General features: G+C 40.9%; 1 protein-coding gene and 1 long non-coding RNA gene across 3 annotated transcripts; one reads left to right on the top strand and one right to left on the bottom strand.

The window, feature by feature from the left end:
- Positions 1-2766: 2766 nt before the first annotated feature.
- Positions 2767-19573, bottom strand: LOC122476095. The gene is made up of 3 exons (XR_006295388.1): positions 19367-19573; positions 3640-3704; positions 2767-3482 (listed from the first exon to the last, which is right to left on the bottom strand). It is a non-coding gene; the product is annotated as an uncharacterized LOC122476095 (long non-coding RNA).
- Positions 19574-19681: 108 nt separating this feature from the next.
- Positions 19682-81778, top strand: CENPF (centromere protein F). 2 transcript variants are annotated; one of them, XM_043568972.1, is made up of 20 exons: positions 19682-19830; positions 22291-22493; positions 23531-23727; positions 28945-29066; positions 29504-29595; positions 31423-31711; positions 32835-33037; positions 41848-41973; positions 42933-43061; positions 46604-46726; positions 52270-52405; positions 55692-59080; positions 60590-63442; positions 64938-65090; positions 67867-68043; positions 68387-68548; positions 71659-71821; positions 73057-73530; positions 75065-75243; positions 80804-81778. In XM_043568972.1, the coding sequence occupies exons 2-20, from the start codon at positions 22332-22334 to the stop codon at positions 81005-81007; spliced, it is 9333 nt and encodes a 3110-aa protein (XP_043424907.1). In that variant the 5' UTR covers positions 19682-19830; positions 22291-22331; the 3' UTR covers positions 81008-81778. The 2 variants fall into 2 exon arrangements, with proteins under 2 accessions (XP_043424907.1, XP_043424906.1); XM_043568971.1 differs by having other exon boundaries at positions 31420-31711.
- Positions 81779-121896: the final 40118 nt, after the last annotated feature.

Below are 121896 nucleotides of genomic sequence, written 5' to 3'. Positions count from 1 at the left end.
GTGCATTTCAATTATCTCTGCTCACCCTTGCTGGTTGACCGCACTCAATTTCCTTTAGGCTTCCCTAGGTAGAGAAGTCTAGACTCATGAGAAAGAATTACTTCTCTTTCATGGGAGCTCTATTCCCTGTATCTACCTCTATTATTTTAAAGCGAGACTTAAAAAACTTAATGAGGCCTAAGTAGAACAACATTTTTACTTTTCATTTGTTATCAAAAGCCTTGAAGACATTTTTGTCAATAGAGAAAGGGTTTTCCCTAGTGTCTTTGGACCATATTTCTAAAAAGCTTCTCCGTGTCACTTCTCTGCCTGTGGTCCCCAGAGTGTAAGTAACATAATACACCCTCTATGTACTACTTTCTTCCTCAGTTTCTCCTGCCCTTGTTGTAGAAATAGCTTTCATTCTTCAAGACTGCTTTTAAGTTCTAATGTCAGAGAACTTCTGCAAAAACCAGATATGGGCTTGATGTGCAGTGGATTGAGAAGGTGAAATAACATAATGCCCACATGCCATAGCAGTGAAAATTCAATTATGTTCTATCTCCATGGGTATAGTAAACAATGATGCACCAGGCAGAGAGATCATAAAGTTAATTCTTTTTTAAAGGAAAAGAAAGAGCATAGCTGGGGAAGAAAAGAGAAGGGTTTTTGTCTCTGGTTGACCAGCTAGCTCAAAGATACTACCAGAAATAGTGAAAACTGCAGCCACTTGATGATGGCTTACAAGAAAGAAAATATCATTGGTTTGAGGTCCTTTGTTTTGGTCCTTTTTCAGGACCTGGAGTGGGCCTGCAAGTAGGTAAAGTCTGGATTAAAGAGAAGTGAGGAGAGAGAATTCCAGTCAGAATCTGACAGGGCACAATGGTCAGAATGAGCACAGTGATGGTGGTGGTGGGGAGAGGGGTGGGCACTGAGGAAAGTCGTCTGCCTAAGGGAAGGGCTGCCTCACAGGAGAAGGATGTAAGCCTCTTCTTTGAGGAAGAAGGGTCAGGGACATTCTTGGTGTGACTGAGTAGTGGCCTGTGCTGGTTCTGTCTGGCAGAAAGCCTCCATTAAGAGCTTCTGAACTGCCAAGGAAATTAGTCCCCAATTCAGCCTAGTTAAAATTCAACCTCCTCCTCCAATCCCACTCCTTCAAGATCCTGTCTTTTGGCCATGAGACCTTTAAAATTGCTGGAATAATGGGGCAGAGAAGAAAAGGTTAACCGTTTTCCGTAAGCAATTAATTTGGGCATGCTATTTGAATAACTAGTATTCTAGTATTCTCTTAATTTGTTTTCCACTTGAAATTCAAAGCAGATTCATAACTACTCCATACAAGGACAAGATCTAGAGTTTTCTGTCACCTCTATAGATGAATTATGTAATTACACACACACACACACACACACACACACACACACACACACACACACATTTCCAGAGTTACAACTTATTCCCTCATTCAGTTTCGGTAGGTTCTGACCTGGTGCCCTTCACCTTTTAAATGGTGAAGGCAGTAGAGGAAATCTTAGCATTTGACTTTCAGCTCATCATAAACATACAGCTGTATATATATACAAGTTGTGTAAGAAAGCACACAATTACCATACCACTTGAAATAAAAATTGGCCATTTCCTTCAGGAAAAAAAAAATGTTGGCCTAGGAATCTTGTATTGTTCTCCTCCTTCTCCTTCCTCTTTTTTTCCTCTTAATTCTTGAAACCTAACAAGAAGATCCCAGGGAATGCATATAGTTTGCAAGTTTGGTTCCTGGTTATTCCAAAATACTCCTTTTTGGGATATACACGGATGTCTGGATCTTTATTGGATATGGTCTTTGCCCAGATGCCTAGCTCAGTCTGTTTTCTTGCTATTTTCTTCAAGTGAAATCCAAATCTCTAGGAGGAGCTTAAAAAAAATAATAGCACCTGGTCTGGCACTCAGAATCTTAAGGGCTGAAAGCCAGAGCAGATTCTCCAACTATAAGAATCAAACCATTCATCGTCTGCCCTTCAGGTCTGCCAGCCAAGAGGGAACAGGAAGCTTGCTGTGAGTCCAAGACTGTGGAATGCAAAACCCCAAGCAGTTACTTGCTGTGGTTTTAAGCTTTGTCCTGGAAGTTAAGAACAATGTGAACGCTCTTCTAAATAACATTCTAGCCAATAAATACCCACCTAGCACCTAAAGTCTTTGAACCTACTCTAGTATGCACTCTTTACACGATATTTCAACACCATATTAGTCTTTAAGGAAAATTTAATATGGGTACTTGTGTACCAAGTGCCCAGATTGCCTGCATGATTAGGTTTCTATTTAAGACTGAGCAGATCAAATACCCTCCCTAAAAATCCTTAGTAGGCATTTTAATGCTTTTTGGAAACCTCAGCTAGCTATTGGACAAACTTTCTCACGGGTCACCCTTGATTTATAGTTCACAGATTTGTATGGGGTGAGGGGCAGTTTGAAAAGGATCTGAGTTTGCCATGTTTAACATGTATGTGCATTTAGACTGTATGCTTGCTGGCAGTCCAATTTAATAGCTCATTTCCAAATCCTTTCTTGGAAAAGGAATGTCGATTACATAATCATGAAAAACAAACCTGTTGCCATCCAGCATGAGCTAACATGTTACAGTACTTTATGGCCGAAGGTTATTAAGCCAGCACCCAGTTTCTTGCACCAAGGGGAACACTGGGAAAGTGAAGGCCTGCCAGTTTTGTTAAAGGAATGCCACTTAGTGGTAACGACATAGGCAATTCACCTTTCTTGTTAGAGCACGCTGCCCAGGGACTTTGGGTTGATTAAATAAGTGTTCCTTGACCGCTGATTAGGACTGTGTGATCATTAGCAACTGAGAAGCCTATTAAAGCAATTCTTTAGATTAGCTGGTCTCAGTAGGAAGACCACCTTGGGTGTTCCTAGTCCTCAAGATTCCCATCAAATGCATCTTCTGCTGTGCGGCCTTCCCTGACACCTACACTTCTGGCCAAGAGAAGTAATGAGCCCTGATCTGGCGTGGCCGTCCACAAGCATACAGTGTCTGTTAAATTCAACCAAAGAATTTTGGTGTTCTGGGTTTTTTAATGTTTTCATTCCTGTGGGCTTGGGGATAAAAGCCTCTGACTTAATTTTAATGTGTATTTCCTGGCTTAAGAGCCATACTGCAGGTAACCCTCCGATTCAAATACCTTATAAGCTTACTTTGAGGTGGAAACATCACCTTCATTGTTCCGGTAGAAATCGCAGATGATTAGGTGACAACCAAGGCAGAACAGGAAGCAGCCGTCCTTTGAATACCGCATGGCATGTCGCTGAGAGCTTTACACGGATGATCTCACTTCGTTCTCGTAACCACCCTAGTAGGTGGATAAGGGTGAAGAGACTAGTTTGCCCAGTGCCTCTCGGCCAGTAGTGGTGGTGCCGGGTAGGAGGCTGCTTTGGTCGAACACGTACTCCCCCGCCCTGGGCTGTATCTCCTGGTTATCACACGGCACAGGCACCTAGAGGACGAGGAACATACCTCTTAGTTGCTGTAGTCAGCAGATCACCTTTATACGCCTGGAATGTGTAGTCTATCAAATCCGACTTCTGCATGAAATAATACCTTTCCTCCTGGGAATCAAAGAGCCCCATGCAAACCTGAAAAGTGCTGGTTACCTGTGTTTTTTTAAACAGTCAAGTGTTCTTGTTTTCTGGTTCGAAGACCTCAGAAGTGAATTCTCCTGGAAGGGAAAATATAAGGGTAACTTTAATGTTTTTTAAAGTTTATTTAGGGGCGCCTGGGTGGCTCAGTTGGTTAAGTGTCCATCTTCAGCCCAGCTCATGATCTTGGGGTTCTTGAGTTCGAGCCCCACATCATCGGGCTCTGCTGACAGCTCACAGCCTGGAGCCTGCTTCGGATTCTGTGTCTCCCTCTTTCTCAGCCCCTTCTCTGCTCAAGCTCTAGCGCGCTCTCTCTCTCTCTCTCTCTCTCTCTCTCTCTCTCTCTCAAAAATAAATAAACATTAAAAAAAATTAAGCTTATGTATTTTTGAGAGAGTGAGTTGGGGAGGCGCGGAGAGAGAGGAAGAGAGAGTCCCAGGCAGTCTCCTTGTTGTTGGCACGGAGCCCTATGCAGGGCTTGAACCCACGAATTGTGAGATCATGACCTGAGCTGAAACCAAGAGTAGGACACTTAACCGACTAAGCCACCCAGGAGACCCAATGTGAGTAATTTTAGATATGCTTTCTCTCTCAAGTATCTGACTAGCTGATACTAGCCAAGAGGGAAAAGTTAGGTTCCCTCAGTGGCTACTCCTCCGACTTCCAGGAGGCAAAGGAGACAGGAACAGTTTTACTCAACTTATTTGTGGTTCATTTGCTCTCTGCCTCTTCCAGTGAGCTTTTAGATGAGGAAAAACAAAGTGGTTATTCTCTCCCCTCCTCTCCTGATGTCTTTCTTTCACCAGGTAGCTGGGAGGGTACAGTTTGATAAATTTGCACTATTCGAATAGGGGCCCTCGGATCTCTCATTCACAAATTCTACATATTATTATTTATTGAAAACTTACTATGCACCCAGCAATGAAGTGGGCAGTAAGGGTTCAAGACTCAGCTTCTTTGGTGGATACCTAGGGAACTGGATTCTGGTAAAGTCCAGCAGGCCTCAGATGCTGTTCAAATATTGCATTAACTCTCAAAAGCAGTAGTGGTTTTAGGGTTGTGAGGTGCGGAGACAGTTAGGAATTAGGAAGGGTTAGCAGTGTGGAGAAGTCAGGGCTCCCCTGGGGAGAAAGTGAAAGGAAGGGAATCATCATAAGATATTTGTCTAGGGTTTTTCTGGTTGGAGAAGGGAGGACTGGAATATAAGGGGGCCACGGAAGTTGCTGGCTATTTATTCTGTGATATACAGAGGTACAGCGTACCTTTTCTGAAACCATGGCTCAGAGGCTCAGTATTTATGATGTCCCTTCTCTCCATGCCAACCAGGCCCCATCTAAACACACTAGGAGCCGAATTCATGTCATAGTTGTAGGGAGACCCCACCCTCCCCCCACAAGGTAGGCTTGTCTGAGACTGTCACGTGTTAGCACTGAAAGTCCCATGTCTCTGCGACCCCTTCCTCCAGGGCATTTGGTCACATTGGTCCTCCTAACTGCTTCCTTGAAATTCAGCAAGCTGAACTTACGCAAACTTCATATGTATGTAGGGTAATATTTTGCTGAGAGTCAAGTAAGACAGTTTTAAAATGTTATATTCTCAGTTATTTTTTTTCAATGCCTATACCTTAAAATAAAAACAAAAGAGCCTCCATCCAAATCCATTTAAAAATACTCCAGAACTATTCTCACCAATTTAGGGCACAAATGATGTAACTATTTCTCCAATATGGACTTCAAATAGAGTGACTATACAATTTAGCTGCCAAATTAAGACATTTTTGAGAATAAAAGGGGGACTAAAATGATTTAAAAAGTATAACTTTTAGCATATTTATTTACTGTGGCGCCTGGGTGGCTAGGTCGGTTAAGCATTCGACTCTTGATTTTGGCTCGGGTCATGATCTCACAGTTCGTGAGTTCGAACCCCACACCCGAGTTCCCTGCTTGGGACTCTCTCTCTCTCTCCCTCTCTCTCTGCCTCTCCCCTGCTCTTGCTCTCTTGCTCTCTCAAAATAAATAAATATACTTAAAAAAAATCTATTTACCAACAAATTGGCTTTTTTATGTTGTTGGATCTATAAAACAGTTTTAGTAAAAGCCATTTTCAAAAAAAGAATTGTTTCTTAAAAACCTATATATTCACGTATATTAAAATAAAAAGGTTTGGGGGCGCCTGGGTGGCGCAGTCGGTTGAGCATCCGACTTCAGCCAGGTCACGATCTCGCGGTCCGGGAGTTCGAGCCCCGCGTCAGGCTCTGGGCTGATGGCTCAGAGCCTGGAGCCTGTTTCCGATTCTGTGTCTCCCTCTCTCTCTGCCCCTCCCCCGTTCATGCTCTGTCTCTCTCTGTCCCAAAAATAAAATAAAAAACGTTGAAAAAAAAATTAAAAAAAAAAAGGTTTGAAACATTTATGTTGATTATCTGAATATTAAAAATAGTCTAAGTGGAATAATTGTTGTTGGTATATATTCATATACTTTATCCATTTTCTTGCTTTATCATTTGATTGTACTCTGTTATTGAGATATTTCTGAAGAATGTATTTTTTCACTGTGGTCTTACTATATATGTATTTTTAAAATAAATCTGTCACACCCCCTATCAGTTGATTCCTCTCTGTAGTCCACAGTGTTTTCAACTGAAAAATTACTCTTCAGGTGGCAAGGCTCATAGTAAGCTCAGAATAAATTCTCCTAAGTAGAGGAAATTCTCAATTCTATCCTTTTTATTTTGAAATGTGTAAGTATTTCAGTCAATGTATTTTCACACATGATTTCTGTTTGCTTCTTTTCAGAGTAGATTTCTTTAACAAATACTTTTGTTAGGCAAAACTTGTCATAAGTTGTCTCTATTTATACTTAAAAATATTTTGTATAATGTAGATGCTTCAAAATTGTTAGCTTTTAGGATTCCATGCCATTCTAGGACAGAATATATATTTATGAAATAAATCAAGGAACTCCACTAAAAAATTATTCCACAAGTTTGTATATTCCAAGGTGCAGTTGTAGAATTTCAAAATTAGATTTTATAAATTGATTAAGCCCTCATTGTTTAATTTATTCAATTCTTTCCTTGCTTTTATAGGATAAAGTTCAACATCTCGTTGTTTCCAAATTTTGTTTTTAATAACTACCATTCTCTCAATGCTTCATGGAACATTTCTGCTCCATAAACATCTTATTTAGCAAGAAATTTATTGACAAAAGATAGAATGTATGCAGAATTTGTATTAATATGGTCCTCACAAAACAAATAATTTTATCTTCAAAGTTCAACTTTTTAATTGAATTCGCAGTAGTATTTATAATATGGCCAGATGAACTTTTTCACTTTGGTTCCATGAGTTTCATGAAAAAAATTGAACACTTACTGAAATTGATCAATTTGTAATTTGAAGCATCTGTTGAAACATAAAAAAAGGGGTCATTTAGCTGTCCACAGCTAAATTCTTCCATTAATGAAACTAAAGACATCAACAGTTGTTGCTTCCTATTTCATACAGGTCCAAGAAAATCTTAAAATAATGTCTAAGGTTTGAAGTAAATCCTGGAGCCTCTACAGCATATTTATTTTTTCCAGTTTTTCTTACTACAGGTCTGCTGGTGGATAGTAAATTGGCAAATATTTTAGGTACATTATATATTCGTCATCAACGTCACTGAGAAATGAAAATTCTGTACTTAATTTTTTCGCTAAGCCCACGTTTGTTTTGTTTCTTGAGTTCATGGCTGCTGAGAGGGTTCATTGCAAAATCTTTAAAAAGCATTACCAAACAATAACGTAAATAAAAGTAAATAAATACTTGTAGATTTCCATTGTCTAGTAAATGGCAAAACCATTTTAGCAGGATTGTTCATACCACTTGTATAAGTGCTTTGGCAGGCATGCTGAACCCCCACTTCCCACATACATTTCACATTCACCAAATTTCTCATTTCTCACATTTCACAGTGATCCCACCCACTGGCCTAACGACTTCATCATCTCCCAGGCACCACCAGGGACCAAGGCACGACTGATTCATACACCAGATGGCCACCAGGGGCAGCAGCAACAAACACTTCTCCCAATCCCAGGACCAGAAATTGTCCAATGCCACCTGGATGCAACCACTCTTTATCAGCCAGCATCCTGATAAAGGGGTCGAGTCGGTTAACTGTGTCAAGAAAGTTTTCAAAAAAGTGAGAGGAGTTATCATTGATAGTTCAGATTTAAGCTCTTGTTACCTGTTGAACCCTGTTTATTGCCCATGTACCTCACACACTACTAGAGAAGACCATGGTAGAATATGGAAGTACAAAGTGATCTACCAAACCCATCCTGGCTTATTCTAATACCACAAGAAATAATAATATCTTGTTAAAAACAACAACCATAACAACAACTCTGGGACACATGTTAAATCAGGGAGAGGCCAGGAAGTATATTCACTTTGTCTATTGACCACAGGAGTGCTTCATAAAATGACTTTCTGTACTCCCTCTTCAACCTATGAAATCAGAACTAGATATAGCCTCAACATTTGCATTTTTGAAAGGCTTTCCGTGATATTCTTAGGGACACTAAAGATTTATTCCTGGTTTGGAAAATTCCTTCACCTCTTATTTCAAGGTGTCAAACCTGCTGTTTACAGAGATCAGGAGTATCACACACTTTACTCCATGGTTTACCTAACACCTGGATCAAAACTGTTATTGAAAGTGAGCTAGAGACAAATTGAACTTAAATTCAGTCACGTGATGATAAATACTGTCATCTCCTTTGGCAAACTTGCAAGCTGTGAGATTTATTTTTGGCTGTATCTTTTTTTTTTTTTTTTTTTTTTTTTGCAACTTGGACCTGTGATAACAGACACATTCTTTCTTTTGAGGATCAGGTTTCCAACCAAAGAATAAAAAATATACTGAACATTGATTTTTTTTATGTTTACTTATTTTTGAAAGAGAGACAGACAAAGTGGGAGTGGGGGAGGGGCCAAGAGAGAAGGAGACACAGAATCTGAAGCAGCTCCAGGCTCTGAGCTGTCAGTACAGAACCCGACGTGGGGCTTGAACCCACAAACCAGGAGATCATGACCTGAGCCAAAGTCAGACGCTTAACCAACTGAGCCACCCAGGTACCCCAGTGAACGTTAATTTTAATAGTTTGGAAGAAATAGGTACCAGGTAAGCATTTTTAAAAAATGAAATACTACTGAAAAATTTTAAATCTGTAAATTATTTCACTTCATTCATTATAATTTCTATTGCAAGAGTCCTGAGAATGTGTTTCTAATTTCTATAAGGGAATTGATTCCAGCATGATGAGGTTCTATTTGTTTAGAAGATTTTCTGTATTTGCGTACTTTTTTTGCCAGTAACTTCTATGAATTTTTAGAACTATCTTGATCTCACGGTCTTCAGTTACAAAATGAGGATTTTAGTCTAGTGGATGTCCAATCTTCATTCTAGTTTCTTAAATTCATCTTTCACATCTATTTTGAATGTTTGGAATTTCTTATGTACATGTATTCTATATTATTTTATTAATAAGTATGGGCCATTATTTTTCAGTTATTTTCCTCTACTTTAAAGAAGCAAATGTTAGCTTAAAAAGGGAGTAAACAAGAACATTAGATAGATGGAGGGAATGGACTGAGGGAGATAGAAAAGCAAATGTAGAGTCAGGATATATGGGACAGTAGTTATTTTTAAAGATTTTCTAAGGTATAGGGAATCACCTAGTGGTGGAAACAGAAAATGCTTTTTGAAAGTTTAGGATTTGGTTTCCTGTGCTTTAATTCAGTTCAGATCACTGAATAGTGTCCATATGGTTTGTAATCAATGTATTTAAAATACAGCAAGATGTTGAATATTTATTTTCTGTAATCGACTTTTAAAATCATACTAATATGTCGAATATGTAATATTATCCTCAAGCCTTTCTTTCCTAGAGGGATCAAAAATCCCCTAATACTAAGTTTGAAAATTAATTCTTGTCCCAAAGAATGTGTTAAATTCATGGTTCTGTAGTCAGAAGAAGTCTAGATATGCACAAAACAAGCATGAAAGCATGACCCTTATCTACCAGAAATGCGTGGTCTAATCAGAACCAGGCAAATCTATTACGATTACACTTTTAATTTCACAGATGAGGTAGCTGACATTCCATCTACTTTACAGAGGCTTTTGAAACATCTGAGAAACCAAGATGGATTTTTCACTTGTCAAAAATAATCATATGTATATGACGCCTTCCACTTACTTTGGGTTTTCCTCAGATAAAGACTCAGACGGAAGTAGTTTTGGGAGGTGATAATTCCAGGAATCAAAGTGGGGGGACAGGAAGAGTGAGACATGGAAAGAGGAAGAGTCAGGGGAAGGGTGTTATTTCCCAATAACGTCAGCAGGTGCCAAGGGCTTGATTCTTCTGTGATCTCTCAGAATTGCACATGTGAAAGATGGAATGTTGAGCCATGTATTCTCTGGCTCCTGACCACATTCATTAGGATTGTCCCTGGAAACTATAATTATCCCTATATTTCTAGGCTGTGCTTGTGTGGTAGGTTAGCAGGCTCCCTTAGCTCCAGAGAAATCCCTGGATCAGAGAAGTGGAGTAACCCATGGCTTGCACTTGTGGTGGAAAGAGTCTGAGCCCACACAGAAACGTCTACTAGAGTGGTGGCTAAAATCACAGGTGGGCCAAGGGGATATCCCAGAAATACTTTCTGTGACCACACCTTATCCTGCTCAGACCCGCTTGTCCCCAAATTAAGTTAATTCTGTCATTGTATCTTCAAAGTGCTGGCCACAATCTCTAAAGACTTTGCACAGAAAAATTTGTGGATCAGGCTATGGTGGTTCCTGCTACTATAGCTGGTCCCAAGGCCATGACTGATATTCATCAACTTTCTGCTCTACCATCCATTCTAGGTTTCTCCATCCTAGGCCAGCATCAGCTGATCTAATTTATTTGCCTGGTGGGGGGATTCCAGAACTTCATCTCAGAGTGGTCAGGCCTTGGGTTGTCTTGCCCTCCTTGGACTGTGGTGGCTGCAATTACTTGTTCACTCTTATCACCAGACATAAAGACACATAGGAGTATCCCCAGTGATTCCTCTGAGTTTCAGACATATTATTCCTTCCCCTTTTTTGTAACAGCAAGCCTAGTTTCTCATGGTAATGTGGGTTGATTAACCTCACCAGTATTATAAGTCCTTTCTTTGCCTGCTGGTCCAATTGTGTTAATAACATAAACAAAAACAAAAAACCAACCAGCCAACCAACCAAACAAACAAAACAAAGATCAGTTGTAGCTTCAGGGTTTGTGGGACCCTTTTGTGTTATAGGAGTAGTAAACCCCACTTCCCACTTTACCCAGTAGAGCCCAAAGTAGAAGGGGAGGCACACATGGGTTATTGGGAATGATAGTGAGAAGGGCTAATTTGTGTTCCTTTCCTTGGAATCTGGACCTGGGTATTCTAGCTGTTGAAGACACAACTTGCTTTATCGGCTCAGTACAGATAGTGCATTACGGAGGATGTTTCCCTAACTCTACAGGATGCTATGCCTAAACTAGCACCTTAATAGGCCGCTCCAATGTGGTATCTCGATTCGTTTCATAGTACCAAAAACCAAGTGGCTTCAAACAATAGACATTTATTGTCTCGCAGCTCTGGAGCTAGAATCTGAGATGACAGTGTTGGCATGAGTGGCTCCTTCTGAGGGCTGTGAGGGAGAATCTGCTCTATGCCCTTCTCCTGGCTTCCAGTAGTTGGCCAGCACTCCTTGGTGTCCCTCGGCTTGTAGCAACTCCATCCTTTTCTTGGCATTCTCCCCATGTCTCTGTATCTGTGTCCAAATATCTCCTGTTTATAAGGACATTGTCCTACTGGATTAGGACTCACCCTAACGACCTCATGTTAACTGATTACATCTGAAATAACCCTCTTTTCAATCGAGGTCACATGCTGAGGTGTTAGGGATTAGGACTTTTGCATGTGAAATTATGGGGGCACTATTCAACCCATAACAGTAGCAGACCAGCTACTTCCAGGAAATAGGCAGGATATGGTAGTACGAGCAATCCTATGGTCACATACACATTTCTCAGTAGGTCCCCTGGTTGAAAGCAATTTTATGTAAGATTCCATGGCTGGTAGAGGCTCTGTAAAAAGAAAAGATAAACCCACCTCTGGAGTAGGTATTGATTCCTGCAGAGTGGAAACGGGGGAGATCTAGTGCAAAACTGACTTGCCACCCAGAAGCTGGTTGTTTCTGTATCTATGCTGGAAAGATATCTAGAAAATCTGCAAATATTTAATAAACAGTATGTTTCTAGGGGCACTTGGGTGCTCAGTTGATTTGACCATCCGACTTCGGCTCAGGTCATGCATGATCTCATGGTTCATGAGTTCGAGCCCCACATTGGGTTCTGTGCTGACAGCTTAGAGCCTGGAGCCTGCTTCAGATCCTGTGTCTCCCTTTCTTTCTGTGCCCTTCCCTCGCTCATGCTCTGTGTCTCACTGTCTCTCAAAAATAAATAAAGGTTAAAAAAAATACTTGAGCTGAATGAAAATGAAAAGTCAACAAATAAAATTGCTGTCACCAAGTAAAGTTAATATAAACTTGAAACGCTTATGTTAGCAATAGAATAAAGATCTAAAATCAGTTATCTAAACTTCCACTTTAAGGAGCTAATAAAAAAATTAAACTTTAAGTATAAAGATGAGAGTAGAAATCAATGAAATTGAAAATGGAAAAATATTAGAGAAAAAAATCAATAAAATCAAAAGCTTGTTCTTTGAAAAGATCAATAACGTTAATAAAATTCAAGCTGGATTGATGAGAGACAGGGTGGAGGAAAGAACACAAATTATTAGCATCAGAAATGAAAGGGAGGAGTGCCTGGGTGGCTCAGTCCGCTAAGCGTCTGACTTCGGCTCAGGTCATGATCTCATGGTTCATGGGTTCGAGCCCCGTGTTGGGCTCTGTGCTGAAGGCTCTGAGCCTGGAGCCTGCTTCAGATTCTGTGTCTTCCTCTGTCTCTGCTCATCCCCCACTCATGCTCTGTCTCTCTTTCAAAATAAATAAACATTAAAAAAAAAAAGAAAGGGAAAAGATAATTCATCTGATAAGGCCACTAAAAGGATAGTAATAGAAGATTTTGAAAAACTATGTTCCAATAATTTTGGCAACGTAGATGAAGTAGAAACATTGCTTGAAAGACACAAACTACTGAAACTGAATAAAGTAGAAATAGACCACTTTAATGACCTCTTTTCAATTAAAAATTTTAATTCCTAATAAAAAACCTGCACAGAGAAAACTCCAAGCCTCAGCATTAAAGAATAAATGATACCAATTCTATGTAAACTCTTCCTGAAAGACATAAGGACGAAATGCTTCTCAACTAATTTTATGAGGCCAGATTTAACCTGACACCAAAACCAGGCCAGTTTTAACCATACTTAATGATACAACAAGATGGAAAACTATGACCCAATATCTCTCCTATACATAGTTGCAGAAATCTTCAAGAAATATTAGCAAGTCAAATTCATCAACATATAAAAAAAGGATAATATACCACACCAAGTGGCATACATAACAGTAATTCAAGGTTGTTAACAGTTGAAGATCAAACAGTGCAATCCCCATGATACCCGAATAAAGGAGAACTACCATGTGATCTTCTCAATAAGTTCAGCAAAAGAGTTTGATAAAATCTAATAACCTAACACCATGATAAAAATGGTCAACAAACTGAAGCAGAAAGAAACTTCCTTAAGCTGATAAAGGGCATCTATAAAAATTTATAGCTATCATCATACTTCGTGATGAAAGACTGAATGTTTTTCCCTAAGATCAGAAAGACAAAAAAGATGTCCACTCTCATTATACTATTCAACATTATACTTGAGGTCCTAACCAATGAAATAAGGAAGGGAAGAAAAATAAGTAGAAAACATATAGATTGGAAACAAGGAAGTAAAACCATGTTGAGTTGCAGATAACCTGTAGAATATAGTAATCTACAAAACAGCTACTAGAACTATTAAGAGATGTTATGAGGTGAATTGCACCCCGCCCCCCCCCCCCCCAATTTACATGTTGAAATCCTAATTCCTAGCACATCAGAATGTGACTTTACTTGGATACAGGGTCTTTACAGAGTTAAAATGAGGTCATCAGGTTGGGCCCTGTTACGGACTGAATGTTTGTGTCCTAGCTGACTAATATAAGACAGGTTAGCAAGTTTGCAAGATACAAAGTCATTTTACAAAAATAAATTGATTTCTTTATACAAGCAACAAAATACGAGAAACCAAAAATTTTTAAAGTCTGCTTACAAAAGCATGCAGAAAAGGAAATGCTTGTGGATGAATATAACAACATATGTATGTACCCTGAAAATTATAAAACACTGCTAAGAGAAGTGTTATTTAGAAGACCGAAATAATTGAAGACATATACCGTGTTAATGAACCAGAAGATACAATATTCTTAGATCCTTCAAATTGATCTACAGATTCAATGCAATCCCAATCAAAATTCCAGGAGGCTTTTGGAAAAGTCAGGATTCTTATTCTAAAATGTTTATGGAAAATAAAGGTCCTAGACAATTTAAAAAGGTCCTAAAACAATTTAAAAAGATCATAGTTAGAGAGCTTATAGTACTTAATTTAACGACTTAATTATAAATCTACAGTAATCAAAACAGTATGATACAGTTGTAAAGATAGACAAGACAGGTCAGTAGAACAGTATAAGGAGGCAGAAATAATGTCCCTGTTTGTGTGTTCATTTAATTTTCAATAAAGACACTAAGGTAATAATAGAAAAAGGATATGGTATTAGAACAACTGGATCACTATATGGCAAAATGTAAACTTTGACCTTTGTATCATGCCATACAAAAAATAAAACTCAAAATGGATCAGAGACTTGCATGTAAAAACTCAAATTATAAAATTTCCAGAAGAAAATATAGGACCGTCTTTGAAAATTTGAGATACGTATAATTTTCTCAGATCCAACTCAAAAAATCATGACCCATGAAAGAGAAGATTGAATTGACTCTATCAAAATCAAATTTCTGCTTTTTGAAAGACATCAAACACATTTGGAGCAAATGTTTGCAAACCGTGTATCTGACAAAGACTTTGTGTTCAGAATATATGACATATCATAGGGAGAAGACCAGCAACTCAATAAAAATATAGGCAAAATATTTTAAGAGATACTTCACAAAAGAAGACATACAGCTAGCTAATAGGTACATCAAAAGATGGTCAACATATTAGTCATCAGACAAATGCAAATTAAATCCACTGTGAGCTAACATACACACTGAGCAGAATGGCATAAATTAATGACTACCAGTACCAGGTACTGGTGAGGATGTGCATCAGATCGAACCTTCATACACTGTAAAACATACAAGCACTTTGGGAAAGATTTTGGGCATTTCTTAAAAAGTTAAGCATTCACTTACTATTTGATGCAGTAATTTCACTCACATTACAAGAGAAATGAAAACCCACGTTCATGCACAAAGCTCATACGCAAAAATATAGAAGCTTTATTCATAATTCCAAATAGGAAACAACACAAATGTCAATCAATAGGATAACCTGATTGCATATCCATGCAAGGAAATATTATTAAGAAGTTCAAAACAATAAATGAGGAGGAGTCTCAAAAATATTATGCTGAGCCAAAAAAGCCAGACACAAAAGAGTAATGGAATTACATAATGTAATTCCAGTTATATGAAGCTCTAAAAAAAACCCCACAAATTTAATGTATAGTGATGGAAAACAGATCAGTGGCTGGAGTGTATCTTGGACTTTTGGGGGGTAGATAATTGGAAAGGGTCACAAGGAAACCTTCTGGTGTGAAGGATTATTTAAATGTTGATTTTGATGTTGCCTACAAAGGTGCATGTATTCTTCAAAATCCATTGCACGATACACCTAAAATGAGTGTATTTTATGTGAACTACATCTCAGTAAAAATTTGAAAATAAGATATAGATTTTCAAAACAGATAAAAACAAAATAAAATCATGTGCTGCTTCCAAGAGAAGCATCTAAAGCATGTAGACACAGAATTGTTGCAAATAAGAAGGTGGAAGAATAGGGGCGCCTGGGTGACTCAGTTGGTTAAGCGTCCAACTCTTGATTTTGGCTCAGGTCATGATCTTGAGGTTGTGAGATTGAGGCTCCACCCAGTGTGGAGCTTGTATAAGATTCTCTTTCTCCCTCTCTCTCTGCCCCACCCCTGCTCGCTCTCTCTCTCTCTCTCTCTCTCTCTCTCTCTCAAAAATAAAAAATAACAACCAAACCAAACCAAAATAACAACCACCAGCACCAGCATCACCACCGATATTGTTCCTGCCTCATAGAACTTATATTGTAGTGAGGGAGGCAATCTCAAGATCAGATACATACCTGTAAAACTAAAATGTCTTAAGTCTCCCTATAGCTGAAACATCATTATGACATAATAAAAAACAAATTGCTGCTTAAAATAATAGGTTATATTGTCTTCAGGATTCAGAGAGCTTTTATTTAGAGAAAGAACTTTTATGGTTGTTGGTTTGTTTTTTTTTTTTTGAGGGGTGGGGAATAATTGATTAAAAGGAGGATGACAACTTATTTAATCGAACCTGAAAAGGAAATGGAATGTTATGAGAGAGATGTGATGCTTGCTGGAGGGAATGTAGCTTGAGAAAGTATTTATTAAAGGGAAATATTTGAGCAGTGTTAAGTGCTATGAGGAAGATTCAGGAAAGTAGGAGCAGTGGATGATTCCAGTTTACAAGGGCATAATTGAGAGTCAAGTTTCTGAAATGCAAGGGGCTCCAAACACAGAGTGGTCATTCAGCCTTTGAATCAGAAATATGCTTCCTGTGGTTGTAGCAGGAAAAACGGAGAGAGAAATGGTTGTTGACTTGGGCAAGGTTGTAGATGTCAGTGACAGGCAGTTGAAGGTGTTCCTGTCAGATGTCTTTCATTTTCTGTGAACCGGGAGATAAGGTCATCTTCTGAGAGCCAGAGTGGAGATGGTAGTTGGAGGAGATTAGAGAAATTCTGGACTTGGGACAAAGGGTTGTCCCAGTTAGAGGTCATACATTTTTTTTTTCATTTTTTTTTCAACATTTATTTATTTTTGGGACAGAGAGAGACAGAGCATGAACGGGGGAGGGGCAGAGAGAGAGGGAGACACAGAATCGGAAACAGGCTCCAGGCTCTGAGCCATCAGCCCAGAGCCTGACGTGGGGCTCGAACTCCCGGACCCTGAGATCGTGACCTGGCTGAAGTCGGACGCTTAACCGACTGCGCCACCCAGGTGCCCCTAGAGGTCATACATTTAAAGTGGTTCCTATCTGCACAATCCTAGGATTTTTCTCCAGCCCCATTCTGTAGCAATAGGGCTCTTAGGAAGGGTCTGGACAGGTGCATGCATATAAGTTTGGGGAGACAAAGAGAACAAGGGGTAAGAGAGTGGATACTAGTAAAAGGAGTAGTTTAAGTGATGGACCCTGCAATCTAAGCTGGAGAGGAAAAGATAGACTCAAGAGCACTGATTGATTGGCAGAAAGTAGAGATGGTGGATGAATAAATTAGTCCAGAGAGTAGACTGGCTCAGTGAGGGAGCAGCTTTAAAAAGAGAAGTGAGGGACTAATTTCACTTAGCATAATACCCTCCAGTTCCATCCACATAGTTGCAAATGGCAAGATTTCATTCTTTTTGATTGCCGAGTAATACTCCAGTGTGTGTGTGTGTGTACATTTTCTTTATCCATTTATCCATCAGTGGACATTTGGGCTCTTTCCATACTTTGGCTATTGTTGATAGTGCTGCTATAAACATGGGGGTGCATTATGCTAAGTGAAATTAGTCAGAGAGAGACAAAAATCATATGACTTCACACATATGAGGACTTTAAGAGACAAAATAGATGAACATAAGGGAAGGGAAACAAAAATAATATAAAAACAGGGAGGCAGACAAAACAGAAGAGACTCATAAATATGGAGAACAAACTGAGGGTAACTGGAGACATTGTGGGAGGGGGGATGGGCTAAATGGGTAAGGTGCACTAAGGAATCTACTCCTGAAATCATTGTTGCACTATATGCTAACTAATTTGGATGTAAATTTTTAAAAATTAAAAATAAAATTAAATAGAAAAAAAAGAAAAGTGAGGGAGTTGAAAATAACTCTCATAAGACATCTACGTTTGGTTGGATGGGATTCACCCCCTTAAAAAATGGGGAAAAATAGCAGGGGAAGGAAACCATAATTGAAATCACAGAATAGTCTCCATCACATGGTGCCTCTGTTCAAGAAGTCAATGTATTTCTTTACTGATTATTACAGATGAATGCAGTACAAGGTTTGGCTATACAGTGACCACCCAATAGTTATCTACTAAGTAATAAATAAATAGTAAATGTCATCCTTGAAAATCCTCTATTACATGTCTTTCTGGTTCCTTAGGTAGCTAATAGTTGAATAATTACCCAGGGAAGCAATGGAATTGTGATTGGTGCTGGAATCAGAATTGGGTTCAAATCCCAGAACAACCAGATGCTAGACTGATCATGGCAGCGTCTAGTAAAAGTTCTCCTCACCTACCGGCTCCCTCCCTTTGTGGGGAGATTCAAGGATAGTGGAGAACAAGGTCTTGGTCCAGATGGTGGTTTTACATCCCAAGATGGTCTTAATTTTTATGTGCAAAGTTACTGGGAAGTTAAGAGATACAAAAATGAATTAAAACAGATTTTACTCCACAGGAATTTTCGAGACTGATAGGGGAGACAGACATAAATATAATGTATACACCAATTTCTAAGAAAGACATAGAAAATCGTTATTTTTTTTTATGTTGGTTTATTTTTGAGAAAGCGAGAGAGCGCTAGAGGGAGAATTCGAGTGGGGGAGAGGCAGAGAAAAAGGGACAGAGAAAATTCCAAGCAGGCTCTGCACTGCCCCACATGAGACTCGAATTCAAAAACCATGAAATCATGATTTGAGCTGAAATCAAGAGTGGGATGCTTAACCAACTGGGCCACCCAGGGGCCCATGGAAATAGTTATTTCTAAGAGCTGGGTGAAAATAGGGAGTTTTTATGAAGGAAGTGGCATTTGAACTGGGTACTGAAAGATGAGCAGAAAAGGTAAAGGGCCATCTAAAACGCAGTAACCATAGGGGCGCTTGGGTGGCGCAGTCGGTTGAGTGTCCGACTTCAGCCAGGTCACGATCTCGGGGTCTGGGAGTTCGAGCCCCACCTCAGGCTCTAGGCTGAGGAGGCCAACAGCATCAGAGATCCATTAATTTAACAATTCATTCTTTTGCTCCTGTCTTTAGAATCTTATTTTTTGTTGACTAGGGAAATAAAACAAGTACACAAACATACACAAAACTAGTGGGCTTCATATAAAGGAGAGATAACATCTACTTTTGGAGATTCTTCTGGCTGCAATGTCCTCCCCTGAATCCAGCTAACAAGCGTTCAGAATCACCTCTTTAGAATACGATCAACGGGACAACAGCAGTTAAGAGTGACATCCTGTATACTCTAGATTCAATTTCAAATTAGGGAGCTTCTCTGTGCCTCAATTACCTTTTAAATAAAATGGAAACACTCTCCTCAAAGAATTGTTAAGAATGACACTGGACGAAGAATGCATGGCAGGCATAGTACCTCATATCTATGTCCTAAATTACATACTTAAAAATAAGTAGATACCTAGTGCGCAGCATTAAGAATGTTCGCCAGCCCGCACAATTCCGCCGGCTGTAGGTGATAGACCACACTCTCCTAATCAGCCGGGCCGGTTCCTACTTTCTTGAGGAAATAGCGGTTCCAAAAGGCCTTCAGACTCTGCAAGAGCACGTGGGCTCCGCCTCCCCACAACAACAAAAAAACACTGTAACTCCGGTGCCGGCAGGTCGGGTGGTGGGGACTTGATTTTTAAATCCGTCCGAAAGAACCAATCAGAGCGACCGTCCGAGTGCGCGGAAGCCGATTGGTTTGTAGCTACTTACGGCAACCAATAGGCGTGGAAGTAAGTTCCGTCGGTCCCGGAAGGGGGCGAATCGAAAACGGGTGGCGACCGCGGGCAGTTTGAATTGGAACCTGGGCTGAAATCCGCGGAGGCTGCGCCGGAACTCGACTCTCCCACGGGTCGTCTTTCTCTCCCCGCCAGCAAGGTGAGTGTCCTGCGTGGGTCGTGGCTTCGGCTGCAGGCCTGGGGTAGCAGCTGACTTTCTGTCCGAGGACCCGCGATCCCGCAGGCATCCGCGCTCCCTGGCCCAGGGGATGTAGCGGTCCACCCCCTCCCACCTGACGGGACCGGAGGATCAGCCTGGCCGGGGTGAGGTTTTTAGGGCCGCTTTGCTCCTGGGAAAGCTGTGCTCGCACCACTGTCCGCAGACCCAGCTCGCTCAGGAGCTCGCACTCTGGGGGGATCGGTTTCCTCGTGATAAATGAATTATAACGTAAATGAATTGGGGACCAGCAGGTATTTTCCTCGCAGCCGTCTACGTCCCCAGCCAGTGGCTTCTTGGGTTTTCATCTGCCCGGTGGGTTGGTGTGCCTGCTGCCTCTTGCGAGAGCATTTCTCCTGCCTTCCACTTTTATTTGGGCACGCTTGGGTGCCTGGCTCTGTTATGTTATGAGGACCCAGAAATAAAAGACCTGAGTCCTATCCTTGAGCCTGGTCTAGAGGATCAGGCTGAGTTTTAACTCTTAGGCCTAGCCGTTGCTCTGTAGGCGGGGACTCCGCTTTCTTGTTGGAGCTGGGAGATTCTGATAAAGGGAAAGCGTGAAAATGGGCCTACAGTGCGTGTTTTGATTCGGGCATAAAGAGTGCCTTACACATATTTAAGATAGAGCATTTTCTGCAAAATCCTCCTTACAGGAACCTTGACATCTAGGGCTTTTCTTCAACTACCCACCCTCCTTTACACCTGTTGCTTCTTACATCTTAATCTGGAGATTTACAATTTTTGGTCATTTGCCCAGGGCTTGGGTAATGATTGTTGGTGATTGATGCCCTCATCTGTCAAAGTATGCTGTAATCAAAAGTAGCTTGGGTCTGATGATTGTTTTAACCGCTTCTTTATAGCAGTATCTTAGATTTGGAAATGGAAAAGGATTCAACTTGCCAGTTTTCCTTCTGTTTATTTTCCTCATCTCCATCATCTTTCTAAATTGCTCCTTTTAATATTTTGTTGGTGATGGCATCTGATGTAATGAGTTCAGTGGCTAGCATAACTGTTTAGGACAGTTATCATTGTGTGCCTCTGGGGTATTGTACTCCCATCCCCGAATGAGCAAGCTAGATTGAACTGAAGGAGAAGCCTATTGTGGCAGTGTAAATTGTCCTTTGTTGGTGGAGAGGCATGAGATTTCTTCCAGCAGTTTTTGGGCAAATAGGAGTGGAGTTTAAGATGCTGCGTTCAAAGAATTGAGATCTGCAAAAAGAAAAAAAAAAAAAGCTGGCGGAGAAAACACAGCTTTCCAAGAACTTTGCTTCTGTTTTTTTAATTTTTTTGAATGTCTTTTTTTTTTAATCATTCCTAGTTCTTTTACCAACTGTTTATTAGTTGTTCTGATAAAAAGTTTCATGGGTGAAGTCAATTGAAGCAAGACACTACAATGTTTGTGGATTTCATTTAGTAAAAGAGATTCTCACCTTGTTGCCCAAATAACTGGAAAATGAATGCTTTTCTTTCATTTAAGTTCTAGAGGCAAACGAATAAAGAACAATTACCATACTTTTCTTCCAGATGATTTAAATATCCTAAGATGTGGCCGAGAAGGAGGTAGGCCACTTCTCTCTTGGTACCACAGGCTGAAATATACAAATGAAGTGTTTTTGACAATAAATATAATAGCTAGCAGGTGTAGAACACTCATCAGGAAATATAGTACTGTTGTAAGCCTTTGGGAAGTCACCACCATTATTATCCATATTTTACCAATGAAGAAACCAAGGCACAGAGCAGTTAAATAACATGCCCAAGGTCACACACAGCTGAGCTGGGATTTGAATCACTGAGTCTATATACTGGTTTCCTCATCAAGGTCTCTCTGGAGCGTGTCTTTACTGCATTGTGCAATGACTCTAGCACTAATACGACACTCGCTCTTTGTTCATTCATGCATTAGCTCAACACATAACTGCTTGGAAGGAGAGACAGGGTAGCTGTGTCATGAGAGACTATGACCAGGAGATAGGACCAGGTTATGGATCTCCCCAGGGAAGGCTTCCCAGATGTGGCAATGATGTGAAGAGGGAAAGAAGAGCATTTGCAAAATAACTTATCATGAGTTTTATTTGTTTATAGGATCTATTTCACCTGAGACCTCATAGCAAAATACTCATGTTTTGTGTAATAAAAACAAATGGAGTGGCAGAAAGAAGGTAGCTCAGAAATGAAATCTGAGAAATAGGAAAAACAAAGCCAGGGAAACTGAACAAGCATCTTCTGTACTTCACCATCAGTTATTGGTGGTCACCTTTCAGAGGATGGAGAAGATAGATGTTATACTTCCTTATCTTTTGAAATGCGAAGTTTTGCAACTCCTCAGAGACTCCCTAGTCTCTGAGACTTGTAAGTTTCCTTTTACTGTATTAAGCCCAACAGTCTGCTTACTCTTTTCAGTTTACTTATAAATGCGAGAATAGTAAAGAAAGGAGAGCAAGATGAGCTGGGCTTTGGAAGAATGGAAAGAGGGCCTGCCTACGAGAGCGCTCCAGAAAATTCAAGAGCTGGAAGGACAGCTGGACAAATTGAAGAAGGAAAGGCAGCAACGGCAGTTTCAGCTTGAGACTCTGGAGGCCGCGCTGCAGAAGCAGAAACAGAAGGTATCAGTGAAACGCTGGTATTTAAACCTTGTCACGTATTTGAGCTTGGTCTGAAATTGCGAGAAAAACGATCATGCTGTCTTCAGGTGGTATTCCGCCCCTCTCCTTTTTTCAGTCATTTGTATTTTAATTGCCTCATTTTCTTCATCCGTCTGTCCTCATTTCTGCTTACCTGCTAAGATTCAGAGCTGCTGAGTTCCATTTTAACTCCGTTTGGGACCGCACATTGGAAATTACTTTTGTACTCTGTACCCACATGGCCAGAATTCTCCAGCTCAGAATTTAGGGGCTAGTATTAGAGCCCTTTGCAGTCCAAATGGATATCACTTTCTGATAGTGGGCTTTTCACTTGGTATTCCCAGTCCTCTTCTCTTCTGGGCTAGAAAATGAAAACTTAGAGGTGCCTGGGTGGCTCAGTCGGTTAAGCATTTCTGTTCAGGTCGCGATCTCACGGTTCATGGGATCGAGCCCCACGTAGGAGTTCGGAGCCTGCTTGGGATTTTCTCTCTCCCTCTCTCTCTGCCCTTCCCTGATGCTCTCTTTCTCTCAAAATAAATAAATAAACTTAAAACAAAATAGAAAATGAAAATTTAAACAGTGCTTCTTCCTTACCTCTGCATGAGCCAACAAGGTAGTGGTATAGTCACTGCTTCTAAAACGTCTTCACTAGTGGGAGAATTTTTACAATAACTGAGTTTAGCAGCCAGACTTTGAAATGAATTGCTAAGGGAGGTTTATAGGGTTTATTTTTGATTTTGTTATCTTGAAAGGACATTAAAGCCTCCCTTTCTAGGAAAGGTACGTGTGTAGCCCTGACCAAAGATAATGTAATCGATGACTTTGTAGAACTTTTCTGTCTATAGGCTACCAAGCGGGGTCATTTAAAATTTCTTTGTTCTTCACGAAGCACTGACATGTGCATTATAGCAACCACATCTCAGAAACATTAGTTGTCAGTGTTGAGCTCAGACTTACAAATAATGCTTGGTAGAGTCACAAAGTAAGAGACCCGTTTCTTTCTGCACAATCTCCATTAGGTTGAGCATGAAAAAACTGAGGGTGCAAACCTAAAAAGGGAGAACCAGAGCTTGATGGAAGTATGTGAGAATCTGGAGAAGACCAAGCAGAAAATTTCTCATGAACTTCAAGTCAAGGAGTCACAAGTGAATTTCCAAGAGGGACAACTGAACTCCAGCAAAAAACAAATAGAAAAACTGGAACAGGAACTGAAAAGGTAATTTTTTTGAATGGTATTTTTATGGATGTCATTTATATGTGTTCGTCAGACGCATTTTTATCTTTTCCTTTAATGATACAATTATGAATTGCAGTTTTTTCCCCCAGTGGAATAAACAATGATTTGAGGAAAAGTAATTCTTCTGTACTTCCTATCGTCACATAGCTTAGTACTATATAAATTCATTAAATGGCTTTTTGCTTATTCATTTCTTTGTTCAGGATATGTTTATTAAGCTGTCTCATGTGCAAGACACTGTGTTTGTTACTGGGTGGTATAATAAATAACGCCAAATCTCTCAACAGTGAGTACTGAAAAGGCGGAGGGGAGTGAAAGCATGGCTAATACTGATGGCTTCTGTTTCCTCTGAGTAGAAAAGCTGTTGCGAGAATAAGAGAGAGAAGTAGGGGGTTTTAGAAGGACCTAGGAACACTCAGGGTCTAGCTGAGATTGGAGTCTAGGAGTTGATAGTGGGACCCATCTATAGAGTTGTACACTTTTTATTTCCCCGTCAGCATCTGCGATGTAAATGCTAAGAATGTGAATGGGAGGTTTGACTTAGGGTTATTTTCAGCCAGGGTCATGGGATAGGAGACAATGGATAATTGAGGCTGCTGTGAAGAGAGTGGTTAAAATCCTGTGCCACGGAATCTAGGCTGGAGAGGGAAGGGAGCAAACTCAAGAAGAGCTTCCTACTGAGATCCCCATCTTCCATCTGAAGCATTACATAACCGATTTGCCAGTTTCAGTGCCATATTTAAGCAATAAAAAATGGCGCTTTTGACTTCTTTACCATTAAAAAGAAATCCTCAAACAACTTGAGACATCAGTCAAAATAAATCTAGTGGGACCTAAATGCTAGCTTATAAATGATACCTTTTCATTTTAATAGTGGAATTTGGTCAAAATAGCAAGGACTAATACAGACTGGAAGCAAAATGGACTTTAGTAGATTGCCCCATTGTTGATTCTGCTAACACACACCCAGAAATTTTTTTAAAAATGTTTTTTTATGGGGCGCCTGGGTGGCGCAGTCGGTTAAGCGTCCGACTTCAGCCAGGTCACGATCTCGCGGTCCGGGAGTTCGAGCCCCGCGTCAGGCTCTGGGCTGATGGCTCAGAGCCTGGAGCCTGTTTCCGATTCTGTGTCTCCCTCTCTCTCTGCCCCTCCCCCTGTCTCTGTCTGTCCCAAAAATAAATAAACGTTGGAAAAAAAATTTTTTAAAAAAATAAAAAATAAAAAAAAAATAAAAATGTTTTTTTATTTGAAATAACTTTTTTTTTAAAGTTTATGTATTTTTGAGAGAGAGAGAGAGAGCCCGAGACAGTGTGCCCGCGGGGGAGGGGCAGAGAGAGAGGGAAACCAAGAATCCCAAGCAGGCTCCACGCTGTCAGGGCAGAGCCTACATGGGGCTCAGTCCCAGGAACCATGAGATCATGACCTGAGCCAAGATCAAGAGCTCAACTGACTAAGCCACCAGGTGCTCTTGAAATAACTTTAGGTTTACAGAAACAGTAGTTAACATCCAATATAACCAAAGCATAATGACCGAACCAGCAATCAACATTGGTTCAATGCTATTAACTAAACTATAGGCCTTATTAGCATTTCACTAGTTTTTCCGGTAATGTCCTTACCAGGATCTGATGCAGGATCCCACATTACATTTAGTTGATGTTGTCTTAGTCTCTTTCTAAGCTGTGACAGTTTCTTGCCTTTTGTGTCCTTGCAGCTGTTGACAGGTTAACTCGTCAGCTCTTTTGTAGAATAGTCCTCAATTTGGGTCTCTCTGTTGTTCTTCTCACTGATTATATCAGGGGTTTCAGCAATGCCATGGTTCATATTTTGTGCTAGATGGTTCTTTTGGACTAGATGTGGAAGGCTGTCCTGGGCACTGTAGTGTCCTTAATAGCATCCCTGGCCTCTACCTACTAGATTCCGGTAGCACCTATCCCATCTGCAAGTTTTGACAATCAGAAATGTCGTTAGGCATTGCTAAATGTCTTTTGGGAGGACAAAATCATTCTGGATTGAGAACCACTGGGTCCGATTGAGGTTATGAATTTTGGGTGAGAATACCACAGAAGTGATGATGTTTCTGTTTCAGCGTATACTATCAGGGTAACATAATGTAACATGACTTTTACTCTGATTACCTGGCTAAGGTATTGTCTGGGTTTCTGGGAACCCAGAATAGTAACTGGGAAGTTACTATTTTCCCCTTTGTAATTAATAAATATCTTGATACCAAGGAATTTGTTTTTCCTAACATAACTGCAATAATCTTAATCCTACCTACCTCTCAAACATATTTTTGAAAGTTCAGACATTTTGCAATGACTCTGATTTGTCTTCCTGTGAAGAGAACTTAGGTGCACAGAAATCTTTTTATAATTTTGTGTCCTATCCATACCTAGAAGTTGCATGTTAGAATGATAAATCGTTTCTATTTCACTGAGTTTTTTGTTTTCTTGTTTGTTGTCTGCTGTACCAACCTCCATGAGAACAGGGACCTTGTCGATCTTATCACTGTGCCCCATGCACCTGGCAGTGGTAGGCCCTCAAATATTTGTCAAATGAATAAATGAATGAAAGATAGGCAGTTGCTTTTGAAAAACAGGTGCTAGAGAAGTCGGAAGTTGATTTCAGAAGGCCAGAATAGTTTTCTCTGTAAGCACATTTTGGCTGCTGGTTTTAGAAATACTGGTTTTCATAATTTAGACAGAAATGTTTATATTTCTAATATTTTAGATAAACATACTTTTGTATACATTTCTCTATTTTATTGCAAAGTGACATTTGATAGCGGTACTTGCGGATACAAAGTGCTCAGAGTTGTGCGTGACACCTAGCACCCTGGTAAATGTCAACATTATCATTAGTTGTTACAGTCGCCATTGTCACCATTGTGGGATTAGGACAGCACATTTAGTTTAAGAGTGTTCTTATTATGGGATCCCTGGGTGGCTCAGTGGATTGAGTGTCTTGACTCTTGATTTCAGCTCAGGTCATGATCTAGCAGTTCATGAGTTCGTGCCCCGCATTGAGCTCTGTGCTGACAGCTCAGAGCCTGCTTGGGATTCTCTCTCTCCTCTCTCTGCCCCTCCTCGGCCTCTCTCTCTCTCTCTCTCTCTCTCTCTCTCTCTCTCTCTCTGTCTCAAAATAAATAAACTTTAAAAAAAAGTATTCTTATTATCTATGACATAGGTATAGATGTTTATAAATGTTTATAAACTAACCTTGAGACTATAAAAACTATGAAGAGTACAATTGTCTATAATGTGACAACTATAAACTACAAAAACTCTTGAATGTATTTTCAAATTCTCATTGGTAACCTTCAAGTACAGGACAGAAACTTATTTTTTCCATCAGCAGCCACTGATTAGGTTTCAGGAAGGTCTCAAACACGTTAGGTTTGAACCATTTGAAATGTGGGTCAAAAACTGTTGAGTATTGATGATCTCATACAGAAAATCGTTTAATTTAGTGCTTTTTTTTGGTGGCAATTTGTGTTTTGTTTTGTTTTTTTTCCATAGGAAATAGGAGGAGTAAAGGTTTATAAAAATAGTACAAGGGCATACTTTTATTTAGTATTTATAATAAATACACTCTTTTAAAAAATGAACATAGGGAAAGGGGGATGACACGTGAATTTGAGGGGGAAAGAAACACCCGATTTTACAAGATTCTTTAAAATTCATCTCTGGGGTGCCTGGGTGGCTCAGTCAGTTACGTGTCGACTCTTGATTTAAGCTTGGGTCATGATCTCACTGTTTGTGGGTTCAAGGCCCACATCAGGCTCTGCACTGATGGTGCAGAGCTAGTTTAGGATTCCCTCTCTCTCTCTCTCTCTCTGTCTCTCTCTCTGTCTCTCTCTCTCTCTGTCTCTTTCTCAAAAAAATAAACTAAAAAAATTTTTTTCTTAAATTCATCTCTAGAATTGCCAAACTTGTTACACCTTTGGTAGTCTATAGATCCGGACTATTCCTTGTGGTAGTGGCTAGCTACAGGTGGCTATTAAGCACTTGAAATGTGACTATTACAAATTGAGTAGTGCTATAAGTATACAATGCACACCAAATTCTGAAGGTTTGGTACAAGGAAATGTAAAATAATAGTATTTTGTATTAGTCAATAATTAGTATTGACTACAAGTTGAAGTGATAGTATTTTGAAAATACTGAGTTAAATATAATACTAAGACTAAATTCATTTTTTCTTTTTACTCTTTTAATGTTAGTAGAACCTTTTCTATTGGATGGTGCTGTTACCTACCATAAGCTCAAATGTGATGATTTGATTTGCTGAGTAGTCCTTTTCAGTCCAGACATTGTTTCTTCCTTCTCAGATTGAGTTTGGAACTGGGTGGAGCCAGGGCACTGGGGCACTTTCTTTACTGCTTTCTTCACACCTTATATGTAGCCAACAGTCCACAAGAGACTGTCGCGTGCACGTCAATAGCCATTCTATACTAGCCATTCTATACGGTGTTCATTTCATTTCTTGTGTTGAGCTGAAATCACAAATGTTACAGATTTGCAAGATCTGAGGCTTCTATTCCCTTAGGCTGTCTGATCTGAAAGGTGTTCAGAACGGGATATACAGTGTATAGCTTCCTATTTCTTTGTGACGGTTTCCAGCCCTGTCTTCTCTAGATGCACTATGTTAACTGGATTTTTGTGTCTATGTTTTTAAAGTGTCATAAAATTCATGGCAGGTATTTGTAAGGTTTTTGTAATGATTTCACATCACAAGTGATGTCATTCGGTTTCATGATTTGAGCTCATGCTTCGGCGACACCAGTTTCTTTCGATGTTTCTGAAGTTCTGGGGTGTTTGGGGGTTTGTTTGTTTGTTTTAATATTCCTATGTCTTTCTTTGGCTTAGAATACAAAATTTGCTCAGAATATATCCCCAGCCTCCCAACTCTGTTACCATAGTGGTTTTACAGATCTTCATTATAGCCTTTATACCACTGGAATTCTTGGTTCATATTTCTGTTTCCCTGACCACACTGAGTGCCTTTGACGCCTGGGGCTGAGTCTGTCACATGAGTTAGTTCTTATTAAATGTCTGTTGGGTACATGTAGTAGTGCTGAAGAATTCTTAGAGGGATGGGTTTTTTGTAAGTTTATCACTCTCTGGGAGCGTAGTGCTGGTATTCTGTAGCATTTGCTCTAATGTGGCATCCTCTTGGGTCCTTTTCGAACAGGTGTAAATCTGAACTTGAAAGAAGCCACCAAGCCGCACAGTCTGCAGATGCCTCTCTGCATCCATGCACTACACCACAAAAAATTTTTGCAACTCCACTAACACCAAGTCAACATTACAGTGGTAAGGATTTTTTCCCTTCATAGCTCTTTTATTGGGATTTTAATTTGGGCAAAGAAATCAATTTATCTTTGAATTCAACTTTAATTTGAGCATTAAAAAAAAAACTTTTTAATTTGGGCATTGCATGGGCAATGTATCCATTTGTGTATCTATTGAGCCATACTGAGCCACCAGGTAAGCCTTCAAACTTTTCATTTTATTATCCTGCAGTGTGTTTTAAAAGTAATTCAGGTTGAGAATATTCAAAGCACCTATGTCTCTATAATTTGACACTTGAGTAATTTGATCAGCATCTGTTGTCCAAACCCAAATGTTCTGTTTACTTCGTGTACCAAGCAAGATATTCACTTCTAGACTATTGTGATGATTGTTCATCTGTGAATTCCTTTATGAAATCAGTGGCCGAAGTCAAACTGTTTCTCATTGTCTTTGTTTAGGCTCCAAATACGAAGATCTAAAAGAAAAATATAATAAAGAAGTTGAAGAACGAAAAAGATTAGAGGCAGAGGTTAAAGCCTTGCAGGCTAAGGTAAGTTAATTATGGGCCTCACGATAGAGTATGTGGTTGAAGAAACAGTACTTTGATATACAGAAATACGAGGTTAGAGAAAAATCTGGTGTACGTAGAGCTCGACACATTTTTCTTACACTGAGAAGATAAAGTGCTGGCTCATTACGTTAGTTGTAATCACTGTTCGGTTTTAAAAACAAGTAGCAGTGAAAAAATAGAGTGGGGAGATCAGTTTATCCCTAGACATCAGATGTTCATCAAATTCTATAGAAACTGTAACCATATAATTATTTCCCTGTTAAGATCTAATGGTAAGGAGAGGTTAGGAGCAGAGTCATTCCAGACGCTCTGTCTGGCTTTATCACCCGGAGGCCATTGCTTCATATTCATTCCTTATGGAATGTGGGGATTGCCACGGGGGACATGGGGTTTGAAGGTCATTATTTATGAAGTGTTTATTTCGAGGAGAATGTTATTAAGGTAATCTCCCCATTCCTGTTAAATAAGTTGCTGACCAGGGTATTAAATTCCATTTTGGTAAATAAACAGGTGGGCAAAGAGATTTAATGTCAACAAAAGAAACAAAATACAGGTATTAGAAACCCCTGCTTTTAGCTTAGGGACTGACCCCCAAAATACTTGGTATCTGTAGAACTAACTTTACTGTCTCTGTTTGTGTGATGTTATTTGCTAAAAAAAAGAAAAAAAACAACAACAACAAAATTCCAGTTTTGCACCTCATGTTGCAAACTTATGTTTCTGCTAAACATAAGAACTCCGTGAGATGGGACAATTCAGCAAAGAGTTTAAGGGTGAATTTATAAGTAGATACCTTAAATGTTGAGGGCCAAAAGGTACCTGTTAGAGCTTTAACAATTTTAATTATTTTCCTGCCTCTAAGCCTTTTTTGGAGGTCATTAGGATTCTGATATATAGCAAAGGTGTTGCTTCTCAAGATGAATAAAAATTCAACAGTAATTTTCTGGTTTGTCTTAGAAATATCATGTGCTTTGTTATCCGGTCCAGTCCAGTCATTGGTACCCATTCTTCTGACATTGATGCCCAGAGGTTTTTGATGGAAGAATTCGAGTCTCTACAAACAGGAAACCTCTCCCTGTGGCAAGAAAAGCTTTTGTTATAAAGAATTTAATGCAGCATCTATGGCCATGTCTTGATATTTGTCAGAACAGAGGCAGAGAGAAGAACAAAAGAAGTAGATAAAGGGAATTAAGAGTACATTTGTTTGAGGAACACTAAGGAATATATAGAATCGTTGAATCCTTGTACACCTGAAACTAATAAAATACTGTATTCTTGAATTAAAAAAAATTCAAAGCAGTAGCAAATCCACAAATGTGTAATACATAATATAAAACACCTGATACGTCATTTTTTTGGAGTGGTATGGTAGAAAGTGAGATTCTTGAAAGAGTTCTTTAGATTAATATTTAATTTTGATTCTCTTTGTGCAAAGCTACAGGGGGAAGCAACCAAGGACAGGCATAGGAAAACCAAATTTCAGAATTCAAATGGTAGTGAATACTCACTTGTATTTAATGGAGTATATGAGGGATGCAAAATAAATATAAAAGTGGAACCCATCTTAATAGATTGGAACTCAGATGGTAGTGGCTTAACCCTTTAATCCTAAAGTCTAACCATTAGAAAGTTCCTTCACTGGATATTGGCACTTAATGGTTCCCTTGACTCGATGAACATTCTTTGTTGGTACACAGTGGAAGTGTTAACTTCTTGGTATTTTGTCTTTATGTTCTATCTGAAAATGAATAGCATTGAATATTGAGAAGTCTAAAGGGCTCTAAAGAGTTTCTGTCTTTACAGAAGGTGAGTCAGGCTATTCCTCAAAGTACAATGAACCACCGGGACATTGCACGGCATCAGACTTCATCATCCGTGTTCTCATGGCAACAAGAAAAGACCCCTAGTCGGCTTCCGTCGGGTGCACTGAAAACTCCAATTAGGAGAGATTTCTCTGCATCTCCTTTTTTTGGGGAACAAGAGATGACTCCCAGTAGATCAACTTTGCAAACAGGGAAAAGAGATGCGAGTAACAGTTTCTGTGATAATTCTAGCAATTCTCATCTTTTGGATCAATTAAAAGCCCAGAATCAAGGTAACTTTTTCAGCTAAATTAAGTTGAAAGGAAATTTTCCTAAGATCATTTCAGAGGTGATTCCAGATGTTTCTAGTCCTAAGAAGTGCTCATGTATTTCGTTGGACACGTTGGAAGTAAGCACCTCAGTCTGGTAATGGGAAATACTATTTTGGGTTAAAAGATACCACAATTTTCGAATATACTTTTATTTGTACTAAAAAGCTGGTGCCTCGAAGCCTTCAAAAGTAGGCTGAGTGGCTTTGTCTTTCCAGAAGTAGGGTCAGTAGGTTGATTTCAGTTGACCCTCCCCAGGCTTCTCATCTGACTTTCTTTTGTGGCCCCTGGAACAAGCCTGTGGTCGGCCCGGCTTTGGGCAGAGGTGAGGCGTGTGCTCTGCACTGCCAGGTAGTCCATATGGGAGCAAACCTGTAACCTTGGCCATGGCTTCATGCTACAGCTGACAGCCAAGGGTACCAGGTGGTGTTTTGGAGTCTACTCTGCAGACTCTGATAATTTCCAGTGCTATGATATATTGAAAATCACCGTCAATGTTCACTGGTGAGAATTGTCCCACTGCCAGTGTCTTTGGAGCCAATATTGTGTGTATGTAGGGAAAAAAATGAAAAAAAAAATTATTGTTAATTTTGGCAGTATAGGAGGTTCATACTGTCTTGATCTTCACTGGAGGTAAAGCTACCAGAGAATATGGGAGTGTGATTTTTTTACTGCTTAGCACTCATTTGCATATGATATGGGCACAAAACAAATATTAGTTCACCAGTATATAAAAATCAAGTGGTAGTTTTAATGTAGGGTATTATATGGGATGCACTTTTTGCAGCCTCAGTTAGGGACTTTTCACGATTTTTAGAAAACCATTTTCTTTCCCAAGTTTCTCTGAAAACATCAGAAAATTTGTTTCCCCTGCTTCCTATGGGATATTAGAATACGAATGACAATAGAGACTAACCATTAAAATTAAATCCAATTAAAGTATCTTCCATGTGTAACGTGAATCGATTGATTTGTCCCACCAAAGGTTTCAGAGCAGAGTAATAACATAAATGACACCGTCTGAATTTAGATGTAAATTTTTGGTGAAAAATACATATTAATTAAAGTGTGGACTTTGTGGTTTAAGAGCTAAGGAGCAAGATTAGTGATTTGGAACTACGTCTGCAAGGACAAGAAAAAGAAACGAAAGGCCACGCGAGTAAATGTCAAGAACTCCAACTCCAACTGGAGAAAGCAAAAGTGGAATTAATGGAAAAAGAGAAAGTTTTGAATAAAAATAGGGATGAACTCGTGAGAATGACAGCACAGTACGACCAGGCATCAACCAAGGTACTGGACTTTTCATGAGTTCTTGAAAACCTACACTTTGTCATATAATTCTTTGGAAATTTTTTTCATACACTTAAATTTCTGAAATAAATGTTAGTAACGAGCCTCATTAATACATACTAGGCAGTATTGGTGCAATTGAACTAGTAAGTTCTTTTTAGAGCCGGGTAAGTGTGGGGTCCAATCTAGATGCACGATTTCCCAGCAAAGTGGCTTGGGCTAGTTGCTGATTTCTTTTCCATCTCAGAGGGTGCAGGAGAATAAAGGTTATGTATATACAGCACCTGTCACATACAAGAGGCAACTAAGTAATGGAGCTTTAAAGAGGTTTAGGAGGAACGATAGAATTTAATTGATCTGGGGCGCCCGCCTGGGTGGCTCAGTCAGTTAGCATCCAACTCTTGGTTTCGACTCAGGTCATGATCTAGTTCATGAGTTCAAGTACCACATTGGGCTCTGTGCTGACAGTGTGGAGCCTGCTTGGGATTCTCTCTCTCCCTCTCTCTCTGCCCCTTGTCTGCTTGCTCTCTCACTCTTTCTCTCAAAATAAATAAACTTTTTTAAAAAATTAAAAAAAAAAAGAATTTAATTGATATACTTTTTTTTTTTTTTTTAATGTTTGTTTATTTTGAGAGAGAGAGAGAAAAAACTTGAGTTAGGGGAGGGGCAGAGAAAGAGAGGGAGAGAGAAAATCCCAAGTAGGCTCTGCACCATCACCGTGCAGAGTCCAACCTTGAGATCATGACCTGAGCCGAAATCAAGAGCCAGATGCTTAACTGACTGAGCCACCTCGGTGCCCCTAATTGATCTACTTTTGGATCCAACAGACATACTCCTGCAATTGAATCTCAAGGTTCCACTTAAGGCCAACTTTCTTAGCGTGTTTGAGGGTGTTTTGTTGTTGTGGTTGTTGCTTTGTCCCCAATCTATCAATAGTGTTTTATTTATTTATTTATTTATTTATTTATTTATTTATTTATTTATTTAAATTCGTTCATTCACGGATTCATTTGATTTGTTGTTGACTGCTTGTTGTACGTCAGACACTGTTCTGGACCTGGGGATGAAGCAGTGAGAAAATAGACAGAAAGCACTGCGTTTGGGAAGCTTCATCCTAATGTTGGATGTAACATAAATATAGAGTCACATAGATAATATGGTGAATGGTGACAAGTGTAGAGAAAAATGAATTCTCTTCTAGGACCAACTGATTATTTGGCGCTTCCTGAATCCAGTCTTTATCTGGGTCCAGCGTTTTGCTCACATTTGCCTTTCTGCCTGGCACACTCTCCTCTTAGAATACTCTTGACATGTTCCTCAGCCCGTATGCAACTTCCTTCATCTTTTAATGCAGTGAGATCTTTTCTCCTGGCATCCCCCTTAACACCCTTTTATTGTCATTACCTGTGTCCTAGCCCTTTGGGTTCCCACACTTGGCTAATTGTCAGAATGACAGAGAAACTTGCAGAATTAATCCTGTTAGACCCATGTCTGATGTGGACCCAACGAATTTACTTTTAATAAACTCTCTAGATATTTCTAAGGCAGTAGGTAAGAACCTCTGTTGTAGGTAGACTTACATCTTCTGTTGGTCTCCTGAAGGCAGCTTCATTCTTTTCTTTTTCTTTTCTTTTTCTTTTCCTTTCTTTTCTTTTTTCTTTTCTTTTCTTTTCTTTTCTTTTCTTTTCTTTTCTTTTCTTTTCTTTTCTGTTCTTTTATTTCTTTCTTTCAAAATTATTTAAAGGTAATTATAGATTCACATGTACTCGTATAGAATAATAGCTTGTTAATAAGGCGAGTTACATTGATCACTTTTCAAATATTTGAACGAACCTTGTATCCTTGGAATAAACCCTACATAGCCATGGTGTATAATTCTTTTTATACATTTCTGGATTTTACTTGCTAATAATTTGTGAGAATTTTAGTATTTATATTCATGAGGGATATTGGTCAGCTGTTTTCTATTTTTGTTCTGTCTTTCTCTGGTATTTGTATCAGAGATCATACTAGCTTCATAAAATGAATTGGGAAGTGTTCCCTCCTATTTTTTGAAAGAGATTATGTAGAATCGGTGTTATTTCTCTCTCTTAAGATATCCATGACTTGCAAAAAAAAGAAAGAATTGGTGTTATTTCTTTCTTTATATGTTTGGTAGAATTCTCCATGAAACCATCTGGGCCTGGAGATTTTGGGGGAGGAGTTTTAAAATTACAAATTTAATTTTAAAAATAGTTACATAGCTATTAAAATTATTTATTTCATATTTGATGAGTTGGGGTAGTTTGTGTTTTTAGAGGAAATGGTCCATTTTATCCAAATTTTTAAACTTACAAATGTAGTTATTTGTAGTATTTTCTTATCCTTTTGATGTTGATAGGTCGGGTGATATTCTCTGATTCTTTTTTTGTTCTTAATTTTTTTATTATTATGTTTATTTATTTTGAGAGAGAGAGAACACACACACAGAATGCAAGTGGGGGAGGGACAGAGAGGGAGACAGAATCTGAAGTAGGCTCCAGGCTCTGAGCCATCAGCGCAGAGCCTGCTACGGGGCTCAAACACACAAGTGTGAGATCGCAACCTAAGCAAAGTCAGACGCTCAACCAATTGAGCCTCCCAGGCACCCCTGATGTTCTCTGTTTCTGATAGTGGTGTCTTCTCTTGTTTTCTCTTTGTCAGTTTTGCTAGAGATATGTCAAATCTGTCAGTAGCAACAATAAAATTTGTCAATTTGTTGATCTTTTATTGATCTTTCCAAAGAACCAGCTCTTTGGTTCATTTATTTTGTCTATTATTTTTCTTTTTTCAACTGTATTCATTTTTACTCTGGTATTTCCCTCTGCTTGCTTTAGGTTTATTTTGCTCTTATTTTTCTAGGTTGTTGAAGTAAGGAGCTTAGATTATTGATTTGAGGCTTTTCTTTTCCAGTGCAGGCATTTAATGCTATAAATTTCCCTCCATACTACCTCAACTGTGTCCTACAAATTTTGAGGTATTGTACTTTAATTTGTATCTAATTACAACGTATTTTTATTTTCTATTTTTAAAAAAATTTTTAAAGTGTTTTTATGTTTATTTTTGGGGGGGGGAGGGGCAGAGAGAGAGGGAGACACAGAATCCGAAGAAGGCTCCAGCTCCGAGCTGTCAGCACAGAGCCCAATGTGGAGCTCAAGCCCATGAACCGTGAGATCCTGACCTGAGCTGAAGTCAGACGCTTAACTGACTGAGCCACCCAGGCGCCCCACAATTCAACGTATTTTTAAAACATTTTCCTTGACACTTCCTCTTTGCTTCATGGATTACTTAGAAATGCCTTGTTCAGCTTCCAAGTGGTTAGAGATTTTTCTTCTTTTTGTTATTGATTTCTAATTTGATTCCATTGTGTTCAGAGAAGATACTCTGATTTCAGTTCTAAGTTTGTTGAGGCTTGTTTTATGGACTAAGACAGTGGTCTTTTTTGGTGTATGTTTTATGCAGTTGGGGGAAAAATATATATATTTGGTTGTTGGGTGGAGTGTTCTAAAATTATCCTTAGCCCCAAATCATCTGTTGGTTGATGGTGTTGTTAAATTCTTCCATATTTTTGTTGGGTTCCTGTCTATCAATTGTTGAAAGAAGGATGGTGAAAGTCTTCCATAATTGTTGATTTATCTATTTCTCCTGTCAGTTCTATCAGTTTTTGCTTTACATATCTTATAGCTCTGTTGTTTGGCGCATGCACATTTAGGATTGCTATGTCTTTGTGGACTGACCCTTACCATTATAGAATAGCCCTCATTGTCTCTGGTGATTTTCTTTATTCTGAAATCTACTCTTTCTGATATTAACGTAGCACTCTACCTTTCCTTTAATGTTTGCATGATGTATTTCTGTCTTTTTACTTTCAGCCTTTTTATTATTATATTTGAAGTGAGTTTTGCAAAGACAACGTATAGTTGGGTATATTTGTTTAAATCCACTCTTCCCACATCTGTGTTTTAATTAGCATATTTAAACCATTTACATTTAATGTAACCATTGATGTATCATGGCTTAAAACTGATATCTTATTTTTTGTTTTCTATTTCTTTTTCATTTTGTTGTTTCCTTTTTGCCTGTCTTCCTGTGGGTTACTTGAACATATTGTATAATTTCTAATACTTTTGGATGTATTTCTTTGTAGAGCTATAGTGACTGTTCCAGATATTACATTATATATACACACAATTTATCAGCCTATTGGTGTTGTCATTTAAGCAGCTCTAATGGATTACAGAAAATTTACTGCTCTTTTTATCCTTTTACCTTTGCCCATATAACACAATTTTCCTAAGTGTTTACCTACGTATAGAACCACATCAGACAGTGCTATATTTTTTGCTTTAACTGTCAAACATAACTTAGAAAACTGGAGAAGAGAAAGAAAGCCTATTATTTATACCAATGTTGTTGCTTACCTTGTTTTTCCTTCTTACCCAATTCCTTTCAAGTTTCCTTCTTTCATCATTTCCTTTTTGTTTAGAGAACTTCTTTTAACCTTGCTTTTAGGCCACACATTCTAGTTTTTCTTTTTGTTACTGCGTTATTTCTTCAGGATATATGGATTCTGGGGTTGACAGTTCTTTTCTTTCAGCACCATCATGTTTTTCCCTTGGGTCCTAAAGTCCCTAGTTGCACAATCTTCTCTCCTCTTAGAGCCTTCTTTCATTTGTCCAGGGTTTTGAATTGTTCTCAACGGGAGGAATAGGGAAATGTACCTTTATTTATTCTTACTGGAAGTGGTAGTCCAGGTTCATTTTTAGACATTCTCCTAGTGCAGTGCTTTGCAGAGATACTGTTGATAAATATTGATTCAGTGAGTGAGGATGCAGTGGAGGGTCAATGGGATCATGACCTACCTTGACCCATATATTTATTCACTTTGTGCAATCTGAGTTTATAGTCTTTGTCTCAAAGACTTGGATTTGAGCCCTGACTCTGCCACATCCCAGTTGTTTTGCTTTTGAGTTCTGAGCCTCCGCTGTCTAATCAATAAAATGGTGTTAATAATGCCTGTGTCATAGGATTGTTGTAAAGAATGAGATAATTTTTAGGGGAGCCTGGGTGGCTCAGTCAGTTAAGCCTCCGACTTAGGCTCAGATCATGGTCTCCCAGTTCATGGGTTCAAGCCCTGTGTCGGGCTCTGTGCTGACAGCTTGGAGCCTCGAGCCTACTTCAGATTCTGTGTCTCCCTCTCTCTCTGCCCCTCCCCTGCTCGTGCTCACTCTCTCTCTCTCTCTCTCTCTTCCTCTCTCTCTCAAAAATAAATAAACATTGGGGTGCCTGGGTGGCGCAGTCAGTTAAGCGTCCGACTTCAGCTCAGGTCACGATCTCGCGGTCCGGGAGTTCGAGCCCCGCGTCAGGCTCTGGGCTGATGGCTCAGAGCCTGGAGCCTGTTTCCGATTCTGTGTCTCCCTCTCTCTCTGCCCCTCCCCCGTTCATGCTCTGTCTCTCTCTGTCCCAAAAATAAATAAACGTTGGGAAAAAAAAAAAAGAGAAAAAATAAATAAATAAACATAAAAAAATTTTTTTAAAAAGAATGAGGTAATTTTTATAAAGGCTTAGCCTAGTGTGTGGCACATGGTGAGTTTATAATAACATATTATTATTACATGGAGTTCCTTGTCAGTTAAGCTTCTTTCAGTTGCCTATCTGCCAACTCAGGCTTTCCTATATATCAGAATTATACCTACTCTATTATACTTTGTCTTACTGGTTTTGGTATGACAGGATCACTGAATCTTTGTTCTATCTAACGTTTTTGGTAGGGTTTCTTCTTACCGGATCGTGAATTAAAACTTTTGACTAGGACAGTACTCAGAACTTAGCTCTGGCTTTCTATTAGAAAATTTCCTCCAGGCTCTTAAGACCCATTCATTCAATGCTTTCTGGCTTCCTTTTTTTCCAGTGAGCTACAAATCCACCTAGCTGAAAATTCAGTGTACCTTTCTCCCTCTTGCCTATTAGCATTGTATAACCTAGTCAAATGTGTTGCTAGTCAAATTATGCTTGGTTTTTGCTCTTCCCTGGTCTACCATTAGAACTACCCAGTAAGTAAAATGGAGCTAATTTAATCAAAATCAATACCATGTTCTTTGAACCTATGCTGTGTCTAGTACACTTCTTTTCCAAGTATTTGCAATCTGTGTGGGGTACAAAGTTTGAGCTCAAGTAGAAATATTGAGGCTGGCAGCAACCCTGGAGTTCAGCACTCATATTTCACAGATGAAAGCTGAGGCCCCGGGGTCTTAAATGAGTGCCCAGGGTCACACTGCATATTTTCAAGGATTTCAGCCCTGGGCACGATTTTAGAATATTACGGAACATTCGTGACACCTAGTGGTCAGCTACTATTACGTGGATTATGCGTCATCGATATCGGAATGTCATTAGAAAATTTTAAATAAGATCTAAGTATCTTCTAAACGCTCTTTTTTAACCTACTCCTGTAGTAAGAGTTGTTGATTCTGAGAGGGTAGTGGGATGTGTTGCAGTTTGAAGGAGGGCCAGCAGAGGGCACCAAGGGTTCATTCATCTCTGTCTTGCATGGGTTTTTTTCCCTAGCCACTGTCAACCACCAACATTGGGACCATCGTTTGGGCAATGATTTTTATCGGAGTTGTTTCCTGCTGCATCCCCAGTGCCTAGCAGGGTGCTTGACATATAGTAGGCTCTCAATAAATATTTGTTGGATTCATATTTATTATCATCATCATCATCATCATCATTTTTTTTTTTTTAAGTTTATTTGTTTTGAGAGAGACAGAGATAGTTTGAGCCAGGGAAGGGTAGAAAGAGAGAGAATGCCAAGCAGGCTTCGCGCTGCCAGCTGTGTGGCCCAATGTGGGGCTCAAACCCATGAACTGTGAGATCATGACCTTAGCTGAAATTAAGGCTCAGACTCTTTACCGACTAAGCCACCCAGGCACCCCCATATTTATTATTTTTATAAATACTTTCTATAATCTTCTTCCTTGGGGATTTAAAGATTCAAGAACAGTAAAGATAGTGATAAAGGTGTCTTAATGTCTAAGGCAGTGGATTAATTTGTACCACTGGCTCAGTATTTTTCTTTTGAATTTGGTATATTTAAAGTTCTGATAGTTGCGGGGTGCCTGGGTGGCTCAGCCGGTTAAGCACCGACTTCGGCTCAGGTCATGATCTCACAGGTTTGTGAGTTCGAGCCCCACATCCGGGCTCTGTGCTGACAGCTCAGAGCCTGGAGCCTGCTTCGGATTCTGGGTCACCCTCTCTCTCTGCCCCTCCCCTATGTGCTCTCTCTCTCAAAAATAAACATTAAAAAAAAAATTTAAAGTTCTGATAGTTGCAAAATCATTTAGTCATTAATGACCAGCTTTGGTCCTTTCATCTTTGGTTAGTTAATAATTGGTGTCTGACTGGTCTTCTGGCAAAGTATTATGTCATGCTTTCTTTTCCTCCAATTTCTCTGTTAAATTTCTAATATTTCTAATAGTTCTTTTTTTTTTTTTTAATTTCTGAGAGAGGAGGGGAGGGTGAGAGTGAGAGGGAGACACAGAATCCAAAGCAGGCTCCAGGCTCTGAGCTGCCAGCACAGAGCCTGATGTGGGGCTTGAACCCACGATTCGGGAGATCATGACCTGAGCCGAAGTCGGACGCTTAAGTGACTGAGTCACCCAGGTGCCCCATATATTTCTAATAGTTCTGGATGAGACTCTAATGAGTCTCAGAAAAATACTTTAGAAGAGATATTTGCCAAATACTGGCACATTTCTTTTAGACCAGGGAGTTCTCCCCCACCCATATGAAGTATTCTTATTCTTCCCTGGAATTTGGAGTTGTTTTGTAGGGCATTTTAGGGATTTGAACACCATGGGGAAGATTCAGAGGAACAAAACTTGATGATTTAAGACCATTTTATTCCAGTTTAATTTTAGAAGGGCATCCTAAGTTTTGATTTAGCCATCCTAAATTGGCTATGTACAAAGGCAAAAAGACTGTTCTTTGTGTTATTTATGGCAGCTTGGTTAAAAACAGTTGTGATATTCTCTGGAGTGCTGTGAACCTTCAGAATTTAAAATGGCACAGTGAGAGCATTGTGGAAAGAAGTATTTTAATATTTAAAGTTTCCCGCAAAATCTTATTATGCTTGAAACAGACTATCATATGAAGGTGATGGGTACCCTCTGATTATTTTACAGCTTCTAAATGACACAGGTCAACATCATTGCATTTGAACCTCTCATTTCCATGCAACAATGTTAGATGAATCTTTATTCAGACACACATGTTTCTTCTTTCATAGTTCAAATTATGGAGTATTTATTTAAATGGTCTAATACTTTACATCCTCTCTAATATTTCCCAAATACAAACATTATGTGTGCTAACATGAATATAGTGGTTTTCGTAATTGCTGATCATTTCATTATTTTTTAAATTATTTTTTTAACGTTTATTGATTTTTGAGAGACAAAGAAAGACAGAGTGTAAGTGGGGGTGGGGCAGAGAGAGAGGGAGACACGGAATCTGAAGCAGGCTCCAGGCTCCGAGCTGTCAGCACAGAGCCTGACGTGGGACTTGAACCTGTGAACCACGAGATCGTGACCTGAGCAGCAGTTGGACGCTTTACGAACCGAGCCACCCAGGCACCCCTTTGCTGATCATTTTAATCCCAGCTTTTTATGACACAAAATGTCAAAACACAAAGATGAACTTGAACCAGATCTCAGGACTCACTTTTCTAAAATTCCAAATATTTGCTTCTTGCCTCGGATCCTTGTGTAGTGACCGTTTTTATTTGTTGTCAGTGTGCTGCGTTGGAACAAAAACTGAGGAGATTGTCTGAAGATTTGAGCTGTCAGCGACAAAATGCAGACAGTGCCAGGTGTTCTCTGGAACAGAAAATCAAGGAGAAAGAAAAGGAGTTTCAAGAGGTAAGTAAGGTAAATGGATTCACGAGGAGTTTGCCCGGAAGGCTCTTGTTGGGCATTTCACAGTTTCATCATCCGAAAAGAGGAGCTGTTTGTCGTCACTTGGGGTGTTCCGTGAGAGAGGAACGGCTTTGTGAGGAAAAGGTTCCCCTGTTTTCTTTCACACTTCCGTCTTTCGGTTTTCGATGGGAGAAGGGACTCGCTAACCAGCATGTTCCTTTTCATCCGTGTCCTCTGATTTGTTTGTGATTTAATACCAAGTAGGAAAGGATCATCTCTCGTCTTTCAAACACCCTCAGTTGTGAAGGGAGTTGTATCCTGTTCTCCACCTGTTTCTAAAGCCCGTGGGTTGGCAAATATATTCGAAAGGTAGCTGATATACTGGGGAAAGAAATTCCAGAAGTATTACTGCCAGGGGCAAGTGAGTTGGCCTGGCGGAGCGTATCGTATGGACTGAGGCTCTCTAACCTTTCAGTAAGAGCGCCTGGAAATGGTAATCTGGTATCCTGACGCGGTTATCAGAGTTCACTGGTGGCATATCCTTGCTGTGGTTCTCAATTGCAAGTGATGCTGTGGTGTTTGAGATCTTAAGCCCCAGTTGTGAGCGCCTTTGATTTCCTAGCTGAGGCGTGGCTGTGACAGCTCAGCTCTCCTCTCTTTTGCCCCCCTGGGCTTGTGGAAACAGAGATGAGGAACGTAAGATTGGGGATGGGACGGAAGCCGGCTAGCTTCCACGTGGTCAGCTGGCGGACTTCTTCCCCTTTCCCCCCGAGGCCTGCGTCCCATCACCGGGACCCGCACTCGATGGGTTATGTTTACCATGAGGTGAGTGGTCAGCCTGGCTCCCTGTTGTGCGCTGCTCTTTCAGCGTGGCATGGCCTGCAGGAGGTTGGCGGCTCACCCCGGAGTCTCCTCGTTAACCGGCGTCCGTCCGACTGATGCGTGTGTCTTTGGTGTTTCAGGAGCTCGGCCGTCAACAGCGCGCCTGCCAAGCGCTGGACCAGGAGTGCACGCAGATGAAAGCCAGACTCACACAGGAGTTACAGCAGGCCAAGAACACTCACAATATCCTGCAGGCTGACCTGGATAAAGTAGGCAGCTGGCTTACCTCTCTCCTCACTTGTTCCCCCTTTTCCTTGTTCGTGCGTTTTCTGTCTCACGGCTGACATTCTGATGCTTCCAAAGGAAAGCTGCCTTCCTTATCAAAGAAGAGAGCAAACTGAATCCTTCTGGGTCTGCGCTTCCTCACTTACAGAAGGAGGGGAGTGAGTGAGGACCTCAGATCTGAAGGTCTGGGGAGGGGTGTGATATTCCTGTGTATTGGGGTCATATCACCAGGTGGGAGCCGCCCGGAGTAATTCACGTCCTACAAATAGTCAAAGCGCTGAAAACTATAATCCATTGACTTATTTGTTTATTGCGGGGGGTGGTGGGGGGTAGCTTGAGAGGAGGAGCAGAGAGAGAGAGAGAGAAAGAGAGAGAGAGAATCCCAAGCAGGCTCCTCACTGTCAGTACAGAGCCCAGTGCGGGCTTGATCTCATGAACTGGGAGATCCTGACCTGACCTGAGCTGAGATCAAGAGTCGGATGTTTAACCAACTGTGCCCCCACCCCTCCGCCCCGGGCACCCCAGCAGTGAGTGTTTCAAAGTGTAAGTCAGGTTATGGGACTCCCCTACTCACAGCTATAGCTACTTCCCGCCTCTCTTATAGTAGGAGCTCATCCTTCCAAAGGTCTGCAGGACCCTGGTGGCCCTTCCAGCACCTCGCTTATTGGCCTCCTTGCTATTGGTAGAACACGCTCAGCATCTTCAGGGAGGTGCTGTGTCCAGATGGATCTGTAGGGCACCTTCACTGGCTTGAGCTTTCTGCTCTCATGTCGCTTTATCCATGACATCTACCCTGGTCACTACATAGATCCCTATCCTCAAATACTTTCTGTTTCCTTTACCTTGCTTAAGTTTTCTCCATAGGGCATATCATCTGTTGTACAATACAGCTATTTCATTTGTTTTTTTTTTTTTTTAATGATTGTTTATTTGAGAGAGAGAGAGAGAGACAGAGTGCAAGTGGGGGAGGGGCAGAGAGAGAAGGAGACACAGAATCCGAAGCAGAATCCAGGCTCTGAGCTGTTGGCACAGAGCCCGGCATGGGGCTCGAACTCACAAACCGCGAGATCATGACCTGAGCCGGAGTTGGACGTTTAACTGACTGAGCCACCCAAGAACCCCTCTTTGTTTCTTTTTATGCTGTGTTCCTTCTATCACTCAAATCTTTCCATGAGGACAGGCTTTCGCCTATTTAGTTCCCTGCTCTACCGTAAACACAAGCACCGAATCCCATAGCTTGAAAACAGCACAACAGATGGGTTATAGTCCTTCGCTCTTTTCTTGACTTGACCCATATAGCTTGACAGGGTGACTGACACATTGTGGAGTTTACTGTGAATATGTCAGAGATTCATCTCTTTACTTTCTTAGTGCTTGCTTCTTTGTTTATTTTTAAAATTAAGGCTTTACCATTCAAGTAGAGTCTCATTTTATGGGAAATACAGGTTAACTCTCAAGTTCAGGATATAACCAAGTGGGACGAGTTGCCCTCTCTTCGTAGAGGAGCCAGAGATGGGGAAGCAGCTGGAATGGGGAGAGGTAACCGTCACTGTCATGTGTTATGTACTAATTAGGGGTTCTCTGATGTGCTCATGATCCTCTCTCTATCCAGCTATCCAAGGTTGGTAGAAAATAAAAATCCTCCTTTCCCAGGATAACTATTAAAGGGTTTCCTTCAAGACCCTTTAAAAAAAAGTCCTTTTGGGGCACCTGGGTGGCTCAGTCAGTTAAGTGTCCGACTCTTGATCTCAGCTCAGGTCTTGATTCTCAGAGTCATGAGTTCAAGCCCCACATTGGGCTCCATGCTAGGCTTTTTATTTTTTATTATTTTTTTCTTTTTTGGGGTTTTTTGTTTTGTTTTGTTTTTTGAAGAGGTCTATGAGTCTATAAGAAAGGACCAGTTTTATTTTTGTTTCAAATGCAACATTCTGTTGGTAGTGTCTGAGCCTTGCTTTTATTGGATGTTTTCTAGTTTAATTATTCTACAGGTGGATGTTTAGGTTGTCAACGTCACCTTGTTCGTTGTAGCCCTGGGGATGGCATTACTGGGTAACATGCATGTTTCTGTAGGACACCTTTCCACGTGTGAAATTGGTGGTCTCAAGGACAGATGTATTCTCCCTTGTAATCGATTCTGACAAATTGCTCTCCAAAAAATTGTAATTTACCTTCTCACCCAGTGTGAGAGGTCCTATTTTTTTTCTCATCCTTGGAGATAATCCTGTTTTTAAAAATTTTGTCAACTAAGAAGTGAAAAAGTCATCTTAATCGTTGTTTCGATTCATTCTTCCTTGATTACCGCTGAGGATGTTTCTTTCAGAAGTTGATATATGTTTGTATTTTTTTGCATAAAACTGTCTACTTCTATTATTCACTCCTTTAAAAAATTGGTTTACCTTTTTCTAAATGGAACCAAAGATGTGCTCTATTTGTTGTATTATGGAAATGCATTTTTTTAATGTTTATTTATTTTTTATTTTTGAGAGAGAAAGTGTGGGGGAGGAACAGACAGAGAGGGAGACAGTATCGGAAGCAGGCTTTGTGCTGACAGCAGAGAGCCTGACAAGGGGCTCAAACTCATGAACTGTGATAAAATGACCTGAGTTAAAGTTGGATGCTCAACCGACTAAGCCACCGAGGCACCCCTAGATATAGAATCTTAAATCTGTTATATAGCAAATACTTACTCCCAGTCTATTTCTTAGCAAATACATTCTCCCAGTCTGTTTCTTTTCTTTTCCTTTTTTTTTTTTTTTTAAGTTTTTATTTATTTTGAGAGAGAAAGAGAGAGAGAGAGAGAGAACAAACAAGCTGGGGAGGGGCACAGAGAGAGGGAGAAAAAGAATCCTAAGCAGACTCTGCACTAACAGCTCAGAGCCCGATGTGGGGCTCAAACTCGCAAACGGTTGGATTATGACCTGAGCCGAAATCAAGAGTCTGATGCTTAACTGACTGAGCCACCCAGGCACCTACTTCCGGTCTGTTTCTTATCTCAACTTTTCTTTTTTTGGTTGTTTATTACTATTTCATTGTGTCTTTTTTTTTTTTTTTTGTAGTTAAATTTTTTTTTTTCTCTTTTGCTTTCTCTCCAAACCCAGCCCTTTTTGATCTCCTCTATGCTGTCACCCACAGTGCTCTGATGGTATTTTAAGTTAAACTTCTAATGCTGTATTTAGCTGTGACATATATTGTTTCTCACCCAAAATCGATGGCATCAGTTCTCATGTCCCATGACCATTTTACTTAAGAAGAAATAATTTAGGGGCCCCTGGGCGGCTCAGTTGGATAAGTGTCCAGCTTTGGCCAAGGTCATGATCTCAAGTTTCGTGAGTTCCAGCCCCACATTGGGCTCGCTCCACTTCAGATGCCCTGTCCCCCTCCTTCTGCCCCTCTCCTGCTTGCACGTGCGCTCGCTCTCTCTCTCTCTCTCTCAAAAATAAATAAATGTTAAAAAAAGAAGAAGAAATAATATATTTAAAAAGTAAAGCACATAAAAATTAAACCTTACCTTGTCTGCTTTTTACAGGTCACATCAGTAAAGCACCAGCTAGAAAAAAATTTGGAAGAGTTCAAGCAAAAGTTCTGCAGAACCGAACAGGCGTTGCAGGCGAGTCAGATGCAGGAAAATGAGCTGAGGAGAAGCAGTGAAGTAAGTGAGGCGTAGATGAGTATTTATCAACTTTTCTAAGTGGAAAGAAACAAAACTGGTGATGGGATGGATCATGTAGATCCCCTTTCCAAGGGTTGGCTTTTGAGCCTATTAAAAACGTTGTGGAAAGTCCTAGGTTTAAACAAAAGCAACGACAGATGAGGGATTTCTAGATTTAAAATTCTTGCAAAAACAAGTAATCATCAGTTGTTGCCCCAACTTCCAGAGTCACGTTGGGCATGTGCAAGACTGTCAGTGTCTTTCTTGGGAAATTCATTCTTGTTACACGAAATGGTGGATGAAGTTTCTCCAGTGGTGTGGACACGAGGAGAGCACGCTGATGATGTGGGATTTTACTCGTACTGACTTTAATTTGGCTTTTGTATTTGGTGGTCTGGAGTTTATCTTAAAGGGTTCATTTGAGAACCATTTAGGGACAGTTAATAGATTGAAACAACTTGAATAGAGCCATAAATCAGCACAAAGAAGCATAGCAGAACAGTAGAAGTTTCTTTTCTATCAAATAATGTCACAGGAAAGCATTTTTCCCACTTCTTTAAATCTTTTGTGATCATTTTTTAGACTAAAGATTTTTTTTAGAAAGAGTTTTTTTATTAATATTTTTGATGTTTATTTTTGACAGAGAGAGAAAGAGTGAGTAGGGGAGGGGCAGAGTGAGAGGGAGACATAGAATCTGAAACAGGCTCCAGGCTCTGAGCTGTCAGCAAAGAGCCTGACACAGGGCTCGAACTCAGGAACGGCGAGATCGTGACCCAAGCTGAAGTTGAACAAACGCTTGACCGACTGAGCCACCCAGGAGCCCCTTTTTCAGAAAGAATTCTGCATAAAGGATATTTATTTATGCAGATGAGGAAACTCTAAATGTATTCATCCCCACAGCTTGGAAGAGTGTATCATGGTTGTGAAATCAGAACATCTGTCAGTAGCAGAGAGGTGATTGTTAAAGCAGGGGGCCTCAGAGGGGTAATGCTGTTGGGGACAGGAGGCCCCGGCTCCAGCAGCCCAAGTGGAAGAAAACTTGATGTCAGATGATGCTTTCATCAGAGAACGATTTCAAATGGAAGTGTTTGTTTCAGCAAAACAAATGTTTGCCTTTTGGCCAGTGGGGACCAACCAACAGATGCTTCTGCTAACATTTCCACAGGCAGACTGGCACCGAACCCTTCCCCCTGTGAGCTTTCCTTCCAGCCAGAAACTCTCCCGCGACTCCACTGGCTGCCTGGTGGAAACATTTTGTAAAAGCAATCGTCTGGTTAAGAGGGTCCAAACACTGTTCTTTTGGCCAAGGCGCGGTGGTGGGCTGGACATTGTCTTGCAGGTGTTTCAGAAGACACGTGGAGACCCCCACAGCTGTAGAGCTGTCCACCGTGCACTCTGGCCTGTTAATGCAGTTAAATGCATTTCACGTTGCACCTAGATTTCCTTGATTTTGGTTGTCCGGTGCAAATGCCTAGCACAGGGCTAGGGGATGCATGTAGTATTTGCCTTAATTTACGTTTGTGGGTATGTGTCTTCTTTTGAGGATGATGTCAAGAATGCAAAGGGTTTAGCTATCCCTTGCACTTTGCTTTGGGATTGGCATTAGAAAAGTGACTTACCCAGTAAGTTATAGTCTGCACTATAACTTAGTAGCAGAACGATAGCTTTAGAGTCAGGAAGATCTGGGACTGCATCGTTTTCTGCCACTTCCCTGCTCTGTGACCTTAGGACAGCGACCTAGCCTTTCTGAGTCTGACTTTGCTCATCTGCATGTAGGGAGGACTAAATAATACCCTTTCCTTTTGCAAGCTGTATTAATGATTGAATTTTGGATGGAAAGTGCTTAGATGGTCAACGGCTGTGACCGTCTGATGTGCCCACTGTTTGCTCTCACCTGTAGGCACAGAAAGTGATGAGCAAGGGACAGTGCATTTGAGATTTCTCACATTAAACATATTGCCCGTCCTGTTCCTCTAGCACTCTGGTAGCTTTTTCGGTATCGAACTCTAAGTGCAAACACACCTCGCATGCTTAGAGGTTTTGGGTGCTGAGATAATGTGACAGTTGTACTGAAATTTTCCTTGTCTGCATTTAGTAAACAGACATGCTGCTCACAATGAGAAGATATCAGTAGAGAAATGTGATTAAATGGCCCAATCAATGGCCAAATTCAGATCTAGTGTCAATGTGAAAGGAGGCTTTGGGTAAGCTGCTCATCCCACACCCCAAGGCCAGCCTGCTAGCATTGGGGTGAGGCAATAAAATAGCATCATTCGGTAACCAGGATGAGGGATCACTTGCCTAGGGACCTTCCTGAGCACTGGGATCTGTATGACATCGGTTCTCGAAGGAGCTTGGTCTGGCAGACAAGAATGGTGAGGTGGGAAGGGCAAAGAACATCCTCTGCATCCATCCCCGGTTCATGGTATAGACTTCACCGCAGCAGGGGACATGTTAAGCTCCATTCATGGATGGGATCATGAAATGCCACACAGTAACTGAAATTTGTTTTGTCTGGCCCTGGGAAACGATGCTTCCCTTGCTGCTCCTAAAACTGAAGTTGATCTGGGTGGAATTGCTTGCTAAGCTCTAATGCTGGCTTGTGGTTATAGGGATTTGTGTTGTGTTTTTCTAGACTAGTGCCCAATTTTGCAAATCATTTGAGGACATAAGAGATGCCTAGGAGAATACATCCTTGTATGCCGAACTCATTGTTGATAATGAGCTACCCAATCAAGTCCTAAGTGGCTGTGGCCTCACAGAAAACTAATTGCTGATGGATGGCAGCCTACAGAGCCATTTTCAGATGTTCATTTTCCAAATTTGGGCCTTTTGAAATTCTTGGGTTGGTCATAGCCATAGTATTATAAGCCTGCTGGGTCCCAGGATTGGCTGAACATTTTGTTAGAAACAAATATTTACGGAGCTAATGCCAGAAGAGAGAAAGACATGTTAATCTTTCCATTGAGCTTACTATTCATTTAAATGCCCCCAGTTATGGACAGAGATAGATAGAGACCAACAGATACATGAACATCCAGTTGCCCCCTTCCTTCTCTTTTCTCCTTCTATTTACCTTGCTTCCTTCTATTGGGGATGCCCCCAGCTTTGCACACAGCGTCTTCGCAGCCTTCTTGCCCCACCTCTAGGTGCGGATGCCAGTCGACTTGATTACTTTTTTAGGGTAAGCAAATATTTCATAAGTTGCCCAATAAAAATGCGAAGTCAACCCAGGTGGCGAAACTCTAGTTACTCTTTTTTTTTTTTTAATTTTTTAAAGTTTGTTTATTTTTGAGAGAGAGACAGAGAGGGGGAGGGGCAGGGAGAGAGAGGGAGAGAGAGAGAATGTCAAGCAGGCTCCATGCTGTCAACGCAGTGCCCAATGTGGGGCTCGAACTCACAAACCATGAGAACCTGACCTGAGCCAAAACCAAGTCAGACGCCTAACCGACTGAGCCACTCAGGCGCCCCAAAACTCTAGTTACTCTTTTACGTTGAACTGATTCAGCTAATCTTAGCATGGATCTTGCAGATCTAGCTGCTGTCGAATTTGGGGAAGAAATGCTAATAATAATGCTCCATTACCCTTGTTAAAGTGCTTTAAGGTAGTTTTCCTGTCACATCTGTGATCTCATTTGAGTGGTGATTATTCTGAGCCCGGAGAGCAAACAAGCGATGATAATTTCTGTAGTTTAACGATGCTCGTTCAAGTCCTCGACACCCGTGCGCCTTCATGGTCACTCTTGACAGAATTTAACGCTGACTGGTGCAAGTGTTAGCCTCTCTGTCTTGAGATCAGTCGGAGCCTCCCGTCAGCCCTGATTGATCTCTTAATTTGGTAGAGCGTCCATTTAACTCATGGAGGGGAGGCAGGATTGGGGCAAGGGAGCCAGAGGAGCGTAACTACAACAGGTTCTGTCTTGTTCTGAAGATGAAATGAACATATATGCACGAACACAGCAGCTGCCAGCAAGTTTTCAAGCACTCTCCACTAGCCAGATTCTCCCTCTTCTTGCATTTGGCTTTGCTGCCTAGGTACCCATCTGCTGGTAGTAACCAGGCTGATAATTGAAGGCAACTTTCCAACACAGCCTTGCCAAGACCATCTGTTTTCTAACAGTGCTGTTGGGTTTTGGAAGATGGGTCTTAATTGTTTCTTTAAGATTCAAAAATTCCCCTTTCTTCTCAGAGGGGTATTTTTGAAGTGCAATTAAAAAAAAAAAAAAAAAAAAAGGTAGCCTTATGAAATGTTTTTCCCCCTAAGGATGTGAGGCACTTGATTCCGTCGGTTTTTAACAACCTATGCCGATTCCCTGCGGTCCAGAGGGTGGCATATAATATAGGTGGAGATACTTACCAGCGATGCAGTCACTGACAGTTGAAAAACAGATTGAAGAATATGAACAGAGGATTTATTATGTTGACGCACAAGTCTTACGTGGTTGATAAGCAGTAGCGGTTTTATTTGGCATATAAATAAATGATGCTTGTTTTTAAGATTCAAAAATAGGGGGCGCCTGGGTGGCTCAGTCGGTTAAGCATCCGACTTCGGTTCAGGTCATGATCTCACAGTCTGTGAGTTCGAGCCCCGTGTCGGGCTCTGTGCTGACCGCTCAGAGCCTGGAGCCTGTTTCAGATTCTGTGTCTCCCTCTCTCTCTGACCCTCCCCCGTTCATGCTCTGTCTCTCTCTGTCTCAAAAATAAATAAACGTTAAAAAATATATATATATTAAAAAAAAGATTCAAAAATAGGCCCAACTCCATGGAATGGACACGCATATGAGTCTCTGCTACTTTTTTGTATGGCTCCTTCACCTAATCAGGTACCCAGAGAACCAGATTCCCCCATCTAGAATTCATTCTTCCTTCCGTGTACCTGCCCTCTGATTTCCCATAGCATACTTCACCTCTTTGTAGTACTTAGCGGATCCTGGTGTGAACTAAGTGATTGGTATCAAATCCTCCCCCGCCAGGGGAAGACCTACCCTGAGGGCCAAAGACTCTTCTCTTATTTATATTTGTGTCTTTGACAACACCCTTTCCAGCATCTTGCACACTGCTGATTTTCTTGGTAAACACTAAGACATCCTCGTTACAGTGAGCCTTAAGATGGTTTTCCAATGAAAAGTAAGAAATTTGTCATGTGAAGTTTTCAGTTCGTTAGCATATCAGATCTTTGCAAAGAGGTATTGGATCATTCAGGTGTGATAGGAACTTGGAGCTTGTGTCTTCGAGGATCTTCTAAGTAGGATTCTCCTTTTGAGGTCACTCTTGAGCCAGCATGGGGACATCCAGAAAGTTCAAAGAGGTCTATTTCTTTGAAGGAAAAAGATTATTGTCAGTTTTGGGTTTTGTGCTTTTGAGTTCTATTCATAAAATCATCTGATTGAAGTAAGAATGTCTAACTTCATTAGGTGCACAAAGGGAAAGTGAGATTCCTCCCCAGCGAGGTACACAAGTGGTCCCATTTGGGACCCATATATGGCAGAAGTCATAACTAGCTTGAGTCGTTTTGATTATAACCAATTAAATGTGTGCTTTAGGAAGCGAAGAAGGAAAACAGCCTCCTTAAGAGTCAGTCTGAGCAAAGGGCCAGAGAAGCCTGCCACCTGGAGGAAGAACTGAGGAAGGCCAAACAGAGTTTGAGTCAGAGCCAGAACTTCGCAGAAGAAATGAGGGGTAAGTACACTTAGCGTTTGGAGTTCTATTTCCATTAAAAAAAGTTTGTTTATTTATTTTGAGAGAGAGAGCGAGCACATGGGTGAGCCGGGGGAGGGGCAGAGAGAGGAGAGAGAGAATCCCAAGCAGGCTCCGCACTGTCAGCACAGAGCCTGATGCGGCACTTGATTTTGCAAACCAGGAGGTCATGACCTGAGCCGAAATCAAGAGCCAGATGCTTCATTGATTAAGCCACCCAGGCACCCCTGGAGTTATTTTTCTAAGCTGATGTCCTATGAGGGAGGATGGATGGCTTTAGAAACGTTTTTCAGTTTTCCCGTATATCCTCCCAGAAAGATGTCTGTGGTTGATGTGGAGAAAGTTTTCTCTCTCCTACCTTTTGGTTTCAGAGTGATAGTTGGACATTGTTTTATTGGAACACATTGAGTCCCAAACTGCCTGGTTTCTCAGCACTTTGAAACCAGAAAGGTAAATATTCTCCACACAAAAGTAAATTGTCAGTGTTGTCTCTCACCCCAGAGTGCTATTCTTTGTGTCTCAAGTGTGTTTATTCGTTTTATTCAGACAGCTCATCTTCTCGCTCGATATCATTTCCCAGATGATGGACAAATTCAATACGTGTTTTCCCAGCTCTTAATGACCATTGTTTTTTGATGACTTACTTGACTGAGTGATTTTATTTCCTCACTTTCTGTATAGACACAGGATTATGCTGCACACACCACATGAATCCACCATTTCACATTTATTTGTACATACGTATGTCTTTTTACTTACATTAATTTTCTCAGCCGGGTATTTGCACCTCTAGGATTTCTTTCAACCTCCCCTGTGAAATATGTGTCACGCTCCTCTATGACTATTTTCCCATTTATTTATTTATTTATTTATTTATTTAAAATGTTTATTTAGGGGCACCTGGGTGGCTCAGCCAGTTGAGCGTCTGACTTTTGCTCAGGTCATGATCTCGCGGTTTGTTGAGTACGAGCCCCGCATCGAGCTCAGTGTTGACAGCTCAGAGCCTGGAGCCGGTTTCGGATTCTGTATCTCCCTCTCTGTCTGCCCCTCCTCTGCTCTCTCTCTTGCTCTCTCTCTCTCTCTCTCTCTCTCTCTCTCTCTCAAAAATAAATAAACATTAAAAAAAATAGAAAAAAATGTTTACTTATTTTGAGAGAGGGAGGGAGGGAGGAAGAGAACCCCAAGAAGGTGCTGCATTGTCAGTGCAGAACCCAACACAGGGCTCCTCGTCACGAACCGTGAGATCATGACCTGAGACGACATCAAGAGTTGAATGCCCAACCGACTGAGCCACCCAGGCACCTTGACTGTTTTCTCTTTTAAATTCTGATCTCCCTCAGACAGCTTTCAGTTATTCCACAGCAGTGGGTAAAAATGTCAGTCTTCATCTTTCTTGAAAGAAAACTGTAAGAAAAGGAAGGGCGAGGGCACTTTTCAGTGTTGGTCACCAGTATCCTTGTTTGAGGGCCTCACAAGTGAAGTGGAGTGAGAACCTTTGTGGTGCTGTCTTCATGAGCCATCAACTCTCAGCAGGTAGACTGAGATTAAACACGTTAAAACTAGGAATTTTTTTCCCTTTAGTGTAACAACTGAGTTTATAATACATGCTAGCTTTATCATCTACCGTTGAGATTCTCTTTACTCGCCCTCAGTGTACTTGAACGTGAAGCCTTCCCATCACTTGGCATGAAGGCTTTGCAATGAGTGCTTTGAATGAAACCACTACCATTGTTTCCAACTAGGAGGGGCCTGTGGGTAGATGTGAGTTACTAGGCAGAAAAGAAGGTGGCAGTGGAGCCTGGAAAATCTTCCATTTGATTCTCCCACTCATAGACACTTAACTGTGAGGGGCTGGGATGTGGGTAACATTGTTTCTCAATAGTACTCACGCAGAGGCCTTGAGAAGTACTGGCGTATAGCATCATTTATTCTTTTGTACTAAGCCTATGGATTTTGGCTAAAATGGTGGAATAGTTACTCACTTTTCTGGAAAATGGGAATTATTCTGTAGTGAAGTAGGCTATTTACATTTCAGTGCTGCTCTTCTCAGAGCTTTCTTTCTTTCAATAAGCATTTCAGAAGGGAAAAAATACACATATACATAAACACATACAAAGGAAAAAAAGTTTCAAGTACTTAAGAAAATAACCCCTGGGAATGCAAGCTGGTGCAGCCACTCTGGAAAACAGTATTGGAGGTTCCTCAAAAAACTAAAAATAGAACTACCCTATCACCCAGCAATTGCACTACTAGGCGTTTATCCAAGGGATACAGGTGTGCTGTTTCGAAGGGACACATGCACTCCCATGTTTAGAGCAGCACTATCAACAATAGCCAAAGTATGGAAAGAGCCCAAATGTCCATCGATGGATGAATGGATAAAGAAGATGCGGTGTGTGTGTACACACACACACACACACACACACACACACACACAAATGGAGTATTATTGAGCAATCAAAAAGAATGAAATCTTGCCATTTGCAACTACGTGGATCGAACTGGAGGGTGTTAATTAAGCTAAGCGAAATTAGTCAGAGAAAGACAAAAATCATATGACTTCACTCATATGAGGACTTTCAGAGACAAAACAGATGAACATACGGGAAGAGAAACAAAAATAATATAAAAACAGGGAGAGGGACAAAAACATAAGAGACTGTTAAATATGGAGAACAAACAGAGGGTTACTGGAGGGGTTGTGGGAGGGGGGATGGGCTAAATGGGTAAGGGGCACTTAAGCATCTACTCCTGAAATCATTGTTGCACTGCATGCTAACTAATTTGGATGTAAATTTAAAAAAAAATTAAATTAAAAAAATAACCCCTTGCTGTTTTATGCAATAACACTTTATTAAGCTGCTTAGAAAGAAGATGAACAAACGTATTACATCCTTATAAGGACCATTTTCTCACTGTCTTTATACAATCTCAGATAATGATCAGCTGATCTACTTTCCAAACAATAATGCCAGTTTTTACAGGGCTTGAGAAGCTGTGTGGATTTTTTTTTTTTAAGTTTATTTATTTATTTTTGAGAGAGAAAGAGAATCCCAGTCAGGCTCCATGCTGTTAGTGCAGATTCCAATGCAGAGATCCATCTCATGAACGGTGAGATCATGACCTGAGCCAAAATCAAGTGTTGGACACTTAACCAACTGAGCACCCAGGCACCCCATGTTTGGATTTTTTTTAGTAGTTTGGAATTCTTGTAGAATATTTATTAAAAACATGACAACTTAAACTTTTTTTTTTTTTTTTTTAATAGCTAAGAATGCCTCTCAGGAAACCATGTTAAGGGATCTTCAAGAAAAAATCAATCAGCAAGAGAATTCCTTGACTTTAGAGAAACTGAAGCTTGCCTTGGCTGATCTGGAAAAGCAACGAGATTGTTCTCAAGACCTTTTGAAGAAAAGGGAGCATCACATTGAACAACTGAATGATAAGTTAAGCAAAATGGAGAAAGAGTCTGAAGCTTTACTGATTGCTTTGGCGTTAAAAAAGAAAGAATATGAAGAATTGAAAGAAGAGGGAACTCTGTTTGCTCGTTGGAAAAGTGAAAAAGAACAGCTTCTAAGTCAGCTGGAGTCAGAGAAGGGAAGCTTGCAGAGTAAACTTCATCACTTGGAAACTTGTCTCAAGACACAACAAATAAAAAGCCACGAATACAATGAGAAAGTAAGAACACTGGAGATGGAAAGCGAAAATCTGAATGTTGAGATCAGAAACCTTCACAATGTGATAGACAGCAAGACTGTGGAGGTGGAGACACATAAACAAGCTTACGTAGAACTACAACAGAAAGCCGAGCTCTCGGACCAGAAACATAAGAAGGAAGTAGAAAACATGTGCTTGAAAGTATCTCAGCTTACCCGGCAAGTTGAAGATCTAGAGCACAAACTTCAGTTAGTGTCGAGTGAAGTAACAGACAGAGACCAGCGTTACCAGGACTTGCGTGCTGAATATGAGAGCCTCCGGGATCTGCTGAAATCCAAAGATGCTTCTCTGGTGACCAGTGAAGCTCACCAAGGAAATCTTTTGGCCTTTGAACAGCAGTCTGCAATGAATAATTCCTTTGCAAATATTCTTGGAGAACAAAGAAACACACCTTCAGGAAGGAGCAAATGCCAGTTAGAAGCAGACCATAGCCCCAAAAGTTCAGCCAGCTTACAAAATCGAGTCATTTCTCTTGAATTTTCATTAGAGTCTCAAAAGCAGATGAACTCAGATCTGCAAAAGCAGTGTGAAGAGTTGGTGCAAATCAGAGGAGAAATAGAAGACAATCTCATCAAAGCAGAGCAGATGCATCAAAGTTTTGTGGCTGAAACAAGTCAACGCATTAGTAAGTTACAAGAAGACACTTCTGTTCATCAGAACGTATTTGCTGAAACTTTAGTTGCCCTGGAGAACAAGGAAAGAGAGTTCCAACTTTTGAATGAAAAATTAGAAACTGAGCAAGCAGAGATTCAAGAATTAAAAAAGAGCAACCATTTACTTCAAGAATCTCTAAAGGAGCTACAGCTTTTGTCTGAAAGCCTGAGCTCAGAGAAGAAGGAAATGAGTGCTGCCATTTCTCTAAACAGAAAAGAAATTGAAGAGCTGACCCAAGAGAATGAGACCCTCAAGGAAATTAATGCAACCTTAAGTCAAGAGAAGATTAACTTACTCCAAAAAAGTGAGAGTTTTTTAAACTGTATAGACGAAAGAGACAAGAGCATTTCAGAGTTATCCAATCAGTACCAGCAAGAAAGACTTATTTTACTACAAAGATGTGAAGAAACAGGACGTGCACTTGAGGATCTTAGTGAAAAATATAAAGCAGCTCAAGAAAAGAACTCTGAGTTAGAATGCTTGCTAAGTGAATGCACCAGGGCTTGTGAAAATAGAGAACATGAACTGGAGCACCTAAAGGAAGCATTTGCAAGGGAACACCAAACATTTGTAACAAAATTAGCGTTAGCCGAAGAAAGAAACCAGAATCTAATACTAGAGTTGGGGGCAGTGCAGCAAGATCTGAGATCGGAGATTGCGGATATCCAAAACAATTCCAAGAGCGAGGCGGATGGTTTAAAGCAAGAAATCATGACCTTAAAGGAAGAACAGAGTAAGATGCAAAAGGAACTTAATGCCTTATTACAAGAGAAAGAGCACCTGCTGACGTTAACGGAGATGAAACAAGAGCATCAGATTCTAGAATCAGAACCAATTAGCGACTCTATGAAAGGAGAGAGTGACATAAATGAATGCCATGTTCAGCTTCCGATGGATCTCCAAGTTGAAGATCCCCCTCTAGACTGTTATAATGCACAGTTGGTACAGTCAGGAGCTAAGATGAGAAGGAGGGAATTCAAACTTCAGGAAAGTGAGAAGGAGAACGAATGCCTACAGACAATTAGAGTAGAATTAGACACGGGAAACGTGCAACGAGACACTCAGTCCCAAGAACTTAGTGGCCCCGAAGACTGCGCCGTAGACACAGAAGGAAAGTATGTTTCTGGGCTTCATGAGTTTTCAAGTCAGAATGACAATGCGCATCTGCAGTGCTCTCTACAAACAGCAATGAGCAAGCTGAGTGAGCTAGAGAAAATGTGCGAAACACTGCAGGTCGAAAAGCTTGAGCTAATATCTGAGCTGAACGACTCAAGATCAGAATGTATCACAGCAGCTAGTAAAATGGCAGAAGAGGTGGAGAAACTAGTAAATGAAGTTAAAATACTAAATGATGAACACGGTCTTCTCCAAGGCGAGTTAGTGAAAGAAACGGCAGAAGGTGAACTTGGTGAACAACAAAATGAGCAGAAATGTGCGTCCTTAAATCCTTTGAATGACAGTAATTGCTATGAGCACTTGACGCTCTCAAACAAAGAAGTTCAAATGCACTTTGCTGAATTACAAGAGAAACTCTCATCTTTACAAAGCGAACACAAAATTTTACACGATCAGCACTGTCAAATGAGCTCTAAGATGTCAGACCTACAGTCTTATGTGGACACGTTAAAGGCTGAAAATTCGGTCTTGTCCACAAGTCTGAGAAACTTCCAAGGTGACTTGGTAAAGGAAGAGATGCCAGGACCCCAGGAAGGGCATTTTCTGTCATTGTCTTTCTCTCGTATGACTGACAGCCCTGGTCTTACAAGTTTGGGAGAATCCTCTTTTTGCAAAGATCTTTTAGACCAGACAGGGGAAACATCTCTGTTGAATAATTTGGTCGGGAATCTTTCAGCCAACCAGTGTAATGTAGAAGAAGGATCTCGCTGCAGTCTGGAGGAGGAGAATCTGACCAAGAAAGAGATTCTGTCCACCCCCGTGAAGAGTGTCGAAGAACTTGAGATCCTCTGTCAGATGTACCTGCAATCCCTCAAAAAGCTAGAGGACAAAATTGAAAGTCAGGAGATTACGAAAAATAAGGAAATTGAAGAGCTCGAGCAGTTACTAAGTTCTGAAAGGAAAGAGCTCGACTGTCTTAAGAAGCAGTATTTGTCAGAAAATGAACAGTGGCAACAGAAGCTGACAAGTGTGACCGTGGAGATGGAGTCCAAGTTGGCAGCAGAAAAGAAACAGACCGAACACCTGTCACTTGAGCTCGAAGTCGCCCGGCTTCAGCTACAAGGTCTGGACTTAAGTTCTCGGTCCTTGCTCTGCACCGACATAGAAGATGTAAGTACATGGGATTTACATGCCCTTTCTTTAGCTACATGCCCGGTAGGCACTCAGTAAATGTTTGTGGAATTGAAATCTACACTAAATTGAACTTAAAATATTTTTAGAGCTCCAGGGTATAAAAACAAAATATACCAAAGTTTGTTTTTGTTTTTAAAAACATTTTTTAATGTTTACTAATTTTTGAGACAGAGACAGACAGAGCATGAGTGAGGGAGGGGCAGACAGAGAGAGAGAGAGAGAGAGAGAGAGAGAGACAGAATCTGAAGCAGGCTTCAGGTTCTGAGCTGTCAGCACAGAGCCTGACGCGGGGCTCAAACTCACCGTGAGATCGTGACCTGACCAGATGCTCAACTGACTGAGCCACCCGAGAGCTTCTTGTATTTGTTCTTTAAACAAAGCACAACTTTAGAAAAATGAGTAAACCTGATTGTGGGGCAATGGCGGTGGTGGGGGGGAAGATGTAAATTTCTGTAGTGATTCCACTTAAGCACATATATGGGAAATTAATAAAGTTGTTTTTAGAAGTCTTCTGGAGAAAATTAATATTATAGAGCCAGAAAGTCATCTTCAGAACTCGTATGTGTTTTCACTCTTTGTGAGTAATAAACCACACTTAAATATTAAATTAGAGCTAATGGATGACAATATGATAGGAATTTTATAGTTTCTTACCCTTTTCAGACTATTTTAATGTTACAGAGTTAAAGTCATAAAACTAAATGCAGGAGTTTGTTACACATTACTGAATAATTTTCTTAACAATTTTCTCTGATGCAAATCTATGATTTGTTATCAGTCATTTAAAGAGCCATCTCTTTCGTTTTGGAATATGAAATCATTTAGTCATAGCTTCGTCCTTTCTAGTCTACCAGCTAGCCTAGTAATGCTGTACGGTTGACAAGGCTCACCTGATTCCCTCGGTAGGGTAGGGAGGGCAGGTGGTGTGGTGGCCACCATAGTGGTCATAGCAGCAGATCCCGGTTTTACAGATGAGAAGATGGTGAAGTCCAGACATGTGATTTATCCAAGAGTATAGATAGTGAGCGCTGGCTCTGTGGTTACGTCCTTGGGATGGGGGGGAGCTGTTCATGAAACCTCTCAGTGAAGGGTGTCGTAAATGCTGAAGATGGAAGCTGAACATTTTATGAGGAACTTGTTAGCTCGCTGGTAATCACAAAAATAAATTTTATATTTAGGCTACCAAGAATATTTCTAGCAAGAAAAAAATTATGAAATTTAATTATGTTGCAATTTAGACCAAATAACTGATCTGAAGGGCTTATCTTCATGATAAATACCTTACCCAGTGCCTTGCCTGTGGCTAAACTTACCAAATGTTAAATTGCATTGGATATTTGGATGGAGAGAGGAGAATGGGATGGGAAATATGCCATTTGAAGAAATGTGTGTAGCAGAGGCTAGACGCCAGTTTCTATAATAATTAAGCCTCCTTATTCTATATTCCTCCTGAAAAATAAAATGAATTCTCATTGTATATTACAGCTACAGGCTCTCCGGGGTGGAAATGACAGCTGTGACATTAAAGAGTCGGAAGAATGTACTTTGGAAACTAAAGAGAGCACACCAAAGCTTGACACTCACAAGATGTGTGAGAACGGTGTTCAGCAGGACCTCAATCTAGAGATGGAGAAAATAGCCGAGACAGGTGCAGCCCAATTCACAGGAGAATGGTCTAGGGAACAGTCTACAGAAACCAGTTACGAGACCCCAGTAGAAGACAAAACCCCGGGCTGTTCAGAACGCATTTCTCAATTGTCATTTTCTGACCCTAACGCTCTAGTACCGATGGATTTTCTGGAGAATCAGGTCTCCATTCAGAATCTCCAGCTGCAGGTTAGAGAGACATCAAATGAGAATTTGAGGTTACTTCACATCGTAGAGCAACGTGACACAAAAGTTGAAAGTTTGCTAAATGAAATAAAAGAGTTAGACTCAAAACTCGATTTACGGGAAGCACAACTAACCACCAAGACGGAAGCATGTATAGAATTAGAGAAAATAGTTGAGGAACTTAAGAAAGAAAAATCAAATTTAAGTGAAAGACTGGGATCCTGTTCTTGTGACAACCAGGAGTTACACCAGAGAGCAGAGAGTTTGGAAGTCCTCAGTTCTAATTTAGAAGTAGGCACAGATAAATGTTCACATGAAGTTATTGAAGATAATGTAGCCAAGGTGAACAACTGGAGAGAGCGATTTCTTGATGTGGAAAATGAGCTAAAGAGGATCGAATCTGAGAAAGGTAGCATCGAGCATCACGCCCTCTCTGTGGAAGATGCCTTAGAGACAGTTCAAACAGAGAAGCTATATTTAGAACAAGACAGTGAAAATAAGCAGAAAGTTATAGCCTGTCTTGAAGAAGAACTCTCTGTGGTCACCAGTGAGAGAAACCAGCTTCGTGGAGAATTAGATACTTTGTCAAAAGAAAATAAAGAATTGAATCTGATGTCTGAAAAGATGAAGCAGAAAATACAAGAACTCGAATCTCATCAAGGTGAACGTCTACAGCCCCCTGACGTGGCTGGAGCTGAGGTGAAGGATCAAACACACGTCCTTCAGACGTTGCCCTCCAACGTAAGTGAACTGTTGGAAGAGAACGCTTGTCTCCAGGAGCAGCTGCAGAGTTTGGAAAAGGACTCACAGGCCCTATCTTTGGTAAAAGGTGAGCTGGAAATCCAAATCGAACAACTGAATGAAGAGAAAGAATCACTTGTGAGGGAATCCGAAAGCCTGCAGACCAGACTGAATGAATCGGAACACGAAAAGCTGGCCGTCGCCAAGTCCTTGGAGAATGCGCTGATGGAGAAGGGTGAGGTTGCGGTGAGGCTGAGCTCAACGCAGGAGGAAGTGCACCAGCTAAGAAAAGGCATCGAGAAACTGAGGGTTCGCATTGAAGCTGATGAAAAGAAGCAGCTTCACGTCCTGGAGAAACTGAGAGCAAGCGAGCGTAAGACCGATTCACTTCAGGATAAAGTCGAGAACCTCGAAAGAGAACTGCAGATGTCAGAGGAAAACCAAGAGCTGGTGATTCTTGATGCTGAGAATTCCAAAGCAGAGGTGGAGACCCTAAAGGCACAAATGGAATTGATGGCCAAAAGCCTGAAAGATTTGGAATTAGACCTTGTCACGGTAAGGTTCGAGAAAGAAAATCTGATGAAACAACTACAAGAAGAACAGGGTCAGTTATCTGAATTAGACGCATTACTCTCTTCGTGCAAAGGTCTGTTGGAAGAAAAGGAGAAAGAAAAAATAGAGGTGAAAGAAGAATCCACAGCTGCAATGGAGATGCTCCAAACACAACTGAAAGAGCTAAATGAGGAAGTCACAGTCTTGTGTAATGACCAAGAAATCCAGAAGGTCAAAGAACAGAGTCTGGACTCCTCGGCGCAAGAAATCCATCGGCTAAGAAACAGCATTGAAAAGCTGAAAGTCCGCCTCGAAGCCGATAAAAAGGAGCAGCTCCAGGTCTTAGGAAAACTGAAGGAAAGTGCACATCACACCGACCTGCTTAAGAGTAGAGTGGAGAGCCTTGAAAGAGAACTAGAGGCATCAGGGCAAGACCAAGAGCGTGTGATTCTGGAGGCTGAGAATTCCAAAGCAGAGGTAGGGACCCTAAAAGCAAAAATAGAGGAGATGGCCCAAAACCTGAGAGATTTGGAATTAGATCTTGTCCATATGAGGTCAGAAAAAGAAAATGTGACCAAGGAATTACAGAAAGAGCAAGGACGGGTGTCTGAATTAGAAATACTCAGTTCTTCATTTGAAAATCTGTTGCAAGAAAAAGAGCAAGAAAAAGTACAGATGAGAGAAGACTCTAAGATTGTCGTGGAGACGCTTCAAACACAGTTAAAAGAGCTAACTGAGAAAGTGGCAGCTTTGTGTTGTGACCAAGACACCTGGAAGGCCCAAGAACAGAATCTGAGCCGTCAAATAGATGCTCTTGAACACGAGAAGGCTCAGTTGCTGCAAGGCCTTGACGAGGTCAAGAGCAGTTACGTTAGTTTGCAGTCTTCCGCCAATGGCCTCATTCAACAGGTAGAAGATGGCAAACGGAAGCTAGAGAAGAAGGATGAAGAAATCAGCAACCTGAAAAATCAGATTCAGGACCGAGAGCAGCTCATCTCTGAACTCTCCCAGGTGGAAGCAGAACAGCAGCTTTGGAAGAAGCAAAAAGGAGAACTGGAAGATGTGATGGTAGACTTGGAGCAGAAGGTCCAGACGCTGCAATCCAAAAATGATACTTTGCAGGACACCCTGGAAACACTGCAGCATTCTTACAAGGCTCTGGAGAAAGAGCTCGAACTGACAAAAATGGAAAACGTGTCCTTTGTTGAAAAAGTAAGTGGCTTAATCTGTCTACGTTCGAATATGTAGCCATGAGGGAGGGAAGCCGCTGTGTGGATCATGTTTCCTCCTGGACATGTTCACAGTATTGGACCAGACTCTGCAAGGGTTTTTATGTTTGCGGGGCCTTGAACTTTGGGGACACTCAATTGGCTCCAGCTGTAGTCACTCTTTGCTTTGGCACACATTTACATGGGGCGTGTCTGTGGATTAGCCCAGCTTTTCCGTGTGGCAGCTGGACATGGGAGAAGCTTGGGGTTAGGCCTAGTTCTGGTTCTAATCATAGTTCACTTTCTTAGAGTAAGTACATCAGAGTACTAGTTTCCCGGTACCCACCTGGGAGCTACTACCAAGGAGACTATAACCGATACTAGTTAGGCCCCTGCTCTGCTTTTTTGCCTTTATGAGAAGGTACTATCCAAGGTACTGATAGAGGGGTGCCTGGGTGGCTCAGTCAGTTAAGCGTCTGCCTTCGGTTCAGGTCATGATCTCTTGGCTCATGAGTCTGAGTTCCACGTCAGGTTCTGTGCTGACAGCTCAGAGCCTGGAGCCTGCTTCGGATTCTGTGTGTCCCTCTTTCTCTGCCCCTCTCCTACTCATTGCTCGGTCTCTCTCTGTCAAGAATAAATAAACATTTAAAAAAATTTTTAAAAAAAGGTACTGATAGAATTGTAATAAACAGAACCCTCATGCCTCCCAGGGTAGGTCTGGGGGATTTTATGCTTTCACCCTTCTTATATCTTCTCTTTGTGCAGCCTACTGTTCTGTTAGCTGATGGCTAAGGGGCAAGTGTGCCATCAGGGGCCTCAATTATTAATGAAAAATTAAGGTTTTGCCCTCTAGGCTTACGTACTGATCTAGGAAAGTGGTTGCTTCAAATTCAATTTTTATTGGACAACTATTAAAAGCAAAGAGGAGTGTCCAGCAAATGGGATCAATCATGACTCTGTAATATTTTTCAGGAATTTTAAGTTTTGATACAACTTGCAAGAGATGGCAGTTATGATAGAGCTAACTTGGCAAATTCTGCCAGTCCGTTTCAACGCTGAGGGGCAAGTGCAAATGATGGGGCTTTAACTGGTTTTAACTAATCATAGGCATGTTTCTTGAAGATTAGTATGGCATCGGAGGATCAGTGGAGATCCCAGAACTGATAAAAACATAAGACGCTACCTCATACAGTGGTCTCTAATGTTGACGTTTCATACAAATGAATACCCTTACGAGGGATTGTGAGACTTAGTGATGTTATCTTTCCTTGTCGTTGCTCTCCTTATTGCTGTCTTTTTATTAAACCTTGGCCGAGGAAAGGTAAGCTTGCCAGTAGGTTTTAAGGATGGTGGTTGAGTGGATTAGTAAAGGGAGGATTAGCCAGGTTCCATTTTGTTATTGAAGGTGAAAGGGAGTGTTCTGATGTGTTGGATCAGAATGATTAATTTGAGCAAAACCGACGACCCAAAGCAGATCCTAACGAAAGATGAAATTTCAGGTAAACACAATGACCGGGAAGGAAACTGAGCTGCAGAGGGAAATGCACGAGATGGCCCAGAAAACAGCAGAGTTGAAAGAAGAGTTTATCGGGGAGAAAAATAGGCTGACTGGAGAGTTAACTGTAATGTCAGAAGAAATAAAGAGCAGCCAGGTAAGTTTCTCTGTGACAGGACGCTCTGATCATTCGGTGTGCGCAGTCTCCTTGTTTGTTTTTGTAAGACCTGCAACGTACCCAGCTCTTTTAGCTTTAAAAAAAATCCAGGCCGGCACTGATGTCCTGATCAGTCTTGAAGTCTGTCATCTTCACCCTCCAGCCCTGTCAGGAGCCCAGAACGAGCCCTGGGAGGCCTCGGAACGCATGAAAATGCCCATCACGGAGCCCAGATATTTTTTCATAGAAGGCGACCCTTGTAACTACATTAACTCACATCAGAAATAGATTTCATGCAGCTTTCAGCAGGTTTATCTGCTTTTCCAGCCTGCCTCGGATTAGGAGCCAGAATGTTGCTAGAGACAGATGCACTGATCTGCTAAGAACTAAAAAGTAACGGAAAGTCACAGTGAAATGTAAAGCTGGAGCAGTCTTGGGATGTTATTTTAGGGGAGGGTTAATGTGACAGATTTATAGCATCTGGGTCGCCATTCCCCACTGCTGTTTCCGTGGCAGACATTGCTGATTCGGTGCCCTCCATTTCTCCTGAATCTCTTAACGCTGAGTCCTAGGTCGCAGCCACCGTGCACACAGCGCCAGCAGATGCAGTGTGACACCTGCCTGCCAAACCTAGTTAAACGGTAAACACTCGTATATCCGTGTCGTCCTCGTGCATATTCATCCCCAGATAGTACTTAGAAAAGGGGAACAAAACAAAGTTACGATCATGACCCCGAACAATTAGAAAAGGTTGAAGGGATGTTTGTGATAGTCTGTATACAGAGTTGGAGAAATCCGTACTTTATTTTTTTTTTTTATTTTTTATTAAAAAAAAATTTTTTTTTTCCAACGTTTATTTATTTTTGGGACAGAGAGAGACAGAGCATGAACGGGGGAGGGGCAGAGAGAGAGGGAGACACAGAATCGGAAACAGGCTCCAGGATCTGAGCCATCAGCCCAGAGCCTGACGCGGGGCTCGAACTCCCGGACCACGAGATGGTGACCTGGCTGAAGCTGGACGCTTAACTGACTGCACCACCCAGGCGCCCCGAGACATCCGTACTTTAAATATGACATTTAATCTAATGCAAATCGAAAAGTTTTGGCATTTAATCTCAGGAGTTGACTCATGGAACTTTCTGGCAGTGCTGCGTGGAAGGAGTTTGTACGAATGCTATTTGAGTGCTGCACCTGCTGGAATTTCTTTGGTACTGAAGCAGCTTGGGAGTATCCCAACTATAGTGTTATTTGAACCTAGTTTATAGGCTCTACTAAAAGGAAAAGCTAGGTGTTTAGCCTCAAGTCCGTACCTATGAATGTGTCCGTTTGCAGTGGCTTTATGCATTCTGTAGTTAATAAGTGCTCCTAAAGTCAGAGGGTTGCATGTTGAATACAACGGCTGTGGTTCCTGCACTCACAGAGCTTACAGTCTAGACACACAATAAATCACTAAATAGGAGATGTATAAGGCAATCGTAATCTGTCAAGTGCTATAAAGGAATCAGACAAGATTCTTGACTGAAGAATAGTTGGGAAGTGGGGTGTGTGGGGCTAGAGATCAACCTAATTTAGGTAGGGAGGTCAGAGAACGTCACCTGCATGATGAGGAGTCAGCTGTGAGAGGAACAGCACAGAGGAAGGAACCTTCTAGGTCTAGTGAGCAGTGTGGCTACATTCTGAGATTAGAAAAAGCTTCGTATTTTTTAGAAATTGAAAGGAAGCCATTATGAAATAGAAAATGATATGAAAAAAGACCAGAGAGAAATCCCAATACATGAGGCTGGAGTTTAAAGGGAAGATGTAGGGTGGATACATTAATTTGGCTAGTTCAGAATATAGGTAGTATTGCCAAATTATGGGAATTGTAGAAAATACAGTTGGAGAAGAGAAGGCAGTTTGGGGCCGAGCCCAGAGACCTGGCCTCTCAAGGTAAGATGGAGGAGGAGGGGCCAGCAAAGAGATGAGGAGCCATGATGAGGCCAGGGGAGTATCTGTCCTGCCAGTGAGGAGTGGATGCTGTCTCGGGAGCATCACATGCTGCCCAGAGGTCAGATGAGGTGAAGAGTGCTCCTTGGATCTGCAACGTGGAGGTTGACAAGGCCATGAAAAGTGATTTGAAGAGGAGGTGGGATAAGCCCACCAACGAGGGCTTGAGGAGTAAATGGAGATGAAGAAATGGGCACGGCATGTGTAGAAACACATGTGCAAACAGTCATTTGGGATCAGGCATGGAGAACACAGGTTCCTCCAGTGCTGGAGTTTTGCGTGTCATACGGTGAAGGGACAGAGGGGCAAAGATAGGGAGGGCATCTGGAAGGAAGCTGAAAGAACATGGAATTGAAGCTGGTCAAGGAGGAACATGTAAGTTGGGGGGGTGGGCTCGAGTGTCAAGGTGGGAATGGTAGGGTTCTGGGGATGAGGTCAACGGCTTATTGCAATGGAAGCACTTAAGTAAGTGAGCCTGGAAACCTGGGAGGGTACCGACCGGAGTGCTTGAGCTAAAGTTGAGTTCTCAGGGATTCTGTATTCCCTGTGGATGTGACCCTGCACGTGGTTGGTCTGGAGCAGAAGAAACTGTCATTGCAAGTAAAGTCACAATTTAAAGTGAATAGGTCATGAAGGGTTGTGGCACTATTCTATAAAGATTTTGTCTGAGCTGTAAACTTTTTTTTTTTTTTTTTTTAATTTTAGTACTCAGTATTTCCTAAAGATCTATATAAGATCCATATCCAGGTTCCTAATTGCTCTCCCATGATTTTATTACTTTTCTCATTAGGGTCAATTGAGGGAGCTCATGTTAGAAAACAGTGAATTGAAGAAGAATTTGGATTGCGCACATAAGGACCAGATGGAAAAAGAGGAGAAAACGAGAGAAGAAATAGCTGAGTATCAGCTACAGCTTCAGGAAGCTGAAAAGAAACACCAGGCTTTGCTTCTGGATACAAACAAACAGGTAAAAACGTGGGGTTTGTTTCCTGGAGGAGCTGGGGAGTGGTGCGTTGGCCATAGTAATGAGGCATGTTTTGCAAGAAGGTCCATTGATGTGCATTATTATGCAAGACAATCTTATGAAAGGTCCCCATCATATTACCTTCACTGTCTTCTCCAGATACCGTCCAGATCTTATTTTACGATGTGAGTTTTTAAAATCTGTTTCTGTCTTGGAATAGAATAATAGGAGAATCCCAAGGACTATTTGAAATGGCCCTTGCGACAGCAATTTTCTTTTTCGTTTGTTTTCCTTATAATTTTTTTAAGCTGAGCCTCCTGGCTAAGGTGACGTTTTTCTGCCCTAGTATGAGATGGAAATCCAGACTTACCGAGAGAAGCTGACTTCCAGTGAAGAATGTCTGTGCTCACAGAAGGCAGAGATGGAACTCTTGAAGTCCAGTAAAGAAGAACTCAATAATTCTTTGAAAGCTGCTACTCAGATGTTAGAAGAATTGAAGAAAACCAAGGTATGTTCATTTCTCATTACTTCATAACTTAGAAGATACATGAGGATAATGGTTGTTTTCATTGCATGGAATTAATGCTTTTCATCCTGTTATCAAAATGTTTTTGGGGCCCCTGAGTGGCTCAGTCCGGGGCACCTGGGTGGCTCAGTCGGTTAAGCGTCCGACTTCGGCTCAGGTCACGATCTCGCGGTCCGTGAGTTCGAGCCCCGCGTCGGGCTCTGTGCTGACTGCTCAGAGCCTGGAGCCTGTTTCAGATTTTGTGTCTCCCTCTCTCTCTGCCCTACCCCCGTTCATGCTCTGTCTCTCTCTGTCTCAAAAATAAGTAAACGTTAAAAAAAAAAAATTGTTTTTAAAAAATTTTTTTGTAGTCAAAAATAAAAGCATCATTTTTCTGCTGAGTTTTTTTTTTTTTTTTAAAGTTTACTTATTTTGAGAGAGAAAGTACAAGTGGGGGAGGGACTGAGGGAGAGGGAGAGAGAGAATCCCAAGTAGGCTCCGTGCTATCAGCGCAGAGCCTGATGCAGGGCTTGAACCCACGAACTGTGAACACCTGAGCCAACCTCAAGAGTCGGATGCTTAACTGATTGAGCCACCCAGTCTCCCTGCTGAGTTATTTTTAAAAGGCAGTGGATGGTCTGCAGTCTCACAGCTTGGATATACTTTATACATCGCTCAGTGAATCCTCCCAAACTAGAGGATGGTAAAGACTTTCTCAAGATGGATATGAAGGTCAAGGTGATAGCCGATTGGGACAGGCCTCTCCAGCTATAGATAATAATCTGGTGGGTAATTTCGAAGTCTTGCTTCACTGGTCTCCAAGTTTACTGCCATCACCAGCCCACTTTTCCCGTGCCTCATGCAGAGATCAAGGTGTGCCAGAGCACTTGGCCATACACACATATGTGTCCTTTCTCCTCTTTATCTCCACGAAAGGTTCCTTTACCAAAGAAAGAGGTGAACCAGTAGTCTTGGGATTGTTCAATTATAGGTGGTGCTATAGTAATCCTACTTGGAAAGAGAGGCTGTTTGATTCCTACAGATATTTTTCATAAGATGAATACCATCCAGGATGTATAATAATGAACTTGGAAGATAAATATCTACAAAGGTCTTTACTTAAAGGTGGTTTAAATTGTAAAAATTATGATACTGTATATTGAATATAGTCAAACAGAAAAGTAGGTGTAAACTTAACATTTGTTGCTCTTAAACAGTTCTCAAGGTGAAGGAAATACTGACAAAATACAAACTATTAACAGTCACAATAACATTAACGGTCAATCGTGTTCTGCTACTACAAAATGAGACACATTTAGTAATAGAGCTTCAGATTTACTTTTAAAAAAATTTTTTTTTCAACGTTTATTTATTTTTGGGACAGAGAGAGACAGAGCACGAACGGGGGTGGGGCAGAGAGAGAGGGAGACACAGAATCGGAAACAGGCCCCAGGCTCTGAGCCATCAGCCCAGAGCCTGACGCGGGGCTCGAACTCCTTGACCGCGAGATCGTGACCTGGCTGAAGTTGGACGCTTAACCGACTGTGCCACCCAGGCGCCCCCAGATTTACTTTTTATTTATTCACTTCCTTTTTTATTTTTATTTATTTATTTATTTATTTATTTATTTATTTAATATGAAATTTATTGTCAAATTGGTTTCCATACAACACCCAATGCTCATCCCAACAGGTGCCTCAATGCCCATCACCCACTCTCCCCTCCCTCCCACCCCCATCAACCTTCAGTTTATTCTCAGTTTTTAAGAGTCTCTTATGGTTTGGCTCTCTCTCTCTCTAATGTTTTTTTTCCTTCCCCTCCCCCATGGTCTTCTGTTAAGTTTCTCAGGATCCACATAAGAGTTTCACTTCCTTTTTTTAAAAAAATGGAGGTAAAATCAATATATGATGAGTTATTAGTTTCAGGTGTGCTTTCTAAAGCTTGTCTAATCTTTGACCGTTCTGTGGAGAATGTCTCTGCATACACATCATGTACAAAATGACTTCTTGTTAGTTGAGCCTATTCAGATGCATATAATTTTAATGAGGTACCAGTTAATGAGCACTGTCGAATTGGAATTAAATGGATCTGTAATCCAGTGATGGTTGGAATCAGAAATAGACAATTCTGGAAGTGCGGATTTACTGCAACACTGCTAATACATTATTTCAAGATGAAATAATATACCAAGAATGAAATCTACATGCAACATGAAATTGATGCTCAGGTTTTTTTTTTTTTTTAAATAGTTTGGTCTGCCTTTGTATGATCATGATCTCTTATTGGAAACTCTTGGAGCTAGTTTGTTTTAGAAGTCTTACATTTTTTAGATATTACATAATACAGTGCATGTTATGGAGTATCCCAGCAGGGTCTGGGATAATCTATCATAATCAGATTCATATTTCTGCAACAAGATGCATGACTATTCTCACAAGGTGGGATAAATAAAGACTATATATAAGTACCTCTGTATCTTAAAATTTTCCTCTAAATCATTGTCAGAGCTTTTTTTTTTTTTTTTTTTTTTGGAATTTGCAGATGTGGTTAAGGAACAGTGTGAACTACACTCCTGAGAAGTGTGTGAGGCCATCAGTCTCTTACCATCCTATTCGCTTTCTGTTCGAGCAACCGTAGAATTTAAATTTGTATTATGAGCCATAATATTCTTTGGCTTTCACTTGGCGTCGCCAAAACAAATGCCATCTTGGGTATTGAAATTGTCAACAGCACGGGCTACAGATGGAAACACAAGTCTATCCTCAAGAATTTTTGACCCACCAAACATATGTCCATTATCTCCCACCCTAACCCCCCAGGTGCGATTCCCATTGGACAAACCCTGTCGTGGGCTCCTTCCTCGGGCACTGTCTTAGGAACCAAGATTTATGCTTGCTGATACTCAGAAAGTGACAAAACCACAGTGTCTACTGGGGAGACCTAGGAAACCGAGTAGGGAGGATGAATTGTTTTATGCATCTTTAGATGTTTTATTTTGAACATCATAATACTTAAATTTATAATATATGGTTCTTAATGATGTCTCATGATTATTTTCCCATATGCTCATACGAAGAAATTCAAAGTTTTAAATTCAAGGTGTTGTTTTGTAGGCGGACAGTGTAAAATATACAGATCAGTTGAAGAAGGAAAATGAACGTTCGCAGGGGAAAATAAAGTTGTTGATCAAATCCTGCAAACAGCTGGAAGAGGAAAAGGAGATGTTACAGAAAGAGCTGTCTCACCTTGAAGGCACACAAGAGAAACAGAAAACAGGTAGGTGTTAACTAGGCACATCCATCAGCCAAAACTCTTCCACTCGTGAAGTCACACACATGTGGTGTGTCGGCATCCAAGCGTTTTCAGTGCTCTGTCCTGCACCGCGTGCTGATTCTCAGCAGTTGCCATTTTCCAGTTTCTGAATTTTGTGCTTGGCTTGGGGTCATAGGGTTAATAGGATTCCGAACGAAGTCTGCATATTGAAATGGAATCATTGCATGTTCTGTTATATAAAACACAAAAAAACTGGCAGCACTTTTTGCTAATGAGCTATTGCAAAAAGAGTTTTTCACGTGCATGTCCATTTATGTAGTTGCTACGTCAGAGGCAGATTGACATTCTGAGCTGGCATTGGTGATTTAGCAACAGCTGATTCTGGTTGTCCTTGGCCCATCCTCGTGGGTCAACTAAATGGAAGGCTTAGGGGCTGTATGTTTGGGTGTGGAGGTAAAATAAAGAAATGGCAACTGTCCTTGTGACTTTTCTGAACTCCTGTCTTCAGAGCAGAATGCTCTTACTGTGTGGAAAGATGATGGCAAGGATAGTATAAGGTGAGGGGCCCTTCTGGACCATAGCTGCACAGGGTGGGTGGGTGACCTTCCCTGCTGAGAAGAGTACTTGGAGAATATTGTAGATCCAGAGAGTTTTTCCAGTGGATTCAGTGCTAACCATGGCAGCTACAAATTGACCAAGATTCCCACCTCTGAAGCACTTGTCCATCAGAACCTCCACTTGCCCATCAGAACCAAGCACTGGTCCATCAGAACCTCCACTGCTTTAAAAAAAAAAAAAAAAAAAAGCTGTTTTGGACTTGTCACTGACCCGCTTCTGGTTCCCAAAGCCATTACAACAGACTTCATATTCTTTACCAATTTTTATTGTTTGTTCACTTATGATGGAAAGAATGGGCAGGTGAAAATCGGGGATATGCTAGATTAACTCATCTGATCTCATATGAACTACAAGATGGGTTGGCTGGAATACGCATTTGAGATTTTGATAGATTTTATTTAAGGTATCCTAAGGAATGTCTTATAATCTACTAGACTTGTACCTTGGTATGATCCCTCCCAACAAGAGTTGTTTGACCTACGAGAACATATAGAGATGTCTTCCCCCACCTTCTCTAAAAGAAAACCAAATAACAACTCTGAGGTTGTTGGCTTTACGATGCCCAGTGTTAACTAGAGAAGTGTCACGTGATGTACAGTGTGTCCCTTTACTTCGGACAGGTGCTGTTGTGGACTCTAATGTAGAGGAATTAATGGCTGAGATAAAAGAATTGAAAGAAACTCTTGAAGAGAAAAGCCAGGAGGCCGATGAATACTTGGACAAGTATTGTTCCCTGCTCATAAGCCATGAGAAGTTAGAGAAAGCCAAAGAGATGTTGGAGACACAAGTTGCTCGTCTGTGTTCACAGTCTAAACTTAATCTCCAGAGTTCTCCTTTGCTAAATGCAGTTGTTCCAGAATCCTCTCCAGCCCCTTCTGCTACTGAAAAGAAGTTATCATCCAGCCAGAATAAAGCCCCAGGCAAAAGGCAAAGGTCCATTGGGATTCCAGAAGATGGAGGGGGCGCAGCACCTTCTACCCCAGAGACGTTTTCTAAGAAGAGTAGGAAAGCCAGCAAAAGTGGTATTCACCCCTCCGAGGATGCCAGACACACTGAGTTTGAGCCAGAGGGACTTCCAGAAGTTGTAAAGAAAGGTATGCATCATTTAAAAGCAAAATTATTTGTGTTCTTTTGAAATTCCAAATAAAAATTCACATACGAAAAGACAGAAGAAGCATTTATGTTTTAGTTTGTTGCATGACAATACTAATTGACCTTCAGAAGCAATAGTCCACCTTTAAATTGCTAAGGTATGTTTTGTTTTGTTTTGTTTTGTTTGTTTGTTCGTTTTCCTGCATGAGGAAAGGACTAAGATCTAATTACTCATGTTACAGTACAAAATGTGCTAATAGATTCGAAGAATGACTATTCAAAGCTTGTTCGGGATTTGATATTCCTGGGCTGAAAATTCCCCAAATCAAGGGCACTCTTCAAGCTTTTTTTTTTTCCCCCTGTTAGTCCTCGTCTCATCCAGGTAGGAGGTGAACTGGGGGATGTGCCTCTTGGCTGGAGCTGCTCAGCACTTGTTTTTTTTTTTTTTGTTTTTTTTTGTTTGTTTGTTTGTGTAAACTCAGTGATCTTCAGAGTGTGGGCCAGGGACTGGGGCCATTCTAGGAACTGTGTGTTACTGGTCCATGACAAAAAAAAGTAATGTTCAGAAATCAATAGTAAGAGTTTAAAAGTGTTCATAACAATTTGACATTGTTGCCACATACAGGCATGTCGTGATGTGAGTTCTCCCCTTGGCTCATTCTTACTTTGGTTATACAGGAGTATCATTCCACAGCAAGTTGGAAATTACCCCCATGCCTTTCCCTGAAAAAATTATCAACACTAATTCTTTGCCCTAGATGATTTGAGGGACACCGTTCTGAGTAACTCTGGCTCTCAGGAAATCTGGCCCCCAAATACTTCGTTATATCTTCCTCATTCCTGTTTTTTATTTGTAGTGAAAGGGTTAAAAACAAAAGCAAATAGTTGCTTTAGTCAGCCATTAATGCCGCTCTGGAGGGTGTGCGCCATGCCCATTGGGACTGAGTTTCTCTTCCTCACCTCAGGTCACGTCCATTGCCACTATGGAGGGAGACAATGTGAGCAGACTGTGAAATCACTCTTTTACCGAGTCGGGTGTCTCCTCCCACCCAGTCTCTACATGGGAGTGGGCACCTGTGGAGCAGTGGCTTTTACCATTTGGCCTTCTCTTGTTTTAAGCAAGAGTCGGCCTTTTTTTTTCCTTTCCTTTTCTCTCCATTTTACCCCCCTTTTTGTCTCCAATCCAAATGTTATGGGAAGGCTTGCTCGTGTGTTCTTCGGATCTTAGAGGAATGTGAGTTAAGACATCCACATTAGAAGAAGAAGAGGAAGCAGGAAATACATTTTTTGTTTAATGTTATTTCCCCTTCTTTTTCCATTGTGTTTTCCTGTGTGTCTGGGAAGAGAACACCTGCCCACTACTTATTTGGGGGTTCCCAGGGCAGCTGTGAAGTTAATCCATTGTCCATTGTGGCTAGCATAAAGTGTTTTTGGAGTTACTCTTATGTTTGTGGAAACTTTACTTGATACATATCGTTTCCCTTGTAGATAGAATTGGACCTAGCAGTGTTGACAGTCAGCATTTTTTGCCCGTAGGGTTCGCTGATATCCCAACAGGAAAGACAAGCCCGTATGTCCTTCGGAGAACAACCATGCCAACTCGGACCAGCCCCCGCCTCGCTGCCCAGAAGTTAACACCATCCCCACTAAGCCTCAACAAAGAAAATCATACCGAGACCTCCAAACCAACAGCTGGTGGCAGCAGATCACAAAAGGTAAACTCCGGCGAACACGTCTCCACCCTTCCAAATCCAGGAAGTTACGGTGTTTTCTGGGCAAGGGTCTGACACAGCGCCCCCTGACCCAGGAGCTCTTTAAAGCCTGGCCTTCTTTCTCCACGTGCTAGAAGTAAGCCAGGCCTGAAGACGGTAGGGAGCGGACCAGGGGATAAACATTACATTATCCTGCGGCTGCAGTCTCATCCTTGATCCGACAGGCCCCTTACAGTTTGACGGAAAATGTTAAATAATGAGAAATTGTCGATCGGAACTCAAAGGATTTGTAAGCAAGGTTCGAGCTGTACGTTAAAGGAATTGAAAGGTAGTCTTTGTTTCGACCACAGGCATTGGTCATTGCTTATTTCACACTTTTCCCTCTAATCCATTGCCCCATGCCCCGGCTGCCAATTCTTTTTTATTTTTCTTCTTTCTTTTTTACTCCTTTACTTTACAAAAAGCAAATATTTCAGTAGACATCTAAAGAAAGGGTCTCTGTTGACACATCTGTCTATTTTGATTGTTGAGGGTGGGACGACGATTTTAGTGACCTCTGTGCACCTGGCAAACGGCCCAGTAAATGTCATTTAAAGCATCGAGAATATTCACTTTGCAGATCTTTGTTCCATTATTCTATAAGGAATACTAGCACTTATGTACGCAAAGTATATGCATTTTATTGCACTCATAGTAAGTGGTATGATAGAAGAAAGAAGAAAGTTCACAAAGATCTAACCTGCCCGGAGTTAATGCTTACTGTCTCTCACCTCCACAGTCTTGCTCTTTTCCCCAGCGTTACTCAAACAAGAGGTCACAGGAACGTTGCTGGAATAGTTCTAAGAATTCTAAAATTTTGTGATTTTACTTGCTTGCTTGTTAGAGTTTGAGAAACTATGCAGTGTGATTACCTTGACCCAGCAAACAAAGCTTTGAAAGTGTAGGAACCCCTGTCTGTGTAATGTAATAATTCTTTAAGTGACTAGGCCTGCTCCTCATCAGGATTTTAGATACCAAAATACAAAGACATTGGTGATTAGGTGCATCAAAACAAGAACATATTTGTAAATGTTACATTGATATATAAGAGCTGTAAGCCTTAAGGAATGTATACCTGGTGTTAAGTTTTTTCATGACTTACATACTAAATAAAATTTTATTAATTCAGAGGTAAGGAAGAAAGGTCTAGCATTTTCTTTCACTCATCAAAATGAGCCCATCCGTTACCCGTATTAGAAATATTGACCATTTTGTGCAAATCCGCACCCCCCCGGCCCCCAGCCCCTGGCCCTTCTCTCTTTCTTTCTTTTTCTCACACATTCACTTTGGGATCTAGCTTTTGAATGCTGGGAACAACAAAACACTGAAGAGGGTACTGGAGTAGGTCTTGACTTTCCAGTGACCATAAGAACAGCGTCTTTTCCATAAAGTAACCAGTACCCATGGAAAGGGAAGTTTCCAAGCTTGACCAAAGCTTTCAACCACAAGACAAGTCCTGACCTGCGGTACAGGTTTAGGCTCTGGGGCAGGCTGTGCTACTTCCCTCACTGGGTGGCTGACTGGGAGCCCGTCCTCACTCCTCGTACATGCTAACGTCCATTCCTGCTTGTCTCACACCTTTGGTGATCAAGTGGAGTACTTAGCTGTCTGGCTCTCTCAAACCAGAAAATCTTTTTTTTTTTTTTTTTTTAATGTTTATTTAGTTTTGAGAGAGAGACAGAGTGTGAGCAGGGGAGGGGCAGAGAGGGAGGGAGACACAGAATCCGAAGCAGCTTCCGGGGCTCTGAGCTGTCAGCACAGAGCCCAACTCGGAACTCGAATCCATGAACCGTGAGATCATGACCTGAGCGGAAGTCAGACGCTTAACTGACTGAGCCACCCAGGCGCCCCTCCTTAAAACAGAAAATCTTGACACATACGTAGCACCCTGTACTTTCACTGGTTTAAGGTGGCTCACTTTATCATAATTACTTGTTAAATATCTGCCTTCTGAGTTGCAGGAGGGGTACTGCGAGGTCCCTGATTATGACTATAGCTTACCTGTGTCCTCATGTCTAATACAATGTCTGACACTGAACAGATTATTTGTTGAATGACTGGGGCTGTTAGTCTTGTCCTGAAGCGATTATGATAATAGACGTTTAAACATATGTTAGGAAACCATCTCATGAAATCACCACATGGGTCATTTTTTTCCTTCTTTTATGAGGAATTGATGGAAAAGCAGTTTACGTGGGGGGTTCAGACTGATTATGTAGGAACAAGAGCTCTGCACACTAGGGGGCCTGCTTTCCACACCACTGTTGAGTCTGCAGAGTACAGAGTAGTAACCATGGTTTCCTGCAGATTTGTGTTCGATGCATCGGCTACAGGCTGCAGTTGGCTCCAGCAGTTATGAATCGCTAAGCAATTTTGCGCACTTGTGCAAATGAATGGGGGTGGTTCCTCTTCAGAGGAGGTTATAGGAGACTTCGTGGTTAGATGCAAACTCTTCAAAACACAGCCTATTGATTTTTAATTTAATTCAGCATTTTCTCAGTCGCCTTGTAAAAATGCTTGCCTCATCTGTTAAGGGTATTTCATCATTCAGTTTGAATGAATAGAGCCAAGGTATCCTTTCCTAAAGCTGTTGCTTAGAAACTCAGGATTATGAGCCCTTGCCTGAAGTGACTGGCTGAAGGTCTGAGACAGGCAATTCCCTAGGTCATTCAGCAGGACCTTTAGTGACATCTGTCAGGACCTTTAGGGAAATCTGTCAGGTTTAGTGCAGAGTAGGTGAGGATCATTTTCTGTTATGTCTCTGGGTTGAACGAGCCCAGGAGCTCCTCGCTTGCTGGGGATAAGCGAGTCACGATTGTGGACTTGGTCTGAACCCGGGGTTGGTGGTCAGTTCCAGAGGACCTGCCCCTAAATTGTAGAGGGTGATGGTGATGAGTATAGTGGGGCCCTGCGTTCCTTCCTATGAATGAGGTTCACTTTCACTGCACCATCTGCATAGTCGCCCTCTGGCCACTGTGGCTGCAGACATAGTTTGTAAGACAGTCCAGGTTGGGGTGCACTTAATAGTTTAGACACTTGGTGAATTAGACCTCATGTACTTATATAGACAAGTCTGAGACCAACCCGCCAACATGAGGATCAACTTCACAGTTTAAACTGATCATAGACTGTAATTTCCTCAGCTCAGTATCAGAGAAATTGAGTCTAGAGGGGGAACCCAAGAGGTAGACTTGGGCTATTTAATTGGGATTAAGAAAGAGTTTTATTGGGCCCCTGGGTGGCTCAGTTGGTTAAGTGTCCAGCTTCGGCTCAGGTCATGATCTCATGGTTTGTGGGTTCGAGCCCTGCTTCGGGCTCTGTGTTGACAGCTCAGAGCCTGGAGCCTGTTTCGGTTTCTGTGTCTCCCTCTCTCTCTGCCCCTCCCCCATTCGTGCTCGCTCTCTCTCTCTCTCTCTCTCAAAAATAAATATTTTTAAAAAGTTTTACTAACTCATGGGGCGCCTGGGTGGCGCAGTCAGTTAAGCGTCCGACTTTAGCCAGGTCACGATCTCGCGGTCCGTGAGTTCGAGCCCCGCGTCAGGCTCTGGGCTGATGGCTCGGAGCCTGGAGCCTGTTTCCGATGCTGTGTCTCCCTCTCTCTCTGCCCCTCCCCCGTTCATGCTCTGTTTCTCTCTGTCCCAAAAATAAATAAAAAACGTTGAAAAAAAATTAAAAAAAAAAAAGTTTTACTAACTCAAATATTCTTTTCCCAATGTGAGTGATCCCTCTCTGTCTCTTTTTGTTTTAAACAGTGAATCTGAAGAGCTGACTTTCCTGCGTCAGATGGGTTCAAGGGAAATGCCTGTCTTTTGTATCACTTTCTATTAAAAAAAAAAAAGTACCAGTAAAACTCTGTTTTTTTCCTTCAACTTTCCATGGATGGTAATTTTCCACTAAGTCCTGCTCCTTAGAGGCTGCTCTTTTTTAAGTGTCCTGCATTTAATCTGAGAGGCAAGCTTTCCAGGGATTTGATCTGTTGGCCAGATTTACTATGTTTTCTGTAATGAAAAGTATTTAGCTGCCTTTTAAAACCACATGCTTCCTATGGAAAGAATATAAATGGGGAAATAATTTCCACTCTTCTTTCTTTCTGCTTCAGAAGGAGCTCACTGGAGTCCATTGCCGTCTATCAATAGCTTCTCCCTGTGGAGAGCAAACATGAGTCGCCCTTGTCAAGAGTGCCCTTCCTCTTTTCCTTGTGAAGATCTTTCCACTTGGGTCCTCCACTCTTGCCTTTAACTTTGGTCAAATGAAGCTTTTCTATGCTCTATCCGTCCTGCTCCCCTTTCTCTTTTCTGACCCCATATCTTTAGTCACAACTGCATAAACCTCAAAAAATCTGAACTCTATCAGCTACCCTGCCCTCTTGTCTGTTTCTTAAAAGTCTCACATTTCCTGAGATCGCTCTTTCTCTTAAAAGGCAGGACATCAGAAAGGGGAGTTACTCTTTCTGGACTTTATTATTTCTTCTACTATAATCCAAATTCAATATGGACACAAAACAAAAACGTAAGGAGAATGTTAAAACGATGATATAGGAGAAACATGTTTTAGGTCCTTTAAATGTTGTAAATAGAGGTGCCTGGGTGGCTCAATCGGTTGAGTGTCTGAGTCTTGAATTCGGCTCAGGTCATGATCTCACAGTTGTGGGATCAAGCCCTGCACCAGGCGCTGAGTGTGGAGCCTGCTTAAGATTCTCTCTCTCCTTCTGCCCCTTCCCGGTTCGTGTGCATGCGCGCGTGTGTGTGCGTGCTCTCTCTCTCTCTCTCTCTCACAAACACACACACACACACGTTGTAAATAAAGCTTACTCCCTATGAAGGTAGTCTTACTCATTGGAATCACAGTCACTTGAATGATAGATAGCAGGGGCTCAGGGTAAATGAAAGCTGATTTGTGTCATCACTCAGGCATATATTGAATGTTTGACAGGTAGTCAAGCATATTCTGGGCACTAGGGTTACAATGGCAAGGAGGACAGGCTTGGCCTTCAAAAAGCTTGCCTTCTGGGGGCGCCTGGGTGGCGCAGTCGGTTAAGCGTCCGACTTCAGCCAGGTCACGATCTCGCGGTCCGTGGGTTCGAGCCCCGCTTCAGGCTCTGGGCTGATGGCTCAGAGCCTGGAGCCTGTTTCCGATTCTGTGTCTCCCTCTCTCTCTGCCCCTCCCCCGTTCGTGCTCTGTCTCTCTCTGTCCCAAAAATAAATAAACGTTGATAAGTGTACTCTTAAAAAAAAAAAAAAAAAAAAAAAAAGCTTGCCTTCTGATCTGAGAAGGTCATGCTAGCTTTGGGAGTGAACCTTTGGCCATCAGAGGTGTCAAGGAAAGCTCTCAAGGTGACTTAACCAAGTTCATGTCCGATATCCTCCTTGTTTCTTCCCAGTGAGGAAGAAATACTAAAGCCGTGTATAACACCTACAGAAGAAGGATTGAATTTAAAATTTGGTGACATAAGCACTTTAATTTTCATGTTGTAGGATTGTGAATATGATTTAAATCTCTAACAAAGATGCTTTGTTTGTTATAGGTCAAGGTTGCTCGGCAAAGCCCAGTGGATTCAGGCGCCACCTTCCGAGAACCCACCACGATATCACTCTCGGTCAGTAACCTTCCTGAGAGGAGTTCAGCTGACAGCCCCAGGGAGGGCCTGAGGGCCAAGCGAGGCCGGCTTGCCCCCAGCCCGGAAGCTATCCCCGAGTCCAAGAGCAGCGAGAACTGCAGGGTCCAGTAGAAGCGACCTTGTGTGTCAGGACCTTGGATGGTGGCAGTATTTGAGTAGAAGGCAGTGACCCTGCAGGGGCTTTTCTTTAGTTAGGGAGCACATTATCTGTGGGAAGAAAACATTTCCTCATGAATCGAAATATATTGTACTCTTTAGCTCTCCCGTGTAGAAGTATTGGAAATGTTTGGAAGCACTGATCACCAATTCATCATTGATACTCTTCTTCAGTAGTGTAAAGGGTGCTGGATAAAGCTCTTTGGTGCTGTTACGCTTAGACGGCAAGCACTTTGTAACAACTTTTGTTTGCATGTGGATTTTACCCTAAGGGAATTCAAAATACAGCTTATACTTCCAACGAACAGCTCCCAGGGAAATGTAAACTTTTGCTTTGTGATATTTCCTATGTATAGAGTTAGGCAGGAAATAATTTTAGATCAAGAATTTCTTTTAGCCGAGTGAAATGAAGGAAAATCACGCACACATATACATATGTGGATGTACATAAGGTGGGTGTGTTCATGCTTAGCTTCCAGTGTGTTTTCTAAATGTTTGCCAATGTAACCTGTACATACTTGTGTGTGGGGGTGACGGGGGTTGTGTGTTCATTTCCAGTTGGCCTGGTCGCAGGCTCCTCCGAGATGTGGTATGTCAAAGTTTTCTGTCATTGTACTGTTTCTTTTTCAGACCAATTTGTTGCACTTCTTTAGTATACATTCTCATCAACAGTGATCTTGTATTAAAATAGAGCATTTTTTGTCCTAATAAAAAAAAGCACTCTTGGTTTCTGTAAAAATGATTTCTAAATAGAAATGCATTATGAACATTGGTGCTGTATCTTGCTGACTTCTGCAGCCTCTTATAAAAAGTAAAAGAGTCTTAACAAATGATAACTAGGACATTTAGTGAACATACTCAGTTATGTTAAAAGACATGATTTGGAATGTGGGTCATGAAGATTTACAGGATTTCTCTAGGAATAATGTGTCCAGCCAGTGCCTGGTACATTGTGTACCCATCAAACTGCATCAGCAAGGATATACAAATATGTGGTATTTTCCAGCTCCTTTATTGATGATAGCATTTGAAAATATGCAGGCATTATGAGCCATAGCAAATCCAAAAACTTTGGAACAAGTCCCTTTGTCTCTGAATCAGGGTAAAAAAGTTTTCAAGGACATGAACTAGTAAAAGATAATTTGCTCTTGACTTTCAGTTCAAACTGATGTGTAAACCTTGACGAACACTATCATTTATATATTAAAACTGGCCTTTGGAAGGTGGCCTCTGTTATTGGATAATGCTTTGGTAATATCAAGCCACTTAGTATTCATCTACCGAAAGTGATATCCTGGCTTTCCTCCTGTTTCTTCAGCTGTTGCTTGGGGTTATGGTCTGGTGCAATATCCTTATCATAAATCACCCAAGGGCTGTCATGTGTTCAAGGGCATGGCCCGGAGTAGACATCGCTGGGATCAGGCCGTCAGCTTTGTTGGCTGTCTCCAGTTGTTGGAAGATTCCACTCAGTAGGTCTGGCTGGGCGGTTCCATGGGTCCTTGAGATCATCTTCCACCTTTTCCTAGGTGGACCATGGCTGCCTTGTTACAGGGGATACTTGGCATGCCTTCCATTTTTATAATTGTAGAGAACTGTTCAGTCACTATAAATGGGCAGCTGAGACATAAAATATCCTTTTCCTCAGGCTAGCAATACTCTTTATACCATGAGTTGAACTGCATATAGGATGAAAAGTAAATACACCATAGCCCCAACTTGATAAGCCAGTTGAGTCACAGGTAAGATCCCAGCTGACAAATCATCTGGAGAAACAGACCAACTCCAGAGATCCAGGAGTCAGATTCTCAATCTGCACAATGAGGGGCTTGGTAGAGATGATGCTTTCATCTTGAATATTCTGTAGGAACTCAGTTGGCCCTTTGTTTCATTGGGAGTAATCAAGAGTCCAAAGGGACTGCATCTTTAATAAAAAGGGACTGAAAGCCAACATTAAATTGTAGCCTGATTTCCTAAGAGTCACCCCTGCACCCCTGCATGCATATTAACTTTGAGGTTTATCCATGGTTTTTCTCATTTGTCCCCAGTCTATTTTGTTGGGACTACGAACTTTTCACAGGTTTCTTTGAACCTGGAAAGAAGTCAAGACACTTCTTCCCAGCAGCCCCTAACTATTCCACTTCCCAACTGATTTGAGTCAGGGAAGAAAATTCTAAACAGTCTTAGGGTGGCTGAGCACATTGATCTTAGGATTTCCAAGTTAATGCTTCCAAAGTCATTTGGGTTATGGCAGTGCATCATGAAAGTAGCTTAAATGGGAAATAAGCTATGATCAACTCTTCGGATTCATCGGTTTAATACCTCACAGCCAGAAGTTGAACTAGTCGCTGGCATGTATTTCATATTTCTCTTTTGTGGTTGACAAAGGAATTACCTCTTTAGGAGGATTCTAAGTACCTGGAATTGGTAGTTGCCAACTGGTAGTTGAGTTGAATTCCCTTTAGAGGAAGGGGCTTTATGCTGGTTCACTGAGTAGAGAAAACACACAGGAGAAGAGAATTTGATGGGGCACCTGGGTGGTTCAGTCAGTTGAACATCAGACTCTTGATTTCACATGGTCATGAGACCAAGCCCTGCATTGGGCTCCACACGGAGCATGGAGCCTGCTTAAGATTCTCTTTACCTTGGTGCACCTGGGTGGCTCAGTCGGTTGTGTCCAACTTCAGCTCAGGTCATGATCTCACAGTTCACGAGTTTGAGACCCTCATCGGGCTTGCTGCTGTCAGTACAGAGCCTGCTTGGGATCCTCTGTCCCCGTCTCTCTGCTCCTCCCCCTCCCACATTCTTGCTCTCAAAAATGAATAAACATTAAGAAAAAAAAAAAAAGATGGTCTCTCCCTCTCCCTCTCCCTCTGCCCCCTCCCCCGCTTTTGTGCTCTCTTTCTCTCTCTCAAATTAAAAAAGAGAATTTGGAGTGCTTCTCGGAAAAGCCTGAGGACCAAAACTAGTGTCCCACCTTCAGGCGGCACTGTGTATCTAATGCCTACTCATCTGAGCTATGCCTCACCTGCTGAAAACACCATGTGGAAAATTAGATGCATTTTACAGTATTTTTACATGTTGGCTCAAACCTTAACACCTTTGTGAGGTAGACATCAGGATCCCCACTTTATAGGCTGAGATTAAGAGACACAGGTAGAACTCACATCCAAGTCTGAGGAGGCCTTGTTTATTAACAATAATGATGAGTCTTACAACAATCTTGCAAGACTGGGGATTATCCTCATTGGATAAAAGACGAAATAGGCTTCGGGAGTTGAAGTATTTCAGCCCCAGTGTTGTCACCACAGAGCCCAATCTCTTGTGTATGTTGTGTATCTCTTGCCCTCTTCTATAGAGGCTGACTGGTCCAGAATAATTCTGATAGCACAAATATTCAAGAGATAGATGTAGTTTTTCTATCTTTTCTGTGCAGTGGAGAATGTCCTGAAGTCTAGGATGATGATATCTGATTTGTGTGACCTCATACTGCATTTTCAAAACTAAAATGAGACTAGAGATCCATTTCAACTTCGGAAAATTGTAACCACTAACTTAATGCATGAGCATTATTTAAAATTAAATGCTTTTAGAGAGTCTGTTTTGGAAAACCTTGAAAACTCTAGACATTTTTAAGGCTTTAAATACCAAAGCTTAGTATAATGCAAACATTAACAGTGAAAAGTATCAGAATGCCTGGGCACCCCATGTGACCTTGGGCAAATAACTCACTGTGCCTCAGTTTCCTCTGATAAAATTGGGAATAACAATAATACCTCTTGAAATTGCCATGATGATTAAGTCAGTCACTTTTTAGATGTATGATTTTGCAAATAATAAAATGTTGGTTATTCTGTGTACATATAATTACACAGATAATTTTTTTGTAAATACTGCAGCTTGAATTTGTTAGATAAATCTCTGTCCAACACTACACATTAATGTCAGTTAAAGTTTTCCCATACAAAATTCTCTCCATTCTCAATATCACTAATGCTTATTTTGCAAATGAGTGTAACCACTATAGATTGGTACATATCATTCAGTTACTGATCTTGCAAATTAATCATCCACTGGTTTTGATTTTTCTTTGGCTCATGAAAAATACCCAAAGAAAACAATTTACTGCAATTTTAATAAAAAATGAGTCGTGTTGAAGTTTATATATAAATTCATTGTTTAGAACTCAAAATACATTTCCTTACAAAAACAGCATTGCAAAATGTGCCTGAATTCAAGCTCAGAGAGTCCATTTAGCTCATAGTATGTTAAAATGGCAATTATATTTGTTTCAACTATGTAACCTCCACTCACAACTTTGTTTTTCTGGAACTATATATATTTTAAGTATCAGATTACCAGAAATTCGTTTTTCTACACCTCAGCCATTTTCCAGTGTGACCCACTCTTCTCTTCCCCCCGATTTTGTGCTAGACGGGAATTGTCCAGTGATCTTGGGAGAGAGTAATGGGTGTGTAGATTTCTGTCCACCACAGTTCTAACAGCCGCTGCTCCTGGTATGAAAGGGAAAGTGATTGATAGCTTTTAAGTCGGTTCTGACGCTGCAGGCAAGGTTTGTCCTGTGTAATGTTGGTGTATTTACGTGTGTAAATGTAAGTGATTTGTTCTATTGATGTTTTAGAAAATCACAAGGAAACACACATATCCCGAAACTTCGTACATTTTTGTTAACTTGCAGCCCACAAAATTCTCGCTGGCTCCCTGCCTGCCCCCCCACATGCTGCCCCCCAAAGAACGTGGCTGATGAATAAGATTACTGTCCTTTGTTATTCCTCTCTTTTCTGGGGCACCTTGAGGGTAATGTTTATCTGCATAAAAATACTTTATTTGCCAAATTGAATCCTTGCAGTTCAAATGCCTTATCTCCTATGATATTTAATAATCCTGTGAAGTGGGTCCTATTTTACCACTCAAGAGACCTAAAGAGGTTATTAAGTTTGTGGGAAAACAAAACTAAGGCTCTGGTCTTGATCCCCAGTCCAAGATTGTCATAGATTATCACCCACCCCCAAGGAGAGAGTAAAAGAAGCTAGACACTGGCCTGACAAGTTCTCTTCAGAATCCCACCGGAACCCCATAGGGAAGTGTCCCTCTCTTGTGGCCTAGGACAACTCAGCACCTAAGGAAAAGTGTGCTTATTTAACCTCATTTAACCCTTTGAGGTAGTCAGGGATTTGGCACTGGGGTTTCCAGCAAAACCTGCACTGTTATAAAAACCGCTTTGGTTTTTCTCCCCCAGTGGTGCATTTGCAAGGAGTCAGGAAAATGGCAGCTTTCCACAGTTACAGACTTTTTAGCGAAACACTGGGATATTCCTGAATTTTAAATGTGAACAGATCCTCTTGGTGTTGAAATCACAGCTGTGTTATCTAACTGAGCATTTGCTGGGCACATGCCCACTCCTTCCTGCTAGACCTTGGGCAGTCCGCACGAGGGTGTTATCTGTCCTGAATGCCAGCTGCTTGTTTAATGGCCATATTCTTGGACCTAGGCCAGCAGAGGGTCATGAGGGTGCCCTGTGCTAGCCCACAATGCTTTGTCCCCTGTGTGGTCAGCCTCTATTGTACGCCCACACAACAGACTGGTGGTCACTTTGCTTGGAATCCTAGATACGTGGGGAAGGAACAAAGGGCCACCACTCTGATTTATAAACAGGTGTATTGAGTGTGGAGACGATTTTCCTTCTGAAACAGCCACAACTCAAAGCAGAGAGGTGAGTTTCATCTTGGCTCTGCCCAGCTAGTTTTTTCAGAGGCTGGGTATTCAATTTATGAGACAGTCAGGGTCTCCCTCCCTCCATGTGGAAATACCACACGAGAGTGGACTTGAATGTATCATAGTTTAATGGCATAGTTGAATTAATAAACGGAGGAAGCCCCTCATCGCTAGAATTTAAAGAATACGTATTCTTATTGAGGAGATTTACTGCAGATTCCACTTCCCAATCTGTTGTTATGAGAGCCAGAAGCCCAAATTAGCAACCTAAATCTTGTTCCAACATGTATCACAAAATTAGATTCTTCCCCCCTTGACGTGGTCACAAACTCTTTTAAGAAGAGAATATGTTGGTTCGGAGGAGTCTCACACTGATTTCCCAAATGTGGCATAGGTTGTAGTCAATGAAGAGTTATTTTTTAAACCAACGTCAGCCAATTTTTTTTTTTTTTAATCCCCAGATAGAAAATTTCTGTAGCTGTGGCAGAGATAGTTGACTGCTTACCCAACTGTTACTTCTTTCTTTCTTGCCTGGAGAACCCCACTTCTGTTCAGATGCTGGGTAGCATTTGCTCAGGAAATATGGCCCCGCCCCCAGGGAAGGAATATAATTAGCATGAGTCAATCTGATGGTGCCCTGCTCTTTTGCCAGGGACTGTTACGATAAGCACTCTGCGGGGACCAATTCTGAGGCCGGAAATCAAGCACTTCCCAAACACAAGACTGTCAGAGCAGAAAGATGGGTCCTCAATAACTTTGTTAAGCCTTCGAACGGAACTTGTCATATCAGAAAAAAAACGAAAACAAACAAAAACACAAGATTCTTTTAAAGCAACTTCCAGTAGGAAATTCTTTTACTTCACCCACAAGCAAGCTTGTATAATTGCAAAGTCGGTTTTCCGATTTTTTGTGAGTCAACGTCTACACTCGTTCCCCTCTCTCTGAGTTTGGCCTGCTACCTGAGCAAGAGAGCCCTTGGAGATCCATTCACTTAGCCATCTTCTGTTCTACAGATCTGTCACAAAAAGCAATTCTGCTAAACTGGTCCAGGGCACCTGTCTAAAACCTAAGTTACGTGGGGAACGACATGAAAAAATTACATGGTTTTCTAATGCCTCTTGATGCAAATCTTTGAAGTCCTTCATTATTCTGCCTATGGTGAGTTCCCTACACATCAGGTGATTTATAATAGCTGTAAGTACAAAATCAAATGACTTGTGGAGAATCCACAACTTCCGTTGTAACAACATGGTTTAATTATCTGGATTTTCGTAATCATCTTGAAGATGAAGAAATTGAGATCCTGGAGAAGAAACGGTTTGCTCTGCATCCCACGCTATGTCCTAAGACCTAGATTCCAGCTATTCAGAATGGTGCTTTCAAAAATTGAGCACGTGGCCAATTGAATAGTTAGTTACACTTTTTTTTTCTTTCTAGAAGTGATCATTCATGGCACTGAAAGGAATAGCAAGTTTGGATCACATCAAGAAAATTAGATCTTGTGTTCTGTGCAGACGGAATATTCCCCCCACCTTCTGCCTTGGTTAAAGACCAGGGGATGTTACTAGGAAGCCCAGTAGGGAAACTATGATTAGGTTGCCAGCTGCACAGAGATGTCTGTGTGTGCATGTTAATGGAATAGCCATGGGGACAGACACCCAGGGCACGAACACCCAGCGTTTGTAGTGGCAGGACCAAAGAGCCTTAACACCTCCCTCGCCAGGCTTTCTCTGCAAGCCAAAACTCACTCAAAATGCTGCCTCTTTCTGTACCCTGGGGCTTCTCTTTTAATAGCTCTCCAACACAACTGTGTATGCCTTTTACACAATTTGGTTTTTAAATGAAAAAAATTGTTTTGGATACGACGTGTCCTCCTTCCTTCTCCCAGAATCCTACTTGAAGTCGTTTCCATTTGTGAACACCAGAACAAAATCGGAGGATTAATATCAACCTTTGCAAATTATTTCCAGGCATTTCCTTCACATAATGGTGGATGGGAGCCCCGCCACGTTACCTGAGAGACAATCAACCACTTGACAGAGAGACTGAGTTTTGGAGAGAAATTTAACCATAAGCTTAGTCTGAGTGTCATACCCAATGAAGATCAGATAGAAATACAGAGGAAGAGTCTCGGGTCATTAGAAAAGCGAAATATCTTTCAGTCAATATAATAATGACAGAGAATTTGGAAAATAGAAAGAAATTTTGTTTATAAACCCACCTTGGCTCAAAAATTATTTTTATCTGTAATAGTGATATGGAGAAAACATGGTTTTCTTATGTCACTTTTCATGACAGCAAAGAAGAGTTATCAACTACATACTCATATACTCATCCTATTTAGGTAGTTATTTACTAGAGTCTTCTCTGGACTCTCCCCCCGCTTTTTTGTTAATAAAGTAAAAAGATAAACATTTTTAAAAGGCTTTTGTTTTCTGGGATCACATATTAAATCCTCCCTCTACCTGGTTTCTGGTCTCCAAAATATTTTTTTAAATTGTTGAGGTAAATGCTGGGCTTTTTAATGTTTATTTATTTATTTTGAGAGAAGGAGAGGGAGAGAGAGAGAGTGTGTGTGTGTGAGCAGGAGTAAGGGAGAGGCAGAGAGAATCCCAAGTAGGTTCCACACCCAGCAAAGCCCCAAGCAGGCTCGATCTCATGACCTGAGCGGATATCAAGAGTTGGTGGCTTAGCTTAACTGGCTGAGCCACCCAGGCGCCCCACCCCTGGGGGTTTTAAGACTGGTTGGCTCAGACACCATCATCATCTCACAGTCATTGACAATGGGTGGATGGTGATGTGTCAGGAAATGCTGACAGACGGACAGTGAGGGAAGGCACAGTGATCAGATGGGAAGAGGCATGGGAGGGAGAGGATTTCAAGGTTGGGGTCTTGGCCCACAGGGGTCAGGCATTTCCTCTGTTGCAGTTTCAGCTCAAATGCAGGGAAGACCTGCTCCTGCCCCACAGCTATCCCTGCCGAGGTCCTTACAGCAGGACTGCAAACTCCGGGGCCCCTCCAGGGTTCCCCCGCTATTTCACCAACGCCCACCTATTGTCCAGGCATAGTCAAAAAGCCTCAACTTATTTAAAGAAGCTAGTAAAGAACTAGAAGTGGATTCCAACTCCAGCTCTGACTTCATTAACAATTTTAGCTTCTGCCACCACATTTTGGAGCAGGGATGCCTCCAGAATTGACCTGGACTGATGCACGTTCCACCACCCCAGTCCTACTTAATCTTTTAAAAGTTCTTCTATTACCCTCTTCAGTCTGTCTTTATTCTGTTCAACCTCCCATAGGCTGGGAGACCATTAGGAGGCAAATCATCAGACGCAGGAGACAGGTAACTGTTGTCACCTTAAAATCAAATGTATCATTTCTCTCTTTCACCTCCAATGGATTTCTCTCTCGTGTTCCTATTTCCATCCATTTCATTGCTCCTCTGCTGCTTCTGTGGGCAGAACTCCTCTGAATCACCTTGGATTCCACTCTTTTTCCCTCCCTCCCTTCTTCATATAATACCTTGTTTACATGTTTAAGGAGATATTTTGTGTAAAAGCTTTTGTCAGTGACTATTGTTCCCAATGGTCATTCTTCATTCCTTCTTCTTTTGTATTACAGAACTCCAATTTTTGGCTGGGCACTTTATTGCCATTATCAAAAACGTTTTACCTTCATTTCAATCTATAAAACACAGCAGACATCACTGCTTGAATCCCTCATTTTCTGTTCATCAGACATTGCTTTAAATTTTTAAATTTTTACTGCGTATCTTTTTCATGTTCACTCTCTCCAAATACAGCTTGCCAGAAAATTCTGTGTAAACTTGGTAAGTCTGGCAAAGTGCCCTGCATGGAGAAAGCTTCGATAAGTAGTGGTTGATCAGCTTATAGCTGAATGATTAGTTAAAATTAAAAGAAACCCTGAAATACAATTGCTCAGAATCTGAATATAGATTTTTTTTTTTTCCAATCAGAGCATCAAGAGTGTAATTGTGGTCTTTCGGATTTTTATAAAAAAGACGACTCCAGAGTTAAATGAGTTTGATTTTTAAGGCTGCAGTGGCCATGATCACCACTCAAAACATTTTATTTCACTATACCTCAGAACAAAGATTCACTCCAACCAAATTAGACGGCTGATGGTGTCCTAATTCACCCACTACTATTCTTGCTTCTAAACTATTTTTCACCATTCCTTGGGGTCATTCCCGATCCCTAGTTCCACCTAATCCTTCAAAACCAGGGTAAACACCATCTTTTCTGTGCAGGCTTCTCTGACCACACACCTTGAGTATCACCTTCTTCTGGGAGTGACTAAGTGGCCTGTCATTAGGTTACCACCTCAATCACAAAAATGTAACTTATGCTATACTTTTATGTCTATTCCTATTTCCTCATCTGAATTATGTGACTCTTTGGGGACAGTAGAATATCCTATACCATTTTATACTCCCAGTTCAAACACAGGGCCCAGCCTATAAATACAAATACTTATTGATGATTATTGCCTTGATGACCATTGCCTTCTCTTTTTTATCAGGACACAGAAGGATGAGAAACTGACAGAGATGTATTGATTTCTCAGCCTTAGCCCTGGTTCGTACTAAAAACCATCCTCTTGGCTTTGTTTTTGATAAAGCTAGACCAAAGTCTTCTTAGTAAGCAATCAGATGGGTTTGGTGAACATCTTACGCAAAATTCCCATGTGATTATTGTCTGTCCCAGAATCCACAGAGCTATTCCCATTGTCCAAGAGAATGGGAAACAGGAACTTTGCTCCCACTAGTTTGTTAACGATTTACTCCCAGCACAGCTAACTGTCCATCTTTCTTTGAGAGGAATCAAAGCATATGGCTCAAGGATCCAATCACAGGGAAGTTAAGAAATTGAAGCCCAGGAGATTCGTATTCATTTCTCTTCTCTTTTAACAAGATTACCTTATATGACTCTGCAAAGTACAGTAGAACTGAACGTATCCATTCCTCATACGTTTGAGATTTGTGAAAATGTCTTACATGCTTTAGATGGCCATCTGCTTGCGTTATCCAAGAATAGGTTTCTCAAATGAACTCTGAAAGATCTATAAGGTCTCAGGAGAATAGTTAATCCATGTAAATGGTAAAGTTCCTTTTGTAACATTCCTTTTTTTTTTTTTTTGCTTACAAAAAATGTCTTCCCTTTCATCAACGGTACTTTGTAGAAGTACCATTTATAGAGCAATTTTCCCTCCGCTTCAAACCTACCTTCTATATTCGCTTTGTGATGCTGCAAGCACTCTGGGACATATTTCTGCTTTGCCATCTGGCTCCCCGATAGGCCGTCCCAGGAATGGGTGTAGGAGGGCACTGGGGAGTTGGAGGAAGAGGGGAACTAGCTTCTTCTCGCTTGCTTCCTCTCAGCACTACCCTTAGCCTCACTTCTTGAGTCTGGCAGTGACGGTTTATTTCAGTAGCAGCATCTGGATTCACTTTACAATTTCCCAAAGCGCCTCAGCCTCTTTGTGCTCCCTCAGAACCAGCACCAGTGAGGCCCTTCCCAGGTTTTTCCATTTAATAATTTTTACATCTTCCCTGTTTTCCTTCAGTTTAAGGAATGGTAACTGCTTCTTGCAATCGCGAGGTCTGTGAATCCTTTGTGTTTTTTGGTTTGTTCGTTTCCTCTTCAGTTCTGCAATACCTAGGTAACAATTCTTTATTAAATTCACTCTGTTTAAATAACTGGTGTCATTTCTGTCTCCTGATTGGACCCTGACTGACACAGATCATGTGGGTCGTCTTGTGTTTGGAGGTAATATTTTAAGTAAATTCTTCAATCCATATTTGTTTCATCTTTTAAGATTTCCACCAAAGGTGTCTGAATTAGTGACATGTTCTGAAAACCATATCTCCCCCCTATAATAATCTATTTACCAGTCTTGATGCTAATAGTTCAAGACTTAAGGAAAATTTTACAAATCCCCATTTTCAGCAAGCGTGAGTTGATATTGTTCTGGGTTGCTCTATCCTCCTGCACCCCAGAAAGAGGGGATAACCTGGAACTGGAGTGTCCACCAGTCCCACTCTCGTGACACCTTCCAGATCACAGAAGGGGGCAACACAGGACACCATAAGAATCATCATCCCCAGGAAACTGATGATCCTAGACTTTTCTTGCTCTTGGCTGGGGGGGGGGGGGGGGGGGGAAGAAGCCCCAGTGGGAACAACCAGAACTGATTTAAATATTCTTTTCAACATTGCTCAGCATGAGTGCAATTGTGTTTTAGGGACAGATGCTTTGGCTTGCAGTTGGCTATTCTGAGGTCAGAGGAAAATTTCTCCCTGGAGGACTTCTATGCTCAGAGGTAGTGCTTGTTGTCATTACTCATTGAATAGTTACTTCTGCTTTTCTAGCCGATTTTTCTTTGTCATTACGGAAGAGAGCAGAAGTTTTTAATTTTACTAAAGTCTAATTTTACAATTTTTTTAATTCCATGGATCACGCTTTTGGTGTTGCATCTCAAAGCTCATCGCTAAACTCATTATGATTTTTTCCCCTATGTTTTCTTCTAGAAGTTTTATAGAATTGTGTTTTATCCTTAGGTCTGTGATCCATTTGGAGTCAATTTTTGAGAAAGGTGTAAGGTGTCTAGATTTGTTTTTTGTTTGTTTGGTTTGGTTTGGTTTGGTTTGGTTTTGCATAGAAACATGCAATTGTTCCAGCCCCATTTGTTGAAAAGACTATCCTTTCTCTACTGAGTTACCTTTGCTCCTTTCTCAAATATTAGCTATGTTTGTGTGGGTCTATTTCTGGGCACTTCATTCTGATCCAGGTTCATTCATTTGTCAGCTATTGTTTATTAAGCACCTTCTAGTGAGGGCATTCTGCTTATGCACAAAGAGGAAGACAAAGTCACCGCTCATAGGCAGCTCTCAGAGCTGCCTGATAATCAACACAATAGTTTCCAGTACAGCTTGTTAAATGACACAATGGAAGTACACACAGAGTGCTAAGAGATCCCAGAACACAAGCACATAAAGCATCCTAGCATTTCTTCCCACCACTATTATGATTGTTTCCACCAGGGTCCAAGACATGGTCATCTTTTACCTGGATTTTTTTTTTTTTAGTTTTTAATTTTTTTTTTTTACATTTACTTATTTTTGAGAGACAGAGAGGGACAGAGCACAAGTGGCAGAAAAAGAATGGGACACAGAATCCGAAGCAGCTCCAGGCTCCGAGCTGTCAGCACAGAGCCCAATGCAGGGCTCGAACTCACGAGCTCATGACCTGAGCAGAAGTCAGATGCTCAACCGACTGAGCCACGCAGGTGCCCCTTACCTGGATTTTTAAAGCCCTCTTCTAAGTTCTCTGATTCTGTGCTTGCCTTTCCTTTAGAAGAAAGAGGAATTGTGTCATTTCTCTGTTCAAAATCTCCAGCGAACTCCCTTCTACCTTAGAGTCAAAGTCACAGTCCTCACATAGCCCTCACGAGCCTCGCGCCAAATTCTCCTGACCTCATCTCCTATTCTCACCTCATCATTCTGTTCTGGCCTCTCCAGCCTCCTCACTGATCCTCAGAGGTGCCAGGCACTTGTGTTTCAGGGCTTTGCATCTGCTTGGCTCTCTGCTAGGAATGATCTTGCCAGTTAGCTGCATTCCCCTCTCTTCCCAATTCCTTCAGAGTTGGATACAATCTATACCCTCAGTGCTCATTACCTGCTCAATATTTTACTTCTTCTTTGTCGTCTTCGTCTTCTTCATCTTCTTCCTCTTCTTCTTCTCCCTCCTCGTACCCCTTCTACTTCTTCTTAAACTGCCTCTCCCAAGTAAATTCCATGAGATTATGGACTGTTGTCTCTCCTCTCCTTTCCTCCTCCTCTTTTTTTCTCCCCTATGATCATAGAATAATGCTCGGAATATATATGAACTTGTCAAATATTTATGGAATGAAGGAATGAAACCATGGAAGAAATGGGGACACTTTGGGGGTAATTCTGGTAAACTATCAGCTTCTCAAGGAAAGAGGACCTTATAAAGCCATCATTGATTCCCAGTGTCTGGGCATGAAATACATGCTTAATAAATAAGTAGATTAAAAAAAATAACCCAATATGCTCAACTCCATAGTTGAGAACACTGAGGCACAAAACTTGAAATGATTCTGTAAGATCATGCACACTAGGAGAGGCACACACAGCACCCCAAGGCATTTGAGACTGTAGGGATGTGTATATTTTCCCTCCACCTTTATAAAACTGTAATCTCTAAAGCAAGATGAACTGATTGGGTAAAGAGGATTAATTAGAAGACAGGAGGAGGCTTCATTGGTTAGAATATTTCTTAGGAGGATTTTGAAAAAAGGAAGCCTCAATTAAAAGGCAAAGATAGGGGTGCCTGGTGGCTCAGTTGGTTAAGTGTCAGATTCTTGGTTTCTGCTCGGGTCCTGATCTCACGCTTTGTGAGTTTGAGCCCTGCATCTGGCTCTGCACTGATGGCCCGGAGCCTGCTGGAGATTCTCTCTCTCCCTCTCTCTCTCTCTTCCCCTCCCCTTCTTGTGTTCTCTCATTCTCTCTCAAAATTAAATAAACTTAAAAAATAATAAATAAATAAAAGGCAAAGTAAGGGATGTCTGAGTGGCTTGGTCAATTAACTGGCCAACTCTTGATTTCCGCTCAGGTCATGATCTCACTGTCATGAGATCGAGCCCTGTGTGGGGCTCTCAGCTGACAGTGCAGAGCCTGCTTAGGATTCTCTCTGTCTCTCTCTTATCCTCCCCATCCCTCTCTCTATCACATGCACACACACACACATACACACACACACACACACAGGCAAAGTAATAATTCCTCTCTCTCCTAAATCCCATATCTTGGCTGAGATGTCTGCTAATGCAGGAGTATGCACCTGAGGGTCCTGACAGCAGCTTTGACAAGTGGCTGTGGTGAACTTTGCTAGCACAGGCCATGGAGGGTAGGGGCTGAATGGATTCAACATCTTGGCAAGGACTTCTTTCATTTTCATCAACAGGATGATGTGCCTGATGTGCCTACGGTGAGGAAACAGTTTTCTCAGACGTGGGCTCTTCTCAGAAAGCATGAGAGATTACCTGGAGAAAGCGATCCTTCTCAGAATCCTTCTCAGAGGGTGTCTCTTGGCCTCCAGCCAAAGATCCCTATCCCAGTACAGCTCATTCAGAAAAAAGTGGAAAAGGATGAGATGTAGCTGACTTGGTACTCCTTGCTGTCCAGTATAGGGGGGGGGGGGTGTACTGGGCGTGGGAACTGTCTGTATCAATCCCTCTCCCTAGGTTCAAGAGCAAGTTGCCATTGAACTGTTCTAATTATGCCATTGATGCTCTCGCTGGTGTTTGTGCAGATAAATAGGTGTGGCCAAGTCCAACCTCTCCATCAAATGGAATTTATAGCTTTCCCTTGTTTCTATTAACTGTCTCGCTGCTAACTTATTCCATTAGAGAATAAATAATACTGACTTGTATTTCAAGATTTATGTAACTGGTTCCATATGCTTTGACAATTCTATCACATTTTTAGACAGTTACATAAGATATTTTTTTTTCTCATGGAATGTCAGGATAGTAACTTGGAGAGTTAAGGGCTGTCTTGTGAGGAACGTAAAAAATTAGAAAGTCAAACAACTAACTTCAAATCTTCTTACCAAAACTGATCTAGGAAGAGATGAGAGAGATTCCTTATTGTGATGCCCTACAGAGTAAGAAATGCTGCTTTTTTTTGTTCGAGACTGATATAAAAACTTTTTCTTTGTTTATTGTCTATCAGTAAACCATTAATATGTCTTAAATATGTTCCGAGTTTTGTCTTAAAAATTTCCATGCTTATCACATGATACAGTGCACTTGACCGAAAGTTTGACTTTGGAGTTTCAGAAGCTTGATGAACCGGATTCACCCTTCAGTAAAGTATAACCGAGAAAGAATAGAACGTTTTGAAAATTCATGTTGTGCTTTGTGTTTTTAGACTCTTATACACATTACGAGAGGAAGAAATTTCTCCTTAGGAGAAGCATCACGACACCAAATCTCCTCAACCAGCATTTGCTTGGACTCTTAGGACCTCTTCAATAAGTCAACTGGTCTTTCAGAGTTTCATCACTTTCAATGTTATGTTATTGTTTATTCTGGTCTCCATTGTATTTATTTCTGATTGTTCTTTGTTGTTTCCTTCTTCTGTTGAATTTCAGCTAAGGATTTTCTTTTTCTAGCTCCCTGTGGTGTCATGTTGCTTATTTGAACTCTTTTCCTTAATACACGTAATTACAACATAAATTTCACTTGAACATCTGCTTTTGCTGCATCCCATAGGTTTTGGAATATTGCATTTTCTTTCCCTTTTGTTTTGGGACATATTGGGATTCACTGATTTCTTGCTGGCCCATTGCTCATGCAGCAGTGTGTTGTTTAGTATTTACATGTTAAGTACTTAATAATATGTATTGTAGGTTTTCCAGATTTGTTCTATTGTTGATGTTCAGTTTTGTACCATTGTGGTTGGAAAATATACTTGGTATGACTTCAGTCTTCTTAAGTTTGTAATATTTGTCATGTCTCTTTTTATGTGATTTATCCAGGGGATTCTTCTGTGTGTACTTGAAGAAAACGTGTATTCTATTTTTCTTGGATAGAATGTTTTTTACACATGTCTTTTAGAACCATGTGTTCTGAAGTATACTTCAAGTAAAGAATGTTCTTGTTGGGAAAAAAAAATAGCTTTAACTGAGGGTACTCAGTTATGCTTTAACATAAAGCATATCAGAGGAGGGGCGCCTGGGTGGCGCAGTCGGTTAAGCGTCCGACTTCAGCCAGGTCATGATCTTGCGGTCCGTGAGTTCGAGCCCCGCGTCAGGCTCTGGGCTGATGGCTCAGAGCCTGGAGCCTGTTTCCGATTCTGTGTCTCCCTCTCTCTCTGCACCTCCCCCGTTCATGCTCTGTCTCTCGCTGTCCCAAAAATAAATAAACGTTGAAAAAAATATTTAAAAAAAAAAAAAAGCATATCAGAGGAGAGATGGTTGGGGGATGGGTAAATAGGTGAAGGGGATTAAAAGAACACTTATCATGATGAGCACTGAGTAATGTATAGAATTGTGGAATCGTTATATTGCACACCTGAAACTAATATAACACTGTATGTTAACTATGCTGGAATTAAAATTAAAAAAACTTAGGGGCGCCTGGGTGGCGCAGTCGGTTAAGCGTCCGACTTCAGCCAGGTCACGATCTCGCGGTCTGTGAGTTCAAGCCCCGCATCAGGCTCTGGGCTGATGGCTCAGAGCCTGGAGCCTGTTTCCGATTCTGTGTCTCCCTCTCTCTCTACCCCTACCCGTTCATGCTCTGTTTCTCTCTGTCCCAAAAAATAAATAAACGTTGAAAAAAAAAAAAAACTTAATTAAAAAAAGCGCAAGAAAGAACAATGAAAAAAAAGTTTCAGAAATGGAAAGAGAGACTTAATTTTCACTCAACTGGGTCTGACTGACAACACTGGATTTTTCTTTGCACATGGATACATTTTCATGTACTCACCATGAGAAAACAATAAGGCTGGAACTCCTTTTATTCCCTCTGAGGTTTCCTCTCTCTCTTTTCCTCCTCCATTTGGCGAAAGGAGCCACGATGAATGTGAATGGTTATTAAATAATCACTTGTTACAAATAACTGATTAGGATTTGGACTATGCCAACAGTTGCTCCTTGCCAGCCTCTTGGCAGAGCTCTGATCATGTTAGGTTTGGGGTAATCAATTTATTCTAATACAAACCATATTGGGTGATTGAGGTTTTATGCCTTTTTATTTCTTTTAAACAGCCTTCTGAACCAAATGCTTATTATCTTGAAACGCAGCCAAATTCTGGCCACCACAGGAGTCCAGTGTTAAGACGGAGCTCCTAGTACTTTAGATATTTTCTTGGCTTACATCTAAGAAACCCTTAGAAACTTGGACAGAAAAATTATGTCTGATTTTCTTTCTTATCTGCTGATTACTCAAGCTTCATTAGGAAAGTACCAATAACGTTTTAATCTATGGAACTTTTTCTGTCATAAAACCTTCCTCCTCTCGCTTTACTTTTGCCTCAGTTTTAGTTAAACAAAGAGTACCCCAAATTTTAGTATTCAGGTTCAATAATAAACAGCCACCATGGGGTGGGCGGAGGCCCAGAGAAGGGAGCAAGTGAGAGGGGTTTCTGGAAAGACATCATGCAAATTGACAAGCAGCTGTGCAGAGGATTGAAAGGTGATTCAGCTGAGAGATCCAGCATAGACGCTGGTGGGAGTAGGGCTATACCAAAACCATATTCTAAAGGCTACCTGAGGGTAATGTCCATGAGTCATGTATTTTGAAATGCGTGGGGTTGGCAGAAGAAAGGCAGGCACTTCAGATGAGCGCCTATGGATGAGATGGAGAGGTGGCCAAGGCTTGAGCAGAGATGGCAAACTCAGATGCCTGTGGGGAGTGGGCAGGTGGCCCCCAGGCGGGAATGCTATTAGTAACATTTAACAATTGATATGGCACCAACCCCTCCCCCATCAGAACAGACACTGGCCATAGAGGTGGAGCAGGTCCAATTGCAGGGTCCTTTTGCCACTCGACACTTCCCCTGTATTTCCTGGACCCTGGGACATCTGTGACAGCTGGAGAGACAGGGAGACGCTTGGAATCAACCAATAGAAAGTATTTCTTTAAAAAAAAGTTTTTTAATGTTTATTTTGGTGCGAGAGAGAGAGAGAGAGAGAGCGAGCAGGGGGAGGGTCAGAGACAGGGAGACAGAATCCAAAGCAGGCTCCAGGCTCCAAGCTGCCAACACAGAGCCCGACGCGGGGCTCGAACTCACGAGCTGTGAGATCATGACCTGAGCCGAAGTCAGAGGCTTAACCGACTGAGCCCCTCGCCCCCAGGCGCCCCAGAAAGTATTTTAATAGTCTAACTCATTTGACAAAACTGTACTAGCAGATTATCAGCCCTTCCCACATGGGTTAAGTGGACTCTATGAAGAGACAACAGAGTGGCACAGAGCGTGGTAAGCCTGAACGGGCATGCAGGATTAGCTACAGTCCAGTGGATTTCATGTTTCTTGGAATCTCCTTTTTAAAAACTATTTTTTAATCCCGGGTGGCTGAAACAAAACACACCTGCAGGGTGATCATGGGCATTTGTCTTCATGGGCGACTTCGTATTCAGGTTTTTATCTTCATAGCTGGCACATTATAACACCGATGTCCCAGGTGAGAAACCTCACTTGTTTTTGACCTCTTCATTCTTTCCTTTCTCCATTTAGTCATGTGTTTATTCAACATTACTGAAGATCACTTTTGTTCTTTACATTTTGTCGCTTATTTCCTGATACCTTTCTTAGGCTATCCATCTCCCAACTAAGCTCCTGGAATAGTACCTGAGCCTGTCTGTCCTGCACGTCCAACATCATACAGGAAGCCCCAAATTCATTTGCTTTTTTGCTTATCTATTTAACATTTGTTGACAACTTCCATGTAGCAGGTACTATACCAGGTGCTGATATAAAAGACTTAGGAGACAGTCTTTTCTTGTTGCTCTTAATTAGCTTAGTGTCTAACTCAAACCAACCATCCACTGACAAAATATTATTGAGATTCTGGTTGACATCATCTTAGTCCTTAGAGATGCTGATTAAATGGTCTCTCTTTTTTATCTGCCCCCCGCTGCTCATGCTACTAGTGGTTTCCTCAGCATCTCACCCCAGGACCTATTTCTTGGTCTGCGTTCCCAGCACACCCTTCTCCCTTCCTTATGTGGCTTTCGGACTTGCAAATCCTCTCTTCTCTACTGACCCCTCCTGGCAGTCTCAGGTCTCCAGTGGCACCAGGAAGATTTTAAGCAGCCTAATTCATCAAGGACCATGGCCTTCTCTGAGCTGCTACCAAGATCATACTTGATCTGGGAGAGATTTGTGGCCTTTGCCCGTGGGCAGTACATAATGTTACCAAGTTTCCTAAAAGTTGGATGCAATGCAAAATATCACATGAAACAGTGGAAGGATCCTGTTTGACAAAAAGAAGCAATAGACACATCAGACTGACTTAGAAGAGGGAATTGGTGGGGGATGGGAAGGAAAGAAGGACAAGTGTACTTTTTTTTTTTTTTAAAGGAAAGATTTCCCTTATTTAAACTTATGAGAGGCTGTGAATAGTGGTGAGTTCTGACAGTAGCATTGTGCAGGCCAGGCCATAGGGGCTGGTCTGGCTCGAAGGCTGGAGTTTTATTTAAAGTTGTTCTTTCTTCACTTCACTACCTAACCCGTGCTGAGGTGAGCAGAGAAGACACAGGGGAAGATTAAACATGATGGGTAGATGAGGGGTGCCTGGGTGACTCAATCAGTTGAGTGTCTGACTATTGGTTTCAACACAGGTCATGATCTTGTGAGTTCAAGTACTACATCATCAGGCTTTGTGCTGACAGTGTGGAGCCTGCTTGGGATTCTCTCTCTCCCTCCTTCTCTGCCTCTCCCTTGCTCATGCTCTTTCTCTCTCTCAAAACAAACAAACAAGCAAACAAACAAACAAACTTACAAAAATAAAAATTAAAAAAAAACATGAGTAGGTGAGATTTCTCAATATCTTCTGCTCAGAGTTGTATGGTCAAGGCTATTTATGTGGAAATGGGAGGCTGCCAGGACATCTGGCTTGGTCCTGCTGCCTTTCAAGGATTAGTGTGGGAGAAGGACCCTGTCAGCTTTCAGGGATCTGCCTACTTCCATACAACAACATTATTACTATGGCAAATGTTCTGTGTTGAATTGTGTCTCTCCCACAAAAAGGCATGTTGAAGTCCGAACTCCCAGTACCTCGAAATGTGACCTTATTTAGAGTCTTTATGGGGGTAATCAAGTTAAAATGAGGTCATTAGGGTCGCCCTAATCCGATGGGACTCATGTCCTTATAAAAAGGGGAAATTTGGACCTAGGGACAGATACGCAGAGGGAAAGCAGTGTGAAGATGCACAGGTAGAAGATAGCCCTAGAACTCAGGTGATGCATCTATATGCCAAGGAACACCAAGGGTTGCTGGCAAAAACCAGGAGCTAAAAGAAGCCAGAGAAGATTCTCCTTTAGAGCTGTCAGAGAGGGCATGGCCCTGCTAACACTGTGGTTTGGGATGTCTAGTCTCCAAAATGTGAGACCACACATTTCTATTGTTTCGGGCCAGCCAGTTTTGGGTATGGCAGCACTCGGAAACTAATATTCCTTCTTAGTTCGTCAACAGTGCCATAGCACACCTCCCTATTACCGACCACACGCCGTATGAAAAAACAGTATGTTTCTTCTGCTTAGAGTGTGGAAAGCACCACTGTGTTTTGCAGACACATCTGCACACAAAGACAGTGTTTATCTATAGGCTAATAATACATAGTACCTTCTTTGCTGGTCTAGAACAGCACTGTCCAATAATGCAGCAGCCACTAGTCACATGTGGCTCGTTAAAGTCAAATTTAATTGAATTAAGTAAATTATTAACTTAAAAATCCAGTTCCATAGCTACAAGTGCTCAGCGACTAGTCATGTAGCTAGTAACTATTAATATGCAGAATACAGATGCAGAACATGTTCATCACTGTGGAAAGTTCTACTGGACGGCATCGCTCAGTTGAATGTTCTGGTTCACAGAGAGATGCCACCTGCCTAAAATAAATAAATAAATAAATAAATAAGGAAAGAAAGAAATAGAGAAAAGGGAGAAAAAGAAGCCAATACAATTGACCTAATCCTGAGACTATACTCTGATAGTTCTGAAGCGATGGTATAATCTTGAAAGATTTTAGAGGTGGGAATATGAATTTCAACACTCACTGTATGGACAGAGGGCCAGAATGCTAGCAAAGTGAGAGTTGGGTTGATTGAATGTTAAATAAATCAGTGTTTGCTGTCTGACCTATGGCCCAAATACGAAGTTTAATCAAGTCTGGGGAATAACTTAGAAACATTGAAAGTCATTAAGATCATTAGATCTGACTTGAGCAAAAGGCAAAATAAACAACCCTCCCAGTCTGATTTGGAACCAGCTCTTCTATGCTTTCTAAATCAAAGCTAGATCTTCTGAGTTTAAATATATTACAAATATTTTTGTTTGGCTATCTTTGTCCTCACTTCTGTATTTTTCAGTGTTTGTTCCATTGTTTTCTGTACCTTAGTTACTCACTGTCTCAGAGCCATAGGACTGTTTGGTAAGGACAGAATAGTCTAGTTGGACTCTGCCTCCAGTCCAGAAGTCAACAGAACAGACTGTCTATATCTTCTGTGTTCTAGGTCCCATCTTTCATGGGAACGTAATCAGCCCAGGAGGGTACTTAGCAGTTTGACATTACAACCATGGTTTCTTGTGCCCCTTCATTTTTAATAATAGAATTTTTACATTCTTTCCAAACCTTTGGGTCAGAGTGACATTTAAATTGCCCCTCTGAACTCTTAGCTGCAATTTTCTTTGGCATACAGGGAGAGAAACTAAAGTTCCCTCTTTAGTGTGGTTAGGGGTTCACCAGGAACAATGGCAAGAATGTGGCTCTGAATTCTTAAATTATGGATAACTAAATAATACTTTACAGACAGAGAGGATTACAAAAAATTCTTAACTGACTGGTTGTCTTAAACAAATTAACCCTCTTTTATAAAAAAATAATTTTGTCTGTATTTAAGAGATATGTGGTGCTCTATATTTGGAAATAAATTGCCAGAGAAGGACTTACCTTTCCAAGGCCAGCCATTGGAATACATGATTTTTATATTTTTATATCAACTAAGAGCAGAGATGAATAGATAAAACAATTGGTCTTAGGCCAACTAATTATTTTTTTCTTTTCCACCTAGGTTCTGGACACCTCATGATTCACTCATGCTGGTTTAAAAGGGACTGCTTTTTCTCTTGTATCAAGGTCCTTATCACAAGTTAGAGATAATTCTCAAGTCTCTGCTCCCAAGGCCAGATCTCTGTCTTGGACCCCAGATCCACATACCCAATCATGTGGGCAGTTTCCCCATTTGATGGTCTCATGGACATCTCAGACTGAGTACCCCAAACTATCCTTCAACCCCAAATCTGTTCTACCGATAGTCTTCCCTCTGGTAGTTTCAAAATTCTATTTGCTTAGGCCAAAGCCTTTGAGGTCAACCTTAATTCTTACTACATCAGGAAATTCTCTTCTTCTAAAATATCTCTCACCATCCCCACTGCTGCCATGGGCCGCCACGATCTCCTCCTTTGATGACTGTAGTAGCCTCTGAGCAATTTCTCTGCTTCCATCCTTTCTATAGTTTCCTGGCCAACAGGCCTGAGTGTAGGCCCCATTGCAGGGTTCTGAGCAGAGGAGTGACAAGATCCGACTTATGTATTAAAACAATCTCCTTCCTTAAATATCACTTATTCAATAAGGCCTACAGTAAGCACCTGATTTAAAATTACAAGCTACCAACATTATCTTAAATAGCCAAGACATGGAAACAACCTAAGTGTTTGTTGACAGATGAATAAAGAAAATGTGGTGTGTATGTGTGTGTGTGTGTGTGTGTATATATATATATGTATATATATATATATATATATGTATATATATATATATATATATGCAATGGTGTATTATGCAGTCTTAAAAAAGGAATAAATTCTGCCATTTGCAACAACTTGGGTAGATCTTGAGGACATTATGCTAAATGAGATGAGCCAAAGACAAATACTGTATGATTTTTTTTAAACTAAACATAAAAAAAAAAAAAACCCGAACGCAGAAAAAGAGAGCATATTTGTGGTTGCAGAATGGGGGTCAGGGAGGGGAAATTGGATGGAGTGGCCAAAAGGTACAAACTCCCAGTTATAAGATAAGTAAATACTAGGCATGTGATGTACAGCATTATGACCATAGCTGACACTGTTGTGTGATATATTTTTAAGAGAGTAGATCCCAGAAGTTCTCATCACAAGGAAAACACATTTTTCTTCTTTCCCTCTTTTTAGAATTAAAAATTTTATTTTTGTTTGTTTCATTTTCTTTTCCTTTTTTCTCAGTATCCGTATGAGATGATGGATGTTAACTAAACTTATGGTGATCACAATATACGTATGTCAAATCATTATTTTGTACACCTTAAACATACAGTGCTATATATATGTCAATTTTATTGAGGTATAAGATAGAATTACAAGCTACCCTTCCTTGGCATTCTTAATGACCTTAGCTCAATCAGTTCCTCATAGCACTAATCGCTTTTATCATAGTATATAATTTACCTGTTTATCACATTTATGGTTTGTCTCTCATCCAAACTGCCCCTCCCCCTGCCCCAGTAGAATGTAAGCTACCTGAAGACAGATACTTGGTTTGTTCACCAAAACATCCCAAGTATTGAAACTGTACATGGAGCATTGTAGGTACTCCATAAATACTTGCTGAATGGCTACAGACAATTTTCTTTGTAACTCCCCCAGGATTCTTCAACCCTCTTCAGTGAGATCTACATCTTTTTCCTGCTCCTATATAAATTCTTGATTAGGTCCTATAGCTTCTCTAGTTTGAATTAGATCATGGAAAGGCTGTGGGACACTTTTTGTCATACAGGCAGTCTTATTTCAGTGCTTTCAATGACCTGCTTCCATGTGATACATATAATTCAGACTTTCAGTCAAATATAAAGTGTTTCCTTTTCACCAGTTTGGGGATCCTGCAACAGAAAAGGGATCATGGTTGCTTCTGTTCCACATCTTTACCTTGTTCTACTTTTCCAAACCCTGCTCATTAGTCCAGACTTCTGACTCCTTCTGAAATAAGAAGAAGGAATTAAGGAAATGCACAGTATTCAGAGATTGGCATTTTTACAATTTGTCCTTGGTGTTTACGAGGCTTGGAAAATGTATCTTTGGGATACATTTGTGGTCTTTCCCTTGAGATACATTTTGGGGATTTCTAGGAAACTCCTTCATTGGGATCCTCCAATGACCTGTCCTGTGATGCAGGATGCGGCTGGCCATTTACCAGCACAAATGCTCAGTCCCTGGGCATTGGGCCTTCAACCCCACAAGACTCCCTGGTAAACCTCTTGGGCAAGATCCTTTTGCAGATGTCTCCAGCCTGGTTCCGACAAGACCCATAAATGGTTCGTGTGAATCTCTCCTACATCCTTGCCTGCATAAAAGTGTAGTTTTCTTCCAATGCTGCCATTTCCTGTGAATGCTGCTCTTTGGCATGGCTTTAGATATTTCAGCTGAGTCAGACACTGGTCCATTGAATGGGTTCCCGGAGCTCCCTCACTAGGTCTCAAAATGTGGGATAAAACACCACTTTTTCCTTCCTTTTGGTGTGAGGTACAAGGCAAGCAAAAGGATGCAAGGCAAAATGACAGCTCTCCCGAGAAATTCTTACCCTCAACCTTTTCAACTCCAGCCCTGTGTTATCCTCAGAATTGGTGATAGACAAGGGATTGACAAATGGATGTCTAGGGACCTTCTTTGCAAAGTCTTGTGGGGGCATGTGGGATATACTATTTTGTGGTCAGCCTATGTGAGAACAAACAGAATAAGCCACAGTTTAGCATGTTCTCACAACTTTAAAATAATAATAACATGAGTTGGTGTTATCAGGATGTCTCCTGATTCAGTCTTGCTCCCACACCTGCCTCCTTCCAAGCTTGGAGCCTTCCTGTGTCCAGTTTCTCCTCCATTTCAGGGTTCAGCTTAGCTGTGACTTCCCACAGGGTCCTGTCCAGCCTAAACAGACTCCTGTTTTGTTCTCCCAGCTCCCTCTTTATTTCCTTAATGTATTTATTACAGTTTGTAATTGCATATGTATTGATGTGATTAATTTCTGTCTCCTATGCCAGACTAGCAGCGCCAGAAGGTCAATCTGCTTGGTTCATAGCAGCCTTGTTGGAGCCCAGGAGAACTGAGCATACAGCTCCTGCTCAGAAATGTTAGGGGACTCTACAGGGCAATTTAGTGCCACACGGCCTGGTGTGGAAGTTGGGTCCTGCTGCTTACCAACCATGTGCTCTTAGGAAACCTCTTTTCCTTGGTTGTAAGGCTGGGAAAACAATGGGACCAATCACTAGGTGATATTATATGAATTAGTATAAATAGGGTTTAGAAGAGGGCCTGGCACATAGCAACTTGAGAAATGTTTGTGATTATTATTCACTGAATATAAATGAAACATTGTCTAAGTAGTAGGTGAAGTGTTTCTAGGGACCATTCAGTTAAGAGTTATCTTTCCGATACAAATCCCAAAACAAATTCAGAGAAAACTCACCAATGTGACATGTTTCAGGGACTATGAAGGCATCCCTAATGGTCTGGAGCTGAGAGGTGCTCTCTAGTTTCTGCATTACACAGACCTGGGCACAGAATTAAGAATAGCCACCTAGTTTAGTGGTTCAAGTTAGCTTTGGAGACAGAGAGATCAGGATCCGATCTTGCTTCTTTCACTTATAACTCTTGATATGGGGAGGTTATTCAATTTCTCCAAGGTTCAATTTCTTTACATTTAAAAGAAACGACAACCCATAATAAGAGTATTATAATGGTGCTGGCCTCACAGGGCTGTTGTGAGGATGACATGATTTTGTATATCATAAATTCTCAAAAAAGGTGGCCATCACTAATATTGTTATTAGTAACAGTAACTAAAGCCATAGAGAAACAGTGGACTATGATTCTGTACGTGAGAGGTAAACTTATAGAAATTGCATGTAGAAAGTGTGGTTTTTGCAATAAGTGCTGTGACTAGCATGTTGCTGTTGGATAAAATCCAATATACATATGAGGAAATATATATATATATGCCAAATATATATGTATATATTTATGCCAAATATATATATACATATATATTTATGCCAAATATATATATACATATATATTTATGCCAAATATATATATATATGAGGAAACCAAGCCAAAAAAATCTCGGTATAAATTAATAAAAGGTATTTCTATTCCCTGCTTGTTTCAGGTAACATTGACTGCAAATAATTTCTAGTTTATAACGTCAGTCAGATTGCAGGCATGACGAGCTGTTTGAATCCTGATAATCTCTGGATTTACAGGCTTGTGAAGCACCCTTCCCGCAAAAGCACTTTGAATTGTTTGTACGTAGCAAATCATCTAAATTGAAGGTGCTGGTGTTATTTCAACCAAAATCAACGTCTGGGTTATTCTCTCCTTACACAAATAAATCTTTTAGTTTTAAATCTGCCAAACGCATATAAGATCTGCAAAATCATATCAGATTCTCGATGTCTGATTTAGTAGTACAAATATGTTTGGATTCAAAATAAATAAATCAACTTTTAAAAAATAAAGAGGGTGCCTGGGTAGCTCAGTTGGTTAAGTGACCAACTCTTAATTTCAGCTCAGGCCATATTCTCAAGGTTCGTGAGTTCAAGCCCCACATCAGGCTCTGCACTGACAGCATGGAACCTGCTTTGGATTCTCTCCCTCCCTCTCTCTCTCTCTGCCCCTCCCCAGCTCTCTCACTCTCTCTCTGTCAAAATAAATAAATAAACTTAAAAAATATATATGTTCGGTTTACTTCAGAAATGCAGAGTTCTTGATAGTTTTTGGATAACCTGAATGAAAAAGTGAGATTTCTGTTCAGTGTTTGTTTCATTTACATTTATTTGTGTGTTTGTGTTTAAATTACATACCTGTTCATTTTCAGCAGGAAGCAAATAAAGTTGATAAAAGACATTCTACTCCAAGATTGTGTCTGTCTTCAGAACAGACCGGAAGGCTGCACCTTGGGGCCAGCGCTCCGCAAGTTCCCGTCGTAATCAGTCTTCATGATTTAGCATTTTGAGGACACCCTCTTGGCTTATTTCTTTAGAGACAGTTATTCTCTTCGACTATGTATATTTGATATGATGTCATTTTATTGTTTCCTCAGGAAAGCCAAAAAAATTAAGATACAGTTTGGATTTTTTGGTCAGTGCTTATGGAAACCCAAGTAATACATTTAACAGGAGTCCAGATCCGCGGTCACTAGTTTGCTCATGACAATCGCATGTTTCTGTGCTTCCCAGAAGCCTGGGGTTATTGCAATTTCTTTCTTTCTTTTTTTTTTTTAATTTTTTTTGACATTTTATTTATTTTTGAGACGGGGAGAGACAGAGCAGGAACAGGGGAGGGTCAGAGAGAGGGAGACACAGAACCTGAAACAGGCTCCAGGCTCTGAGCTGTCAGCACAGAGCCCGATGCGGGGCTCGAACCCACGGACCGTGAGATCATGACCTGAGCCGAAGTCGGCCGCTTAACCGACTGAGCCACCCAGGCGCCCCTGTTGCAATTTCTTTGATCTCCCCAGGCTGCACTGCTGCACTGTGGGCTGCAGAATGTCAGAAAAACTACGTTCCCAAAGTCAGGAAGCCCCATGGCCTCAGGCAGGGCAAGCCCTTGGGTTTTCTTTGTCCTGGGTCCATTTTCTCTGTGAAACTTCCTCTCTTTCTGCATTCGGCCATTGGGATCCTACTCTAGATTCAGAGAGCCACAGCTTGGGAGATGGGGGGATGTGGTCGGGAAAAGACCTTTCATTCTACCTCTCAGTACAGTGATACGTCTGGCCAGGATGTTTGGGAAGGAGGCTTAGTCGCTCTTCTCTCCTGATGAAACTTTCTTATTGCCTTTTCCACTAAACCTCCCTCCCTCCACCCAAAGCTTTCTTTCTGTTGCAGAGTCGTGGTCTGTAGCACTTGAATGTTGCAAACTGGCAGAGAGGGAATGGACCCGGGGGTGACCTGGCTGCCACCTAAGTTAGTGTGGTCCGCAGTCCACGTTCACTGTGCTATCTGGATTTGTGCATACCTGCACTGCTGTATGAGGTGACCTTAACCGGGTATTACTGTGCAATAGAAATTTACCTGGGAAATGTACTGGTCTACTTTTAGTATTGACAGCTACCTAATTGTTTAGGTTTTGCTTATGAAAACACTTCTAGCACACTGGAAAAATGAAGTATTTTAACAGCAATTTCTTTTGAGAACTTGTAAAATCCAGCATGGCTGTCAAAAGCATGGTTTATGGCATCTAAGAGAAACTATATAATATATATGCCAATATCACCCCCTTGTGTCCTTGAGAATGCAGATAAGGTGGTGGTGGTGTGAAAAGAGCATATGAGTGGGGCGCCTGGGTGGCTCAGTAGGTTGGGCATATGACTTTGGCTCAGGTCATGACCTCACGGTTCATGAGTTCAAGCCCCGCATCAGGCTCTGTGCTGACAGCTCAGTCCCTGGAGCCTGCTTGGGATTCTGTGTCTCCCTCTCTCTCTGCCCCTCCCCCACTCGCACTCTGTCTCTGTCTCATAAGTAAATAAACATTAAAAAAGAAAAGAACATATGAGCATCCAGTATTTTATCAAGAAACCTGTGGTATGATTCAAAGTGAGGGATGTTGTGGCTTACCAGATTTCAAAACATCTGAACAGAGAAAAGCTCTGCATTAAAAAAAGAAAACTAGAGGCGCCTGGGTGGCGCAGTCGGTTAAGCGTCCGACTTCAGCCAGGTCACGATCTCGCGGTCTGTGAGTTCGAGCCCCACGTCGGGCTCTGGGCTGATGGCTCAGAGCCTGGAGCCTGTTTCCGATTCTGTGTCTCCCTCTCTCTCTGCCCCTCCCCCGTTCATGCTCTGTCTCTCTCTGTCCCAAAAATAAATAAACGTTGATAAAAAAGAAAACTATTAAAGTATTATATGTAGGAGGGTACTTTTGTAACCTTGAAGAAGGGAACTTTCCAAGAAGTTATAACACCAGAATTATAAAGAAAAACTTGGTGGAACTGACTTTAAAAATTAATGTCTCATTAATTTTTTCTTTGTCAATAAACTTTTCATTTTGAGATAGTTGTAGATGCAATTGCAACAAACAATACAAAGAGAGCTGATGGACATTTTACCCAATTTTCTCCGACGTAACATCTTGCAAAACTGTAGTACAATATCATAGCCAGGATAATGACATTCATGCAGTCAAGATATATAATATTTCCACCACCACAGAGAACTTCCAAATTATCTTTTAGAACAACACCCACTTTTCTCTGAGCCCATCTATTACTTAATATTTTGCAACCATACTCTGTTCTCCATTTCTGTATGTTTTTCATTTCAAGGATGTTATGCAAATGGAATCATATAGCGTCTAACCTTTCGGGTTTGCTTTTTTCTTTTTTTTAACTCAGCATAACTCTCTGGAGATTCATCTAAAGGTTGTTGTGTGCATTAACAATTTATTCCTTTTTATTGCTGCACAGTAGTCTAGGGTACAGATGTACCAGTCTGCTTCGGCTTTTACTCCTGGAAGGACATCTGGGTTATTTCTAGGTTTTGGCGACGAGTAAAACTATTCGTAATAGATGACTATGTACATACAAATATACATATAATATTATATATATATACATATAAACATATACAAATATTAAATATAATATTTCCACATAGAGGCATTGGTGGATATGTCTTTGTGTGAACATAAATTTTCACTTCTCTGGGATAAATGCCCAAGAGTGCAATTGCTGAGTCATATGGTAGTTGCAGGTTTCATTTTTTAAGAAACGGCCATACTATTTTCCAAAGAGGCTGTAATATTTTACATTCCCAGCAGCAATGTGTGAGTGATCCAGTTTCCCTGTATTCTTGTAACATTTGGCGTCTCCACGATTTTTCATGTTAACCAACCAGTGTGTACTGATACCTCACTGTGGTTTTAATTGGCATTTCCCTAGTGGCTAGTGATGTGGGCATCTGTTTGTGTGCTTATTTGCCATGTGTATATTTTCTTTGGTGAAGTGTCACCTCATGTCTTTTGCGATTCCTTTCAGCGGATTGTTTGCTTTCCACTTGTACATTCGCTTACTGTGCTCTTTCTTCCTTTTTGACATCCCAACGTTCTTTCTTTAATTGTTTACTCTCTGTTTAGAGGACTTCGTTTAGCCATTTTTGAGGGTAGGTCTACAGATGACAAATTCTCTTAGTGTCTTTTTGTCCGGGAATGTCTTGGTTTCCCCTTCATTCTTGAAGAATATTTTCACTGGGTATAGGATTCTGGGAGGACAGAGTTTTGTTTTGTTTTGCTTTTTTTTTTTCAGCACCTGCGAAATATGGTGCCCCTTCCTTATGATCTCCGTGCTTTCTGATAGAAAATCAGCTCTCTTTCTAATTCTTTTTTTTTTTTCCTGTAGGTAGGCATTATTTTCTTTGGCTGCTTCCAAGATCTTCTCTTTGTCTTTTGTTTTCAGAATTTTTATTACAATGTGTTTTTAAAATTTTTTTTTACTTTTTAATTTATTTTGAGAGAAATGTTTATTTTTTTATTTTGAGAGAAAGAGAGAGAATTTAGTTATTTTGAGAGAGAGTGAGAGAGGGGCAGAGAGAGAGGGAGAGAGAGAGAATCCCCGGCAGGCTCTGCACTGACAGGCGCAGGGCTTGAACTCACAAACTGTGAGATCATGACCAGAGCTGAAATCAAGAGTCGGATGTTTAACTGACTGAGTCACACAGGTGCCCCATATTACAGTGTGTTTTAGAATGCATTTTGTTTTGTTTTGTTTTTGGATTTACCTTGTTTGGGATTCATTTAGCTTTTTGGTTCTATAGGTTTATGTCTCTTGCTAAACGGAAAGTTTTCAGTCATTATTTATTTGAGGACTTTTTAGCCTCACCCTCTTTTTCTTCTCCATCTAGGACTACATTGATATGAATATTAGAACTTCTGTTAGAGTCTCACAGGTGCCTGAAGCACCATTCATTTATTAGTCTCTTTTCTCTTTGTTGTCCAGATTGAGTAATTTATATCGTTCTGTCTTCCAATTCGCTGTGTCTTTTCTCTGTCCTCTCCATTCTGCTGTTGATCTCATTCACTGAGCTTTTTATAATGGTTATAGTATTTTTCATTTCTTTTTTAAAAATTTATTTATTCATTTTGAGAGAGACGGAGACAGCATGAGTAGGGGAGGGGCAGAGAGAGAGAAAATCCCAAGCAGGCTCCGCACTGCCAGCACAGAGCCTGACATGGGACTTGAACCCATGAAACTGTGAGACCATGACCTGAGCTAAAACCAACAGTCCGATGCTTAGCTTACTGAGCCACCTAAGCACCCCAGTATTTTTCATTTCTAAAACTTCCACTTGGTTCTTCCTTGTATCATTTTTATTCCTTTGATGAGACTTTCTATTATTTTCTGAGCCTTTCTTCTTTCATTTGTTTCAAGCATGTTCCAAATTGCTCATCATTATCAAAGTTGCTTTAAAGTCTTCGTCAGACACTTTTAACACCTTTGTCTTCTTGGTGTTGACGTCCGTTGATCTTTTTTTCTCATTCAGTTTGAGATATTCCTTAGTCATGATCTGACAAGTGATTTTCACAAGGAACTTAGATCATGTTGTATTATGTTATAAGACTCTGAATCGTATTTAAATCTTCTGTTTTAATTGGCTTTTCCTGACACTACTCTGGTACAGACAGGGAGCTCTGCCTTGTTATTACCAAGTGGAGGTAGAAGTCTAGTTTCCCTGCATGGCCATCACTGACATGTGAGAACAGAGCCTCTTTGTTATTGCTGAGTGAGGGTGAAAATTCTTGCTCCCCAGATGGTTTCTACTGACACCACAGTGGGGTGATTTTACTACTGTTGGGTGACAGAGAAAATCCCGAGTCTCCCCTAGACCTCCGCTGATGCCACCCCAGTAGAAAAAAGTGTTTGGGTGCCTTGTTACAGTCTTACTAGAGCAGAAACCTGGCTCACTCACTCTTTGCTGACATGGATAGGAATGCGGTCGCAGAGTTTTCTGCAGTGTTTGGTAGAGTAGAGTGATTACTGCCTAAAATAGTTCCACTTTGCTAGGCTCTCCCTCTCCTGGTTCTTTGACTAGAGATAGCAGACTTTTGTTGGGACTTCTTTTGTCTATTAGCATTTCTGGGTTGGCATTTCTGGGTTGGCAGCTACTTCAACTTGAAGTCTGAAATATCCGAGGCAAAAAGAAAACCCAGGAAACTCATCAATGTGCTGTTCTGTGCATCCCATGGTCCTTAGTCAATCTGCCTTTCTCTATCTTTTGGAGTCTTCTTGTGTTTGTTTTATATACAATGGTGAGTTTTTAGTTGTTCTTGGTGAGAGGAATAGGGAAAAGTAAATCTATTTCATCTTTCCAGGTGTGAAAGTATTCCTCATTGGTTTTTAAAGTTTCTTGTAATATCCGGATATGAATACTTTTTCTGTTACTTGTATTACAGGCAATTTCTTCCAGATGCAACTTGTCTTTTAATTTTGATTTCTTTGTTTTTCTTTGTTTTTTAAAGTTTTTTATGTTATATTATGCTATGTTATGTTATGTTGAGGTTATTTTATTTGAGAGAGACAGAGACAGTGCGACTAGGGGAGGGGCAGAGAGAGGGAGAGAGAGTCCCAAGCAGGCGCCGTGACACCAACGCAGAGCCCGATGTGGGGCTCAAACTCACGAAACCATGAGATCATGACCTGAGCTGAAACCAAGAGTTGGTAGCTTAACTCTTGGCCATCCAGGTGCCCCTTAATTTTGCTTTCAAAATCTTTCACCATTTCATTCACAGGAATTTTTCGGAAGACGAAAAATTTTAAAAACAGTTAAAAGAAAATCGGAAAATTAAAAAAGAAAGAAATATGACTGGCTAACAATTAGTATATGAAATGTGGTACCAACAAATTCATTTTGAAGGAAAATGGTGGAGAGGTGCTACAAATGAAAGGTTTTTTTTGTTTGTTTTTCAAATGAAAGGTTTTAAGGTTACATTTTAAGGTTCAAAATGTAAAAGCCATGATGAAAAAACTTAGTGAAATATCAGTCAGTTCATGGTTTCCTGTACTTTTAAAGAACTTAAAAAACTGTTTAAATTTTTTCATACTACTACGATGTCACTAGCTGTTAAAAACACAAAAAATATTTATAAGTCAAATGAAGGCGTTCAATTTATAAGAAATACCATGGAGATGTTAACGATTCTTCTAAAACTAGAGGTGTAAAGAATCTATTTTATTCTACTTTGTTATTTTTGTGCAATTCACAAAAGAGATATAAAATTAAAGCATTGGAAGTATTCCTTTCAAAGGCATAGAATTCTTAGTGATCTAGGTAAGACATATTGTCTCTATGAAGGCTGAATGATCTTCTAAGGGTATAATAGAACCATACTGTAATTTACTAAATGCCTCAAAGTACTAGGCCCCAATAAAGAAATAAATATTATCTAAATATAAGTTTCCTTTTAGTGTAATGGCCTCCTTTTCCTGTTTCCTAAGATGCCTTCAGCCTCTTATGTGCTTTTTGTACATAGTATTAATTCTGTGAACATAATACTCTTGAGAATTCACAGCATGTCTAGTTTCCTCTGAAAAGTATTTTAGTGGATTACTTTGCTTGGTTTTGTGTTACTGGCCTCACATAATCACATATCCTATATTTGACTGGATGAAAATTACCTTGGAAGGTTTGGGAAATTTTATGGATGCTAATGTAGATATCTATTTCACCATTATATCTGCAATTGGCATTCAATTTTTCTCCAAGGAAAGGGGACATTGGCACTGGATTAAGCTCTAAACCGCATTTCAGCCTTGTTCATAATAAAAAGTTACCTGAACTATAAACTACCAGGAAAATTAGTTTGATTTATACTTGCCATTTACTTGTCTATTTCCTGAGATACTTGCTAACGCAATATGCAAGATGGGTGGGAATAATAACAAAGAGAAGCAAATTAGCCACGGTTGGCTAGAAATTCTCTCTTCAAAGTATAGTCTGAAATACCAATTAAATGTCTTCATGTCATGATGTAGGTACAAAATTAAAGAATGCTATGTGATTAATGAACTGTGGAAATGTAATGCTAATACAATATTCGATAGCCTGAAAAGGAACATTACTAAAACTAACAGTATATTTCACTGCCCTGGAAGGTAGTATTTGAATAGAGGTCTTAGGTTGGAACCACATGGAATTGCCATTTTTGTAGGTCCAATATGGACAATTTCATGGGGCTCAATCTATAAAAATTGCCTAGACAGACCACACGTATGAGGCAAGACATTTTTAAATAGCAAAATCCTAGACTATTCTCATTATAGTGGGTGAGTGGGGATAAAGTCGAGGAGAGCAGGTGTAGCACGTTGGATCACATGACACAGGAAACAAGAAAACCAGCTCTTCGGCCCAGCAGGAGAGCAATTTTAAAAAGGTTGAACTTTACTGCCAGGCCAACTATCAAACCTTCACCACTGCTCCACACCCCCCCGTCCCCCCCCCCCCCCAACAAGTACGTTGAGGTGTGAGAGTCTGGATCATTCCAGCGACAGAGGAACAAGCCATTCCCAGCATGACAGGGACCTGCAATTAATGCTGAAGAAGCAGGAAAAAATAACGTGGAAAATACAGAGAAAGGAATCGTGGAAAGATACAGAACTACAGAAAAAGGAGCAGAGCCTCACATCTATTTCTATCCTGGTGTGTGACCTATCCTATTTATTTGGTGCTTTATAGAGTAATTCCCTGGAATGCTCTGGTTTTTTTCCCTCATAGACAGATCTGTGTGCTGTGCTTGTATCGCTTGAGAAGTGGTCTGAATTTATGAACAAACATGCTTCTGGGAGGAACAAAGCCGCAGTTCTCTATTGGAAACATAGTTGGGTTTCTAGAATTAGTTGTTCTAGTTGCTGGCACAAGTAGCCTGTGTACGTTTTAAAAATCCTACAACCTTTTGAATCTAAGTTTCTGACAGCCGTTCTCTGCCAAATACCATCTCCTTGGTGTATTATTAAGAAGTACATCACAGACTACAGAATGCTCCTGAATATGGAACACTGACTACACGCGATAGGCAGATAAAAGGAAAAGCAGCAGGAAACACGGTCATTTGTTTCTTGTACTGTGTGCGGTAATTGTCTCTGGGTCTGTTCACTCTAGTCGAAGAGGGGAAATATAAAAGATATGGAGCTCTACAGAGTTTTTAGAGTTATTCTCAGGAGTGGTCCTTGTTCACTTGGGAGCATGCACGGACAATAACGACTGCAATAGTAAATAAAATAAAAACATACAGGTATAGATTCCAAAGAACGTGTGTCACAATGTGTTGGAGAGAGAGGTGGCATTTATACCTTTGGCTGACTCCAAGTGACTATAAGGTAATGCTGAGAGCTGACTTTTAAGGGAATACTCAAATGGCAACAACTAGTTGGAAAATTAGCACTCGTATGGAAGAGAGGCTATTAAAAAGGAAAAACACTTCTGAAGCGAGTCCAAGAGGGGGGGACAGCATGGATCATTTCTTTCTATAAAGTTCCTCTTTGTCAAGAAGATTGACTGGTTTAAGATTTCAACTTATTTCTCCTTAAGTGACTATTCACTGCTTACTAACGTCATTCAAATTACAGTGTAAGCAACCACTGAAAATATCGGTTCGATACTGATCAAGACCTCATAAAGAATCTAAGATATCTTTTTGCATTTAGTGCTCTTTCGAAGTGTGTAGACTGTGATTCAATTTTCCTCCATTGTGTACATTCCCACCTATCTATCATGTAAAAGAATATAAAACCAGCCATCAAGATGCTGACGTTGTCTGTGTGTGAAAAGATAATGCCAGGGAAAGACAAGTTTTGGCAAATGTTCAAAACAGTAGAGTCAACCTGATGTCTCCACAATTTGAATACATTTAAAACCATATCACATTCATTTCAGGCATATCCTCTGCTTCTGCTTTGGTTACCAGAAAACAGTTCAACTCACATGAATATTATTAGGAAATCTCGAGGAAGTGATCACTACTAAGATGCAAATACATTATTTTAGATAAAATGAAATTGGTTGCAAACACATTTCCTTGAGGACAGATTTCTGGTTTGTATCTTAAAGGTCTCATCCCGGTGGTCAAAATAAGTGCAAACGTTTATCATCCTCCTGCATTTTAGTTACTGACCACGCCTCTCCCGAGGCAATGCTAACTCAGTAAATAAAGCCAGCTTCTTCCACGCTGTCTGACGGGGCATGCAACCCTGCTGGCCAGATAGCCAATATGCCAACTGCAATACATATATTGCACATTGAATAAAGGAAGTGATTGTTTGCAAGAACAGTTTAGCAAACTGCTGCATATTACCCACATGGTGGGATTTCAACCTGTCACTTAATATTTTTCTATATATAACATTCATTTTCAAATCTCCAAAACAGGGCTGATGAGACACTGTCGCTAATGAGATTTCAAGACTTTTCTACTTTTTAAATGTTTTCAACTAATCTCTCCTCTTCTGTCTCTTGACAAATAACCTTGGCTTCAATATTATAGACAAGATTGAGCTCCGTATTACATGCATGTCTCAGTTTTCTTCCCTGCCACCTCCAAAACCCCCATGTATATTCATTAGACCCTCGTTCACTTCTTTTCTAGGTACAAATGTCCCTCGTCCTTGCTGAATCCAAAGCTGATTATCGGAGCTCACGATTCCATCCTGCTTATCCTCACGTGTGATCACACATCATGTGCAATGTCTCTTGCTCCGCCTCCTGTGCCTCCAAACATAGCAGGTGCATGGGATCAACATGCTTCTCCTCGATCGTGCCACTGTTTCAAGTTCTAAGTATCCCAGTATAGGCCAAGGGTTAAAATCTGGAATCTAGCCGGTCTGCCTGAGTTCAGTTTCAGCTCTGACTCTTTTTAGCTGTGCGATCTTGTGCAAGAGCCCTTTTTCTGTAAAATGGGCACGATAATAACAGTGGTGTTCTGTTAAATCGGCCCTGGGGGCAGGTGAGAGAGGAAGCCCAGATTTGTGTGTCTTGCAGGTTCTAGCTGGTTCTAGCTGGTTCCAGCACACATCTTTCGCAGGGTTGTTGTGGCGATCAAGGTAATATAAGCAAAGCACTCAGAATGGGACCTGTCACATTGTAAGTACTCGGTAAGCGCTAGCTATTATTATTTCCTTACAGAGAGAATTTAAAAATTATTTTTAACCATTCACTAATTTCTTAAACCCTGGAGAGCTTTTTGGGCACAGAACGTGGATTTTGTAGTTAAAAAGACCTGGTTTGAATTCTTCACTGTGAGAGTTTATGACGGTTTTTTTCATTTATTTAGTTAACTTTTAAATTTTTTATTATTTATTTATTTAAAAATTTACATTTATTTTGAGAGAGAGAAACAGTGGGGAAGGGGCAGAGAAAGGGGACCAGAGGATCCGAAGCAGGCTCAGTGCTGACAACAGAGAAACCAACATGAGGCTTGACCTCACAAACTGTGAGATTATGACCTGAGCCGAAGTCGACACTTCACCAACTGAGCCACCCAGATGCCCCATTAAAAAAATTTTTTTTTAAATTTAAATCCAAGTTAGTTAATATATAGTGTAATAATGCTTTCAGGAGTAGAATTTAGTGATTCATCCCTCACGTATAACACCCAGTGCTCATCCCAGCCAGTGCCCTCCTTATTGCCCATCACCCCCTTAGTCCATCCCTCCAGCAACCCTCAGTTTGCATCCCTCTCTGTTTTTATCTTATTTTACCTTCCCTTCCTTTATGTTCCTCTATTTGTTTCTGAATTCCACATATCAGTGAAATCATATGGTATTTATCTTTCTCTGACTGACTTATTTCGCTTAACATAATACATTCTAGTTCTGTCCACATTTTTGCAAATGGAAAGATTTCATTCTTTTTGGTGGCTGAGTAATATTCCATTGTGTGTGTGTGTGTGTATACTCAATATACACTGTGTATAGCTCAATACACACACACACACACACACACACACACACCATATCTTCTTTATCCATTTGGATGACAGTTTTTTCTTAATCCGTAAAATAGTGACAATAATGTCTACATTTTAGGGTAGAAAAATTCAATGAGATAATATATGTAAAATGCTTAGAAGAGAAAAATATTCACTAAATGTTTTATTTCCTTATTCTCCCATCCTCTATTGAAATTGCCTTCAGATACTTAATACAATGCAAAACAAAAATATATAAATCCGATTGGAATTTCTTAATCTTTATCTCCTTGATTTGTCTTATTTTGTGTATTTGATTACCCTCTCTCTGAAATGCCGCAATATTGAATCCTAATTTTCCTACTTTTTTGCTTTTACTGTCTCCATTGATTTCTCTCCCCCATTCTGCCCTCTAAAGATATTCTCCATAGTTCTTTCTTTCCTCTTTTTGCTTACTCATCAGTTTTTGTTGTTATTGAAGTATAGTTGACACACACTCCTACATTAGTTCCTGATGAATAACATAGTGGTTGGACAACCCTATGTATTATGGTCACCACAACTATAGCTCCCATCTGTCACTACAGTGTGTCAATACAACACCATTACAATTCCATTGGCTATATTCCCTATGCTGTGCCTTCTTTCCCCTGTGACTTATTCCTTCCATAACTAGAAGCCTGTATCTCCCACTCGCCTTCACCCATTTTGGCCACTTTCCCACCCCTCCTTCCCTCTGGAAACCACCAGTTTGTTCTCTGTATTATGGGTCTGTTTCTGCTTTTGTTTGTTCATTGTTTTGTTTTTTAGATTCCACATATAAGTGAAATCATATGGTATTTGTCTTTCTCTGACTAACTTATTTCACTAGCATAATATCCTCGAGGTCCATCCATGTTGTCATGATGGGAAGATTTCATTCTTTTTTATGGCTGAATAATATTCCATTATACATACATATATATATAATATAAAATATATATAATACCATGTCTTCTTTATCTGTTCATCTAGATGGACACTTGGGTTGTTTCCATATTTTGGTTATTGTGAATAATGCTGCAATAAACATAGGGGTGCATATATCTTTTCAAGTTAGAGATTTCCTTTTCTTTCAGAACATCTTTTTGTTTCTGAACATACCAGCTATCACACTTTTGTTTGATCACCTCTGGACCAGACCATAAGTTCCTGGAGGGAGACATTGTTTGATTTTTCTCATTGTAAATCATTAAAACACCAACTACAAATATCTACACCTCTATAAGTGCTTCAGTGCACTTCTGTGATAAAACTGATAATCTACAGTAGAAAATTACTAAATTGGTGTTTACATAGTACTGTTGTCATGGCCGGTTATAATGACTGCATTTCTTTGTGCCAGACTGTAAAGAATTGTCCTCTTGGGAGAGTCATACCCTATACAATGTCCAGCTGAACAGGTCCATTGAGCAAACATGAAGCTTAAGAATTGCAAGTAAATGATTATATTCTTCCTTTTGATGTGGCTCATATGTTGACCGAGGTCATTGAGCAACTTTCCCTCTCTTTCTCTCCTTTCCCCCTTGAGCATGTAGATGCATGCTTCAAGCCTGTAAAACGGTAGAGAGCTAATGACAGTGCTTACTCCAACTCTGCATTTATTGGTTTGCCTAATCCCATGAAGCTAAATAACTTAGAAGGAACAAAATCACTACCACTTCTTATTTTTTTATCCCATAGCTCTATGTGTATGTCTACTTCACTGTTTGCTGAAGACACTTAAAACTCCTCTCTCTTTACCTCAAATAGATTGCGATGTTTATCACCTTGCTAGAAATGATAAGTGAAGGGGTGCCTGGGTGGCTCAGTCAGTTAAGCACCCAACTCGTGATCTCAGCTTGGGTCTTGATCTCGGGGTCATGAGTTCAATCTCCGTGTTGGGCTCTGTGCTAGTCTAAGGGCCTACTAAAAAGAAAGAAAGAAAGAAAGGATGAGTAAGAGTCATTATTTCTGGATCCCTGAATTCATTAATATGTATAAATTTCCACTTTTAAAAATTCTTAGTTCACTTAAAAAATCAGAGGCTAGGATACGAATAAACAGGCATATCTTAAGTCACTCACTGGCACAGGACATTCATAAATAGTTTGATCTAAGTCTTTCCATCGCTGCTTTGTCCTTATCCTAATTCTTATTTATCGATGACAGCCTAAAGAATGTATCTATTGGTCATAGTGAAGAAGTCACTATGGAAAGTGATCTCTTCTCCCTTCCCTTCCCCCACCCTCTTACCATTTACCGTTCAACAGCTTCTGGATGCATTCACAAACATTGCATGGGCAACGATAATTGTAGAAAAGATGACTTTAATTTTGAATGCAG

This window comes from Prionailurus bengalensis, chromosome E4, assembly GCF_016509475.1.
Source record: "Prionailurus bengalensis isolate Pbe53 chromosome E4, Fcat_Pben_1.1_paternal_pri, whole genome shotgun sequence".
Taxonomy (NCBI): domain Eukaryota; kingdom Metazoa; phylum Chordata; class Mammalia; order Carnivora; family Felidae; genus Prionailurus; species Prionailurus bengalensis.
This window is presented reverse-complemented; position numbering and strand designations above follow the sequence as displayed.

What these genes read in the sequence shown, in the direction of transcription:
- CENPF (XM_043568971.1), top strand. Translation starts at nt 22,332, where the DNA reads ATGAGCTGGGCTTTGGAAGAATGGAAAGAGGGCCTGCCTACGAGAGCG. An exon ending in ACCAAGTCAACATTACAGTG is followed by an intron (nt 29,067 to 29,503) that starts GTAAGGATTTTT and finishes GTCTTTGTTTAG; the next exon opens with GCTCCAAATACGAAGATCTA. An exon ending in ACGTGTCCTTTGTTGAAAAA is followed by an intron (nt 63,443 to 64,937) that starts GTAAGTGGCTTA and finishes ATGAAATTTCAG; the next exon opens with GTAAACACAATGACCGGGAA.